A 144,179-nucleotide genomic window follows, 5' to 3' on the forward strand; every position below is an offset into this window, starting at 1 on the left:
CTGGACCAGGTAAAAGATGCGCTGCCACTGAAGACCGTAGTGCTAACCTGTTCTTTCTTTGTCTTTATAGGTGCTGCTGAAGACTGGATTCCAGGATGGTAAGCCTTTGTTCCCTTAGGCACAGGATCAGAAGACACGGTGAGCGTTCTGCTGCAGAGAATGCAGAATAACGCAAAGCAAGATTCATCCATCGGGTGTGGTTTAAATAGCCTCCTGTAGTGCTTAGAGGTCTCCTTCCACGGCCTCGCCTAGGTAAGAAAAGAGTTCCTGCTTTCCAGAAGAGTTCCAGTGTTCTGAACCTAGGGAGTGGCTCCTGCCCCACCCAACAGGAAAAGTAGTTCCAAACAGAAGAGGATCAGGGGCTCAACTGGCAGGTAAGTAAGCAGCATGGTCTGCTGCAGGTAAGTCCACCCAAGCATTATGAGCCCGGTGCTTCCAGCACTGGGACTGGGCATATTTATGAGCCTGGTGCCAGGACAGGGTCCAAAAGGTCCCAATTGGGACTGGCCGGCACCCGGAACCGGGGTTATGGGTCTGCTTCCAAGGGAGTTGGGTAAGTCCTGACCCTTTGGAAGCAGAGATCATGACATTAATAAAAGGGACCATATATCACAGTACAGGAGAGATGCACACTGGCTGCCGATAAAAGCTAGAATACTACATAAAACACTCACCATCACACAGAAATGTGTCACCACGAATGCCCCCATCTATCTTAATCAATTCCTTACTCGCAAAACAACAGCCAAAACACTCAGATCCAACTCCAACAGGCACCTTAATATCCCCTGTTTCAAGAACTCCAGAACAGGTAGCTCCAGCGTCCCTGTAGCAGCACCTACAATCTGGAATTCACTACCCACTGACATTTGTAATGAGCCCTCCCACACACAATACAGGAAACTGCTAAAAACCTGGCTATTTAACAAGTTCTAACCATACGATAGGTACTATATGCATCATCTACTTGGCCTCCAGGCCGTCATACCACAACCATTGTACATTACCCCGGCTCTGAGTGTATATTATTGGATAAATGTCTACATAAACCATGCACAGTTTACCATGTAATCATGTACTCTGATATTATTCTACATGCATTTTTGTGAAACCAGTCATAAGCACTTGTTAACCTGTAAGATTGTAAATATGCAACCTATTAAGATTGTAACTATCCTTGTAACCATTAAGTTTGAAAGTACTCCTCTAACCTATGCCGTGATACCCTCAGGTGTGGGCGTATAACCAAATGCAATAAATCAAATAAATAAAATAAATCCCTTCTCAAATGTTATATCCATTCAAAAGCATGACAGACCTTCATTCAAAACCCATATTTGAAGCTCTAAATTTAAGCACAATAGTTGCGGCTTAAAAGAGCCCAAACTAAAAAATGGTATTCTCTTAATAATTTGAGGGGTTTCTGGAGGATTTGTAGCCTCTGCTTACAGTACACATCTTTATGCAACTGAGTTCTGACTTGTCCTATCTGACTTGTTTGTGGAAGTAGTTGTATAGAAATATGGCCTTACTGTTAAGATCTTGAGTGATCTGTGCAATTTATTGCCTTGAGCTGTCATCATCGTAACCCTTATTTTATGCAAATGTTCACAATAGAGCTCTTGAACTCGGTCCATTTGACAGAAGCTGTAATGATGTAGCCGAAAAGCAGCTATGCTCAGTGAAACCTCCAGTTTTTCTTCAAAATTAAAGGAGCTTAAGGGAATGCATTTGAATGTCGGGGTGTTAATCCGCCTCATTCTCATAAAATGCTATGTGCCTTGATAATGTTGCTATTTGTTGATGCCCAACTGTATGCGTTGGGTCGTAGAGTTTGTAAATAAATCACTGACCTGTGTAGAGATACACCTATGTATAGTGTCTGCTACTCATCATCTATGGACAAACAAGCAACTGTTATTGAACAGGTCATCTTTCAGGGAAAGTTACAGCAGAGAAGTGTGAACATTGCCTACTGGATCAGCAGCCATGTACTTTCCGGTAAATGCTGTGGATGTCATGTCTCCAAAATACGTTGGGAAGCAGAATTGACATCACTCACCTTTTTCTCCTACCGCTTTTGACATTACAGGAAGAGATATTATATAGTATTGTGGTCTAATGACCACAAGGCATGAAATAAAAATGGTGTCCTTCTACTGATACTTTTGTATTGATTTACATGGCAACATATCTGTATGAACTGCATTCTGTCAATAATACTTAGTACAGATCTGGGCTCGACTAAGACAAGAAATAGGCCCAGACAACAAATAAATTGGCACACATGTGTGAATCCCAACAATGTGTATTTCCTTTTGCTGTATTTTAGGGCCCAATTTTTGAAAATGTGTCAATTTGAATACAAACTGCACCTGTAGCAGATAGGCTTTAAAACACAATTTACAGGGAGCTTTGAGGGACGTCATTAAATCCATGTTTAGGAAAGATAAGAAGAACTGGTGCATTTCAGGACATATATTGGTTACCACTGACTGAGATTGAAAACAGGTTTAAAAAGGGATTTGTAGGTTTTTCCTCAAGGAACCTTTTCGAAATGTTGTTCAATCAATCAATCAAAGTTTATTCTGATTAAACATATCGAATAAACACAAAAGCATCACATAGACATAAAAAGGATTGACAGTAGCTATTACCCCACAGTTTAAAACACAGCAATACCATTATCAGTGCATTTTGCAGATAAGAATAAACTAATTGAGCCCAAATTTTCAAAAACAGTTAAAACATTTTCTATTCACGTAAAAAACCCTGTCTCGTGTTCATAGCTCTTTTCAAATAGGACAAAAGAGCCAGGCTCGCCAAACAGAAGAGATTTTCCAGCCTCTACAGGCAAATATTAGTGAGCAGGATGACCTGCAAAATGGTGGACCGTCTAACATCCCCATACCATGGACAGAACTTTACAAAATGTTTCAGGTCTTCCCTCGCCGCCACACAAGCTGGGCGGCGGTGTTGATTTGGGAAGCCAGGCCATTTTTCCGTATTTCCCCTTAGCTGTAGGCAGTCAAACTTTGCCCATGTTATGAGCCATCTTTCCTTCATTTCTGGGCTCCACAAAAGGTATGGCTGGATTTCAAACACTCTTATTATCAGCACATGTTGGCTATCAAAGTAGGTTGCACATTCTGTGTTACCCCTCTTTTCCTATGCCCCCAGATACAGTGCCTGCTTGTAGACTTTCAGTTGCATGGTTGACAGAAATGCATCTGGAGGGAACAGGACCTCAATGTTACAGGTGCGCAAGGACTCCTTCACGCATGGCAGCCAGGGGATTTTACACCAGCTTTCCTTACCCATAATGCTCCTAATGATAAAATGGCATAAGGTTGTGTGTTCATTTGCCCATATGCATAGCCCAAAAACACATGGAGCAGCAGCCCATTGATCTTCCAAAACTCAATCCCCAGCTCCCCGTGAACTGAGGCACATGGGGTTGAACCCGGAAGGCCCAAGAGCTGTCTAAAGAACTTATTTTCTTTCACCTGTAGTTCTGTTGCCATCATGTGGCCCCACAAAGGAGCTCCATATAAAGTGGCCACCCCTCATCTGGGTTTGATAAACCTTCAAATCTGGTTTCATGGCTGGCCCTGGCATCTACTTAAAAAACAGGAAATTCCTGCTGTATACTGGCTCATTTTCAGAGACTGTTTTTGATGTGTGCATTGCCGGTGACCACCTCGATGATCTGACCCCAAAGTAGTCAAATTCTTTGACCCTAGGTATGATTTCCCCATTAGAAACCATAAGGCACTTCTTAGCGAGCCTCTTCCTTACTATGCACTCCATCACCACTGACTTGGTGAAATACATTTTTAGCCCCAGGCTATTCATAAAGGCTGCCTAAGCATCAATCACGGCCTGTAGGGCCCTTGGGGTTCTGCCCATTAAAACCATATCATCGGGATATGCCAGAAACGGAAAGGCCCTCCCACACAGGCTCAAATATTCAGTTCTGGTACCCACTAGGGCCTTAAAAGGCCCATTGATATATAGCGTGAACAGTATTGGCACCAACACACAACCCTGCTGGTCCCCCATCCCGACATCAAAACACTGTCCCCTCGGACCAATGCCCACCCGGGGCCTTGCTTTCCCTATGAATTTCTCGCAACACAATCAATATTTCTTCTGGAAGCACCAATGACCCCAGTACGGCCTACAACTTTGATCTATCTACTTTGTCAAAGACAGTGCTTAGGTCCATATAAAAAAATGCCATTCCCTTGTAGAATACAGTTGGAGATTAGGAGATACAGATTAAGTCCCTGTTCCATAGTTCCTAACCCTGGACGGAATCCAAACTGAATATCAGAAAGAACTGGCCCTTCCGAGAGCCAAGCCTCTACATGCCCTAGCAAGACCCTTCCAAAGATTTTAAAGGAAGTGTCTAAAAGGGATATGGGATGATAGGACATCGGGTTAGTCGGGTCTCCTTTTTTAAAGATCGGAAAAATAATGGCGGATTCCCATGATGGTGGAAGCTGGCCAGACATTAAGCAGGCATTATAAGCTATGGTCAGCACTGGTGCCCATAGATCAACTTGGTACAAAAAAGGGCCACTGGTATTGCATCTGGTCCAGGACCTCGGTTATGGGCTTGTGTCCTAATTGCCAGTGAGACCTCTTTGATTTTAAAGCGTAGAGTTGACCTGCTTTTCCTCCCTCCTCTGATTCTCCTCTAGCTCCAGAAATGAAGGCAAAATGTGGCACCCAGGCTTCCACTGCCACTTGGGTGCCACTTAAGCCTTTGCATGGTTTGCAGACCTCCCCACCCATTACAAATTCCCAAAGTCTTTTGGAGTCATTTGTCCTGGAGGCCTCTAGGAAACCTTCCCCCGCCTCTTCCTCTAACTCCATTTTTCTTCTCTCTACCATTGAGCGATAATGGCCTCTTGCCTGGATAATCTCCCCTCTTGAGATAGCCAGTGATTTTAGGACATTCAAGAGGGCTTGTTTAGCGGTCTTTCAGGCTAGATGAAACCATACGCTCCATTTAGCATTCCCTTTTTGGTTGTACTCTACCACAAAGTCCTCCGTAAAAGCCCCTAAAATGCCCTTGAAGTGCTCTACCACGTGCACTGTGTTAGCCTCATTCTCTAGAATGCTGCTGAGTTCCGGAATCATCCTTGCCATGATACTCATGTGCAGGCCGTAATCCCGAATTCTCAACCAGGTGACTCTTCTTTTGGATACAGCTTCTATTTCAACCCGACAGGGGGCGCTGTTGGACAGTCCTTCCCCTCCGACAATCCCACTTAATTTCACAATCTAAGGGATTATGGTCACTGTTAGTATCTGCCACCACTTGAAAGCTTACTATATTTCTCCACAGGTCTAAGGATATGCAAAAATATTCAATCGTAGAGAAGCCCAGATGGTTATGGAAAGTTAGTTTCCATGGGATATCAGGTGCAATGCGACCATTAACCGACCACCTTCCCCATTCTATCAGCCACGCACTTAGCTGTAAACCCTTCACACATACCTTAGAATCCTCCATTTGTGGTTTCTGAACATTCATAAGTTCATCCTCCAAAGGGTAATAAAGATCTATGGACATTCCACACCCAAATGTTGAGGTTAAAGTCACCCCCACCCCAGACAAACCTGATTCTGCTATTCCCTCCTTTCCCTCGATACTCATCCACAAAGCTCTTACATTTCCCCAAGCGGTTCGCCTCTGCTTTATGGGGACTATTGCAGAAGTTTAAGATGGCAATCTTGCCACATCCAGGGGAAGTTATCAACAACATTTGAAGCTTTCTTCAACTCTGTCTCCAACACCTTGACCATGCAATTCAATGATGCTTTAACCAAGAGGACCATTCCCCCATAATCCCTGCCCCTTTGGTTTTTCTTGGTGGGTATGCCAAAGGAAACATAACCATCCAGGAGAGGGTTATCAAGGCCAAGTTTTCCTGTAAAATAATTATTTCATGAGTCTTCAGAAACTCAATAATGTCCGCCCTTTCCAGCTTCTCCCTAACTCCCACTATGTTCCAGGACACCATCCCCACCACCATAGAATCATCCTCTTGCCTAAACCCACCTTTCCTGAGTTCTGGGCAATTTTTACCACACACCCCTACCTCAACCTCTTCCACTGGCGGCTTGGTGGCCAACTGTCAGTCCAACTCGTCTATGGACGAGATAGGATCAAAACAGTTGTAAGACGTTAGACCCTGGGTGACAACACCCCTACTTGGCGTTGGTGACCTGCTGATGCCCTTATGTGCCCTTGGGTTCTTACTTATAGATGTATGCAGAATCGGGTCTCCCTGCTCCCTTAATCCTATCCCCTCTTACCAAACAAATCCCCTTGGTCATAAAATGGAGCCAAATCCTTCCCTGTGGGTGGGTAAAACATGTCCAATGCGACCATCCTACTGTCTAGTCTGGAGCCGTTAGCCCTGAACCCTGTAGTCAGGTTAGAGGTTACCATGTACCTAGGTATTTGGGGATTTGAGAAGGAGACAACACTGCAGTCCCCTTCCACAGATTACCCACCCTACACTTCTAGCCATTAGGATGAGACTGGGATCAATGCTCAGGCCCATCAGGTTGGAGTTGATCCAATGGGTTGCTTTATTCATCAATGATGTGGTAGATTCAAAACCACCCTTTGGCAAACCCATTACTCCCGTTATTACCCCCACCAGTGGTGTGGCTGGTGGTGGTAGGTTTAATACACTACTCTGAATTTGGGCCTTGTGGTCCCCAAGAGCCCTCCCTATCCCTCGTATCCCCAGGATAGGCCCATTCCTTACCCCATCCAATGTCAGTGAGCTACATTCTATTCCAGCCTTGCAGTCCCATGCTTTATAGGGTACGGCACCCACAATTTTCTGTTCCCCCTTACCCGCCTCCTCCTGCCTCTCGGGGCCCTGTGCCGGAAGTTGCTCCAGTGCTTCCTTGCACAGTCCCCTGTCCCTTTACAAACTTAATTCTTCCACTTTTCGAGTTAGGCTTCTTACAGAATCATCTAAGATGGCTAGGGTGTTCATGACCCAGCTCTTGAAGGATTGCAGTAAGTCATGTATTCTCCATTTTTTATCCCATTTTTCTCTATAGACTGTGTCCAGCTCCTTCCCTTTGTGTTTACCCAACTGGGTTGCCAGAAGCTTATATAACAGCCTAAGTTTTCCATCTAGGAGTGACTCCAGCCAGACCTTCTCCTCCTCACTCATAGTTGATGCATTCGAGGCATACATTTGTATGGATTTTCCTGACGCCCCCTCCACACCCTGCTGGACCCTTTCCACCATCCCTTCCCCTGCTTCCTTTGCTACCCCCTTGTCCCCCACAACCTCCCCAACAACAACCACATCTGCCGGGACCGTCAGGGGGTCAGACACAGAGGTTCCCAGAGGTTGGGTTGTCACTTCTTTGTCAAGTTCTTCCTCCTCCAGGCCATGGACATTCCTATTCACATTCAAACCTTCAGGCAGACCCCCACTTAAATCCCTCTCATTAAAATCCCCAATACATGAGGCCGCTTTGCATATGGCCTTTTCCTTAAACTGTATCCTGTTTTCAATATTCTCTGCCAAATTCTTTATGTCTAAGTCCAGAGTGAGTTGCAAGGTTGGCTGTTTGCACCTTGCATTCCTTACAGCAGGTTTAAAGGATTAGGATCGTTTCGTTTTTTTTGCATTGGTGACCCTTTTCCCCAGACCGCCTTCATCCCTGGACTTTGTCTCAGACATGTTAACTAGGAACCGGGGTACAGTACCAGAGCAAAAGAATAAAGAAGAGAGAAAACTACAGTGCTACAATATTACTACCAGTACTACCAGTACTGCCAGTCCTCTGTCTGCTCTGGCTTCTATCAATGATTTACAGTGCCGAGCTGGACAGAATTTGATAAACCCTATTTGTACCAGAGTTAAAAAAAAGTTAGACGGGTAAAAACTTGATTAAAAACAAATAGGAGAACGCTAAAATATTATGCAAAACAGTAATGCAATTTGATGATCCACCAACAGTAAAAACATTTTTAAATATATATAAATATATATATATATGCTGTAAAGGCGAGTGAAAGGAGAGACGGCAAAGCGCTTAAAAACACTTAAAAAAACAGTCAGCCGAATCACAGTTGGGCTACTGTCCCCCAAAAAGAAAAAGTGATCCCATGCTTAAAGCGCTTAGAGCACCATATTTCAAACCCAGGACCCAAAACCAGAAAGGGCCCAAAGACAGGAACCAAATCCAAATCCTGTGACTAATGTTCAAAACAAAGACTCCTCTGAATGTGTACGAGCGACTGAGCACAGCGAGGGAGCTCCAACCAACGAAAGGGAGCTCAGGTTTATGAGAGCCCTCCCCTTTAAGAATATGTTTAAAAACATGGGCTGAAATGGTACTTTTTACAGCCCAATTTTTTTGTGCAAATTTTGGCATGAAAGCCATTCAATTTACACATGGTTTTGTAGGGTATGTATGAGAACATCCTTTAGAATAATATAGGAAAGAGGATGAAAGGTGTGACATCGATTTCATAAAGTAAGCTGGAAAGCCTATTGAAAACTCATTGAATCCTTTTAAGATAACGTTATACTATCAAGGAGGGAATAACACACGGCTGTTTACCACTAAAAGAGGATTTGCAGTAATAGGGTACATTTATCTAAGAAGATTAAATTGGAAATTTCAAAACAAAAGTCGAACTTGGGAAAATTGATCATTTGATAATCAGGCTTGTGAAAGACATGTTGGATGGGATTAGAATTGCATAAACATGAAACAGTGATTTTACACACACCCATTTATGAAAGGGGATCTGTTCATACTGTATTTTCTTAGTATTGAGTCTATCCTTATGTGTTAGAACATTAGCACCAACTGTTGTTAAACATATGTAAATATGTGGACATTTAGGGCCCGCGACCTCACAGGTACCTCAACTCATGATGGAGTTTAGTGCTTTAGTACTTGGTGAACTGTAGCGCATTTACGGAGGTAGGTTTTTCCCCATTTGAATCCAGAGAAGGGAGCAGACACTTATTTTCTAAGGAAAACAAGCAGGGACCACGTTGGAAACATTTCTAAAGCCATTTTAGGCTCCCAGTCCAGTGCTACCTCCTGGGCAGATCAAGAGGACCATTTAGATGTAGCATTTTCTTGTTGCTATCTTTGAATTGATTCCCGCTGCCACCAACAAGGCTTTCCTATGTAGAAGTCCCGAGCTGTCAGGCTCTTGTAACGCCAGCCTGAATGTTCTCTCCTATCCTCCACAGAATACGGATCAGTCCAGACTGCACACTTTCTCTCTGGTCCCCTCCTAACACCAACTGAACAGGATTTAGAGCTTTCTGTTGCATGGCCTGTTTATCAGGATAATAACAAACAAATCTGCAAAGCAGTGACCCCTTCCTTATTCCTTATTCTCTTCACTTTTCACAACTAGACTATGCCTCGTCCCCGTGTCATCACCCAATGAAGCATATTTCACATCTGCAAACAGTTTTTTTTTCACACTTGTCAGAGAAATGCAATACTACTGCACTTCTCCACCCTGTTATGTGGTCTTCCACAGTACTGATCATTTTACCTTTCACCCTCACTTTCCCCCCTGGGTTGCATTTTACAGTCTCCCACCCTGCTTTATTCCTCCATTAGTAGACAGCCCAGACCCACGTATCTCCATTTTCCTGGGGGACCTTAGCAGACTGATAACTGTTATGATCAGAGAAGGAATATTGGGTCCCCATCCATCATCATATTTGTGGTCGTAAATTATCAATCAACCCAACCAGAAGCTAGACATGGAGAGGGTGTCTCAGACCCAAATAAGTCAAACATAGCGCAAGCCTACCTCCTCGCCCACAAATTATTCACCCCTGCATTACCTAGAGCTTTTCGCAATGCAACAGATGAGGACCCAATTACTCTAAGGCAGGTACAGCTCAGTCTCAGTGCATCCAGACCCCTCAACCTGTCCATGAGTGGGTGCAGAACCCTTTGATCTTGAGTTGAAGGCTGCAAGCAGCTAAGGACAGCACATCATTCCCATCAAGTACTTAACATGACTGACTGACTCCCATCCTCCTAGGCACTTCAGGACCACCTTGGATGGAATTGGTGAGCGTGTTAGTTCCACATACCAGTTACACAATTGACCCTGGCGGTTAATCCCATCCCGCCAGTCACTTTAGGAGTTACTTGCACCTGGAGACGGATGAAGTAATTGAGGAAGGACTAATCATTTCTGGAGCATTGAACTGTAGGGTGCATTTAGTCACTTATCGCTTATCTCTCGCTCCCTTCGCTCCGCTGACCACTTCCTCCTCACTGTTCCTCTCTCCCTTGTGCCTCTTCCCGTTTCCGCTCCTTCCAACTCCTAGCCCCCCTCCACTGGAACTCCTTACCTCTCTCAATCTGCTCTATTCCTACCTTTTCCTCATTCCGCACGTCCCTTAAATCTCTCCTTCTCCATTCCCCGCCATGATACCCTTCCCCCTTGTCGCTCCCCCTCTCCCATTCTTTCCCTCTTCCCCTTAATACTCTCCCTCCTCTTCCCCTCCACCCCCATCCTCACCCCTTCACCCCTTCCGTTTCCCTCCTCCTCCTCCTACCCAACCTCCCTCTTCCTCCCAGCTCTACTCCACCACTCTCCCCTTTCCCTTCTGTCTAATTGCTCTACATACTGTTTTGTTGGTCTGATTCAAAATTTGTAATTTGCTTCTACTCTTACTGTTATTTTGTTATTGTTAAATGTATCCTGTTGTTGTTAAAATGTGCAGTGCTTTGGTGTAAAGCGCTATATAAACTTAATAAATACAAATATTTAAATTGCATTGAGCAGAATACATGTATAAACACCATCAAACATACACATATACCTCTCCACCATTGACTTGGATACTGGTCCCTCCCCTCCCACCACATAAGGAGTAGTTTGCATCTTGAGGCACAGATGGTGAGCAGGTAAAAACTTCACACATTTTCGCCTGGAATTGAACCGGGCTATGGCTGCCAGCCTTCCAGTAGCTTTATGGGCGTTTCTACGTTTATTCCTACATCCTTTATAAACGTGTGCACTTTTGGTCGATATTTATTCCCTTTTTTTAATGGGTCTCCAACCAAGCCTCCTGCATTTAGCCCAAATTTCGCTCCCCCTCCCCATTGCTGCTCTACCGCAAATAAACATTTACATAAACACATAAATGTATACGTAATGTATAATTTTCGGTCTAAAGTTCACGAACAAAGTGCACAAGATTAAACTGCAGTCTACAAATAAACGTATTAGGTTTAGGGGCAATCTCTGGGTGTCTTGGACACATTGAAGTAAGCATGCGTCCGATAGTCCCAGTTTTTGACAGATGAAACTTGCTGGGTACATTTAAACTCTACAAATCAGCATTATGTTAACATTATCCATAGAAAAGTTTAACAAAGCTGCCTGATATAGTCTACTAACCTTTACACTAGCCGTTTTCCCTCTCCTCCCTATCATTCTATTTATTCTCCCTAATCGGCAGAGATGACTAGAAATTAGAAATGTGTGCTGCCACAAGTGGCGAGCTATTGATATGATACGATATGAAATGATATGGCATTTATAACGCACCTATACACAAGTGTATTGCAATGGCATATTCTTCTGTTCCCCCTTGGCTTTTCTATTTTTGAACAGATCTTCACCTGCTAGCTTTGTTTTACCCCCTCCACACAAGCTGTCACTTCCTGCTCTACTTCATCTTGATTCGCGCTCCCTTCTGGCCCCACCCTCTGTTTTCCCTGCTCTCTCCTGCATTCTCTGCCCCCACCATACCCCCGAAACGTATCTTCACACAGGGGCTGTTCTGAGTTACTGAGATCTTAGGTGCTGGACAGTGGTTCTTTAGTATCCAATGAGTATCAATTTCCACACACATTAGGTGTTTGCAACATTTGTTGATTTATTTTTCCTTCAGTAATTCACACATTGGTTGTCACTCTTGTGACCAACATATTCTTTGCTAAAACTTCATATGTGGTACAGAGTATGTGATATACTTTTATTCCATTAGTGCCGACACGTGTTTCAACACACCGTGGGTGTTAGTCTTAGCAGTGCACGATGGTGGCTGCTTAGCTTACCATATAACTGGTGAATTTATGAGGATTTTCGGTTTTACTTGTAACCATAACGTCCCTTTAACAAAGTTTTTTCAGTGAATTTTATAGGTTTTTGGCAGCATCCCAGGGGCTGATTTGCACCATGCAGCATATAAATCCATTAAGCACAGAGTTTATCCGGGTATCCTCCCCAAAAAAAAAAAAACATTATCCAGAGGGGGGCTGATGGCAATGCAATATCAGCGGGGTGGGGTTATCTCAGACCTATTCTTGATTTTAATAGGCATGTGGGAAATAGGGCCGAAAATAGCTTTTATTCGATTACATGTATGTAAATATTAAGGGCTCGATTCACAACAGTGTTTTACAATGTTACAATGGTGAAATCCCATTGAAAAACGATTTGTAAATCAAGCCCTAAACCCTTTTGAAGGCTTTAGAACTGCTATTCAGGCTTTAGTGCTTCACAGTGTTGACAGTGGAAGTGCCCTTTTGATGAGTGCACCAAAAACCTATTAATTCTGCTAAAGATCACGTTTTATGTGGCAGCCAAACTATTAGCCGGCATAGGGAAATGTAATCCTGTGACACTGCTATTGGTAACCATACATTGGCTACATCTGGAAGGGCCCATTGTTTCCAAAATATGTTGCTTCATTCATGAGGCCTTCACACAGGGTAGACCTGCCCATTTGGCAGAAAAATATAACATCTCAGATAATATTCTACCCAAGTTAGACATTCTAGGTGCAAAACAAATAGAACACATGAAAACACAGCATTCCACAATTTAGGCTGATGCTCTGCAATTCTTTTAAAGCTCCTCTAGATTTGGGTCCCTCCCTATTAAGTTTTCGGAAACAGCTGAAGAAACTGTTGGTGATACAGTATTTGGGGACATAGAGCATAATTTACAACGCGGTTTACAATAAGATTTTTCCATTGAAAAACTCTTTTGTAAATCAGGCCCATAGTGATTTCAGTTATTTTTGTAGTAGGGCTGTTCCTTTGCTTTTGTCTAAATTTGACACTGAATAGGTGATGTTACTGAATCTTTATAATTGATCTGTACTTTTTCATATTTTATACTTTCTTTTGGTGACTTAGGTGATGATTGTAGAGATGTTTTGTAAACGGCAAGTAATTTAATGGTTGCTCAACACTACACTGCATTGCTTCGTTTGGATCTGCATTTGTGCATTAGCCGGTAACTTTGACTTTGCTCTTCGTTGTGTTTGTTTTATGGGTAGACCTTCCTGAGGTGTTGACACTTCTCTATTGTAAAATCCCTGTGCACTCCTCGTCCTTTGTTCCTTACTCTTTACCTAAAGGCTCTCATTGCTTCTTAATGTGGTATTTGCTTCTAAAGCACCATGTAATGGGATCACAGCTCTCTGTGGTGCCAAAGCAGTTGGGGTCCTAACAGTCAATACAGGGTCAAATACTTCACCAAGTTAAGGAGGTCACCTTTACCCTTTGTGAATCCTCTTCAGATTTACTTCTGCTAGAACCTGGACGCTGTTTCCTTCTCCCGTTTTAGGGGGCACTTCAGACGCAGCCAACACCACCTGAACCTTAACAAGGTACTGGCAGCATCCCAGGGGCTGATTTGCACCATACAACATATGACAATGCATTGACGTGCTCTCTCTTCTATGGAGAGCCTCTACAACTACAGAAACCTGCCAGTCCCTTTTGGTCGATGTGATCTTGTGGTGCTCAACTCCCTCAGGCTGCAAGTTCAATCAGTCCCTGATTGTTACCCATTGGCCTCCATAGCATTGCCCGGGAGAAAGACATTTGCCGGATTGTGCACCGCTTTTGTGTACTACAGAAACGTACACTCTTTCCTGAACCACTCTCCAGCTAATTTTTTATTATTAGGCCCACATAAAACCAGTCCTCTGCATGGATATAAATAATGTCATCGATCCTGAATCTAACTCCTAGCATAGCGGTACTATGGAAAGAGAGGACAGTCACTGCAGACAGTTGTTTAACGAGACAGCCATATTCCTTGGGCAAGCTATTTTAGTTGAGCATAGGAGGAGGCTGGGAAATTCTAATGAGGAGAATATGCAATGCAAGGGAGATGCAGTCCAATTGAAGAGTCCTGTATCTAAGTACCAGGATGAAAGTATGGAATACAATAATAAGGGTATCATTACTAATGTGGCAGAAGAGATACAAACAGGTAGTAATGTAAGAGGATTCAATTCAGCACTACAGCTAAGTTAACGCCTAGTCTAGAATACTGAATGAAAACCCTTATTGATATATCTTTAGGTCCAGTTCATGCGTTCTGGATGACTACCCCTATATAACACCCCTCTCTTGGAATCCCCCTGACCCCGCTGAGCCAAGAAGTAGTTCTGTTTTGCAAGTTAAAAGGGTTTATTTGATAATTTAAACAATAGATATATATCACACTTTATAATAAATTAATAATTGACTAGCACACTTAATCTGATATGATAAAGATCAACAACGGAGAATCTGGCACTAGCACACTTCTTATAATCACTAATGAGTTGAGATGAAATGGATAAGGTAGCACACTGGTAATTAGGAACAAAAGTATAATGTGGTAGAGGATGCTTTATGTAAGCTCAGGTGGATGCAATATTCAATGAATGCAGTACAGAAAATACTCAATATGATTTCAACCAAACAATGTAATCACTCTTCTCTGGCTATTCACTCCCCCCCCTCTTTATGCAATGCAAGGAAATGGGAGGAAAACACACAGTTCTCAGAAATGCAATCAATGTAATCAGTTCAATCCCGCAAGCTTAGACAACAGAAAACAGATAGGAGTTTTGAATCACAGGCCCAAATTGCTTTGATATGTGCTGGCAATGGATGAGAAATATGCTGGAAACGCTTTTAATTCCCTTTCAGAGGTTCAGGGTGAGTGGTATCTAGTTAATATTAGTCCAGGCTCACACTAGCAATGATGCAGGGATAGTTAGCAGGTCAAACGAATTTCTGGCAAATGGAAAGCAAACAGCAGCAGTTTTTACATGTGAAGAAATTTGCAAATCGCGGTAAAATTCGCGGATGCGTGTTCCGCGATTGCGGTAAAACTATAAGGGGTAGGAATGCGGTTCTTGGTGCGATTCAAAGCTACGATTCTAAGCTATCAGAGGAAAGTTACTGCAAGTCTCTAGCCCAAACGGTCGCGGAGATATGAGCGATTTAATAAAGGTCGTTTTTGGGTTTGCAAATTTCAAAAGCTCAAAATGACAAGTGCAGCTTGCAACTAGAAATGACAGGTGACAGCTAGGAGGCAGTTCTACTTAGGTTAAATAGATTGAATTAGATGAATTTAAACTAAGAGATTGGTTCTACACAGTTCAGCTGGGTACTCACACTATATTCTTGAGTGAAATGGGCCTCATCACGGATCTGGTCAGGGTTTTAGACTGGGCTCTGGTCACTCTCTCTGCTGGTCTGGGTCTCTCTGGTCTGGTCTCTTAGTTCTGGATAGATTGAAGTCTCTAGTTTGGCTTTCTGGAGGTTGATGGAGGTAAGTATGGATTTTTCCGGCAGAGCGTCCCGCTGCAGATGGATTTGGAAGGTCCCTATCTGTCCTGTCTGTCTGCTTTTATGTGTTTAGAATGTGGGTGTGTTCTAGCATCACTGACCCTACCTCTCTCTCAGCTTCTAATTGGTCAAACTTCCATTTATCATTTGATTGGGGAATGAACTGTGAGTCAGCGTGATGTCATTTTACAGCCTGCAGAAAGTCCACTCCTCCTGTCAACTTACACACAAATCTAGATTTGAAACAAATACATATTTGCAGAGGTACATATTGTTTTAAAATCATATGCACCCATCATGCATTACAGGAGGTATACCCTGTTCAGACTCTGCTCTTCCTGGGAGCTTGCATTCAGAACTGGCACATATTTCACTTTTTAACTGATTTTGCAATTTCTGACATGGACCCAACTTTACATACATGTGTGCAGGGAGTAGGGACATTAACTGATGAAGTTTCAGATTTTTAACATGCATACATTTAGAGTTATATCCACTTTTCCGCTGACACCCCCCTGAACATGCCACCGGGTCGAAAAACCTCTTAAAATGTGGGCAGAAAAATCACAAGAATTATGGTGTCCTTTATAAAATTTTCACATGTCCGCTCTATGAGTTATTCATCTTTTTAAAGTTATGTTCTGGCTCCAAAGGGGTGTGGTTTCCTCTCAGCACAAGGTAGAAATACTGGTCTTTCCAGTTCTGCCAAGCCAGCTTGCTCTCACAGGCAGTGCCCCTCCCAGCTCCTGCCAAGAGGAAGCTACATTTTACGACTGCGTAATAAAAACCTTTGCCTGAGTGAAGAGGGCTTTGTTCACTCTCCTACAGAGCACAGATAATTCAATTATCAGACAGATGGCATATCCTTAGTGTGGGCAGCAAAAGGAAGGTTGGCCTGGGAACACAGCTGTGACTCAAGTTTCCCTTCTGATGGGGGTAATTGCCAGGCAGAATTCAGTTCCTTAAGCCAGGTTTCAGATAAAATGTCACTTTTTGTTCCCCAGTTCCTGCATTCAAATAAAACTAAACATTTTCACATATGCAGCTAGAAGGCTGATTCTAAGTTTAAAACTATGACATTTAAACAATTGCAACCTATGTGATACTCAAAAGTAGGTCACTCAGTCAATTTAAACATTTTCGATTTTAGTGTCTTTAAATCCAGTGCAACTTAAACTGCTGACTCCATAGCAGTTTTGTTATAAGCATTGTTTTGGGCTCTTCATTTCCCAGATTTTGTAGGCACACAACACTCCATTCTGCCAAATGTCTGCTGGTGTTCAGTAAATATTTTGCACATATTGCAATGTTTGAAATAGGCACTTTGGTTTGCCTTCAGAGAAACACAGGGTGGTTTTAAACTGCCGGCTTTTGGATAGTGGTGAGCACTGGTACTGCACCCATTTTTGGGATTTAAGAAAATGAATTCCCAACAGTTATGGGTTTGCTTTTGGCAATCAGCATTGCCATTCCCAATGGTTTCAGACTACTGTGTGGGTAGTCCAATGGTGGTTTTAGGCAGTGTCCTTCTGTGCCCATAACATCGGCAAAAATGAGTGGCAGCCTATTCTTCATGCATTTCCCTGTGCATTTTCTGGGAAGCTCTGGCCATCATGATGTTTTCATGTCAGTACTGCACAGTTTTGAGGTAGGGCTAGGATGCATGGGTAAATACATCCCACAGTAATGCTGTTACCACCAGCTTTACTGATACTTCTGAATGTGGATTTGTAACTCAAGATCAAGAACACTGCCTGCATGTGCATGGCAGAATTACCTCCTCAGAAATTATGGTAATGATGCCGGCTGTACTACAGGGGTTTGAATGCTTTGAACTACAACTCCCATCATGCCTATGCAGAAAAATCTGCGTCAAGAGTTGCTCAAAATTGTAGTTCAAAACATCTGAGGAGCCATAGGTTGCAGAACTGTACTGTTCTACTACCTGCTGTAATATCACCATTCCCTAATAAAGTCCAATAGCACTTCGGTAGCGAAGACGCAACTTTAGCACTGACAGTAACTGTAATTCCATTAGGACGGCATTAGCACTACTAATATCATCAAACTTGCATGATGCCCTAAAATTGAAGGATTATCAGTGAACCACCAAAGGTTGCATTGCATGAAATTGTCATGATGCCTACCCCCGGGCATCCGGATCGAGTCCATCATCCCCGGGAGCAGGCATCCAGATACTCATTAAAACCCCAACAGCCCCGGCTGGGGGCTGTTTGGATTCAGTCTTGGCGCCTTAGGCACCAGGCTCATCATAGAAATCAGTCCTGGCGCCATAGGCGCCAGGCTCATAGACTTCACTTACCTTATGCAGACCATGCTGCATATGAGTCCAAGCCAACGTGAGGCCTGGATGGGACTATTTTATTACAGGGACTATTTTTTACTCGGTTGTGGTTCTGGGGAACTTCTTACCTGGGACTACTTTGCAGGCTATTTAAACCACGCCCGAACAGTAGCTCATGCTTCATGTTATTCTGCATCCAGCAGCGTAACGCTCACTGTGTCTGCAAGTCAGCATCCAATCTTCTGCCACGCCCGCCTCGAATCCTGAGCTCCTAGACAAAAGGAAAAGAAAGGAGAAGAGGTTAGATCACAGACATTATTTGATTCCTTACCTGATTCCGGACCTAGCAAATCTCCGAGCCTGGAAAGGACATTATTTCAGCACGTGTCGCTTCGCCAGCAGCAGCGCCGCGTTATACTCACCAGTCCAACGCATCTTTCAACTCGGCGCTGCCTCCATCATTTCCTTCGTCGAAACCCAGCACCTGGGGGGAAAACAAAAGGAATAACAAGGTGAACCGAGAAAACTGACAAAGACTATCTCTTTGCCACCATAGGCTTACCTGCTTTACCAACGGAGGTATTCTCCTTTAATTCGCTGCATCTTTCTATGCCGCACCTATAAAGGGAGAGAAAACAGCAAGTTAAACTCATGCAACTTTTACCGGACAGTGTTTGGTAATACAGACTCTTACCTGAACGCCATCAGCTGCCTCCAGGCAATATTCTTTTGGACCCAGCTGCAACCTAACGAGGGAATGGAACAAGAGTGAACATCGGGCATATTGAACTCTTTGAACTTTATAGACACTGGAGTCAATATTCCTCCGGAACTCCTCCAGTACCTTCAAACCAGTGAAGTAACTGGTATCTACACGCCCCTGCATGCCATGCAGGATGGAGAGCTCATCATTTAAAAACATAAGGTGAGGTTACCAAGAGGGGATATCGGAGGTGATTAGTGGGGAGAACGAGAACAGTTGGGGGGGCATCACTAAAGTCCACGGGTGGCTAAATCCCTTTCTCCACTTGCAGGAGAATACTTCTACGAGTCCTACAGACAAGATTAGTTGGGCCAGTCCAGACTGTCATCTCTTCACTACACATCACGTTGGTGGAGACCACAGCTGCCCGGGTCCGATTGACGCCCCTGTGGGAACCAGGTGAGCGTAACAGAACACAAAGCCTATCTACACCCGGGGTATTGGAGACCTCAGAAACCGACCAACTAGCCCAATTGTTAGGAGAACTTAGGGCAGAAGTGCACTCCGCGTGCCAAGAAACTCCCTCAGGAGAGAACTGATTGTGTCAAAGCAGCGCACTGATGATCTTGCCAGACAACTGCTGCAAAACCAAGCCGGGCAAACACCACTACCTGGACTTGGAGTGAATTCAACCCCCGTTTCATCGAGCAGCCCTGTGCAAGTGGTTCTACCAGGGAGCATTCCTCTAGCTCCACCCGAACGCTTTGCTGGGGACCCGAAAAGGTTCGCCGTGTTCATGAACCAATGCCACTTGCACTTTTTATGCAGACCAGGAGCTTTTCCAAATGACCAAGCCAAAGTAGCCTTTTTACTTTCATATCTTAGTGGCAGCGCAGCGGATTGGTCAATTCCATTAGTCAACCAGGATGACCCTCTTCTTCGGGATTTTCAGGGTTTTCAATTGAGCATGGAAAGACTATTCGCCAGACATTCACAGGGACAGGCCCTGGATAACGAACTTCTATCCCTACGACAAGGAAACCAGGACCTGCTAACTTATATCGCAACCTTCAATAGGTTGGTGGTGGAAACCAGATGGCCAGAGGTAAAGCGAATTACATTATTTCATCATGGACTTCGGGGTGAACTCAAAGATTTTTTTTGGCCCAAGTTGTGAACCCACCTCAGGATTGCGCAGAATATATAGACTTAATGATCCAGCTAGACCACCGACTTCAGAATAGAAAAGCTGATCGAGCTAAGTTCGAGAATCGGGTATTGGTTAAACTCAATGTTACTCCCAAAGGAACAGATGCATCTGAACCAATGCAGATCGGGGGGGTTAAGGGACCCTTAACTCAAAAAGAAAGAGAAAGGAGATTACAGATTCAGTTGTGTCTGTACTGTGGGGCCTCAGGACATTTTCTACGGGATTGCCCTATAAAACCATCCAGGAAAGTAGTCAGAGTTGCTGATAGAAATGAAACAGAGCCTGATTCGGGAAACGACCACGCCCGACAAGCGTAGAGGTCTGCTTGCCGAGCTTAAAGAAGGACACTCAGACCTCGCACCTAATCATACCAATGGTTCTTATTGATCCCAGGCAGCCATCACGTATGCACGCAGTTAGGGCATACATTGATAGCGGGGCCGTAGGAAACTATGTGGACCACGAATTGGCTTCTAGGATGAATCTACCTCTCTGCAAAAAGACCACTTCGGATGTTATCACCACAGTCGATGGAACTAAAATTGCCTCTGGGCCTGTAACTCATTCCACCACAGAGATGACACTGTTGGGTCAAGATGGGCATTGAGAGACTATTGTGTTTGACTTAATCAAAGCCCCGCAGTTCCAAATAATACTGGGGATACCTTGGTTGGAAACACATAATCCTTGTATTGATTGGCGAGAGAAGAGAGTAACCTTCCCGGAGTGTGCACACACCTGTTACCTGGGAAAAACCTAGAACAAAAGCCTGGGCACAGTCGCTAATCCAGTCATGCAGTTACCTCAGGAATATCAAGAATTCCAGGATGTTTTCCAAAAAGAACAGGCAAACATCTTACCACCTCATAGATCATATGATTGTCAAATCAACCTCATACCCGGTGCACAACCTCCATGCACTAAGATCTACGCCCTTACGGAACCCAAAACCCGTCACCTACGACAATACTTGGACCAATACCTTGCTAATGGCTTCATTCGTCCATCTAAGTCCCCCGCATCTTCAGCTTTATTCTGCGTGCCCAAAAATGAAGGTGACCTCAGAACGTGCATAGACTACCGTGCATTAATCCAGATCACGGTGAAGAACCGATATCCATTGCCTCTGATCCCCAAACTACTAGACCAAGTAAAGGATGCTTGCATCTACACTAAATTAGATCTCAGAGGGGCATATCCTGTAAAGAAGGGTGAAGAATGGAAGACCGCTTTTCGCACCAAGTACGGATTATTCAAATATCAGGTGATGCCCTTCGGGTTGTGCAATGCACCAGCAGCCTTCTAGTATTTTATGAACAATGTCCTTCGTGAACTCATTGACGTATACATAGATGATATTCTAGTGTACTCCTCCTCAGAATCAGACCATGTTAAGCACGTTTGTGCAGTCCTTGATAAACTACGCCAGCACAAGTTATATGCAAAATTGGAAAAATGTGTTTTTCATGCTGCAGAAGTTGAATTCCTTGGATTTATCCTGACTCCAAAAGGAGTCCGAATGGACTCTCGAAAGGTGGACGCAATTCTCAAGTGGCCATCACCCAGTTCAGTTAAAGGGGTGCAAAGCATGCTTGGATTTCTACCGCAGATTTATTCCTGACTTCTCATATGTTGTGCACCCCATCACAGCACTTTTGCGAAAAAACAAACGCTTCTTGTGGACCGAAGAGGCTGAAAAAGCCTTCCAAGAACTGAAATTGAAATTCACGTTGGCACCTGTCTTAAAGCATCCACGCCCCGAGATCCCATTCATAGTTGAAACCGATGCATCCAGTTTAGCCATGGGGGCTGTCCTGTCCCAGAAGGATCCGCAAACCGGTCAATTTCATCCAGTAGCATTTTATTCCAGAAAATTCTCGGCCCCCAAATTAAACTATGCGGTTACCGATAAAGAGTTGTTAGCCATCAAATCCGCCTTCAAAGCTTGGCGGCATTATCTTCTCGGTGCCAGGCATACAATTACTGTAATCACCGATCACAGGAACTTGCAGTATTTAAAAACAGCCAAGGCCCAATCATCGCGTCAACTTCGATGGGCCTTATTCCTTGCCGAATTCGATTTCGTGGTCACTTATCGACCAGGTTGTAAGAATGGTAAGTGGGATGGGAGAAGCATATTCGAACCCGGAACCGGTGCCTATAATTCCTGAACAAAGAATTCTTGGGATAACTACTCTACAGACCTTAGAAGATATTCATTTAAAGATCCAACAACTTTTCGATTCTGCAGCCCTGCAGGACTGGGTTAAAAAGGGCCCAGATTATTCAGTTGTCAATGACCTACCTTACTATCAAGGGCGTCTATTTCTACCACACAAGGAACTACAAGAACAAGTCATCTCCAATTACCATGAAGCTCTGATGGAAGGGCACCCAGGTATTGCATAAACTGAAGCTAAAATTAAAAGATAATTCTGGTGGCCCACCTGGGGAAAAGATGTAAAGTCATTTGTACTGTCTTGTGGCATCTGCGCCCAGAACAAAGGTCAAAAGAAGAAACCAGCTGGTCTTTTAAAACCTTTAGATATTCCACCCACACCATGGCACACTTTGTCTTTAGACTTTATTACAGATCTACCGCTATGTAATGGATTCAACACCATTCTAGTTATTGTAAATCTTTTTTCCACGATGGCCCACTTTATTCCTTTAAAAGGATTACCTTCTGCTTTAATCTTGGCCAAGGAATTTCTCAAAAATATTGTTTGAATACATGGATTTCCTTCCGTATTGATCTCTGACCGAGGTAGTCAGTTAATTTCGCAATTTTGTCAGAAGTGTTGTCAATTGGCACAAATCGACGTAAGGTTATCAACCAGTCACCATCCCCAAACCGATGGTCAGACGGAGAGAACCAACCAGACTCTTGAACAATACCTATGCTGTATGCTCCAGCAAACCGAAAGTAATTGGAAGGACATTTTATGGATTTCTGAATACGCATCCAATAACTCTGTACATTCAGGAACCGGACAAAGCCCCTTTTATACCATATATGGACATCATCCTCGAAGCTCAGAACTCGATTCGCCCCAGCATTTAGAAATGCTGGCAGTAACTCATCTGCATTCTACTATTACACAAGCTTTTAAAGAGGCAACAAAACATTTGAAACAAGCAAAAGAGAAATACAAGAAAAATGGTGATCAACATACAAGTGGGACCCCACCATATCGAATCAGAGACAAAGTTTGGCTGGCTACAAGACATATACCTCTGAAAGGAACTCAGACTTTTAATCCTAGATATTTGGGACCTTACACCATTAAGGCCATTATCAACCCGGTGGCCGTCAAATTAGAATTACCCTCTAATATGCGGATTTATCCTGTCTTTCATGTTTCACTTCTAAAACCAGTTCAACCCGGGACAAGATTAACCAAACCACCTGACCCCATCCTAATAGATGGAGAACCTGAATTTGAGGTAAAAAACATCCTGGACTCTAAAATGGTTAAATCAAGACTTTTTCATTTAATTGACTGGAAGTGTTACGGACCACAAGAAAGGTCATGGGAACCTAGTGACCACGTTCATGCTCCTCGATTGGTGAAATAATTCCATCGGGACTTCCCAGACAAGTCAGGGCCAAGGGGAAGAACAACTTTAGGAGGGGCCTTGGGGGGGAGTGCTGTCATGATGCCTACCCCAAGGCATCCGGATCGAGTCCATCATCCCCGGGAGCAGGCATCCAGATACTCATTAAAACCCCAACAGCCCCGGCTGGGGGCTGTTTGGATTCAGTCCTGGCGCCTTAGGCGCCAGGCTCATCATAGAAATCAGTCCTGGTGCCATAGGCGCCAGGTTCATAGATTTTACTTACCTTATGCAGACCATGCTGCAAATGAGTCCAAGCCAACGTGAGGCCTGGATAGGACTATTTTATTACAGGGACTATTTTTTACTCGGGTATGGTTCTGGGGAACTTCTTACCTGGGACTACTTTGCAGGCTATTTAAACCATGCCTGAAAAGCAGCTCATGCTTTGTGTTATTCTGCATCCAGCAGCGTAACGCTCACTGTGTCTGCAAGTCAGCATCCAGTCTTCTGCCAGGCCCGCCTCGAATCTGGAGCTCCTAGACAAAAGGAAAAGAAAGGAGAAGAGGTTAGATCACGGATATTATTTGATTCCTTACCTGATTCCGGACCCAGCACATCTCCGAGCCTGGAAAGGACATTATTTCAGCATGCGTCGCTTCGCCAGCAGCAGCGCCGCATTATACTCACCAGTCCACCGCATCTTTCAACTCGGCGCTGCCTCCATCATTGCCTTCGTCGAAACTCAGCACCTGGGGGGAAAACAAAAGGAATAACAAGGTGAGCCGAGAAAACCAACAAAGACAATCTCTTTGCCACCATAGGCTTACCTGCTTTACCACCGGAGGTATTATCCTTTAATTCGCTGCAGCTTTCTATGCCGCACCTATAAAGGGAGAGAAAACAGCAAGTTAAACTCATGCAACTTTTACCGGACAGTGTTTGGTAATACAGACTCTTACCTGAACGCCATCAGCTGCCACCAGGCAATATTCTTTTGGACCCAGCTGCAACCTAACGAGGGAATGGAACAAGAGTGAACATCGGACATATTGAACTCTTTGAACTTTATAGACACTGGAGTCAATATTCCTCCAGAACTCCTCCAGTACCTTCAAACCAGTGAAGTAACTGGTATCTACGCGCCCCTGCATGCCATGCAGGATGGAGAGCTCATCATTTAAAAACATAAGGTGAGGTTACCAAGAGGGGATATCGGAGGTGATTAGTGGGGAGAACGAGTACAGTTGGGAGGGGCATCACTATAGTCCACGGGTGGCTAAATCCCTTTCTCCACTTGCAGGAGAATTCTTCTACGAGTCCAGCGGACAAGATTAGGCGGGCCAGTCCAGACTGTCATCTCTTCACTATGCATCACGTTGGTGGAGACCGCAGCTGTCCGGGTCCGATTGACGCCCCTGTGGGAACCAGGTGAGCGTAACAGAAACATATTTTATTCTTGTTATGCCATCTTAGACTGGCGTTAAAAAGCTTCATTTAGAAAAGAGGATTTGCAAGAGATCTCACATGGCTAATGATAGGAGGATGAAGTAAGTGTGATGGAGTGCTTTTTTGGTGGTTATGATTAAGCACATTTTAGTTGTTTTACAAGAAACTATGGCCAAAATGAGTTAATGTTTCAATGACACAAAGTATGTCTTCACAGTAAAATACTACATACAAATGTCCCCTCATAAATATTTCCTATAAGAAAAGGCAGAACAAAAATTATCTTTTCTCCGCATGGACTATATATACATCTCATGCAACTTTATATTTGTGCGTATTCCCAATATCTAATGTCTAGTATGGTCATATTGATCAGTTGTCCTTAACAGATTGTATCCATGTCTTAAGAATTCACCAATGAAATGTCCTTTCCCGAATTATGTAAGGAAGTAATAAAATACAATTTCTCTAATTAAGTAAGCAAAGATTAATTGTATCCACCCTAAAAGACAACTGAAATGAGACTGTTTTATTCTGTGAAAGCCTCACGGACTGAAACTCCCCAGGGAACACACCCAAAGGCCTCAGGAACATACTTAAGCAACATAAGTAGCACACAGACATCATAGATAGTCCTTCTGATTTTTCTGAAATTGTACATCTCCCTCTCCCTCTCTCTCTCTCTCTCTCTCTCTCTCTCTCTCTCTCTTTCTCTCTCTCTCTCTCACTCTCCATATTTCTCTTTCTCTCTCTCTCTCTCTCTCTCTCTCTCTCTCTCTCTCTCTCTCTCTCTCTCTGTCTCTCTTCCATGTCCCGTTCATGTACACATCGTGGATCTCTGGTAAAGTATTGAAGAATAGCGCTTTCTAAACTAAAAACAAGAAACAGACAGGTACTTTATCCAAAGAAAAACGTCCCTGGAATCTTCTGCATAATACATGTAAGTCAATTGTTATCACATTTCTTTTTGTTCTGTCCTAAGATAAATTACATCCTGTTCACCTCATATTTCTCTTACATATGCTTAGTAAAAGACCTCTTCAAATGATTTTGGACTTTTTTGTGCGTAAAATATCCAATACAGAAAGTAGTCTAATGGCTTATCCTAAATCAATGTAGTCACAGGCATGATCATTTGCTGCATGATTAGAGCATGTTGGCTTCATGTATATCGAAAATGGAGGAAAAATACCTTCTTGAACCATATTTCAGCGACGGAAAAATAAAGCAACTACTGCAGGTTCTTTGAGGTCTTTCTCATTATGCCCCATTGCATGTAATGTGGTTATTACAATTTGGACACCAGATCAAGGCATTTACATGTTTTCCACACTAAATGTCACTGCTACTCGTGAAAGGAGGGCTCGCAATATCACTTCAAATATTTAAAAACAATAGGGTAAGGTGCTTATGCACTCTTTCGGCTGCATTTCTTTATGAAATACGTTCTATCAAGTTTATATTATATTGCTGTGTCTCAGAAAGGCACTAAAAACGTGATTTGAACTCTGAATAACTTGGTGGATAATATAATTGAGGCTGGTTAGTTTTTGCTCCAATTTTTACTAAAATATCACATACATGTATGGATGTAAGTAGAAGGCGGATTGATTTTGAGAACTCATTCATTGGCTGTGTCTTAATTGTAGGTCAGTTTAATGAAATGGAGAAGAAAAGGTCGGGGGTGAGGAATAAGACGAATGGTGCAGTATAGTATGCGTACACTTGAGCAGCTGAGTGCGCACTATTCTCATTAAACTGTAGTCCACTTCAATAGCCAGGGCCTTAAGCATAACCCTCCTCAGGCATACTGAAACACAAGTTGCAACAAGTTAATATGTGTGCAGCAGAAAGCACAATACAACGGGAGACTGAGAAGATATGGAGTGTACATGCTGACTTTTTATTTAGGGATATTCATGAAAAGTGAATTTAGAAAAAAAAAACATTTAAAGAGCAGTAGGAAAGAAAAAAAAATAGTGTTGGGGAAGATGTACATGCCAAAATATACATATGTAAATATTAATAACTGTGAATACCACTGTATTTGAAGGCCACTAGAACTTTAGGAACACAGTTGAACAGGTGGAACAAACACAACATGAATGCACAGAAACCATTTGTAAAGAACAATATCATTAAAAAATGATGTGCAGTGCATATCTATCATTCACTATTGAAGTTCACATTCCCATGAAAAGTGAAGGTGCAATTAGAGAATTGCGGGTTGGTTTTGTGTGCGAAGATATTGGACATGACAGTGTTGAAAGCAGTTGAGGATGTGGAGGGGGGTGGAGTGATTCCGGCATTTTGTACTGGAAGGGTCAGGGGGGAAGTATTTTGTTTTTCAGTGGTGCATTGTTGTTGATGAAGTATAGATGACCAGTCTCTGCGTTGTTTGTCCTGTGGTTTCCAGTAGGATGCAAGTGATGACACATGTTTGTATCCAGTTACTGACATAATCTCTTTGCAGTCTAATCCTGCGTTGGATAAGAGTTGAATGGCGGTAGCGTGAATGCAGTGGTTGGTGTAAATCTAACTTAGATGTGCACGTTGGCTAATACGTTGCATGGAAGATCCAAGTGTATTTTTGCCAAGAGGGCAATTTGTATAGCAAACCTCTTCATTTTTGCTTTCATTGGGTGCAAAGCGTCGTGGCAGTACAAAAAAAAAACATGCAGCATCTTCAGGAATTTTAGACATGTAGAGTAAAAGGGATTTCACAGGGCAATTAGGATCGCTGCTTATGGCATACATTCTTCCGCAAGGTTCGTCACACTGTGGATCAGTTAATTTGTGATGGTTTTTGGTAATTTCATTGTAGGTTAGTGTGGCATACTGTTTGCTATTCTCATCAGTGACAATTTGTAATGTATTTTGTGGAAGTAAATGCAGTCCTTCACGCCGTCGGCATGCAAAATGGATTTGTAGATCAAACCACACGGGCATGATCATTTGCTGCATGATTAGAGCATGTTGGCTTCATGTATATCGAAAATGGAGGAAAAATACATTCTTGAACCATATTTCAGCGATGGAAAAATAAAGCAACTACTGCAGGTTCTTTGAGGTCTTTCTCATTATGCCCAATTGCATGTAAAGTGGTTATTACAATTTGGACACCAGATCAAAGCAATTACATGTTTTCCACACTAAATGTCACTGCTACTCGTGAAAGGAGGGCTCGCAATAATTGCTTCAAATGTTTAAAAACAAACTAATAGGGTAAGGTGCTTGTGCACTCTTTCAGCTGCATTTCTTTATGAAATACGTTCTATCAAGTTTATATTATATTGCTGTGTCTCAGAAAGGCACTAAAAACGTGATTTGGACTCTGAATAACTTGGTGGATATTATCACTGAGGCTGGTTAGTTTTTGCTGCACTTTTTACAAAGATATCACATACATGTATGGATGTAAGCAGCATGCAGATTGTTTTTAAGAACTCATTCATTGGCTGTGTCTTAAATGTAGGTCAGTTTAATGGAATCGAGAAGAAACGGTTGGGGTGAGGAACTAGACGAATGGTGCAGTATAGTATGCATACACTTGAGCAGATGAGTGTGCACTCTTCTCAATAAACTGTAGTCCACTTCAATACCCGGGATCTTAAGCATAACACTCTGCAGACATAACAAAACAGTACTTGCAACTAAATGCGAACCCACATTCACAGAATATATTCCGGGAGATCGTCCCTGTGTGACTCAGTATGCTGACTTCACATTTTCAGGAAGAAATATACAAGTACAGTTTGAAGTAAATTAAGTGTACATTGTACAGAAGTTAGGTTTTTTTTCTTTCTGGCCAAAGCACACTATGATTTTGGCATCACTTTCCACATACAACAGAGCTAAATTTTATGTTTTTAGAACCCTCCTTGCAGTGGACACCCCCTTGTGGCCCTCTCATGCAGGGGCGTAGGAGACACATAAAATCTGGGGGGACAGGGGACACCTGGGGGACTTTGCTTTTTTTATTTATTTATTGTGATTAGTCAAAGAACTTGACTTTTCACAAAATTACAAAATTGAAATTAAAATAGCAGTACGTATTCAATAACATATCATCACTGTATAAAACAAGAGAAAAGAAGAAAAGAAAACAGAATAAAATGAAGAAAAAGAAAAGGAGTTCAGAGAATAAAATCCTTCAACTTGGCATCTCACTTAAGGAGTGAAAATGTTACCACTTCCCAGGTTTTGAAGTCTGGATCATTAGCATTGCACATGGCAATTTGCTTTTCAAAGCCCCACGTTTAATTCTCAGTGTGTACCTATGCCTAGTTATTGGTTGGGAGAGGAGATGAATTGAGTATAGTGTCACTTTGCGAAGACACTTTGCGTGTTGCACGCTTGGGGATCAGTCTCGATCTTGGTCAGTGTCAATGGATTTGTTAACGGCAATGCAACCTAATAACTAGTAATTTCCTCTTTGTGATAACACATCAATATTTTGCTCCTTGAACTTTTGTGAACTTGTGGGTATGAATTTTTGTCAGACAATGCATACCGTCTGCATCGCGCCTTGAAACACTTGTGTATTGGCGTGTTATAAATGCCATATCATATCATGTCTGTATTGTGTATACTACATAAACATTTAAAGGTGATTGATCAATACTTGGGAACACACCATCTTTCTAGAAACCACTATCAGACTCAGTCACATCTCCACCCATTATATGTGTCCGTGGAAACATAGATATCCTCTGTGGTTGCTCCCTTTAGAGTTCCCTCGGACAATGACTGATGAAAAAGTACAAAGTGTACTGGCTCCCCAAATCACTCATTGCTGCCTCATTTCAGTTCTCTGTATCTAACCTGAAGTTGACATGCTGCAATCTCAGAAGGGTAGCCCAAGGGGTTAATAGGCTCACATATCTGTATGCAGCATTTAAATCAACGATTAATCAGATACATTAAAATGTTTATGTGGAGGCTTCAGAGATTGTATGAGTAATCTGCAGTTCACAGTTCTTAATTCATATCACTAGATGATTAATACCTGAATACCTAAGGAATAATGTGTGTGCAGGGTAGTTTCCTGGTTGGTAATAGCTTGTGATTAAGTGAAAGGAGCCAGGAAATGTAGTTTTTTTTAAGAGTACGCTGGATATATCTACTGGGAAAGCATTCCAGCAAGGGTATTGCAGCTAACCCCCCCCCCTACCCCCACCTCCCCTGGGAATAAATCTGAAGTGCTATGCCAATAGGGTTGGTGTTGTATTTAAGTAGTGGGTTGTGGAGAGTGTACTGTCTGTTTCTTAATAAAACAAAACAAGATGGACACCATGGATATGGTGGAGGGAACTACTCACAGTACTTTGTCAATTTTCCTTGGTGTCAGATGGTAGGAGGACCACACTAATGAAGGGGAAGGGGTTAGATACCAACGTAGGTAAATGGCTTGGGCGAAAAGTGGCCACATGCAGTGACCTTTGGGGTGGGGGCGTGAGGTGTGGAGGGGTACCATGGCAAGCTAATCAGATGTCACAGAATGCACACCGTTAACAATGGGTACTACCCACATTCTGAGGCCCCTATTTGGTAAGGTGCAGCTGTCTGGACACAAATTTGGGTTAAACCATAAGATCTCTTTAGTGTGCCTTATTCAGTGACTCTCATTCTCCTGGGGATCTCCATTGATGGTGAGGCGTCCATCTGGCTCCTGTGGGCTTTCTTCACCCCCCCCCTGAACAATTGCGGTAAGGCTGATGATTTTGTGCAGAGCGCACATGGCGCAGAACATAATTTAGCGAAACTACCTATAAATTCAAAATTTATAATACGCACGTCGTGGATTGACTTTTCAGAGGAGCGCCTCAATGTTTTCTGTGATTATCGTGCCCTTGTGTCTTATCCTGCAACCCTGCCTCATTGTGCCTTTGCCTTGCCAACATGGCTGCACTTTTAGTTTTACTTGAACTGTAGCAGTGTTGTCTGGCCCAGCTCCCCCTCCCATTTATTGCACTTGGCTTGTTAAGCCAATGAGAGCAACCGGGAGGCGGGAGCCGGCCATCCACCTAAGGCCACAACAAAAGCACTGTCTACCCCTGTCCACCAAGGTACGCCGCAGCGACGCCCCCGCTCGTGAATGTCTGTGTGCTCCCCAATCCGCACCTCTAATGTCTGCGTGTCCCCCAAATCCACCCCAGTAGTACCTCTGTATGCACTACTGGCCCAGGTGTCCCTCTGTGGCCCCTCTGTGCGCCCACCCTGACCCCTGTGTCTGTTTTTTGTGTGCCCCCACTATTCCCTGTGCCCCTCTTTTCTGTCAGCCATCTTGTCCTCCCTTTCCCCTCCTTTGCCTACAACTATTTTGGCACATACTCTTATCATTGCCCCTAGTGGATGGAGCCCAGGATTCAGCGATGAGCTGAGCAGCCTGCGCCGAAATTCCTGGCAGGGCCCAACGTCTCATTATATCCTGCATGCAACTAGCGGGAGTGTCCCTCTCACTCTCAGTGGATGACACGACCCAGCTGGGTCTGTGAGCAGTCGCTCTTCTTCGGGAAGGACTCTGGGTATGTCCGCTACTAGCGCCATTAGCGTTGGAAACCACACTTGTGACTTCCACAAAGGCACTACTAATACCAGCTCCGCCTTCTCCCTCCGACACTTTGCTAGAACTCTGCTCAACATCGCGAAGGGGGGAAAAGCGTAAAGCGGGCCTCTTGCTCACTCTTGCAGGAAGGCATCTGTTCCTTGCGCTTCTGGATCCAGCTTCCAGCTGTAGTAGAGGCTCATCTGTGGTTGAGCCGAGAGCCAAAAAGGTCCATATGTAATGGTCCCCATCTCGTGTTCAGCCTCTGGAACACTGCTGGATCCAGCCTCCAATCGCTGGAGTCTGTCAGGTACCGAGAGTTCCAATCTGCTACCACATTCAGTGTGCCTGGCAGGTACTCCGCTGTCACTGATGTCTCTGACCGTAGGCAGAAGTGCCACAAATCTTTCGCTAGTTCTGCTAGCATCTTGGACCTTGTGCCGCCTAAGTGGTTGATGTACCTCACTGCTGATATGTTGTCCATCTTCAGCAGGACACAAGATTTCACTATTCCTTTTGTGAAAGCCTTGATCGCGAACGATCCTGCTAGGAGCTCCAGACAGTTTATGTGAAGACGAAGCTCCTCTTCGCTCCACTTGCCTCCCGTCTGTAGAGTCCCACATCTGGCTCCCCAGCCCTTCCGGCTGGCGTCTGATTCTATTATCAGATCCGGCTTGTCTCCGAATAGGGCTCACCCATTCCAAGCATCCATATTCTTTAACCACCACTCTAGTTCTGTAATGGAGTCTTGATCTAGGGGTACCTGCTGGTGGTATTTCAGACCCTGTTGCGGATGTTTTATCTTCAACCTCTGCAGTGCTCGGTAGTGCAGGGGCCCTGGGAATATGGCTTGAATAGATTCTGCTAATAGCCCTACTATTCTCACCAATGTCCTGAGAGATGCCCGTTGCTTTTCTAAGCATAATCTGATCTCCCTCTTTATGTCCAGTGTCGCTTTCTTGGTGTCTACCACAAAGCCCAGGAAGTCTAACCTCTGCGCTGGTATGGTATCTGACTTCTCTGTGTTCACTAGAAATCCTAGTGTGACCAGAAGATCTTGCACCCATCTCGTTTGGTATACTAATACCTCTTGATCTTCTGCTAGGAGTAAGAGATAGCCCAGATAAATGATCAGTCTGACGCCTTTCTCCCTGATCGCTGCCACTACTGGCTTTATCAGCTTCGTGAAAGCCCAGGGTGCAGAAGCAAGTCCGAATGGCATTGTCTTGAATTGCCAAAACAGTTTTTGCCAGCGAAAAGCTAGGAATGGTCTGTACTCCTTGAGCACAGGGACAGTAAGATAAGCGTCCTTCAGATCTAAACGTGTCAGACAGTCTCCTTCTCTTAGGGAGTCCCTGAGCTGACGAATGCCCTCCATCTTGAAGTGGCGATATATGATCCAGCCATTCAGCTCTTTGAGATTTATAACTGGCTGTACCTTCTCTTTCCTGTGCACCAGGAACATATTGCTCACAAACCTCGGGGTCGTCTCGCATATCTCTATCGCCTGCTTGCGGGCTAGCTGCTCTATCTCGCTGTCTAGGCATGCTTGTTCCGCTAGTGCTAGTCTCTGACTCTGTGGTCTGCTCCGCTGAACTGGAGTCTCTATGAAATGTAGCTGTAGACCTCTGACGGTCTGCAATATCCAGGAATCGCTTGAAAGCTCACTCCAATTTCCTAAAAACATGCGCGTCCTCCCACCTACCGGAGGATACTGAACCGCTCTCACCTGGTGTAAATCCTTGACCTCGTCCTGATCCTCTGGACCTGCGACCTCTCGGGAATCTCCCTCTGGACGGGAAGAATGTATCCTGGCTCTTGTTTTCCCAGTATTGCACTCTGGGGTTCTGATGTCTTCTCCCTCCTTGATTGCGACCGGCTGCACGACCCCTGAAGCGGCCAATCCCTCCAAAAACTCAGCTTAGGAATATTTTGCAGATCGATGCTTGAGCCTTTTCCAGAGAAGTGTATGTTCTGACAAACCGGACCATCTGCTTCCCAAAGGTCTCTCCAAACAGGAGACCCTGGGCTCCTTCTCCCGCTTCATATGATGAGTAATAGACCCTTCCTTCTCTCTGAAGCGATGGCACAATTTGCATTCCCGAGAAGACAGACTGCCCTCTGAGCCCATCCCGCGAGAGCTTCAGGGTCAACTTCTTCTCCTGTGTCCTTTGTCCTTTCTGCGAGGTCCATAATTTTTGCGAGAGGGCCTGCTCTTTTTTTTCTGGCAGCTTTTCCAGGACCTATCAATACCCTTGCGAGGGTTTTTACTTGTTTTTGACACAAAGGTCAGCATCTTCGGATTGAGCTCGGGGGCTTCCGCTACTTTTCCTGGGAGATCTGGTCGCGGGCACTCTGCCCGCAGGCGTTGTCTCACCTCCTTGTCTAATGGCTTGCGCAGTCTTGCTGCCATATACTGTGCTACTCGGGGGGATGGTTGCCACTCGGTGGACCTTGGATTCTGGATGAAATCCGGGTCAAACATATCATCTTGAGCTTCCAGGAGGTGTTTCTCCTTCCGTGCTCTTTTGCCCCCACTGGGTTTCACCCAGTCCTCCTCTCCGGCCTCCTCTTCTTCCTGCGAGGCCTGATTGTCTACCTGCTCTTCTTCCGAGCCTGGGTCTTCTCCTGTATTTTCTTCCCCTGGAAAGGGGGTCATGAGGTCTGGAACCGCCTGATGTTGCAGATACGCCACTTTCAGCTTTGCAAACGCATCAGGCACCTCTGGGGCCTTTTCTGCTGCCCCTTCCAAAGAGCCCCGGGGGTCGTCAGAGGCTTTCCTCTTGAGGTCTATCTTACTCCCCTTGTGTCCCTCCTTCAAGGGATCTGTGGGCGTGCGCTTCCAGACTTTGGTGTTACCACAAGGCTGCGAAAGCATAGCCTCCAGTGTCTCCAGCCTCTCCTGGAGGGGTCTGACGCCTTCTGCCACTGCATCAACAAGGGAGCTTCCCAGCACTTGCTTAAAGCTGGCAGCGAGGTCCTGCGACTGCTCCTCCTCGCTCCACTCAAATTCTGACATTTTCCGCTGTGCTGTGTGCCTAAAATACCTGAGTCAGGTATCTTAGCACGCCCACTGCTCCTTCTTGATGATTCTGTATCAGTAAATTCTCTTTACTTCTTTTCTCTTTTTTATTTTTTTATTTTTCCAGTGGACACACCCTTATCTGTACTCTGCTTTGTGGCTCATGTGTGAGTCCTCTCTTCTGTTGCACCAATCTTCTGCTGATTAGCAGTGTAGGGGATCTGCAGTCTCTTGAACTCTATTGTTCACTATCACGTGGACTGCAGTCTCCTTGTATGCTCTCCTGAAGCACGGCGCTCGCGATCGTTAAGATCGCTGAATTCTTTTAATCTTTTATTGACCAAGGAATCGGAATACTTTCAACTCTTATGAGCGTTCTGATGCCGGTGCGCTAGACACAAATGGCATCGCACAAATCCAGCGTCTCTTGATGCGCATGTGAACACGCTAAACTCCTCCCACCCGTGGGTGGGGGCTAACGCTTTGGAGCGTTGAGCTCTGCACTCGGCTCGCGGTTGCTCCGCCCACCCGCGGGTGGGGGCTGTAGCCGCGAATGCAATCCGGGCACGCTGTGTATCTCGTGGGTGCCGGCTCCTCCTACCCAAGGGTGGGGGCCGGCTTCGCGAGTGCAGGCGCGTCCCGTGCTGCGTAGTCCACGAGGCTGACTAAGCCCCTGAGGTGCCAATTTTACGACACAGGGCTGTCAGCCTCGCGGACAAGCTCCTGAATGAAATGAAGCCTTCAAAGGTTTGCCTGATTATTCCTTGCGCTGTTACGAGCCGAAAACGCCTAATTCTGTATGTGAACGCACGTCCGTATCAAAAACAAACAATATATATATATTTTTTTTTACTATAAATGATTTAAACAAATCTTCTTCACACACACACTGTGCCTTGTCAATAAATGTCTAATATGCTCTTGATACTAATCTTCCACTCAAACTCAGTCAATTCATCACTGACAGAGAGAGAAGAAATTGTACTTATCTGCTTGAAGAGCAGTAAAAGAAGAGGAAGAATCCAAGCACAGGAAGTGGGCTGTGACTGGTGGAAAGGATATGGACTACAGAGACTCATGGATGTTGTAGTTTAAAAAAAAAAAGGAAAAGTTTGTGTTCCCTTTTCAAAGTTTTATATGTGTTTTGTTGAACTGCTGAAGAGTAGAAATAAATGAAGATGAAGCATAATGCTCGCCTCCAGTCTTGTCATAGAATGGGTACCCTCCCTGAAAGGAGCAGACACACACATTTGCATGTCCCAGTCATTGGAGCATACCGTGCCTCAGCGCTTACCCAAGACATTACCAAGCCAGCAGCGCTCCTCTTTATGATCCGCATAAGGCACACACATTTTGTAGAATCCCGCGTCATTAAAGACCACCCCTGTTTCAAATCTCTGGAGTTGCAGTAGGGCTGCTTGTGATGACTACATGACCACCACAGGCCCTGGGGCTTAATTTAGGAGCGTGCATGCATATCAGCTATATCCTATGTCATTAGTTTCAAACTTTACGCTTCCAATCATTTCACAACATTTTCAAGCTAAATTTACTTTGATCTAAACAATGGTTTATACATCTTCTGCAGAACCACGACAATAAAATGCAACAAAATGCTACTCATGCTCAAAGGATGAGATTCTCTCAAGCTGTCGATGCCAGCATCCAAATTTAAGTATTTTCCTTAATCAAATATACTTAATCCCCCCCCCCAATCTGATGGACAATTCAGGCCTGTGCATTAAGTGTGGATGTCAAGGCCATTTTAGAAAATGGTTAAAGATGGCTGAGCCCTTGCAGCACTTCCCAAAACGTCCCCCCTCCCCACCACTCATCCATTTCAATTTCACTTTACACAAGGCAAGCCACTCACTACACACAAGGAGGGTCACCTCCCTTATCTCTTCATGCAGTAGATGCCATAGTGCTACAAATAACACGTTGCTCTGAGCACCCGTGCAGCCTCATCTTCACAATAGAATCTGAAAATACAAGGGGCCTCATTACAACCCAAGCGTTAAGGGTTTAACGGCGCCGTCGGCACCGTTAACCCTTAACGCCTGATTACCATTTTAACGCCTGCTTTTAGCAGGCATTAAAATGCAAGGCGCTAACCTGCCTTGGTGCTAATTACGGCACTGTAATTTACGGTGCCGTAATTAGCGCCTTCCCCACTCCCATTATGCCCTATGGGGCAAAAATGGGAATGGGGAAGGGTAAATGGGGAATGGGGATTTACCGCCCCCTCACCTTGGAATGGGGCGGTAAATCCGCTATCCACCATGGTGTAAACAGAGTTTACACCATGGTGGTAAAGTAGGGAACTTACTGCCTGGGTTATAATGAGGCCCAAGGTGTGTGTTGTGTAATTTCTCAAGCTGCATCCAGCTGCCTATTACCAAATAGCCCCTAATATATAAACTTGTAGATGCATAATACATTTACTCATATTCATTGGGTTCTAACAACAAGTCTATGGGGGTCATTACGACCCAGGCGGTAAGTACGCCAAATTTACCACCATGGTGTAAACTACGTTTACACCACGGTGGATGGCGGATTTACCGCCCCATTCCAAGGTGAGTGGGGCGGTAAATCCCCATTTCCCATTTTACCCTTCCCCATTCCCATTTTTGCCCCATAGGGCATAATGGGAGAGGGGAAGGCGCTAATTACGCCAGCGTAAATTACGGTGGCGTAATTAGCACCAAGGCGGTTTAGCGCCATGGATTTTAACGGCTGCTAGAAGCAGCCGTTAAAATCGGAATCAGGCGTTAAGGGTTAACGACGGCGTTAACCCTTAACGCCTGAGTTGTAATGAGGCCCAATGAGTATGAGTAGACCTTGCAACAATTTCGCTGGTCACTACGGGGATGTAAGCGAGAATTCCACCATTCTTCAGACTATAGTAATAGAAGCTGTGAGTTTAGGACTGCGTCTTTCTTCTTGGCATTCTTAAATTGTTCCACGTAAAGGGCCCGGCAGCCCGAGTTAATGGTCCAACTTTACCCCACGGTATGGTTCATGTGTTAATATCCCTGCAAAAACATTGCCATACAAAAATATTGCCATATTTCTGCAGCGATATTAAGGCATTGAACCTGCGGGGGACACACCCGCAACCCCTGCATTATTTTTTAATTAGCAGGGGGCACCCCCGCAGCCCCTGCTCCCAAAAACTACCCCCGCCCCCCAAAATATTGCCTATGGCGTTCCAGACAACCATATATACGCCAATATTTTTGGTGGGGATAATATGTAGTGATGCCCATGGTATGGCCCATGGAATGGGTTAAGAATGCCATTAGCACTCCAGGTTACCAAAGCGCTAACCTGTGGTGTGGAAAAAAAAAGGATTTTCATTAATTTAATGGGACGCTGCGTGCGTCCCAATCAATGAATAAAAATGCTTTGTGAAGATGCCCGCCATGGTAGTAGAAGACGGGGATCCAAACAGCGGCCGGAAAAGGAAGAGGTAGGGAAGCTTCTGCAGTGGCTGGGCCGCTGCCACAATCAGGTAAGTGGGCTTGGGAGGGGGCTTGGGATCGGGATCATTAAAAAGAAAAAATGGAATTGAGAGTGGGGGAAGATGGGATGCAGAATCGGCCATCAGGCAGGTTGGAGCGTGGTCTAGCTCGGGAGTATCAGCCCACCTTTCCAGCCACCTGATTGGACGCTCCCACCCGCAGAGTGCTAATAAAGAATAAAACCTTGCTTTGCTTTCGGACATGCTTTCAAATGACAATGCTGCTTTAACCGGCCAGAGTAAAAAGAAACAATATTTTCCAGATTCGAGAACAGACACCATTTTTATTTGCATTAGCTCGAACTAAATCTGGCCTCCTGAAATGGCGGCCAGGTAATTAAGTTGAAACAATCTTCCACTGAAATAATGGAAGGTACACGGCCACAATAAACAATTTGAAGACTCAACTCAATAAATTTACAGTGCACTTAGTTAAACTCGAATGTCTTCAATTTAACTTATCTCGTTTCCTCCTGCAGGTTGAAACGCAGTAGGCCCAGTGATCTTGGCATCTGCCACTCGCTCACCCGACCTTCCCTTGGTCCCGCAATTAATTTACTAGCCTGACCCCTAGTAATTGCGCATATCAAATTTCTTTGCTTGTCAAGCAGATTATTAATTTTGCTGATATGCCTTACCAACTCAGTCAAAGACAATCTAGAGTTATTGCCCGTTTTGCGCAGCAGAGCATAGTGACGGGGCCAAACCTCTGGCGCCGCGTCGGCTTCCTAATTCAATCACCTTAAGTTATCTGCGCAAAGCCCTAAGGACTCAGAACAGAACACTAACAAATATTGTGTTGTGTGGGACGCAAGCCTGCTCCTGTGCACAATTTCAGCACACCCTTCAGACTCAGACTTATTTATTTATTTCCCAAGCAGTGAGCCCTAGCGCTGGCTTCACTGGTGACTGTTGGGGGTCTGTCCTTTGCCCCCCAGGCGTGCCCGTGAGCCCCCAACCCAACAGAGCTCACACGCACACGTCCGTCAGGTTCGGGCTCCCCAGTCGCTCTACCGCTTCCGGGAACGCCCCGTTTATTTAAGCCGCACGCGGCGATGTGCAACGTCACGCCGCCGCGTGCACAGCCCTTATGGGGCAACGCCACACTCCTCCTTTTTCAGGAGGACACACAATTACATTATTAGTTAAACACAACATATCACACAACAAACAACTTGCCCAAACTGGACCCAGGCCCCTTTAATGTCAGCCACCCTCACCCCGGGCGACTCTCCAACTGTCCCAGCACATACTCACTGAGGTAAGCGGGTCTCCCTCGCCCAGTCCTCTGGGGGTACCTCCCGCTCACCTCCGTCACCGGCAGCCCATCACCAGCAGCCTCCCGACACGGAGAGGCCGGGACACCGAGAGGGGGCCCATCTTCCTCAGGGATCTCAGCGACACCAGGATCCAGAGGGGGTTCAGTTCTCGGGGTCTGTCCTTTGCCCCCCAGGCGTGCCCGTGAGCCCCCAACCCAAAGGAGCTCACACGCACACGTCCGTCAGGTTCGGGCTCCCCGGTCGCTCTACCGCTTCCGGGAACGCCCCGTTTATTTAAGCCGCACGCGGCGACGTGCAACGTCACGCCGCCGCGTGCGCAGCCCTTACGGGGCAACGCCACAGTGACTGAATCCACTGTCTCACGTTGTCTGCATCCTATGCTGTGGCCATTTAAGGAGTGTGCCTGCGCTCCCCCTCCTCAGTGGCATGTCCAGACTCTTTTGCACTGGGGTGGCCCAAGTGGGCCACTGACTTATGCAAGGATGGCAGGAAGCACGAGCGCACACACACACATTCTGATCATAGTTTAGGATAATGGGGTGGCACCTGGGCTGGCCAATCAGATTCCTGGCTTAGCACGTGCCACCCCAGGCCACTCAAAGGACACGCAACTGACCCACATTAAGCAATGAGCTGTCACATTTGACAGTCTGTAAAATCACCTGAATGTTGCCCATGCCCTAGTTAAATCTTATATTTATATTGGGGAAGACAGTGTTTTTCTTTATTCATGTATGATAGTTGCATTCATGTGGTAAATAATGCCGGTGGGGAATTCTCTATTAATACAGCAGATTTATATTTAAAAATGACTGAGGGTCAAAAGCTGAGCTGAATGATTCAAACTATTTATAATTGAAACCCAAAACGATTGAGGAGATTAGAACGCCAGAATGAGCCTCTCTGATAAATAAGAGTATTTTCTAGCTCAACCTGTCTCGAAGTTGGCTCCAATGGATGTGAACATCTCCAGAGCATTAATGAATTCCAGGATATTGCTGAATAAAGGAAACTGTGTCATCACGCCATCACTTCCTGCATGGATCACATGCATGCAATGAGGGCAGAGAGAGACTTCTCTGCAGGGATCTTTTGCTTTCTCCACAGTGATGCTTTTATTACACTACCGACCCACTTTATTTTTGTAGTTGACGTATTTGTGTTACAGAACCTGGTTTGATTGTGTCGAACGTTTGTTTTGGAGGAATTAAAGTAAAGATCACTGCAGGCTTCAGCCACCCCTCATCATTTTTTGCAGCCTGTTCCTATTGCATACAGTGCCTCCTTCATTCTAAAACCTCTGACATTTCAACACAGAAATCAGTGCTTGTTGCAGTCATGTCGATAGTGGCTCAGTAAATTACCAGATAGAAGAGTTACATTGCAACCCATTGCGCAATGCAGCATTTTAGCGCAGTTAGTTCTATTACTTTTGTGCATATTATGATTTCCTTTGATTCTGAAATTAACCCGGTTTTGGTTTATTAGTATGCTTCTTAATTTCTAGAGTTGAATTGGGTTTTGGGTTTTGCTAGGAGACCTTGGCAATTCCTCTTTTTTGTGATATATTGCTTTTACTCCAATCCCCACTCCATCTCTCTATGCAAAATAAATATTTCAAATAAGACATGGGTCCTCATTACAAGTTTGCTGGTAGGTCGCCGGTCTACCGGCAACCTCGGCTTACTGTTTCTGCTTTCCAATATCCCGGTAATACAGGGATATTATGGGCTGCGGAGGAACGGTAAGTTCCCTTTCCTGTGCATTCCCATAGGACTCCATGGCAATGGGAACACTGAAGCACTGCACTGTAACAGTGCCAGTGCCTAGTGATTTTTCTGCCGGTAGGGGCCTAAACTAGGGGCCAGGCCTGCCGGTAGTTCATAGCTTCTACTGCCAGACTTGGAGTGACCTGGTCTGGAAAAGGTGCTCTCATAATGAGAGCCACACTCTCTAAAGGGAGATATTAACGTGTTGTTACATCATCACCCAAGCAAGATTTTCTGAGTATAACAAAGTTCCACATGACAGTTGCTGAGAAATGTAAGCGAAACATGTTGGAAAAGTAACAGCAGGTCCCTGCAAAATTTCGAAAAATCACCATAAAAAAGGAATGCATTACAGTCTTTTTTAAATGTTGTGGATTAAGTTATATGTCAGGGTTCCGAAACCTGTGGCTCTTCAGATATTTTGGACTAGGACACCCATGAATCCTCCCACTGATTATTATGGTTGACGTTGATGCAATATGTAGTCCAAAGCATCTAGAGAGGCTCAGGTTGCAGACCCCAGCTCCACATCAAAGCATAGAATAGAGTACTTGACATCCCTGGTATTTCTCTTGCAATAAACCAGATATCTCAAAATGAAAACGCGACTTCAAATCGTCCCAGGAGGATAGCTCAGTGGCAACATGCTCGCCTTGGAAGGATAGCTCAGTGGCAACATGCTCACCTTGGAAGCAAGACAACACAGGTTCGATCCCCGGGTCCACGCTTAGAAACCTCTGGGTATTTAAGCACGTTATAAATACTCAACTAAGACAAAAAACAAAACAATTCCTGTAACAGTGCCTGATGTGTGTGAGCGCTTTAAAAATGCAAAACAAATAAATAAATAAACCAAAAGTCAGATAGCAAGCATAGAATTACTGTAGAATTGCAGTCTTTAAATGCTGAAATATCTGAGGACATATAGAAGCGGGAGAAAACGCAAGCACAGGATATGGCCAGCCATAATTACGATGATTTGGGGAAAGGATACATTATGTCATCTGTACACAGTGTTCTGACTCCCAAGGGTTCCCTGAAGGAGGAATTACCGGGCCCTTCGAACTCAGAATGGACCGGTAATTCCCCATTCAGGGAACCCGGACCCGGACACGATTTTGGAGGCAGCCATGGCGCTAGTAGCGCCATAGCTGCCTCCAAAGTCGTAATGAGGCCCAATGACTCTCCAGTTATTAATAGAATGGAAGGCGTGGCAGAAACTAAAGCTGCGGAGTAACATATGTGGCAAAGCAAAATAAGATCCCTTAAGACCACAATGTGCTTGTTACAGGGAAGCATCTGCACAAGTACCGTTGACAGTGATCTCAGAGAAGGTGTCAACATCTGCATGGAAGAGAAAAGAAGCAGGCTTGACTTGGCCTTTGCAGATTGGCTTGCAAAATAGTGAGCTGAACCTCCAAGTAGTAGTTTACGTGAACAGATTTGTATTTTGCACAGATGGAAATATTACTCTATCTGACATGGACTGAAACACCAAAATGACGCCAAGTGAAAAACTATTGAATCTATGTATGTGCTATTAATACATGGGGGCTTTTTCATTCTTCTTTTATTCAAAGCACTGGGTGTGAAATGAACACCTGAAGTCTTATTTTGACGCAAGAAATGGGCACATGATGATCTGTTGTTGCTAACTAAAATTGAGGCTCAAACTTACAGATGGGTAATTGATTTGTCCCATTACACTCAAGATGAATTAATTACAATTGAGTTGGGTTTCATTTCTTGGTGTACGTTGGTGCATATCAGGGATGTACATTTTGAAGTTAAATATTATCCTTACAAGTACAGACCCATCGTGCACTTATTAACATTAGTATATCCCACTAGTATTTTAATTAACACATCATTTAATAATTGAAATGATAGATCATATGAGGTGGCTTAATCTCTTAACGTCTGAGTACAGATCACTTCCTACAAAAATCAAAATAAATTATGAATGACCTTAAACAACAACACAATAGAACTATTGAATACTTAAGATATTATCAGACAGTACTCGGTGTGCTTCATGTTTGGAAAAAGTTGAGCCAATTTTTTAAAATGTTGTTTAAATCAACTGGGAATGGCTGAAGTGTTCAATGCTCACAATTGGTCTCCCCGCTGTTATCAGTATTGCAGATTTTGTGTAAATCAGGGTAGGGAAACACAATTACAAATTGAATGTTCTCTAGCAGGTGAATTGTGAAATCACGTATTTAGTACATACAGCAAGGAGATGCAAACATTGGGAAATCCTTCTGGAGACGTATTTTGGAACGGCCATGAGAATGTTCTAATTTCTGTGGCTCTTCAGATGTGGGATAAAGTGCAAATGACCATTCTTGGCTAGAAGTGAAAGAAGGATTATTTTCCTACCGAATAGGATTATTACATTTTTAATGGCTCGACTGGATAAAAACCAACGAGAAAGCAGTCTCGAATAAACTTCTAGCCCACCTACCACCAGTCTTCAACAAACTCAAAGAGCCAATGGGATACTGCACAAAATACCCCTGTAAATGGCTGATGAAAACCCTACTGAAAGCTTGCTTAAACCTCCTACCGACCCAAGAAATCTTAGCAATTCATACAGCATCTGAAGAAAAATCATGAAGACTTTGTAAAGATCCACAATCTACAGAATCAATCAGGCACCTCTTGATGGTTTGCTCGACAGTAGACCAAGAAAGAAAAGCTTTCCTCGGCCCCCTGTTTATAACCTCTTACGTCGTCTACGAAAACATTTGGTGGAATCGACTTATTACAGGAGCCCAAACTAGATGGCTAATAGCAGCGACCAAACTTCTAACCATCGCCTTGGAGAAGGCCTCTCAAAACCTACAGGAGTATCTTACAGAAATAGCCATCTCAACCAAAAGACGAGGATGATACCAGGACTATTCCTCTGCCTGAAGTATTTTTCTTTCTTTTGCAAAATCCTGTCCTTCTTGGTCTACGTCAAGAACGTTGAGAACGCATAGTAAAAACACTAAAGACTCCTCTTCAATGAACAAAACGTCTTTGTAAAAATCTAAACAGATTAAATGCAAATAAAATAAAAATAAAAAAAAATAGATGTTTAATTGTACTATGATTTCAGGGGTGAAAGAAATATATAAACCAAATGTGAAACAATTTTAGTTGAAGCACTGTTAAGGTGAAACAATCTGATGAAACAAAACCCTTGAAATTAAGTGGAAAATCGCTACTTGGAGTGATTTTAAGGTCTGATTTAATACCACAAACCCCTGAGGCTATTCCACCTTAACCTTAACATTGCACAGCCCCTAGGCATACTGATGACATCAACAGGACATCAGTGATGACCTCATTTACGACATGTCAGATGCCATCAGTGATGACATCATATGAGAAATCAGGTAGGTGCACCTGTGACCTCCTCAATTGCCTTATTGGTAAGGCCAGGCAACGGGAAACATGTTGGACTGTATTTGAAGATATACCATTGATGGTCCTATTCCACATCGGTCCCAGGGAATTACAGACCTATCACCACTGGCCCATTCCTACTAAAAATTTTGGACAAAGCAGCTTACCTGTAAGTGCAAAAGTTCCTGGAGGACAACCACCTCCTAGGGCTTCGGCAATCCAGCTTCCTGCCGCGACATGGCACCGAAACGGCCCTCTTTGACCTTAAAAATCAGATGGACGATCTTAGAGATGCAGGCAAACCAGCACTACTTCTCCTTCTGGACCCATCTGCTGCCTTTGAAATAATTGATCACAAGACCCTATGCCACCATCTCGTCACCACAGCTAATTTCTCCCCCAGGGCCTATAAATGGATATCCTTCTTTCTGCAAGAAAGAGTAATGAAGATTTTTTCATACACAGCCTCTGCCAATCCCAACCTCATTCAATGCGGCGTCCCACAGGGTTCCTGCATTGCCCCCACCCTCTACAATCCCTTCACGAGTCCCCTCTTCAAACTTTCTGGAGGCCCTGGGCATCTCATACACCAACTATGCTGATGACACTCAGGTGCTCACCCCCCTCTCGGGTGATTACACGTCCGTCCTTAACACCCTCAACTCCAACTACTCCACTATCCAATCTTGGATGGCAGAAAACTGGCTATGCCTCAATACTGAAAAAACCGAACTTCTGCTTATTGGATCCTCATCCACCCTGGGCAGGCTGGACAAGCAATACAGCTCCTTCACCGTTGACAACATCCCCATCCTAGTCTCTCAAACAGTCAAAACCCTTGGTGCTTACCTGGATCCGAACCTAACTATGGACAGGCAGGTCAATACCATAGCTTCCACCGCAGCCTACCACTCTAAACTGCTCAATGCCGTGAGGCCATATATCTCCCAACAGACTGCCATACGATCGTCAGGGCAATAATCGGCTCAAGGCTTGACTATTGCAATGCCCTACTCATAGGAACATCAACGAAAAACCTTGCTAAACTACAACCCGTTCAGAACAATGCCCTTAGGGCTGCCATTGGCACTTCATGCAGGGACCATATCTCAGGTCTCAGAAAACAAGTCCACTGGCTCACAGTCAAGGAAAGAATCATATTCAAAACCCTTGCCCTGACGCACACATGCCTCCATGACATGGCTCCACCTTACCTTGTCCAAAGGATTGCCAAACATTGCACCACCAGGCCAGCCAGAACAGCATATGCCAACATGATTACTGTTCCAAAAACCAACAAAGCACGTGCTGGTGGCACCAGCTTCCCCACCATGGCTGCCACCCACTGGAACGCCTTACCTCCACACCTTAGGCTAATTGAGTCCCATGGTGCCTTTCGTAAGGCCATCAAAACCAAGCTCTTCGTGTAAACCTGCAGGCCCCACGTGCACATCCTAAACAATCTGTATGTTTACTACTAATGTATGTACCAATGTGTTCTGTAACATGTAATTCCAAGAATACTTGATGGGCAGCTGTTTGTAACCCTTAAATATGCCTTCTTACGATCCGTTTTAAGCGCCTCAATGCCCTTGGGATGTAGAGCGCTCTACAAATGTAAAAAATAAATAAATAAATGGCGGCTTCCCATGATACACATCGTGAACCACTACTCTCCATCCAGCTAACGCTCTGTGGCTAATCAGCCTCTCATCAACAACTGGTACTGCACCAAACAACAGGCAGAAGACATCCTTAAGAATGTTCACCCACCATTCGCCCTCTGCCTTGACAAAGACTTCGGTCGAAACACCTGTTGGCTTCTCTCACATGCACCTAGTACAATCGTGCCAGTGCACTTGTTCTCTACTATAAAAAAACAATTACTAATAAACCCTGTACGTAAACTTGAATCAAGTGTTGCAGACTTCTTTCAAGCAGCAATCGCAAACATGGTTTCCACTTTTTTCCAGCACCATTACTAAACAAGGTTTTCACACTCACCAATACATAGATGCACCATACCCTGTCTTTTATGAAGGTTTGAAAACATTTGTCAAGCATTGTAAATAATGGTTTGAGGAACTACAGAAATGTGGTTTTGTATGTAGCAATCTACACTTTCAGATTCAACACAGCAGGAGTGTGCAACATTTGGACTGCCAGTGTTTCTGCATTAAAACTTCCACTAGCCCTACCCAGCATGAGCAATGGTGAGGGATCATGGAGTCATAGCACAAAACCCTAAAACGATTTGACTAAAACAATTAGGCAGAAATTATTACAACTTTGTCCTTCCAGTACATTAGCTACCCTAGTCCTGATAACCATCGTTTCTCATAACATGAACATGCTTTTTAACCTCAATGACCCTTGCAGTCCTTCTACCTTTACTATTTAACTTGGTGAAGGCCTACCTTTTGATTTGGTATACTGACAGTAAGTTGTCTGATATATGAAGATATTAGTTTGGAAACAGATCCCTCTAATGTCTGTTGTATTCTTTGTAGATCTAGTGAAAAGTCATAACTGTACTACCCTCCAGTATTTTTTGCATAGGGGAATGTATTTAGAACAGAACAATAAAGGTAAGAGAGTATCTCCTTATGGAAAATGTTTATTCAATACAAAGCAACTCTGGCGGGGATGATTACCATGGTTGTAAATGGACAGTATGTGTAAATGCAAACTCCAATCAAGCTTTGCATTTGAATCCACTCTAATATGCAGAAACACACTTTTTAAATGATACCAGTGATATCATTGAGGAGGCCTTAAGTAATGCCATATCTGATGTCATCAGTATGCTTATGGGCTGCACAATGGAAACCTCATAGTTAAGGTGCGGTAGCTTCCAACACCTGTAGAAGTTCAGGGGATTGTTGTATTAAATCACACATTCACATCACTTCAAGTAAAGTTTTTTCACTGAATTCAAGGGCATTGTTGCACTGAAATGATTCACCTTAGCTGTCGCTTAACTAGGGTTTTTTCACTGAATTGCAAGTGTTTTGTTATGCTATACCTCCCACCACCGGTAATTCTGCCTTTTCTCTGATAAGATATCTGATTTCATATGATTTATCAATATCTGTTCTTCAGCTACAAAACATCAATTTTATCAAGTATTTAATCTTTTTTGTGTCCACTAGATAAGAATGGATTACTAATAATGCTTCCTACATGAGTTTAAAATACTCCTCTTCCTCTAACTAACAATCAGAGTGATGAGAATGATTTACCTGAAGGGAGTGGGGTACTGTGATGAGGAAGAGTGAGATGGCAATAGTGGGAGACTGTTATAGGGATTAGTGAGGTCGTGTATTGGGGGACTGTGATGAGGAAGAGTGAGATGGTGGTAGTAGGAGACTGGGTTGAGGAAGAGTGAGATGGTGGTAGTGGGGTACTGTGATGAGGAAGAGGGATGTGGTGGCATTGGGTGGCAGTGTCTGTAGTAGTCCCCATTTCCTGGTTACACCAGCCACCCTCCTCCTCACCTGAAGTCTCGGAGTCCACTGGGCGCACAAGCTTCTTTTTCCACAGAGCCTTTTTTTTGTTAGCAGGTAAGGTCTGCCCCGACAGGAAGCCACCCTGTCCTAATTGCAGAGAGGTCTGGGGGGGTCCTTCTTCCGGAACAAACAATTTGGGGGACAAAGCCTGACGGCACAAAAAACCCCACTCTGGGCTAAGGTGGATATGGTTTCCAGAGCCTGTTACTGTCTGAACTGAAGATGAGCCAGGGATCCAGATACAAATAGCAAATGTGCTGAAGAAAAGGGTCTTGAGGAGGAGGCGGACCAAACTAGCAAACTTAATAAAAAGAAAGGACATATGGAGGTAGAAAGGAGAAGAACAAAGAACAATCAAATAGAAGTAAGGCAAACCGAGCTGTACGAACACAGAAAATAACAGGTAAGAAAGAGAGAGGAAGAAAGAAATGTCACACAGAAATGCGAACGGCAATGAAAGGGAAATAGCCAAAAAAGCGAGGCGGGAGCACAAAAGAGCGATGCACAGAACGCCCAGGAAAGAAGAGCTATACGAAACGAAGACACAGCGGAGCGAGGAAAACAATGTCAGCGTTTCACCCGGAGCCTAACGCGAATGGGTTGCAACGCGTAGGCTTCCGGTCGTGGCGGACGGAAAAAGGCTTCTCGCGGCCATGTCTTTAGAAGCTAGACCGTCACAAGGCCACATGGGAAACATGCGGAGTGCTTCGTATTCTTCTGGGACGGAAGCTGGACAAGTAGGTAAACTGAGTTTCTTGTTTACAGGGGTGCCTGGGTCTACAGAACAGAGGAGGGAAGAATGAAAAACAGGGTGTATGCGACTCAAATTCTTCGGGAGCCTAAGTCTAAAGGCCACTGGGTTGATCATTTGCATGATCTTAAAGGGCCCTAGATAACGGGGGATAGCTTAGTAGAATGCAGCCAACAAGGTAGATACTTGGTGGATAGCCAGACTTGGTCTCCCTCCTTCCATTGGGACATGGCAGACTATGTTGATCAGCCTGAACCTTATACCTTCCCTTAGCTGCAGACAAACTAAACTGGGCAGTCTTATGGGCAGTGGCTATTTCTGTCAGAGTGGACACGATGGTGGGTAAATTGGAGGGGGAACGGTACATTGGAAGGATACCCCTCGGATGAACACCATAAGTACAAAAAAAAGGGCTGAGATTGGTAGAAGAGTGTACAGTGTTATTATAAACAAATTCTGCGGTGGGCAAAAGGGATACCCAGTTGTCTTGATGACGATTGATGTAGCATCTAAGGTATTGCTCTAAAGTTGCGTTGAGCCGTTCTGTCTGGCCGTTGGTTTGGGGCTGGAAGCCAGATGACAATGCTCTCTCTATCCCTAATCGCTGACACAAGGCCGTCCAAAATCGGGATGTGAACTGGCTGCCTCTGTCTGTAATGATCTTGTCAGGAAGGCCATGTAGGCGGAAAATGTCTTTGAGGAATACCTCCGCCATCCCGGAAGCCGAAGGGACACCTGGTAACAGGGAAAAATTGGCTTATTTGTAAATGAATCTACCGTAACCATGAGACAAGTTAGACCTTGGGACAAGGGTAAATCAACAAGGAAGTCCATTGATATCTCAGACCAAGGCTGGGCAGGTATTTCTGGTTGTTCCAATAGGCCTAAAGGTTTGCTAGTGAGAGTCTTATTCTGGGCACACACCGGACAGGATCTACTATACTTCTTCACATCAGCTATTAGGGTAGGCCAGAACAAAGAATGAGAGACCAACTCCAAGGTACCCCTTTGTCCCCGGTACCAGGCTGTGGCATGGTCATGACACCACCCCAGAATCTTAAATTGTAGTGCTCGAGTGGGAACGAACAGCCTCTGGTTAACCAACAACAAGCCTCCTGCTGTCACGGAATTCCCCCTTTCTCACCTGGGAGCTATCCTTGTAGGATTTCTTGGGCGGTGTCTTCTTACGCACGGACATGGTCTTGTATAAGCCTGCGCAAGCCACTTCTGGCTCCAGCGTGCGTTCAGAGCTCCAGGATTCAGACACTCCGGGACCCAGGAACCAAGAGGGAAAGCACACAGCACACGAGTCCGGGAAACAAGGAGGAAGGAAGAGGGTAATGGGAATGGAATTAGGAGGTCCAGGAACAAGGACAATAGTGTAGCGAACTACAGAGCACACGTCTAGTCGCTGCTTGCAGTAGCATTGAGAGGCGCGGGCCCGCAGGGGTGCGGCCTATTTGTAAATACGCTACATCTGACGTAAGGACAAGGAAGATGTTGCACGTTAGACGGCCATGTTGGGAGTATCAAGGAGTGCAAGCCCCGTTGTGACAAGGACCATGAGGTCCAAAAGGGGCGTGTTCTGCGGATCATGACAGCATGCCCCCTCCGAAGACTTGTTCCACCGGGTTTGCCCGGGTGTATGAGATGTTATCTTCTGAGCAATCGAGGGGTATTCAGGTTAGAAGCTGGTTCCCAGGTTCTTTCACTTGGAGGATATCCTTTCCACTCAATCAGGTATTGAAGCTGACCCTGTTTACACCTGGAATCGCATATTCGGGACACTTCATATTCCACTTGGTCGTTCACCACCACCGGAGGGGGTCTGCAAGATTTCCGGGAAGATCGGATGTAGGGTTTTAATAAAGAAGTGTGAAAAACTGGGTGAATCTTCTTCCAGGAGTCGGGTAGCTTGAGTCGGTATGAGACAGGATTTATGATTTCCTTGACAGGAAATGGACCATAGTACAGGGGGGCCAGTTTGTTTGGCCGTAAGATTCGGGGTAGTTGATTCAAGGACAACCAGACTTGATCACCAACTGCATATGAAGGCCCTGGTCTTCTTTTAGAATCAGCATTTTGTTTAGTTCGTATTCTGGCCTTCTCTAAGTGTTCCTTGGCTTCCTTGTGTACATTGATGAGTGTTTCCATCCAGGAGTCAACGGTAGGAACAGGTGTGGGATGTGGAAGAACAGAGGGTAACACTGGTGGATGGAATCCTTGACTGTAATAAAAGGGGCTGGTGTTGATTGCCAAATGATCGGAATTCTTGCACGCAAACTCAGCCACGGGAATTAGGAGCGACCAGTCATCCTGATCCTTAGTGGTGAAACAGCGAAGGTATTGTTCCAGGGTCTGGTTTACACGTTCCGTAGCTCCATTGGTTTGTGGATGATAACCTGATGAGAGAGCGCATTGGATTCCCAGAATGCGACAGAGATGTTTCCAGAATTGTGAGACGTATTGAGGTCCTCGGTCTGATATGATCTTGGAAGGAAGTCCATGTAGGCGGAAAATGTGTTCCAGGAAGATTCCAGCTAGCTCTGATGAGGACGGTAGTTTACGCAGGGGTGTAAAGTGAGCCGTGTGAGTGAACAAGTCAATGGTAACCATGATAGTCGTGTATCCTCTGGAAGGTGGCAATTCCACAATGAAGTCTGTAGCGATGAATTCCCATTGTCTTGTTGGTAGAGTAGGTTGTAGTAGGAGACCTGCTGGTCTCTTGTTATCGTGTTTGTTCTGACTACAAATAGAACAGACTTGGATGTACAGTTGTACGTCTGTCTTCATTCTAGGCCACCAAAATTGTCTTTGTATAAGACAGAGGGTGTTGGTGATGCCACGATGTCCAGAATGAAGGGTATTGTGGCAGAGGTTGATTATCCTTTGTTGTAATTTCTGTGTGGGGATGACTAGAGCATTATCCTTGAACAAGTATCCTTCCTTGATTCTTAGATTCCATTGATACTTCCTTGAAATATCCTTCCAGAGTTCAGAGCATTGGGTTTGTATCCGAATTTCTTTGAGGAGACTGACTGCTTGGGCTACAAAAATCGTGTGGGGAAACATCTTGGGATAGGTCCGGTCTTCAATTGTTTCGTAGTCAGGACGTCGGGATAAGGCATCAGCAATTATGTTCTGTGACGGCCATGGTGGATGTGGAACTGGTACTGGGCAAAGAAGAAAGCCCAATGGGCCTGACGACTGTTCCTACACTCCACGGATTGTAGAACTTGAAGATTCCGATGGTCCGTGCGGACCTGGACTGCATGTCTTGCTCCCAGGCATAAGTGTCGCCATTCGTTGAAGGCTTGACAGATGGCTAACTGTTCCTTTTCCAGGACAGAGTAATGTGTCCCACTGCGTGTCAGAGTTCTTGAAAGATAAGCAATGGGGTGTTCCATCTTGTCCTCGAACTCTTGCTTCAGCACTGCTCCTATGGCATAGTTAGAGGCATCCGTCTCCACTATGAATGGTCGATTTATGTCGGGTTGTGCTAGGATGGGGGCTTGAGTAAACTCTATCTTTAAACTTTGGAATGCCTTGTCTTGAGGTGTAGACCAGAGAAAGGGAGTGTCTTTCTTCAAGAGTGCAATGATCAGCTGAACAATCTCAGAAAAGGTGGGTATGAACTTCCGGTAGAAATTGGCTAGCCCCAGGAAGGATTGAACTTGTTTCACAGAAGTGGGAGCCGGCCAGGATAATATGGCTTTTACCTTTGACTGATCCATACCAATTCCTTCTGGACTAAGGACAAATCCTAGGTAATGAACAGAGGTCACATTTAACAGGCATTTGTCGGGTTTGCCTAGGAGTCTATGTTCACATAGTCATTGTAAGACAGCCTTAACATGTTCTTCATGCCTTAGAAGGTCCTTGGAATAGATCAGGATATCGTCCAGGTAGACGATGATGAAGATGAACAGCATATCGGAGAACACCCTATCCATGAAACGTTGAAAGACGGCAGGGGTATTAGCAAGTCCAAAAGGCATTACCAGATATTTGAAGTGTCCAAAGGGTGTTCGAAAAGGATGTTTTCCATTTGTCTTCTTCCCTGATACGGATCAGATGATAGGCCCCTCTGAGATCCAGTTTCGTGAAGATTACAGCTCCTCTCACCGCTTCCAGGATATCCGAGATCAAGGGTAAAGGGTAGCGGTCCTTGAGGGTGCATTGATTTAATCCACGATAATCGAGGCAAGGTCTAAGTTCCTTGGTGTCCTTCTTGGGAACAAAATCAATGAGGCTCCAGCTGGGGATTTCGATGGTCTTATGGTGCCATTTTCAAGGTTGGTATCCAAGTATTCTCCTAGGGCTCTCTTTTCAGGTTAGGATAGGATGAACATTCTCCCAAAGGGAATCACTGCTGAGGTCTCTGTGTCTATGGCCCAGTCTTCAGGTCTGTGAGGGGGTAGAGCCTGGACTATGGCAGTTGAGAACACATCAGCATAACTCTGATAGGCCTTTGGAACCGATACGGAATTGGAAACCATGAGTGGAACTTGCTGATATATTGATGGTTCTTTGGAAGGTGTCACGGATGATTCCAGGAATAGACAGTGAGACATACAAAACTCAGATCCAAGAAATAAGGATCCTGCTGCCCAGTTGATATAAGGATTATGCTTCTGTAACCAGGGCATACCCAGGACCATGGGATAATGAGCAGACTTAATGATGTCAAATCTGATCAGCTCTTGGTGATGGTTTATTGAAAGTTGGATCTCTTTAGTCTGCAGGCTTATAGGTCCTGAAGTGAGGGGTCTTCCATCGATCGCTTCCACCGGTTGCATGGTACTTTGTGTCTCGTATGGAATGTGGTGACACGTAACCCAATCTTGATCAATGAATACTCCCATACCTCTGTAGTCAACCTAGGCCAAAATGGAGTAGGTCTTATTCTTGGATGGTGATAGAAGGGCCTGTACAATCACTAGGCTGTTTTGTCCAGGAGAGTTCAAGGATGGAATAGACGTGGAACAAACATCTCTCTCCCGAAGCCTTGCTCCATCTAGGATCGGGAGCTCGTGTTTCCCGAACGCTGAGGAGGGGCTAGAGGGCATTCTCTAACCAGGTGTTTATCTGAGGCACAGTACATGAATAGCCCCGTATGAATCCTTCTCATGCTTTCTTGCGAGGATATGGGTCCACGGAAGGCTCCTATCTTCATAGGTTCTGGTTCTGTAGCTGACCCTGGATTTGTGTCAGTCTTGGAGGTAATCTCGAAGGATGCCTTCGGGAGGGTTACTTTGGATTTCCTTTTTTCTGCCTTTCTTTCCTGGATTCGAAAATCTATTTGCATGGCAAGGTCCAAAAGGGCCTGTAACGAGCTTGGACGAGCCACTCTGGCCAATTCATCTTTGATCTCCTCATTCAGTGCCCTTCTGAAAAGTGGAAAACTTGCTTCAGGAGACCAGTCAGCTTCCTGGACAATTGCTTAAATGGGGTTACATATGTACGCAATTCCTGGGATCCTTGATGAAAGTCTAGCAGGCGCTCCTGGGCAATATAGATCTGCTCAGGGCAGTCAAACATGTTTTTAAGGGCTTGTATGAAACCGTCGTAGTCATCCAGGAGGGCATCACCAGAATTGACTAAGGGCGTAGCCCAAGTTAGAGCATTTCTGAAAAGGTGTGAAATTATGAAGCCAACCTTAGGCCTAGGGGTTGAAAAGGAGTAGGGCTGAAAAGTAAAGTGAACCAAACAAGAATCAAGGAATCCACAAAGGGTTTTTGCCGACCCATCGTATTTATCAACAATGCTGCCCAGCAATACACTTTCCTTTGTGGCAGAATCGCGGGATAGAACTAATTGTTTGAGAGCGGCGTTTTCCGCCTTTAAATTTTGTACCTCGGTCGTTAGTTCTTGCATGCCACGCATGAGATCCTGAACAGCCGCTTCCATGTCGGCTTCGACTTCAGTCGTTTGGTGTCTCAAACTGTCACGGAATTCCCCCTTTCTTACCTGGGAGCGATCCTTGTAGGATTTCTTGGGCGGTGTCTTCTTACGCACGGACCTGGTCTTGTATAAGCCCGCGCAAGCCTCTTTTGGCTCCAGTGTGCGTTCAGAGCTCCAGGATTCAGACACTCCGGGACCCAGGAACCAAGAGGGTAAGCACACAGCACACGAGTCCGGGAAACAAGGAGGAAATGGGAATGGAATTAGGAGGTCCAGGAACAAGGACAACAGTCTAGCGAACTACGGAGCACACGTCTAGTCGCTGCTTGCAGTAGCATTGAGACGCGCGGGCCCACGGGGGTGCGGCCTATTTGTAAATACACTACATCTGACGTAAGATCAAGGAAGAGGTTGCACGTTAGACGGCCATGTTGGGAGTGTCAAGGGGTGCAAGCCCCATTGTGACAAGGACCATGAGGTCCAAAAGGAGCGTGTTCTGCGGATCATGACACCTGCCCAATGGAGATGGTGCTGTTTGTTCCGAGGTACCTTCATCTCCAGGGCCAGAGTTGTGGCAGTACTCACGTCCCGTAGGAAAGTAGAGAGTGTTCCCAAAATTCTGTTATGTGGAAAGAGATATTCCATGAGGGGGATAGATCGTACTTCAGGAGTGTCTCGTCGAGATAACACATCTGCTAGGCCATTTTGAGTGCCTGAAATGGTAGTGATGGTAAAATTGTACTGACTGAAAAAATGTGCCCATCGTGCCTGTCTGGAATTTACACATTCCATACCCCGGAGGATCTTAAAATTCTTGTGATCGGTACGCAGACTGAATGGATGTGTGCTACCCTGTAATAAGTGTCTCCATTCTTTTCAGGCAGTCTTGAGAGCAAGCAACACTTTTTCGATCATAGAGTAGTTCTTTTGACTCATAGACAGAGTCTTTGAGAGATAAGCAACTGGATGTTCTTTACCTTCTCTTTCCTGAAGCAAAACTTCCCCCAGTTCTTCGGCTGAGGCATCTGCTTCGACCACAAACAGTTTGGTTTGGTCTGGTTGGCACAAAATAGGAGCAGAACAGAACATCTTATTCAAATGAACAAACGCATGGTCAGCTTGGTCCGTCCAAAGAAAGGGTTTGGCCTCCTTTTTGAGCAGAGCGGTGATGGTTAAGACTATCTGGAAAAAGTGATCGATACATGTCCGATATAAGTTGGCCAAACCTAGGAATCTTTGAACTTCTTTTAGCGTGGTGGGTGTGGGCCATTCTAGGATGGCAGACACCTTCTTAGGTTCCATGGTGATTCCTTCTTTCGAAAGAATATACCCTAGGTATGGAACTGAAGCAGTGTTGAATATACATTTTTCGGGTTTCACTAAGAGGTTATTTGCCTGTAACCGATGTAGGACTGTTCTGAGATGTTGGGTGTGTTCTTGTTGGTTACGAGAAAAAATCAAGATGTCATCCAAGTAAACAATGGTATTCAAGAACAGGACATCAGAGAACAAACAGTCCATAAAATGTCGGAAGATCGCTGGGGCGTTGACGAGGCCAAAGGGTATAACCCTATATTCAAATAGACCAAAGGGCGTCCGTAATGCTGTCTTCCACTCACCTCCTTCGCATATGCGAAGGAGATGGTAGGCACTCCGTAGGTCCAATTTTGAAAATATGGTGGCACTCTGTACAGCCTCCAGGATGTCTGCGTTGAGGGGCATAGGATATCGATCTCTTATGGTGACCTTTATGAGACCCCTATAATCTATACACGGCCTCAATTCTGAGGAGTCACGTTTGGGGATGAAGAACAAAGAAGCCCCTGCGGGTGATCTTGAGGGTTGTATCAGACCATTTACCAAGTGAGAGTCCAGAAATATCCGTAAAGCCTTCTTTTCCGTGAGGGACAAGTGAAACATGCGCCCAAAAGGTACCAAAGCGTCCTGTGTGAGATCGATGGCGCAATCTTCTGGGCGATGTGGAGGTAGGTCCAGAATAGTCTTGTTACTAAATACTTCTTGGAACTCAGAGAGTTTAGATGGGATACAACAGACATCACAAGTACTCGGTTGCTCCAGTGAGAGGATTCTCACAGCATCCTGAGGTTGGTGGGGCATACAATGCTTCTTGCAATACTCAGTGTCAAAGGCCATGGTGTTTCTGGCCCAATCAATTGTTGGGTTGTGTTTCCTAAACCAGGGAATGCCGAAAACCACAGGGAAGTGGGCTGCTCGAATGAGATCGAACTTTAGAATTCTCACGGTTAACTGTTCGGTGGTGTGGGTGATATATCCGGAGGACAGCGGGGTGCCATCCACACCCTCGACCTTTTGGGCATCTTCACGCAGTACCGTTGTGAGTCCTTGTTTGCCTGCCCATACTGTGTCCATGAAGACCCCTGCTGCTCCGCAGTCGATGAAGGCCAGGGTGGTGAGCTGTTTTAACGGTGCCTGCAACTGGATCGATACCACCATCAGTCGGGAGTCCATAGTTTCGGATTGGGGGGCTATGGTCAGAGTAACATAGGGACTAGGAGATAGACCTCGAGAACTCGTCCCCTTTAGTTCCGAGGTCTGTCGTTTCCCGCCCGCCGAGGAGGGACTTCAGGACAATTGCAGAGCAGGTGGGTGTTAGATCTGCAGTACATACAGAGTCCAGCCTCACGATGTCGCTTCCTTTCCTCAGGGGTCAATGGTGCTCGTGCTGACCCAATCTGCATGGGTTCCTCCTTAATGATGGCTGGAGGTTGAGGTAAGAGAGGAGGGACCAAGGGTGTCTGAGGGTCCTTTAAATCTTCTTTCAAACAGTGGCGGAAGATTGTATACTGTGCTTGTTCTGGCCAACCTGCATCGGTGGCAAGGATTTAAAGGTGGAGATGTAGGTACGTAGATCGCTGTCCCCTGTTGAACATCTAGAAGTTCTTCCGTGGCTACATGAGTGATCTCTGGTTGTTCAAACGTTTTTTTAGTAAGGTCAAAAAGGCACTGTGATCCTGGAGCACTGGATTGTTTGCGGTCACTAGCGGGGTAGCCCAAGCCAGAGCGTTACCCGTCATGTTCGAGATCATGAATCCCATTTTGGTATGACCACTGGCAAATGTGTGGGGATGAAAGGCAAAGTATATTGCACAAGCTTCTAAAAACTCCTTCAATCGTTTAGGAGATCTGTCATACTTGCCCGAAGATAAAGCCATGGGAGGGAGATCCGTCTCCCTGGGCTCTCGAGTGGATACCATCTGTCTTAAAGAAGCATTTTTTGCCTTGAGGTTCTGTAGTTCTAAATTCATCCCTCGAACTGTGGTTACCAGCTCCTGGAACTGTTCTGGGGAAGCCATGGGTGCTATTTGGCGTTGGAAACTGTCAGTGTCTGTAATAGTCCCCGTTTCCTGGTCACACCAGCCACCCTCCTCCTCACCTGAAGTCTCTGAGTCCACTGGGAGCACAAGCTTCTTTTTCCACAGAGCCTTTCTTTTTGTTAGCAGGTAAGGTCTGCCCCGAAAGGAAGCCACCCTGACCTAATTGCAGAAAGGTCTGGGTGTGCCCTTCTTCCGGAACAAACAATTCGGGGGAAAAAGCCTGACGGCACAAAAAAAACCTTTCTGGGCTAAGGTGGATATGGTTTCCAGAGGCTGTTACTGTCCGAACTGAAGATGAGCCAGGGATCCAGATATAAATAGCAAACGTGCTGAAGAAAATGGTCTGGAGGAGGAGGCGGACCAAACTAGCAAACTTAATAAAAAAAGAAAGGACATATGGAGTTAGAAAGGAGAAGAACAAAGAACAATCAAATAGAAGGAAAGGCGAACCGAGCTGAACGAACACAGGAAATAACAGGTAAGAAAGAGAGAGCAAGAAAGAAATGTTGCACAGAAATGCGAACAGCAATGAAAGGAAAATAGCCACAAAAGTGAGGCGGGAGCACAAAAGAGCGAGGCACAGAACACCCGGAAAGAAGAGCTATACGAAGCAAAGACACAAAGGAGCGAGAAAAACAATGTCAGCGTTTCACCCGGAGCCTAACGTGAATGGGTTGAAACGCGTAGGCTTCCGTTCGTGGCAGACGGAAAAAGGCTTCTCGCGGCCAGGGCTGTAGAAGCTAGACCGTCACAAAGCAACGTGGGAAACAACGTGGTGGGGAGATTAATGGCCGCACAAGCGCAACTTGGTCCACATATGCCAGTTCCTTTGGCATGTGTCAATGGGTGACCTTGACAAAGAAGAGTGAAGTGGTGGTAGTGGGGTACTGTGAAGAGGAAGAGTGAGTTGGTTGTAGTGGGGTACTGTGATGCTGAAGAGTGACATGGTGGTAGTGGGGAACAATGATGGGGAAGATTGAGGTGGTGGTAGTGGGCACTGTGACAAGGAAGGGTAATGTTGCGATACAGGGTTTTGTAATAAGGAATAGTGACATGGTGGTAGTTGTCAGGGGTATTGACCAACATTTGAGTCATTAAGCTGCAACAGTTGGTGCTGTGGGCTTAGAAAATCCAAGATGGCCGAAAAGCCCACGTTGCACCAGAATCCAGGAGAACCGCGCAGTTTTGCGCACACCAAAATGGTTGCCTAACCTGCCACCCACCAGTGCGAGCGTGATGGACCGGAAGCGCCATGGGTAAAAGGTGGTACCCAAGGAAAAACAGCAGGGCCTGTAAGCTCAAAAAGCACTTTGAAATCACCTTTGTTTCTCTGAATGCAAGCTCAAAATGCCTATTTGAAACATTGCAAGATATTCAAAAATCTCACTGAACACCAGCAGACTTTTGGCAGAATGTAGTCTTGTGTGCATACAAAATCTGGGAAAAGAAAGAGCCTAAAATAATGTTCATAATGAAACTGGCTGAGCTGTGGAAGTCAGCAGCCTAAGTTAAATTGGACAGAAAGCCACTAATATCTAAATGTTTAAAATAAATGAGTGACCTACTGTTGAGTGTCACATAGTTTGCAACTGTTAAATGTCATAGTTTTGAACTTAGAATCAGCATTCTAGCTGCATGTGTAAAAATTGTAAGTTTGTTTTGAATGAAGAAAAACTGGGAACAAAAGTGACATTTGGCTGAAGCCTGGCTTGAAGAGAGTGAATTCTGCCCGGCAACTACCCCCGACAGGAGTTGAAACTTGCTCAGCCACTCTTCCCAGGCCTGGCTGCATTCTGCTGCCCCCACCAAAAGGAGATGACACTTCCCTGATTGAATCAGGGGAGGAGCACCTAGGACTGGAGGGAAACAGAACAATGAGCCTTCCTTGGCTCAGGCAAATGTTAAATTAGGGGGGGTCGTAAATGGCTTCCTCTTGAGAGAAACGGGGAGGGGCAGTGCCTCTGTGAGCGACTTGAGTAGGAGGAAGTGGACAAACCAGAAATTCCACCATGTGCTTTGGGAAACCACACCGCTCTGGGCCAGAGCATAATTTTAAAAAGATGGATAATTCATAGTACGGACTTGTCAAAATTATATAATTAATATCATTATTCTTGTGATTTTTCTGTGCACATTTTAAGAGGTGTTAGGACTCTGTGGTATGTTCTTGGGGATAGTAGCAGAAAATAGGTTGTTACTCCAAATATATCTATGTTAAAAATCTGACACCTTATCATCTGATACCCATATTCCTTGTGCACATTTGCGTAAAATCTGGAAAAGTTTAGAGGTGTGTTCTTGATGAAAAGGGCAGAATTCTGTCATAAGTGGGCACAACATCTTACAAAGACAGGGATCGGATGGTTTGGTGCTACAGAAAATATGTTAACTGGACATATAATATTGGGAAAATTGTACATAGATAAATATGTATTTGGATCAAGAATAGATTTGTGTGCAAATTGACCAGGGGTGGATCCTCTGACCCATAAACTACCTCATCACGATGACACTCCATTTCCTTCCCCCAATCAAGGGAGAGAGGAAAACTTGGCCAATAATAAGTTGCGAGGGGCAGGCTTAGCTATGCCAACACACACCCATTTTCTAAAGACATAAAAAGAGCCACTGGAAGCCAGACAGGGATTTTCAGTTTTCCAACCTTCAACTGAATTCCCGCGCAGCACGCGGACAGAGAACTCCAGAATCCAGACCTCCAGAGATCCAGACTGACTCCAGAACAAAAACTCCAAAGAGCTGAATTCTTCAGTAGGCCTCAAAATCTTTTGCAAACTATTCAACCGCCGGGCTGTGCGGTTTGCTGCTTGCTAAGAGTCCTGTGTATCCAGAACAGAACCAGTACCCAGAAAGCAGTGCGGTATCCAGAATCCACTTGATACAGACCAGCAGAACCAGAGACCCAGATCAGACCGCTATGAACAGAACCGGTGCCTGATTGACCCGCCAAGCAGAGAGAACCGCAGCTAAACTTGTTGACCAGATCCGTGACAAGGCCATTCCTTTCAAATTTATACTGTGAGTACCCAGCTAGAACTGTGCAGAACCCATCTCTTAGCTTAAAATAGTCTGATTAAAAACATTTAACCTGTCCAAAACTGCATCATAGAATCGTGTGTCCCTTCTCCGATTTTAAACCTGTAAAAATGTCATTTGCCATTTTGAATCATTATTTCATTTCTGAAAAACTACCTTCATAAAATCGTCCATATCTCTTGAACCGTTTGTGCTAGAAGCAAGATGTTTTCATTTGGAAGCTAAGATTCCCAGATTTCCAACAAGCTCTAAACCGACTTGCTACTCCTTATAGTTCCTCCGTAATTACGCTCTATGCACGTGACTAAATTGCCACGATTTGACTTTTTGCTTCATTTCAGCCACGTGTAAAAACATTTGTCTTTTGCTTCCATTATGGAATTCCGTTTTCAACCTGATAACCATCCCTGAATCATTGATAGGGCTGGCCTGAACTGATTTAAAGTATCTCTCACTCACTCTGAACCTCCTATAGGGAATTAAAAGCAGTTTTAGCATATTTTTACTTCGTTGCAAACCACATTAAAGTACTTTGCCTGTGTTTAAAATCATCCCTGTTTCTCTAAGCTTGCTAGGGGGGAACTGAATTCGGATTGTACTGTGATTGTATTCCTGAAGACTGTGTGTGTTACTTCCATCTCCTTACATTGCATAGGGGGGGAATGAATTGTCAGAGAAAAAGTGATCATATTATCTTTTGCTGAAATCATATCAAGTTTATTTCTGTACTGCCTTGTATTCATCTTTGCATCTCCTTGAAACCATAAAGCATTCCCAGCTACCTTGTTCTTTCGGTACCAACTCCTAAGTAATAAAATAAGTGTGCTAGTATAACATTATCCATTGTTGATCGACATTATACTCATAAGTGTGATATCAAATTTTAATTTATTATAAAGTGTGATATATATCTATTGTTTAATTTTTCAAATAAACCTTTTTAATTTGCAATACAAACATACTTCTTGGCTCAGTGGGGTCAGGGGGATTCTAAGAGAGGGGCGTTATACAAGGGTTCATCATCCAGATTATAACTTGTCATTAAAAATATATAAATAAGGGCTTCCCTTGAGCAATCCCAGAGAAGGCACTGACTTAGTGGGAATGCTTGATTGGGGTCATTAACAGAGTAGGGGCTCATCCGGGATTCTGGATTAGATCTACCATTTGTGCAGCTTAAACACAGTATGCAAACTGACGGGATACATACATCCGGTCGGATCACCATGCTGTGGTACGCTGTAAAGCACTCCTAAAAGGAACGCTCTCAAGAAACGGTCTGTTTTGCAAAATAAAATACTAACTTCAGTAAGTCAGGAAGGAAATCAACTTCCAGAATGACGACACTGGTAGACATCAAAATAGCCAGAGAGCACTTCTTTCATCAGCTATTTGTGAGAGGTGAGTGGGCTCATCAGGACCAGGCGGTCTGGTTGCAGGCAATCGCACCCCAGATCACTGAAACAGGGTCAGACATATGGAGAGATCAGGGTCCATTACATGTGGCCCTGAGTGAACTATATATGGCTCCTAAAGCTAAAGATGAACACGACAAGATTGTCAGGATAGCAGCATATTTGTATCTATATATGGGAGCCATACAGGACAAATGTGCTGAAGGCCAAGATCTGGCAAATAGGCAACAGATGGTGTTAGAAAAGGCCCAATCTGACCTGGTCTCTTCCGAGCAGAGGCTGCACAGGATCCAGGAGTCAGAAAATGATAGTAGACAGTACATCATTAAAATAAAGGAGGATATGGATATCCTGCAACAGGAAAAGGCTGACCATGATACCAGAATTCTGGCTTTGCAGAAGGAGCACCAAGACAGTTTGGACTCCTTACTGCAGAGCCAGAAAAAGCTGGAGCAACAGATCAATTTCAACAAGGCGTGCACAGAACAGGTAGCCACCCTGCAAATCCAACTAGACAGAGAGAAAGAGGAAAGGAATAAAATGATTTTGAAAGACCTGGATACCCAGGCAGAGTTTGATGACGAGCGCCAGAAAGCTGGTGCCCTTCAACGGCAGAGGGACGACCTGGCTGCACAGATGCAGGCTCTTACTCAGGAAAGGGATACCTTAGGCCAGGAAGTCTGCCACTTAAAAAGGAAAATGGAAGAAAATCACCTGGCCCTCCAGGCACTGGTTGACCTCCAAAAAGAGCATCGGAACTTGTTAGAGCATGCCAGGAGGGTGGAAGATGCTCTGACAAGAAAGGAGCAGGCCAGTAGGGACGGTGCCCAGAAGGTAACCACCCTGCAGCAAAGACTGACCCAGGGCTCCAGGACCAATCAGGAGGCGCAGAGAGAAAATGAGGCTCTCTGTCAGCACAATGATAGGCTCCAGCAACAGGTAGCCATGCAGGAGAGACTGATAGAGTCTAGTAAGGCCTTAACTGAGGAACTGAAAGCCCAGGTTCTTGCATTACAACAGGGAGCAGGGGCTGACAGAGATGAAGTTCGCTGGGAAAGGGAAACACCTGAGCATAACCTCAGGAGCCCTAGTACCAGAGGCCTTCATCTCTCCCAGTCCTTGGACTCTGCCACCCCCATGTGCCCTGGCGCACATGAGCACAGGGCCACAGGGATGGCAGATTACTATCCAGCCAAAAGTATGGGGTTCATAGGCCAGTACCTCCCAGGAATGGAAAGAGCTGGCATCCGGGTATGGGCACCCAAGCACAGCGCAATTTAGTGGGGAACCCCAGGAAAGTAGACCCACTAAGGGCATCCTAAAAACCTCTGCCCAGTTAGGTCAGTGGGGGGGGGGTACCCATCAAATCCTGGCAGCAAGGAGGGATCTGAAGACTCCTCTGAGCGGCCCAGGACACAGGAGACCAGGTCCCCACATTCTGCCAGCCATTCCCAGGCTCGCAGAATTCAGGAAAACCTGGAAGATCAGACGGGCACCTCTGGGAGCAGTGCCTCTGAGTCCGAGGATGATTGGACCAGGGTTACCCGAACCAAAAAGGCCAATAAGGTAAAAAAGGGCCTTGTTTAAGGACCCCTTAAAGCAGATCAAGGCAATAAGGAGTGTCATCACCCCTTATCATGAGAACGCCAAGTATTCTGTTTGGGAACACTTGGAGCTTTATGAGCAAATGATGGAGACTTTCCATTTGAAGGACAGCAGTAGCTGCATCCAGTACGTCAAATGGACATTCTCCCCAGAATACTCCAGTTTCTTTGCGGGGCTGGAGGACCAAAATCATTCAAGATGGTCCACCTATAGGGCGGCCATCTTGAAACATTTTTCTGTTCATAGAAATCCTCAAGAGGCTTGCAAGGCAGCATACAATGTGCAATGTGGGGAGGATCAGGCCCCACAAGAATTTGTGCAGGAGTTAAAGCGTGCTTTTGCGCAAACTACCTAAAGGGTGCGCACCGACAGTAAGGAATTTGTTCATACGTTTTTCCATGCCTTACCCAAATACATAATGACCCAGCTTGTGAGAGATTTTCACGAGAAAAGATCTTTAGACTGGGTCATTGAGCAAGCCACCCGCATCTATGAGGTGCAGAAACTGGTGGAAAATAAAAATCAGCCCAAAAACCCCAAAACCAACAGCACCCCTGCTGCTGCCAAGGTGGCAGAGGTAAAGGTTGCCCCTGTTTTAGATTTGGAGATGGGGGGGCCTAAAAACCTGCCTGCACCAAATAATTCTAAGCCCAGAAGGCCCTTGGGCCAGTCACAGACAGGGAGCCGAGGAGGTAGTCCCACAAATGGGGTCCTTCGCTCCCCTGACTATGTAAGTCCCTGCTATAAGGGAAACAGTCCAATCCTGGGTTATGTTTGGACTCCTCCGCCCCAAGGGGGGGATCCAACCAAGCGCCCAACCCAGGGAACTTCCCTCCGCACTTCCCCCAGGAGGGCAGAAATTCCCCAAACCCTGGGCAGAACGTGTTCCCCAGGTATCCACCCAATCTCCAACCCCAAAATCATCCATCCTTCTTTCCCCACTTCCCTGAGCCCAGACCACCTAATCCGGGAGAGGGCAGGCCAAGGGTGGAGGGGTACCCAAATCTTCCCAACCCAGGGTACTACCAGAGAAGGGATAGCTACCCTTCCCGGGATCATCCCAGGGGAGAAAACAGAACCCTGTATAAGCCTGAGCGGGTTTCCCAACTTGAGCGCCAGGTCCAAAATATGGCACGGGATCTGGGTCACATACTGAGGGCTCAACAGAACCCTCAGATGTGCATGCCACTGCAGAATGCCCCAAATTCTGGGCTTGGTGCTCCAGAACAATGACAGGGGCAGCACCCCGATAACCCACGGGTTCCCAGGGAGGAGGCACAAGTGGAAGGGGGTTGTAAAGCCTTGGAGGAAGCTTCCTTCCCTACTTGTAAACAGCCCCTGGAAACCCAGGAACCGGAAACAAAATCTCCTGCCCCTGAAAGTCTGCCTCCCAAGGAGCAGAGGGGGGTAGGAGAAACAAAGTACCCAAACAGACCCATTTTGTGGAGGAGGTACAGGTCTTCCAATTTGAGGGAGAGGGATCCTCAGAGGATCCTGGGAAAATGATCTTCTCCTTCAGAGATGGGGGAACTCCTCCCAAGGAAAAATGAGTCCCAAGGGATTCCAACCCAGACTGGGTAGATGTGGGGATTGAGCTGTCACCGCCCATCATTCTATCCCAGAACCAACAAGACCGAAAATCCCTGGTTCAAACCCATTCTGGTGACTGCCTCCAAAAAGAGGGGGGCGGCCCAGAACCGGAACCAGGGGAACCTAAAACCGAATTAATAGACTGGGTAGATATGGGGTTTGAACTGTCGCCACCCATCATTCTATCCCAGAACCAACAATACCGAAAACCCCTGGTTCAAACCCATCCTGGTGACTGCCTCCAAAAAGGGGTGGGCGGCCCAGAAGCGGAACCAGGGGAACCTAAAACCGAATCAATAGACTGGGTAGATGTGGGGATCGAGCTGTCGCCGCCCATCATCCTATCCCAGAACCAACAATACCGAAAACCCCTGGTTCAAACCCATCCTGGTGACTGCCTCCAAAAAGGGGGGGCGGCCCAGAACCGGAACCAGGGGAACCCAAAACCGCATCAATAGGCTGGGTAGACGTGGGGATTGTGCTGTTGCCGCCCATCATCCTATCCCAGAACCAACAACATCAAAATTCCCCGGTTCAAACCCATTCTGGTGACTGCCTCCAAAAAGGGGGGGCGGCCCAGGACCGGAACCAGGGGAACTCGAATATCCTCTTTCAAGTTGCCAACTTTTTCTTGCAGATTCCCATGACTCTCCACACAATTCTGCCCAAATCTCTTCTCTCCCAATGTCCAAAACGAAGGAAATTTCCGTCGAGGGGACTGCAGATTTGGACATCAAAATTGGGCGAAACAAGGTGAAACACCCGGTCATAGTAGTGACTCCAGAGGGCACCCCTTGTTTACTGGGGAATGACCTCCTGAGAAGGTTGTCACCCCTAATAGATTGCGTAAACAAGGTCCTCTGGACCCAGACTAGCCGACCAAAAAAATTAAAGCAGAGTGTCAACTATGTTAGCTTAAACGGCACCTGCCACATGGTTGAACAAAAATCTGACCAAGTAGAATTTCACTTCCAGAACAACCAAATTCCAGACGTGACAGTAATAGCAGTAGGACAACAGACTGGTGATGGGGGGTCCTCTCTATTTCTGAAAATCAACCTTCCTTCCAGTTTAAGGTGGTATTCCACACTGGAAGGAAACACTCTGAAATTGTTTACTTATCCAAAATTAGACATTCCCACTCCGATAGTCCAGAAAGATGTGAAATCAGCTCAGAGCCTGGCTGATATTCAGCAAATTGGAGAACAGTTGTTCATCCCTGTTCAGTTAAAGGATGGGAAGGACTCTGTTTCCGCCCGAGTGTGTGTGAACAACGGTAAGAGCTTCATCAGCGAAGCCATGTCCTGCCAACTCCCAAAAGATCCAGCCATTCCCACATTCAAACTGATAGACAAATGGGAAATGGATCTGGAAACACCCAATTCCAAACATCTCCTGCCAAGCAGGTGTATGCTCAAAATCTCCATTGGCATCAAGAGCATAGTCCATAATTGTTGGTTTGTGCGAAACGTCACTGCCACCTTTTACTTAGGCAGTGACATTCTCAATCGCTTTGCCATTAGTTTGGACCTAATAAACTTCAAAGCTTGATCCCGATTAGCAGATAATCCCATGGGCTTTGATGAACCAGAAAAAGCATTTAGGTCAGCTCAATTGCTACATTATGCATTTGAAATTCAGGTTAAAGAGGAAGTCACCATCCCAGAAAGGATCCAACAATTCTCCCTGGGAGTGAAAGTTAAAAGAGGACAAAAATTGAAAAACTCTGATGTTTATATTCATCTAAATGCTTCTCTCCAACAGCAAGGGTTGGGGGTAAACCGAATACCATTAGTCAACATAGAACATGACACCATTCCAATAGAGGTGGATAACAGCGACTTAAAGAGTATTACTCTAGCCGCAAGCACCATTATTGGAATGGCGGTTGACGAACGACATTTTTCCATTGATTTAGGGAATGAACTGTTAGGTCCGATCCCCAAGGACTGTTTTGACAGTGACAGTGAGGACAATACAACTCCAGACAGGATCTTTACCGGGCATGGGGGGAACTTCCTCGTGTACACTTCTTGCCCTTATGGTGAGGAAGATGTGACTTGTGACTTCAGAGGGGATGAGGTGATTTTCCAGGTCCATGAGGGCTGCCTTTCCCACCTGAAGCCTCCAGTCCAAATCAGCACTCTGACCAGGGACTTCTCCAACCAGCTGGAGGAGGCCGCTGAGATAGCAAAACCAGAAGTCTTTCCAGGCTTCAGGCAGATGGTGGAAGAGAGAGTCAACCTAGCTGATGCCTGCGTGACTCTGGAACAGAAGCAAAAGTTGAAACAAGTTTTCGTGGATTTCCAAGATCTCTTTGCGGTAGACTCATATGACTGTGGTCGCACCGACATCCACACGACAACAATTCCCACGGACCCTGGTATGACTACAGTGTTTGTGAAGCAATATCTTTTGCCTCTTGCATCCATGGAGTCCCTTACTGAAATAATTAAGAACGTTGAGTCCCGGGGGATAATCCGGCCAGTACACAGCACCTTCAATAATCCGGTGCTGGGAATATTGAAGCCAAACGGCCAGTGCCGACCTTAGGGAGCTCAATAAACGGGTCCATACTTCCCGATGGCCTCTGCCCTACATTGAACAAGGGCTGGCCCAGATTCAGGGGTCACAGGTATTCACTGCAATAGACCTGACCAATGGATACTGGACCATGCCTGTCAGTAGGTAGGACCAATACAAACTGGCTTTTACCTTTGGGGGCCAGCAGTACACATGGACCCGGACTCCCTTCGGATACCTCAACTCCGGCAAAGAGTTCAACATTTTCCTACACAAGGCCATGCCCGACATGGAAGCAAGGGGTAACTTGGCTTATGTAGATGATGTCCTCATCAAAAGTTCATCTGTGGAGGAACATATAGAGGAGATCCGTTATGTTCCGACACAGTTGAGGGCCGCCAGAGCCAAACTTTCCTTTCAGAAAGCACAGTGGTGTAGAACCCGTATTAATTTCTTGGGGCATGAGATTACTCCTCAGGGTCTCTGTCCCCAAGAAAAGAAAGTGGAAGCACTTCAGAAACTGAAAGACCCCACAACTCTGCGGGAACTAAGGAGCCTCCTTGGACTGACTAATTACAGCAGAAAGTTCATTGAGGGCTACGCAGAGATCACCAGACCCCAGATTCATCTCTTGAAGGGGGGGGGGGTGAAGTGGGAATGGGGTCCAGAACAATCCGAGGCAGTAAGACAGCTCAAAAGAAGCCTCTCACAAGCACCCTGGCTAGCTTACCCTGTCAGAAACAAGGAGTTTTTCCTGGAGACCGGGTTCTCTAATACGTGCTTGATGGCAGTATTATACCAAAAGCATGACAAGGTCAATAAAGTAATCTCCTATGCAAGCAAAACTTTATCCTCTGTGGAGGAAAAATTCAACGATTGTGAGAAGGCACTCCTGGCAACGTGTGGGCATTGAAGAATTACCACCCGTTCATCCAGGGGGAACACATCATAGTGGAGACTCCACACCAGCCTCTGCAATACCTCCAAAGTGACAGAATCCGGGCCGGAAATGTGAGTAATTCCTGAATGACTTCCTGGATTCTGTCAATGCAAAGCTTTCCTGTGGAGGTCAGATATGGTCAAAACACGAAGAGTCCCCTCGTGCAAGGTCTGGCTGACTTGCATGATTGTGCCAGGACGAAAGTCTAAAAATCAAGGACAACATGGAGGCATACCTTAATTCCCCACACAAAGTCTTTGAAGAGGACAAGTGTGAGGGAATGCCCACTGTCTATGTGGATGGATGCTCTTACCATGTTGACAACAACGGGGGAAAAAATGGTGGCCGGCGTAGGGAATGCATGGGTGAAGGAGTCCCCAGAACCCTCCACTGGGTACAAAATCGGTCCCCGAAGTAGTCAGGTGGCAGAATCGATGGCTGTGCATCATGCCATCCTCACTGCTGTCCAACATCAACTCCACGAACTGGTCATAATCACAGATTCAGATTATGTACGGAACGGGTTTGTGGAGCACCTGGTTAATTGGAAAACCAGAGGCATGTTATGTGCTAATAATAAATCCTTGAAACATCGGAAGTTAATCCAAAACATTGATGATCTGGTCACCTTGAATGGGATGACCATCTATTGGAAAAAGATCAAGGGTCATTCCAAAGTAGAGGGACCAAACAAAACTGGGAATGACTTAGCTGATCAGCTGGCCAAAACCGGGGCCATTCAAGGGGATCTAATAGAAATAGAGTCACTGTTGGGGGAAAGGATCAATAATAAATCCTTGAAACATCGGAACTTAATCCAAAACATTGATGATCTGGTCACCTTGAATGGGATGACCATCTATTTGAAAAAGATCAAGGGTCATTCCAAAGTAGAGGGACCAGACAAAACTGGGAATGACTTAGCTGATCAGCTGGCCAAAACCGGGGCCATCCAAGTGGATCTAATAGAAATAGAGTCCCTGTTGGGGGAAATCCAGGCCACTGCTATGCCTAGGTCCCAGACAAATGCTCACAACGAGCTTTCAACTACACAATGGAGTAAGGAGACCCCTGATGCTGATTTAATTACGGCTCAGAAGGGGGATCCAATAATTGGTAAGTTTTACCAACACATTGAGGACCCTGAGAACTTTCCCCTGACGGATACCGATTACATTGGAAAAGAGGACCTTAGAGTGTTGATGAAATGTCCAAAGATGTTCCGAATCCAAGACGGTTTATTGGTAAGGAAATCCCAAGCTGGCCATGATCAGTGGGTCGTCCCTACCTCATTCCAAAGCCTGATGTTAAGTCACGCCCATGATGCGGCCACCGCCGGTCATAGGGGGTTTGATACAACACTTGAGATCTTAAGAGAGGTTGCATACTGGCCACACATGGGGCAGGACCTCGACCAATCCTTGAAGGGGTGTCTTGTGTGTGCACAATTTCAGCCCACATCCCTCACACACCGGGCGCCTCTCCAAAAGAGGGGGATGACACTGCCATGGTCAGATTTGCAAATCGACTTCGTAGGCCCTGTGATTCGCTCGTCTAGGGGAAACAAGTACATGTTGACAGTCACATGCTTGTTTACCAAGTGGGTGGAATGTCTCCAGGCCCCAAACTGCAAGGCAGAAACAGCAGCTGCCCTGATGATTAACCACATCTTTTCGCGTTTTGGTCTACCCCAAAGGATTAAGTCTGACAAAGGTAGCCACTTCACCAGTGAAGTGATGACAAAGATGTGGGAGATACTGGGGGTCAAAAGGAAGCTACACATTGCTTACCGACCAGCTTCTTCTGGGGCCGTAGAACGCTATAAGCGAACCATTGTGAGCATCTTAAAAAAGTTTGTGGCAGATTCTGGGCCAAGTTGGGATATCCGATTACCTCTGGTCCTAATGGCCATCAGATCTACCCCTTCATCTGCAACCAAAATGTCACCATTTGAGTGGATGACTGGACGCAAGATGGTGCTTCCCCAGCATTTGCTCTACAGGACCCAAGAGCAGACGTTGATCAATGCCTCCACAACTCATGAGTATGTGGAGAATTCCAGGAAACACCTCCAAGTGGGTCCATATAAATCAGTTAAAGTGTTGCCATCCCAGGCACAAACTGCAGTAATTGGAGGAGTCCTCTGCAATACCAGAGGGGGCCGCTCCAGAGTAATTCAGTTCCAACCCTAAAATATTCCACATATCAAAAATATAGTAACATCATGTAAATGTCTCCTAATTATATCCTGTTTTTAAAATAAGACTACAAAATGTATCCTGATGTATAAAATGTATCTGTTCGCCACACCATTAATAGTGGTGAAAAATGTCTAGGTATGTGTATTGCCGCTTTGCTTTGTCATCCTAGGAGAAAGAAAACCCGGAGACTGACCGCGGAAGACGACCTGGAGACTGGGAGCAAAGATCTGAGGGGCCCGGGGTACCGCCCAATACTCCCATCAGGACCGGTGAGGAGAACCGATCGATCCAACTGGATGGAGGAAAAGATGCTGAACTGTGCCATCTATGGAATTGGAAGAAGATGATGCGGACATACCAACGCGTGGATCAAAACATCCTTTGCACCCGACTCCCCCTCGACTCGAAATCAAAGTGCAGCCGGGCGGGGGGGCTTGTCAGGGGTATTGACCCACGTTTGAGTCATTAAGCTGCAACAGTTGGTGCTGTGGGCTTAGAAAATCCAAGATGGCCGAAAAGCCCACGTTGTGCCAGAATCCAGGAGAACCGCGCAGTTTTGCGCACACCAAAATGGTCGCCTAACCTGCCACCCACCAGTGCGAGCGTGATGGACCGGAAGCGCCATGGGTAAAAGGTGCTGCCCAAGGAAAAACAGCAGGGCCTGTTAGCTCAAAAAGCGCTTTGAAATCACTGTTGTTTCTCTGAATGCAAGCTCAAAATGCCTATTTTAAACATTGCAAGATATTCAAAAAATCTCACTGAACACCAGCAGACATTTGGCAGAATGTAGTCTTGTGTGCATACAAAATATGGGAAAAGAAAGAGCCTAAAATAATGTTCATAATGAAACTGGCTGAGCTGTGGATGTCAATTTTAAGTTAAATTGGACTGAAAGCCACTAAAATCTAAATGTTTAAAATAAATGAGTGACCTACTGTTGAGTGTCACATAGTTTGCAACTGTTAAATGTCATAGTTTTGAACTTAGAATCAGCATTCTAGCTGCATGTGTAAAAATTGTAAGTTTGTTTTGAATGAAGAAAAACTGGGAACAAAAGTGACATTTGGCTGAAGCCTGGCTTGAAGAGAGTGAATTCTGCCCCGCAACTACCCCCGACAGGAGTTGAAACTTGCTCAGCCACTCTTCCCAGGCCTGGCTGCATTCTGCTGCCCCCACCAAAAGGAGATGACACCTCCCTGATTCAATCAGGGGAGGAGCACCTAGGACTGGAGGGAAACAGAACAATGAGCCTTCCTTGGCTCAGGCAAATGTTAAATTAGGGGGGGTCGTAAATGGCTTCCTCTTGAGAGAAACGGGGAGGGGCAGTGCCTCTGTGAGCGACTTGAGTAGGAGGAAGTGGACAAACCAGAAATTCCACCATGTGCTTTGGGAAACCACACCCCTCTGGGCCAGAGCATAATTTTAAAAAGATGGATAATTCATAGTACGGACTTGTCAAAATTATATAATTAATATCATTATTCTTATGATTTTTCTGTGCACATTTTAAGAGGTGTTAGGACTCTGTGGTATGTTCTTGGGGATAGTAGCGGAAAATAGGTTGTTACTCCAAATGTATGTATGTTAAAAATCTGACACCTTATCATCTGATACCCATAATCCTTGTGCACATTTGTGTAAAATCTGGAAAAGTTTAGATGTTGTGTTCTTGGTGAAAAGGGCAGAATTCTGTCATAAGTGGACACAACATCTTACAAAGACAGGGATCGGATGGTTTGGTGCTACAGAAAATATGTTAACTGGACATATAATATTAGAAAAATTGTACGTAGATAAATATGTATTTGGATCAAGAATAGATTTGTGTGCAAATTGACCAGGGGTGGATCCGCTGACCCATAAACTACCTCATCATGATGACACTCCATTTCCTTCCCCCAATCAAGGGAGAGAGGAAAACTTGGCCAATGATAAGTTACAAGGGGCAGGCTTAGCTATGCCAACACACACCCATGTTCTTTTTTTTTAAACGTATTTTATTGGTTTTTGGTGAAAAAATACATGCAATACAACATGAAATTAAGCAGTTATCCAAACAAAGGAGGAAATAGTGAAGGGGGAGAACAGAAAAGAGGGAAAGAACAAACAAAACAACAACAGTCTTCATGTGGTAGCAAACTTTTCGGTGGACGGATGGGTCAAAGCCGATGTCCCAGTGTTTCAGGAAGCAGGGGATGTCGCATACAGGGTCAGTCGGTTCGGGCTAGGTGCAGGGAGTTAGTATTGGAATGATGTTATGGGATTTCAGGGGGGTTTGTGGTCGGCGCTGAAGCATATGTCCCTCAGGAAGGCCTTCCAGGATTCCAAGGTGCCGCTCTCTGTTTCGCCGCTTGATGCGGCTCCTTCTTGCCAGGCTCTGGTTTCGGCTGCCGTCCATCTCTCCATCTCTTTGAGCCAGCGTTCATGCCTGGGGCCCGATGGCGTCTTCCAAGCCATCACAATGGTTCTCTTAGCCAGGATGCATGAAATGTCCATTAACCTAACAGCGTGTTTGAATTTGCTGGGTCTGGGGTACTTCCCCAGTAGACACTCACCGGGAGTCCATTCGTACCTCTGCATTCTGGCGTCCATGCAAGTCTGTTTAGCTTTGGACCATAGTGTCATCGCCCTAGTGCAGGTCCAAAACATGTGGATCATGTCCGCTTTATCGTCCCCACACCATGGGCATGATGGGGAGGATAACTTGTTGAAGGAGGCGACCCTGTGTGGGGTCATGTATGTCCTGTACAGGACGTTCAACTGAATCTGGCCGAATCTAGCGTTCCTAGACACTTTCCTGGGAAATATTAACACTCTTTCCCATTCCTTATCTGTGATCGGGGTCTCGAGGTCTGCTTCCCATCTCGCCCTCAGAGCTTCGCCTTTAGGGTTGTGTTTATCACATAGTCTATTGTAGAGCCTGGAGACTGGTCTCCAGCCATCTGTGAGGTCATGCATTTCTTGGAGTAGAGGGTCAGGGGAGGGCTCCTCCGGCCAGCTGTTCCATTGTTTCTTGGCGGTCTGCTTGAGGCTGTGGTACCAGAGAAACTGGCCTGGGGGAATCCTTTCGATGGCCTTTAGTGATTCAAAGTCCCTGAATACCCCATCCTCAAACATGTCACCCCATGTGTATATGCCGGCTTCTACCCACCTCCTTGCTGTGGAAAGGTCCGCCTCCGTTCGGCAGGTGTCTGCCAAGATGGGGTTATCCGGAGAGTACGGGTGTTTCGCTCGCCTGATATAACAGGACCTGGCCCATATCTTCCTACCTAGATCAATCACTTGTAAGGTGACTGGGGATTGCCGTGTGGGGTGCCATAGGGTTTCCTTGGGGATCACGCTGTTCGAGGATTGCCCCAGTAATTCCGTTTCAGCCGAATGTTCGTCCGAGAGCCATTTCGTTTCTGTGGCAGGGAAAGGATGGTTAGCGACAGTTTGTGTCTGTGAGGTCCCCACAGGAAGTCCTTGATGATTGCCTCCAGTTTCTTGAAGAAGGGTGGTCGGATATAGTGACAAATATTCACGAAAAAGTATAGGAATCGGGGGAGTATGATCATCTTGACTATCGCAGCTCTGCCTACCATTGCCAGCGGGAGCTTGGGCCAGAATTTTATAGAGCGTCTAAGACTCGTGGTGGCGACTTCCGTGTTGTGTTCATGCGTGAGAAGTGGGGTGTGGTTTACGTTGATCCCTAAGTACCGGAACTTGACCAGTTGCCACCCTATTCCTACTGCCGGAAGATCGCTTCCTGGTATGTCGCGCAGGCCCGCCAGGGGGAATGCGGAGGACTTACTTCTGCTGAATCTGATCCCGGAGTATTTCGCATAATTGTCTAGCACCTCTAGTGCTGTTGGTGCGTTGACCTGGGTGTTTCTTAGGTATAGAAGAACGTCGTCCGCGTATAGAGATATTATGTGGTGTACATTGCCCACCTTGATGCCAGCGTCGAAGAGCTGTTGCCTAAAGTATAGTGCTATTGGCTCCTGGCCCAGTATGTACAGCATAGGCGATAGCAGGCACCCCTGTCTCGTTCCCCTTTGTATTTCCCAGGCTGCTGATACCATTCTTCCCGTTTTCACTCTTGCCATAGGGGAATTAAAGAGGACCTCGATCTACCTGATGAAACCCCCTCCAAAGCCAAATCTCCTCAAGACCTCCCTAATCCATTCCCAGTATATGGAGTCGAAGGCATTGATAGCATCGAGTGACAACACCGCAAGGTCCTCTTCTCTTTCGTATGTTTCGGCCATTATATGTTGTAGCCTCCTAAGGTTAGCTGTGGTGTTGCCCCCAGGCACAAATCCGTTCTGGTCCTCATGGACGATGGATCCCACCACTTTGGCCAATTTGCCAGCTAATATAGATGTGAGAATCTTGGCATCATAATTTAGCATGGCCAGGGGGCGATAGGACTCACAGTCGGTGGGTGATTTGTGTGGCTTGAGCATGGGAACGATTATGGTCTCTTTCATGGTGTTGGGGAGGACCCCGTTCGTGTATGCCTCCTGGTAGACTTTGTGAAGAACTGGGGTGAGGATGGGCTTGTACGTTTGGTAGAACTCAGGTGGGAGGCCGTCGCTGCCGGGGGCTTTGCTGTTAGAGAGGGACCTGATTGCCCCTTGCACGTCCTCAAGAGTGATCTCCGTCTCCAGTTCCTCTCTCTGCTCGGCTGATATTCGGGGGAGTTCTATCTCTTCAAGTGTTTCTATAATGTCTTCCGTGGGAATTTGCGCCTCGTGGGCATATAATTTGGAGTAGAATCTGGCAAATGCGTCGTTGATCCCCAGTTGTGTAGTGTGGGATGTCCCATCGGCGTCCCGTATCTCCGTTGGGAGGTGCTTGGGGTGTTCTCGCTTGCAGAGCCAGGCCAGTAATCTCCCCGGTTTGTCCGATTCCCTGTGGGATCTGATGGTGTATGTGGTGAAATCGAATTTCTCCAGTCTTTCCCATGCCTGTTGACATTCTACTCGAGCTTCCTTCAATTTGCTCTCGGCCTCTGTGGAGTTGTCGTGGGTGGACTCTAGTCGGGAGATCTCTGCTTCTTGTGCTTCGAGTGTTGTCTTTAGTTGCCTGCGAATTCCTCCGGCTTTCGATATAATTTCTCCTCTGGTCACCACCTTCATAGCTTCCCATAATGTGCTCCAGGAGGAAACCGACCCCTTGTTGATTTCCAGATAATCTTCCAGTTTTTCGGCGAGGTCTTCCCTGAACTCAGGGTCTTCAAGTGCCGCAGTCGGCATCCTCCACATAGGGATCGCGGGTCTGGGTCCCTTCTGTTGCCATAGCATGGTTAGTGGGGAATGGTCGGAGATCGTTCTCCCCAGATATTCTGGGGCTGCGGCTCATGGGGCGAGCTCCTTGTTGATGAACAGGTAGTCAATTCTTGTGTGGACTCCGTGCGGAGCTGAGTAGTGGGAGTAGGTCCTCTCGGCTGGGTGGTGTTCCCTCCAGATGTCCACCAGGTTGAGCTGCTCCATAGTTTCCCTCAGGGCCCGGGCTGCGAGGTTGCTCGGGTGGGGGGGGCAGTGATCTGTCCATGCTTGCGTCAGCGACACAGTTGAAGTCGCCTCCCCATATAAAGGTGCGATCCCGGTGTTGTGTCAGCTTTGCGATCATTGTGGTGAGGTACGCCGGTATCCCGTGATGTGGGAAGTATGAGTTCACCAGGCAAACTGGGGTCTGTTCCACTGTGCCCCAAATCACTACATATCTCCCTTCTTTGTCTAGTTCACACCCCTCCATTTGGAAGGGCACGTCCGGGCTTATCCATGTTAGCACCCCTCTCGCGTATTTGGAATAGGGGGACCCTCTCACAGTCCCAGCCCATCGGTCTTCGATCTTGGACATGGCCTCCGTCGCGAGGTGGGTTTCTTGAAGCAGTGCAATCGAGACTTTCTTCCTTTTGAGATAGGATTGTATGCAATTCCGTCTGAGGTATGAGCCCATGCCCCGCACATTCCTTGTCATCACGGTAAGTTGAGCCGCCATCGGATCTGAGTTTCGGGTCTGGCACGGGACTCCGTCCCTGGGGTTTGGCTCTGCTTTAATCCGCAGTGAGGGGGCTGCAAGGGGGACACCACTGGTTCCCGAGCTCCCGGGTCAAGTCCTGGGCCCATCCCGATCTTTATTAGCGAGAGAGATTTGAAGACTGTGTAACTAGTGAAACTAATAACAAAACTCAACCTGGTGCGCCCAGCGACTACAACATTGTCGCGGTGCTCAGGCGCTCTCGAGCCGTCGAAGCCCATCCGGGAGTCGGGCGCGAGCTGGGTCAGGCGGGTGCCTGGACCGGCTGGATTCTACGTTGGGGGTAGGGCTAGGGCCTGGCGGCGGAGCCGAGCGAGGCCCTTTCTGTGTGATAAACTGAGATTGGATTACCTTCTGGTTTCCGGCTTCTTATTTGCTGGTTCTTTGTGGTTACTTGGGAGTTACTTGTGAAATCTGAGGGGGTTAAGCCTCAGTTTGTGGATTGTCCTTGCCGTCAGCCAGATTATTGTCCTCTAGCCACATGTTGGCTGCGACTGGATTGTCGAGGAATACCACTCTCTCCTTATAGATGACCCTAAGGCGCGACGGGTATAGTAGCCTATATTTCAGGTTCAGTTGGCGGAGCCTGGCTTTTATCAGGACAAATGAATTTCTCTCTCTTTGCACCTTCTGCGTATAGTCCGGGTAAATAGAGATTTTAGAGTCCCCTTTTTCGATGGGGCCACCCTCCCTGGATTGCCTTAAAATAGTTTCTCTGTCCTGAAAGTTCAGTATCTTAGCAATTATTGGTCTAGGGTGCGAGCCGGGGGGGGGGGGCGCTTCTGGAGGGACCTGTGGGCCCTTTCGACCGAGAATCCCTGTGTCAATTTGCCGGCCCCAATTTCTTGTAGCAGAAGGGTTTCGACGAAGGATGGGGTGTTTGCCCCTTCGCTTCCCTCTGGGACACCTAGGATCCTAATGTTGCCCCGTCTGACCCGGCCTTCGGCCTCTTCCGCCCTCTCTTGCAGGAAGGCGACCTTCCTCTTTAGGTGGGCGACTTCAGACTGTATAGCTGTGGTGGCCGCAGATGTTTCCTCTGTCGATTGTTCAACGGTCGTTACCCTCTCGGCTAATTTGCGTGCCTTTTGGCGAATTAGTTGGATGTATGTTTTAAATTCGTCGATCTTAAAGTCTATGTGCGTTTTTAGTGAAGCTATGGCTTCCAGTATTTGAGAGTGATTATCGGCGGCCACCCCTTCGCTCGTCTGGGCGATTTCAGAGGGACTGGCCCTGGCTTGAGTGGGGGTCTTTACCTTGGTGGAAACAAAGGAGTCCATGGTGGCAGCTCTGGTTTTGTTCTTGGCGGCCATCTTGAGGTGGTGGTTGTGGATGCCCTGGGCCTCAGGAGCTGGGCAGCATGCGGGGTTGCTATCGAGGCCCTCTTCCAGTGCTGGGCTTGGGGCAGGGGGCCCAAGACAGTGTTTTGCCTGCCTTCGGACCTGGGCGTGTAGGCCCCTCGGGGAGGATATCAGAGGAATAGGGATATGCAGGGGGCCCCTTTCTCAGATGTAGCGGGGTCTCACGCACCTTGTCTTGTGGGGCCGGACCTCGGCTTGTCTGTCTTCTCCTCCTGTATACCGGGTGCTGGGCGATCTTGCCGGAATCAGATCTGGCGCCGTCCCGGCGAGATGAGCTGCTGTGCAGTCGGGTGCGACCCCGGGGAACCCGGGATTGGGTTTATCAAAGTGTCCTTGTCCACGATCGCCCAGTCGCGGAGGTGTTCGCTGTCCCGGAGCTTGGTTCACCTCAGTGAAGTAGGCCGTGTGTAACTGCAGCGGGGCCCGCGTGGTGCGCTTCCAAGCGCATGAGGTCAGGCCCGGATGACCCCGCACTGTGCGGTGGGGGAGCGTCCGGGCTGCGGGCCTTGCGTTGGTGCCAGTTGGGCTGCCCCCAGGGGGGGTAGTTCTCCTTGTCGTGTCTGGGAGTCCTTTGGGGGAGGGGTTCCCCTCAGAGGCTCCGCTGTGCGGTGCGAGGCGCCATCTTGGATTCAGTCAGAGCGGAGGGGGGGAGAGCCGTTTTAGGGCTACGGCAATGTCTAGGAGGTCCGATTCAGTGGGCCCAATGGTGGTTCGGGTGCAGGTCCGCTTCCCACACCAGCACGTTCCTCTCCGAGGGCCGGTGCTTCACATGAGCCGGAGAAAAGGATCAGGAAACCGCGTCTCGGCCGGAGCTCGGCAGATCAGCTGCCACTCGCCATCGGCGCCAAGCCACGCCCCCACACCAATGTTCTAAAGACATAAAAAGAGCCACTGGAAGCAAGACAGGGATTTTCAGTTTTCCAACCTTCAACTGAATTCCTGCACAGCACGCTGACGGAGAACTCGAGAATCCAGAACTCCAGAGATCCAGACTGACTCCAGAACAAAAACTCCAAAGAGCTGAACTCTTCAGCAGGTCTCAAAATCTTTTGCAAACTATTCAACCGCAAGGCTGTGCGGTTTGCTGCTTGCTAAGAGTCCTCTGTATCCAGAACAGAACCAGTACCCAGAAAGCAGTGCGGTATCCAGAATCGACTTGATACAGACCAGCAGAACCAGAGACCCAGACCAGACCTCTGTGAACAGAACCGGTGCCTGATTGACCCGTCAAGCAGAGAGAACCACAGCTAAACTTGTTGACCAGATCCGTGACAAGGCCATTCCTTTCAAATTTATAGTGTAAGTACCCAGCTAGAACTATGCAGAACCCATCTCTTAGCTTAAAATAATCTGATTCAAAACATTTAACCTGTCCAAGACTGCATCATAGAATCGTGTGTCCCTTCTCTGATTTTAAACCTGTAAAAGTGTAATTTGCCATTTTGAATCATTATTTCATTTCTGAAAAACTACCTTCATAAAATAGTCCGTATCTCTTGGACCGTTTGTGCTAGAAGCGAGATTTAACTTTCATTTGGAAGCTAAGATCCCCAGCTTTCCAACAAGCTCTTGCTACTCCTTATAGTTCCCCCGTAATTATGCTCGACGCACGTGACTATATTGCCGCGATTTGACGTTTTGCTTTATTTCAGCCATGTGTGAAAACATTTGTCTTTTGCTTCCATTACGGAATTCCGTTTTCAACCTGATAACCATGCCTGAATCATTGATAGGGCTGGCCTGAACTGATTTAAAGTATCTCTCACTCACTCTGAACCTCCTATAGGGAATTAAAAGCAGTTTTAGCATATTTTTACTTTATTGCAAACCACATTAAAGTACTTTGCCTGTGTTTAAAATCATCCCTGTTTCTCTAAGCTTGCTAGGGGGGAACTGAATTCGGATTGCACTGTGATTCTATTCCTGAGGACTGTGTGTGTTACTTCCATCTCCTTACATTGCATAGGGGGGGAGTGAATTGCCAGAGAAAAAGTGATCATATTATCTTTTGCTGAAATCATATCAAGTTTATTTCTGTACTGCCTTTTATTCATCTTTGCATCTCCTTGAAACCATAAAGCATTCCCAGCTACCTTGTTCTTTCCGTACCAACTCCTAAGTAATAAAATAAGTGTGCTAGTATAACATTATCCATTGTTGATCGACATTATACTCATAAGTGTGATATCAAATATTAAGTTATTATAAAGTGTGATATATATCTATTGTTTAATTTTTCAAATAAACCTTTTTAATTTGCAAAACAAACCTACTTCTTGGCTCAGTGGGGTCAGGGGGATTCTAAGAGAGGGGCGTTATACAAGGGTTCATCATCCAGATTATAACTTGTCATAAAAATATATAAATAAGGGCTTCCCTTGAGCAATCCCAGACAAGGCACTGACTTAGTGGGAATGCTTGATTGGGGTCATTAACATAGTTGGGGGCTGTGCAGAGGAAGCGTGACTTTGCAGTAGTGGGGTATTGTGACGAAGAAGAGTTAGTTTGAGTTAGTGGGGTACTGTGATGATTGAGTGGGACATGATGGTAGTGGAGTGCTGTAATGAGGAAGAGTGAGATGGTGGCAGTCGGAGCAATGGTTGAGGATGAGTGAGGTGGTGGTAGTGGAGGTCTGTGTTGAGGAAGTGTGTGTTGGTGGTAGTGGGGTACTTTGATGAGGATGAGGAAGAGGGATGTGGTGGCAGTGGGGGACTCTGATAAAGAAGGGTAAAGTGGTGGTAGTGGTGTACTCTGAAGAGGAAGAGTGGGTTGGTGGTAGTGGGGTACTGTGATTCTGAAGAGTAACATGTTCGTAGTGGGGAACAATGATGGGGAAGAGTGAGGTGGTGGTAGGTGGTGGTAGTGGGCACTGTGACAAGGAAGAGTAATGTTGTGTGTTCTGTGACAAGGAAAAGCAACATGGTGGTAGTTGGGGGCTGTGCAGAGGAAGTGTGACTTTGTGGTAGTGGGATATTGTGACGAAGAAGAGTGAGTTTGAGTTAGTGGGGTGCTGTGACAAGGAAGCCTAATATAATTCATACTACTATTAAGTATGGGGATGAAGAAGAGGGATGTAGGGGTTCAGATAGGTTTACTAATTGTGTCCTGTGATGAAGAAGAGGGAGGTGTGATATTAATATAGATATCTTGGCTGCTGACTTCCAGAGTGAATCGAGATCTTCACTGCTGAGTCACATGAAACACTTGCCCAATCAAAACAAAGGCAATAGTAAGCAAGATTCCGCTTCCCCAAACTTTCATTGCACACTTTTCTTACTCCTAATTAAGCAGATAAAAGCTTGTAAAAGTCATTTAACACACCCACACACTTATAGCCCCCTAATGCCCTCATCAACACAAGCAATCCCAATCATTTTTTATATTTGAAAAAAAAAAATTGCTTCCTAAATTAATTTAAAATACTCCTCTTCCCCTAACTAGTAACCACAGTGATTGCCACATTTCAATGTCTTATAGTTTTGTTGAAATATTTACACTTTGTTTTTGCTGTTCGTGTAATTCTCAAACTTGGAAAAACACTTGAAAAATAAATAAATGACACCATCCCCAAACCTTCACAAAGCACCAGCTCTACCTACACCTGTTATATCATTTTAGTCAATTTTCCAAAATCGTTTTGAGAGTTTGATTCTGGAGTAAGGTTATAGCAGATTTTATAAATAAAAAAGTTCATCATGGGAGCTATAGCTACCTTATTGGATACATGGGCCCCCCCTCAATGCCAAATTCAAAAAGAAAATACTGGAAGGATTTCCTTTGAGCACTTTGGGCCCGACTTGTTTCTTATTTGGCGTAAGTTCATCCATCGGTTTGGGTGGTGTGTTTGAGCAAATATTGGAAAAATGGAAAAGTGAAAAACACACCTTTTTTTACCCTTTATATCTTTTGAACTGTGATATGGATTTGCATGACATGATCCAGTTGCAGGGGGCCCAGGTCCCAAATTAGGAATGACAAATGTCGTGCTGATCACCCTATGGCTAGAAAGTTATTAGCCATACAATTTTCACATTTCCTATTGATGATAGATTTCAACTTAATTTATTGGGCAGGTCGATATGCTTTATAATATATATGTATATATATTACACGGCCCGCGGTAGTAGGCGTGTAGTTATGGATAAGGTGCTAAACCCATAGGAAGACCAGTTTTTCACCAGCTTATAACTTCGCTGCCCCTGGAGGAATCGTCACCAAACTTTGCAAAAAAAGTATATGGCCGGCTCTGATTTTTTTTGCCAAGTTGGGTGAGGTTTTGTGCTGGGGCGGGGGGCAAAGTAATAGGGGGGGTCCCAGCATTTTTGTTTTCCATAGACTGAATGGCTGGACGGATTTTCACCAAATTTGCGGTAGGACCAGGGGCTTGGGTCAGAAAGCGTGTTTTTGTGTGTTTGGTGGAAATCTGGCCAGTACTTTTGTTGCAAATATCTTAAATGTACGTCTCAAATAATTAGTGATAATCTGGGTCTGCTCCGCGGACCCTTTTCCCTGTTCGCTCCACGGACTGAAGTCTCATTGGCTTCCAGTACGCCGTGATGTCGGCAAACATTGGACGTGGCTGGTGGTTGGCTGGAGGGAAGCGTGATGTGCGTCAAAGTTTTTGGGAAATGCTGCCATGGTGTATCGGAGGATAGTTTTGTGGTGTGTGTGCCAAGGCTCTAAGCCATTGTGTGCATGGCTGGGCATCTTGTACGTAGCAGTGTGCCCACTAAAATCAGTCGTATCTGGCTCCACTCTGGCGTCCCATTTCCCTGTTCATTGCACGGTCAAAATTCTGATTGCAACGCAGTGTGCGGTGATGTGATGTGTGTCAAAAGTTTTCCATAACGGCGACATGTTGTATCGGAGGACAATGCAGCGGCGAAAGGGCCTGAAAAACATAGTTTACGGCATCTGGTGGTGGGAAGAAGGGATGGAAAGGGTGGGGGAGTCAGAAGTGCTTCAAGTGATATATCTCATTAGAAGAAGACAGTGATGCGCCAGCAGTATCAGTGCATACTATGGCAATTCGCGGTTACCTCAACAGGCAACAATCTTGTGTGGTAATTGCAGGCAGCCTTCCTTATGGCATGCCAGCTGCAGCGGCGATGTCTTTCTGTGATGAGTGCTGGCAGGCACATTTGCAGAAGGGGAGTGCATGCCACAAGACATGAACATTTAAACATAGCGTGTACTACAGTGTGCTGGTTATGGTAAGTCTGTAGCCCCTTCAATGCATGGCTGCAGCCCTTGCACAGAAAAGTATGTCCACTGGTTGAAAAGGTATGTCCACTGGTTGAAAGTCGGTGCCACATTGTCGCTTTGTGTGTGTGGTTTGGCTGCATTGTACACATTGTTGGTTGCATGGGTGTGGTGATTGGTAGAACATCCTACAGTTGTCAGTTTATGGGTGGAGATGCTGCAGTGACCAGTCATGGTGTGTGTCCACTGGGTGCACTATGGAATAGTGTACATATGGAAGAGGTTACGGTGCAACTGGTTCTCATATGTGCTTGAGTAGTGTACATTGCACAGATTAGTAAGTGTTGCAGTGCACCAAGCACCATTGCTTCTATGCGCGTACTAGAGTAGTAAGTGTTGCAGTGCACCAAGCACCATTGCTTCTATGCGCGTACTAGAGTGTTGGGAGTAGGACCAATGTTGTGAAGATTGTGTTCTTTTGTTGGCATGCTTACAATGCCCTGTGATTGGAAGTGGGTAGCAGTGCCAAACACTGCAATATGTTTCTGCATTACGATAAGTGGAACACGTGTGCTTGCACCCCTGCTTTATGGTTAGCCGGTTGGATGGAAGTGCTGGTGCCCATTTTGCCTTTGTGAATTCTGGCACATGCCTACATGTTCGCCTGCATGGCTCTGTTATGTTGTGGTGGGTGTGGCCGAGGCATAGACTGTTGGGTGCATGGACGAAGGCTGTAGGCCGTAGGCCATGCACCCAACAGCCTATGCCTTCATCACAGCCACCACAACATAATGCAGCCATGCAGTTGTCACTCTGCATGCATTTGAATTTGGTGAGTATCACACAATGGTTGCGAAGGACATTGTACACTTGGTAGAACAGCAGAAGTTAGCTGCTCTGCGTACATTAGCATATGGTGTACATCATTGCCCCTGTTGCACAATAGGGAGCCACACCATGTGCGTTTGCTATGGTTAGGCCCTTATTCAGGAAATGTTTTACCACATTGCGCCATGAAAGGAAGTCATCAGCATCAGAAAGTTGCAATATGGACAATGTACACAGCCACTCACATACCGTTCAGCACAGGCAACGCAACAGCATGGAGCCATGTATGTAAAGGTGTGGCCATGGTGAAAGTTGGCAGGCACAATTGCAGATGGGGAAAGGGTGTACTAGGGTGTGCTGTGTGTGGCAGAAGAGGAGTACAATGAAGAGCACATGAAACTTGAAACGTACAGTGCAGTACGTTGTATTCTGTGTGCTAAGCCCGTAGCCCCTTCGATGAATGTGTGGGCACCTTACACCGACAAATATGTGCCCTGGGGTGAAGTAGGTTTCACATTGTTGCCTTCGGTGTGCGGTTTGTGATCATTGCATACAAAGTTGGTTTCATGGTTGTGGGGATTGGTTGCACATTGTAACATCGTATAGTATTTAGTCCAAGCCTGGACCTGATGGAGAGACGACTCCTTTAGTATGTTCTGTGGGTGCAGTGGTGAAGCAATGGATGCTTAGAAATGGCTTGGGGTGAACTGGCCACTTGTTCACCTGCATGTCTCTGTTATGTTGTACTGGGTGTGGCCAAGGCCTACACTGTTGTATGTATGGCAAAAGTCCATAGGCCGTAGGCCAGGCACCGAAGAGCCTAGGCCTGCTCCAATGCCACGCCACCATAACACAGACTTCCAGTTTTAAGTATGCATGTCTCTGATAGTGGTGATGTTCAAAAAATGGTTCTGCGGGACATTGTAGACATGGTAGAACAGCACGGGTGACCTGATATGCGTACGGTTCCATATGGTGTAGATTATTGCACCATATTGCACATTAGGGAGCCACATGTCGCCATTTGCATTTGGTATGGGTTGCCCTTTACACCACCCATCCTATGTTACGTTAGTGGATTGTGGTAGTTGGAAAATGTTCCCATTCATGAGGCCATTATGTTGTGCTGGGTGTTGGTAAGGCCTAGACTACTGGCTCCATGGCCAAAGGCCGTATGCCGTTGGCCATGCACCCAAGAGCCTATCCCCTGACGACAGCCAGCACACCATAAAGCAAGCAATGAAAGTTGCCTCTTCATCTCTCCGAGGATGGTGACCTTTGAATAATGGGTGCGGAGAGCATTTTACACTTGGTGGAACAACCAAAGTGATGTGATATGCGTTCACTAGCACATGGTGTATGTCATTGCACGTGTTGCACATTAGGGAGCCATATGTTAGCATTTCTGTTTGGTATGGGATGCCCTTTAGAAGACCCTTGCTTGAGGAAGTGTTCTAACATATTGCGCATGAAAGGAAGTCATCAGCATCAGAAAGTTGCTATATGGACAATGTACACACCCACTCACATACCGTTGCTTCAGCACAGCCAAAGCAACGTCAAAAAGCCATGCATGCAAAGATGTGGCCAGGGTGAAAGTTGGCAGGCGTAATTGCAGATGGGGAGTGCATTACACATGACATGAGCAGTTAAACATGTGGTGCACTACGGTGTGCTGTGTGTGATGAGGCTTTAGCATCTTGGAAGCTAGGCTGGAAGCCCTACAGGAACAGCTATGTGGGTTGCTTGCAACTACTCTTCAGAATGTTGAGTTTTGTGTGTTGTTTGTGAGTTGTGCATGCATTGTTGATTCCATGGGTGTGCTCATTGTTAGCACATGGTACATTTCCAGTGCATGGCAGGAGCTTATGGAGTGAACAGTTCTGCAGTGTGTCTACTGGGCACTGTGGTGAGAAAGTATGTGTGTACCAGTTCATAGGGTTCAACTGCTTAGTGTATGTGCTTGGGTAGTGTGCATTTCGCAGATTACTAACTACTGTACTGCACTTTGAAGTATTGTATCTTTGCAGTTGGTGGAGTGCTGGGAGGAAATAAAATATTGCTACCTGCAGTTTGTGGTGCTGGGTATCACTCTCGGTGAATGTGGATGCTGAAAGAGTGGATAGGTTTGAAGAACTGTTACCTAGAGGTGCTTTCACATGACACAAGACCTGTACTGTGAGTGTATAACGGTACATCTGCAGTGTTGTACAGAAATGATAGTGTTCAATGTTCAATGCAGAGGTCTTGGATGTGAATGCTAGATGCATGTGTGACTATTTAATAATACCTAATGCGGGAGTGTTTCAAATAGAATAGTGGACACCGAAGGAGTGGTTCTGCTTTACTGGGGTGTGGCCCTCGGTGTAGCTGGGAAGGCACACATGGTACATTCTGCCCTTCTGAGCATGGTGCCTTTGCAAATGGAACTGTGTGAATCATCCAATCAGGTGTCGAGGGTGTGGTTCACAGTAAGGGGCAGTGATGTAGTTCTCCAAATCTCGATGCAGTGAGTTTGGCAGACATGAACAGACACTGAGTGCTCATCGTGGGTGATACCTTTGTGCAAGATCTGCACAGGTATGCCGTGGAAAGAGGCTTTGATATTAACTTTCCGTTGGAATTAGTGGAGGCTTTTTGGGGCACAGTCTATGAGTGGGGTTTTGGTGCCATGGTTCTCCTTTGTACATGTGTGGCCTCTGTCGGTACTGTGGATGTGGTGGTTGTGCATTATGGAGCACTACATTTGGGGTACATGTCTGTCACCTCAAGAAGTTGATGACAGCAGTGATGCAGATTTTTCCCACTGCCAAGGTAATTTTCTCATCCATACCACCGAGAGGTGTATGTGACCATGCCGGTGTAATTTGCCCACAGCCAGAGGTCAGGAGTTTGTTTCATTAACAGAAGCATGTGTGACTTTATGTATAGTGGTGGGAAGTTCTGCACCGACTATGACAGTATTAACAAGCAAGATTTGCAGTGGTTCCAAGGAAATGGCATTTTTTTACCTCCATTTGCAATGCTGTTTTGTTTGCCACTCTGCTCGGGGTGTTGCAAAAAAAACATATGTTTTCTGAGACAGTACTACAGACCCAAACCCCTACCCTGTTTTACACTCCTCCACCCTCCCTCCCTAGCATGAAAACTCAGTGGATTACTCTGTACTTTCACAATTACACGTGCCACATTTTCAGGATGGGAGCCATGGAAACGAATCAGTGGAGCGAAAGACACTGCTCTGTAAGGTTTGTGGTTCTGGTGTGTACGTAAAAACTATGGCAGAAGGTCTCTTTGTACAAAGAAGTGCAGAAGGCTATGATGGAAGTGTGCAAGGTAAGAGACAGGCATCCTGGGTGTATGCATGAACTGTATGTATTTGTTAGAAGCTCGTAACATTCATGCAGTGCTGCTTTTCAGCAATATTTTTTGAAAAATGTGAAGTAAGTGGGGTACTGCAGAACAAATAAATAAACTTTGCAGTGTACACGGTAAGTGGCAGACATCCTACTGTTATGAATACATTGTGTGTATGATAACAAATGATGTGCAATTGTATGCTATGGCATTCGTAATGCGCCTATGCACACGTTTAGCAGAGCAATGAGGCAAGGGAGGGGGAACAGAAGGGAGACAGAGACAAGAACTCTACTAGGCCAGGTGTGACTTAGATCACCCAAGTGCATGGGTGGAGGGAGGAGGAGGTACAGTACATGAGAAGAAGAACAAATGACAATAAGTAAAAAAACAGGCCGATTGCGGCAAGTGCGCAGGTAAGTGCACACATCAGGTGGTGGTGGAACTGTTAGGGACACAGAAAACAGTCCCCAAGTGCAGGGTTTGCTAGAAAGGCAGTGCAGAGGTTTACCTGATGGGGGGGAAGTGACATGGGCCCGACATCACAGAGTCACCAGGTAACCAGTGAAGATTCCGTTTACGCCAGGCAGTCAGCCGGGGAGAGCAGCAGAAACAGCAGACGCTAAGAAAAAGGCTTTGAGATGCTTCTGGAACCAGCGATGGTCCTCCTCAAGTTTCAGGGAGGTAGGGAGGCTGTTGCAGAGGGAGGCCCCAGGTGAAAATTAAAATCTACCACCAACTGGGTTCTTGCAGGAGCGACTGACCCTGAGGGAGTTGGAGGCTGATGAGGGAAGAGCTTGCACATATTGGAAGTCAGAGTTGGAGGTATTGAGGTCCTAGGGCCCAGAAGGCCTTCTGCCTAATGCAGAGTCTTTTCACTTTATTCCTCGCAGCCAATGGGAGCTATTGGAGGCATTTCAGTGCAGGAGAGATATCATTCCAAGTCGCGCACTCCTCTTATGGATGCATCCCAGAGGACGGAGAGTAGAAGATGGATTTAAAAAGAGCCTGTTGCAATAGTGCAGCCTAGACAGAAGTACAGCTGTGCAGACAGTGATGTTTTGGAAAGTTGCTTTTGGTTGGTACGATACATTCAAAGCTGCTGTTAGTGGCATATTTTTATGATTTATGTAGGAGGTGGGTTAGTGGGGAAAACATTTTGTGGCATTGTCTGAAGGAAAGCAGAGAGTTCCTGTTTTGAAATTACAATGTCTGATATGGGTAAATGAGAATGTTGCAACTACATATGACTGCAGTGCCACTTGATGTTAGGGGATGGGGAAAAAAATCAGTATGCTTTTAAAGAACTTAACGTCCACTCAGTGGCAGATACCGTGCGCAGAGGCACTTCTAAAACAGTTGTAAACAGACTGGAGAAAAAGTTTCCGTACCTCCATTTTGTGGTGATGGGTGCTCATGTGGATGAATGTGGATGCACAAATCTTGCAATCTTTCACTGATGTTTCTACTGGACGTGCTGTCCAGTGACAGGACACTAGCAGGCAGATTTTCTCACGGTACCTACGAAGTGTTTTACAGAACTGACAGTGTTGGATGCTAACGTCTTGGATGGCATTGTTGAAATCGTGTGTGCCTATTTACCCATACCCAATGAGGTAGTGGAGGACAAAAGGTCGTGGAAAGGGAAGAAGGACTGCTGCTGCTTTACTGGGGTGCAGCCCTCGCAGTACTTTGGGAAATGCACATGCCACAATCTGCGCGTCTCATCATGCTGGCCAATGGATATGGGTTTTTGGGGATTATCCAATCAGGTACTGTGGGTGCGGTTCACCGGAAGGGGCGGTGAAACTGTTGTACATTATACCCTGCGTAGTGAGGCTGGCTGACATGGTGAAATGCATTGTGTTGACTTTGGGTAATGCCTTTGTGATAGATCTTCACAAGTATGCCCTGGAAAGGCACTTTGATGGAAATTTTGGTATGGAAGGAGTGGATGCATTGTGGAGCGCTGTCTATGACCGCAGTTTTGCCGACATGCATCCACTTTGCAGAGGCCTGGCCACTTCGACTCCTGTTGATGTTATCGACATCCACTACAGCGGCATGCATATGGGTTACGTGTCTTGTTTAGGTTTGTTCTGTCGGCTGAAGAGGTTGCTAAATGTAGTGAAGAGGCTTTTTTTCTACTGCAAAGGTGCTTTTCTCATCCATAACACCACAAAGAGTATGGGAGAATGCTTCTGTATGTTGTTCCGAGCCAGATGCAGGAAGGTGTCTCATCAACAGAAGCATGTATACTTTTTGTCCGCTGGTGGGATGTTCTTCTGCAACAATGACCTCATTAGTTGTGGAAATGCAATTTTTTTCTAAGCAGATGGCATTTCATTGTCGCCCATTGGTAATACTGTTTTGATTGCCCGTCAACAAGATGCGGTGATGAGTTTACTGTAACAATGTCTGCACAAGAAAACACAAAATGAAATAAAAACTGAAAAAAGTTGTTTCTCTAGAAGCATCTAAAAAAACCTAAAAAAAGGCTCTTTTCAGAGCCGCCCCTTCAAATGAATTCCCCCTAACCTGGTTGCAGGAATTTTGAGGATGGTGGCCATAGAAATGGGACTGTGGGGATTGTCCCATCAGGTGCTCAGGGTGTGCGGCAATAGGAAGAAGGACTCCTCCTGCTTTACTGGGACACGGCCCTCACGGTACTTGGGAAAGCGCACATGCGACAATCTGCGCTTCTCACCATGCCGGCCAATGGAAATGGGACTGTGGGGATTGTCCGATCAGGATGTAGAGACGCGTTGTCTTGATAGTCGGTGATGCCTTTGTGGAAGATCTATAGCAGTATGCGGTTGAAAAAGGCTTTTATGGCAATTTCGATTTGGAGGGAGTGGAGGCTTTGTGGTGCTGTAGCAATGTGTGCAGCTTCGGCGCTGTGCTTGCATTATGTTGATGAGTGGCCACTTTAGCTACTGTACATAGTGTGGTTGTGCACTATGGAGTGCTGCATTTGGGTTCCCTGCCTTGTTCCCGTCTGTACCGTCAACTGAAGAAGGTGATGAAAGTAGTGCAGCACATTTTTCCCACTGCCAAGGTGCTTTTCTCATGTATGCCACCAAGAATAGTGTGCGCCTATTCCAATGATTGCTGTCACCAGCCAGAGGTCGGAAGGGCTCTCATCAACAGAAGAATGTATACTTTTTTGTCCGCTCGTGGGATGTTCTTCTGCAACAATGACCTCATTAGTTGTGGAAATGCAGAGTTTTTCCAAGCAAATGGCATTTTGTTTTCGCCCATTGGTAATGTAGTTTTGTTTGCCCATCTACAGGATGCGGTGAAGAGTTTACTATAATAATTTATAATGTGAACACAAGAAAACACAAACTCAAATAAAAATTTAAAAAAAGGTGTTTCTCTGGAAGCAGCTAAAAAAAAAAGCTTTTCAGCTTTTCAGAGTTTTCCTGTCGAACACAACTCCTGCTACCCCGGTTGCAATTTATTCCCCCATTTTCTCCATTACTGTGTGTACTCAGCCAGACTGACATGGTTGCTATTAGTTGCAAACGTACTGTTGCACAGCAGAATTGGTGCACCATCACTTACAGGGCAAACCTATGTGGCCTGCTACTCTGTTGTTCTGAAAAGCTACAAACAGATTGTGGAACAGCTCTGGGGTGTGCCCTTTTGTAGGGTTGCTACTTTCACCCGTAAAACAGGCTTATATTGTTGAAAAACATACATACATGTGCAACTGATATTGTGGTGTGTTTGTAAGGGTATACTTTCTTAAAAACACTCCGTACATTACTCAACCCTGTACTTTGCTGCTGTTGGAGGGTCCGGCTCATGTCCCCGCAATAGGGCCGAACTCGAAGCATGGGTGCGGTCGCATGGTGACGTCGCCACTGTTCTCCTTTGGGAGGACTGTCCGTTGGATGCGTTTTGGGTGGAATACGTTGTGCACATGTGCATGGATGTCCTATGCACACCGTTGCCACTGCTCTACTGACTAAAAGTGTGCACACATGCACCAACCATTTTGGGAGATGCTGGCTATTTATAGGTTAAAGCAGGTGAGATGTTTATTTGTATAGCTACCTGTAGGACGTGGGTGGCCACCTCAGCCTAATTAACTTTACTTCGCATATGCTGCACAGTGCCGATGTTACCAGGACACAGAGGAACACATACACATGCGAGTACTTGCACAACGAAGAAATGCCCTCTCCCACACTCATTGATAGGTGGTGGACAACATGCGGACATGCAAAGCCTGCTGGTGTCATACGGATGCTTCCATTGTCATTGTGGATAGGCCGGGAAGCTGCGGTGTCTGTAGGACACCTACCTTTTTCTTAATTGCAGTCATTGCAACGAGGACTGTGTGCCAGTGAGTCAGAATGGCATTTCAGGAAAAAAACAATACCACATATACACTCAGCAACATTTTCATTATTAACGTTTACTTGTACACATTCATACACACCATTAGGAAAGGGAAGGGGTCGCAGAAGTGGATACTTATTGTGGGGAAATGGGGATTTGCACAACTTGGTTGTGAGGGGAGGAAGAGATTGATGTACCACCGTAACGTCTCCGATCACACAGATTTTGAGGGGATGGCGGGCTCTGGCATGGGGAAGGAGTACACATGCAGGTGTGCCAGTGCTGTTTCATTTTGTCCAAAATATATTGTATGCAATCTTTAAGGCAGCACATTTATTCACCAATTTATTCACTTTGGCTTCCAGGCTATCCATTTTCCTATGCACAGAGTATGCTGTTGTGGAAGGGTCGCCGCATGTACTGCCTTGCTTTCCTTTCCAATATGTTCTCTTACCGAAAAGAGAATGTGTTTGGTGTACATGCAGCAATATATATTACATAATTTATGGTTCACACTACTGTGAGTACCAATGGGGTTACTATTTCAAGTCATTGCATCATGAGGAAAATGTTCTTCCTGCCACTCTAAGGTGCTTGCCATGGCTGTGTTACAACAAACACCCGTTATGCTTCTTTAATATTGTATACTGCAGCACCTGTTCAATTATTAGATAAAGTTTAGGCTCCTTACTACATTGTAGTGATGTTCTGGTCTTAGTACTTTCCAGTCCTTAATCTGGCCGTGCATTCTTTGTTCCCATTTACAGTAACAGTGCAGTAAGATTGTTGAAGGCAGACATCACTTCTGTTGTTGATGCATTCCGTTATGGTGTACACCCTTTGCCTTTGTCCTGTTTGCTTCATAAGTACACATTTTGCAAACCTACTCTATTTTCCCTTGCAAGTCTTGTACATGGTGCTATTTGTATATGTTCTTTGAGTTTGGTGATTGATACCACTATGTAATAGAGCACCTGCCTTCCTTAGCCGGTTGAATGCCACTGATCTCCGCAAACAGACGCATAGTCCGCTACTGCTGTCCGCATTAACATGGTGCCAGCAGTTTCTCTATGTTGCACAGTACATCTTTACAAACTAAGTGTATCCTGCTAAAAACCAATGAAATTTACTGAAAAGAACCGTTGTTAAAGGGACTTTATGGTTAAGTTGCACAAGTAAAAACCTATGCAATTCAATGGACAAACATTGTACGTTATGGTTACAGGTAAAACCGAACACCCCACAAATTCACCATGTATGGTAAGCTAAGCAACCATAACTCGCGCTACCACTGTGCGCTGCAAGGACTAACACCCATGACATCAACAATGACATCACAAATGTCATTCATGACATGACTGATGACATCACATGTGTATATACTTTTCATAAACAGCCTCCATAAGGGATTGTCATTGTAATGTTGGCAAAATGTCATGTATGGCCACATCGATTTGTGTATCAGTTTCCACGTTCTTTTTGTCTTTTTTGAAATTGTTTGGTAAAGGTTGGGTATTAACACGTATTTTCTGTTACGTTTTCCGAATAGCTACATTCTGCCGTACTGTTATTGCCATGGATTCCAGATGCCAAGTGATGGCTTCTTTGCACGCCAGATGCACGTACTCATGACCGGCTGCCTAACCGTCACTTTTTTGTGGGAGCCATTTGTCCATACGCTGCAGTGGCCATTAGGAGTAACATAACATCTTTTATGGTGGTGTAGGCCGAAGTTCATGCCGACGTCTTGCAAATCACTGTGATGTCATCTTTGATGTCCTGGGTGTTAGTCTTAGCAGTGCACGGTTGTGGTGCGAGTTATGGTCGCTTAGCTTACCATAACTGGCGATTTTCAAGGGTTTTTCGGTTTTCCTTCGAACCATAACGTCCCTTTAATAAAGTTTTTTTTACTGAATATATATATATACTTCACACGGCTCACAGTAGCTGCCATGTAGTTATGGTGAAGTTGCTTAACCCATAGGAAGACCACTTCTTGGGAGGCTTATAACTTCGCTCCCCCTGGACGAATTCGCATAAAACTTTGCAAAAAAAGTATATGGTCCGCTCTGATTTTTTGGGGAAGTTTGGTGAGGTTTTATCCACGGGGGCCAAACATATGGCGGGGTTTCAAATCTTTTCATAGACTGAATGGACAAAAACCTTGCGCACGCATGCAGCCCAAACTGTTGAATGGATTTTCATCAAATTTGCGGCAGGAGCGGCGGCTTGGTCCCGAAAGCGTGCTTTTATAAATTTGGTGATAATCAGTCCTGTACTTTTTTTTAAAAGCAGGTAGAATGTACGTCTCAAGAAATTACTGATATCTGGCTCTGCTCCGCGGTCCCATATCCCTGTGTGCTCTGTGGTCAAAGCTCTGATTGGCCTGGAGTGTGGCGTGATGTTGGCGGAGATTGGACGCGCCCGGTGGTTGGCGGGAGGGAAGCGTGATGTGCATCATAATTTTGTGTAACGCTGCCATGTTGTATCCGAGGATAGTGCACCGCCGAAAGGGGCTGGGAAACATGCTTTCCGGCGTCTGTTGGTGGGAAGAGGGGATGGAAAGGGTGGGGGAGTGTATCTGTGCCTACTGTGCCAATTCGCGGATAACTCCTCAGGTGACTAGCTTGACTGGTGACTGCAGGCAGCCTTCGTTATGGCACGATAGGTCCTGAGACAAACTCATTCTGTGGTGAGTGCTGACAGGCTCAATTGTAGATGGGGATTAGATTGCACATGATATGAGCATTTTCACATAGGGTGTACTATGCTGTGTTGTCTGTGGTAAGCCCCAAGCTCCTTGGATGCATGGCTGGAGGCCTTGCACCAAAATGTATGTCCACTGGTTGCAAGTAGGTTTCACATTGTTGCATTGTGTGTGCGGTTTGTCAGCATTGTACACATTGTTGGTTGAATGGATGTTGTGATTGTTAGCACATCCTATAGTTTTGGGTGAATAGCTGTACATGATGGTGTCAACAGTCCTGCAGTGTGTCTTCTGGGTGAAGTGTTGGAATACTCTGTGTATAGAAGTGCATGGGGTTCCAGTGGATGTTTTATGTGGTTGGGTTGTGGCCATTGCGCAGATTACTGAGTACTGTACTGTACTATGATGTATTGGCTCTGTGTACTTAATAGACTGCTGGGAGCAGGGGCAATGTTCTGAAGATTGGTTTGTTTGGCAGTAGTAAAATACTATGTGAATGGAAGTGGGTAGAGGTGCCGGAGGCTGTGTTATGTTTGTGGATTCTGCTAACTGTTTACATGTTTGCATGCATGGCTGCATTTGGTTGCAGCGGTTGTGGCCAAGGCCTAGGCTCTTGGGTGCATGGCCAAAGGTAGAACAATTATCGGAATTGCAAGGCCTACACAATATGCTATGGTTTGCATTTTGTACCACTTGCTGAAATGGAATGGAATCACAGTTAGGTATAGATACATAGAGAAAGCGTTTGTTAGGGACTTCTTCCTGAATGACATGATTGCAGAGAGTGCATGTATGTTTCCACATGTAGGAAATCTGAAAGATTTCATTTATGGGTATGTTTTTGCTTTCCAATACTTGTAGTAAGTACATTACAACTTCCTGTGGATCTCCTTGTCTGTTTAACATGCATTTACCATTGAAGCGCAGTAGTTTAATTCCTGCCTTATTCCTGAGACACTGTAACTGTTTCCAGGATTGTGTGCAGTATTTCTGTGCAGGCCTATTATTTCTAAACACAACTGGTCTGAGCCGTTCAATAAATGTTTTCAACAATTCCTGCCATTTGCAATACACCATTGCTTGCTACATTCGCATAGTAATTTACACCACTTGCATTAGAAAACTGGAATGGAACAGGCAGTTTTGTGTCTGAGTACTTTTGCTTACTACACTTTGTAAACAAGATTTGTTACAGTACAATGGTGTGTTGCTAACATTTTGACATGGTGGAAGGTGCTTTTGCAAGCAGGTCTAGAAATGGAGGCTAACAAATGTCTTTGTACTCCTGTGCATTTGCGCACTGGACAGGAGTTCATAGTTTGTAGTATTTTACATTTTACTTTGTCATTGCCTTTCACATGGTGCTTGAGGAACTGCTGCAACCACTTGATAGAGTTACGGCGGCCGTTATAAATTGATGTAGAAGGCCATTTGTAGATGCGCCAAATTGGTTCCGTTCCATGGACAGTTTGCTGGGATATTTCTGAAAGCAGTGTTTCTTCTTCCATAATGCTAATGTACCTTTTCATACCCTCGTACAGTGCTATGTATGGCAATTTGGTTTCTTTGCTCTTGTTTGTATGATTCCACAATGAAGTATGTGCTTTGTGCTCTGTGCTCTGTGCTGGTGGTGTGCCTCCACTACCTGTACTGATCTTGCCAAAGGTATCCGAAGGTATCTATGCTGATATTGCATTTTTCTTTAAGTAGTGGTGGTAGTTTATGGTTTAATTTTGTTAGTGGTTTCATTCTCATTAAATTTAATAGAAATAATTTTCAGTTTCAAGAGCATTGCACTGTCTACAACAGCTTCCAGGATTACTTTTCTGCGGTAAGGTTTAAGGGTTGAGCGTGATTTTTTGGAATGCTTCCTTGTGCTGACATTAGCATTTGTACATACTATATTACCAGTAGTGACAGTTGCACTCTTTTCAGTACCTTTCACTACCTTTGTTTTCATTTCTACATTTTGACAGAGGCATTACATTCTCCTTACTGGTAGGTGCTTTCGTTTTCCTTAGTGACTGTATTAGCTGTTCTCTTTCATCTTTCTGTACAAAATCCTCTAGGGGTGGATGGCTACATTCTATGCTTTAGGCAGACCTGGTCCATTTCTGCTTTGTTTACTACGGAGTACCTTTTTGCTAGGCCTTCTGTAGTAGCTGTTGGAGAAAAAAGGAAAGTGTAGGTCTGTACATATTGTGATGTATATGTGTGCATCTGTGCATGAATGGATGAATATGAGGGTAGGAATACAGATAGAGGTCTGTGATTGTATAATTGTGTATTAGCGCACGGTGGGAATGCTATATTGCTATTTGCAAGTTAATATAATGCCAGCGACATGATAACACAAAGTGAGCAACTGCTGAGGTGCAATGAGTAAGCATGAAGCAAATACCAGTGGGTTTATGCAATTGTCTACCTTAATATACAAGAACACTGCACTGTCTTAGTAAGAGGTGCACCTCCGCGATAACATTTCACTTACTTTGTTGGCTGTCGAGGGTGGGCTTCCTCTGGGTTGCATTTTCAAGTTGACACACCACTGGCTTCCAGGACAGAGGTGGTTACTGCAAGACAGAAAGAAAATTTATTTGTTAATGGCATACTGACTGCATTTGGAGAATACATTCCATAAAAGGGTAGGGGGATGTGTTGGCAGGAAAACTTAGTGTGTTTGTGTAATTGGATGGATTTGTATATGAATGGGGATTTGGGAGAAGCGTTGTTGTTAAGGGGGTATGTGGTTCATTTGTAAGTGTGCCGAATGATGTGCTGTTTAGTAAGTTTGTGCATTGGTGTAGGGGTATTTACTTTGCAAATGGATTAGTCCTAGTTGTAGAAGGGTGAGAAAAAGGTTGGGAAAGGTGTACAGCTTGGATAGGAAAATGTTTTCTTGTGTGAAATTCCATTAACTTTTCTGCACATATTTGCTTCCTACATGTGTACAGCAATCATTTCACTTGTTGGATTTATGTATCCACATTTCCGATTGGTACTGTTGTAAATGCACACATACATTTATTTGCCTTTCTAAGTAATGTTACATTCTGTGTAGTGTGCAAGGTACGTGGCAGGCACCCTGTTCTAATGCATGCAATGGCCCTCATTACAAGTCAGGCGTTAAGGGTTTAACGGCGCCGTCAGCGCCGTTAACCCTTAACGCCTGATTAAGAGGTCCTGGTTTTAACGCCTGCTTTTTGCAGGCGTTGAAACCCATGCCGCAAAGTGACCTTGGTGCTAAGTACAGTGCCGCAATTTGCGGCACCGTACTTAGCGCCTTTCCCCATTCCCATTATGCCCTACGGGGCAAAAATGGGAATGGGGAAGGGCAAATGGTGAATGGGGAATTACCGCCCCACTCACCTTGGAATGGGGCGGTAATTCCGCCATCCACCATGCCGGAGTCCGGCATGGACCATGGTGCTAGTAGCACCATGGTCCAGCGCGGGACTTGTAATGAGGGCCAATGTATATACTTGGTTTAGGTTGGTAGGATAGATTCAGTGCTCCTTTTCTGTGACAATTTTACAAATTTTATAGGAGATGCAATAGTGCGGAATTTTTTTTTTTACAATTGATGGAAGGAAAAAAGAGAGTAAATGTTTGGATATTACAATGGGTGATATGGGTAAATGAAAACTTTCAAAGCACATACTATTGCAAGTGGCATTTGATGGTAGGTGATGGGAGAAATGACAGTATGCTTTTTGAGTACGTTATGGAGGTTCAGTGGCAGATACCCTGGTCAGAGGCACTTATACAGTGTTGCAAAAATACTGTATAAAAATATTTATTTTTGTGGTGATGGGTGCTGATGTGGATGAAACTGGATGCAGACATCTTGGATAGTTTCACAGAACTTTCTACTGGAGGTGCTTTCAAATCACACGAGACTTGCACTCTGAATGTTTTATGGCACATATGGAGTGTTGTACAGAAATGATAGTGTTATATGCACAGGTTCTTGATGTGATTGGTGGATGCGTGTGTGACTATTTAACAGTACCCAATGAGGGATTGTGGAAAAACATAGTGGACAGGGAAGAAGGACTGCCCCTACTTTACTGGGGTGCGGCCCTTGCGGTAGTTGGGGAAGTGCACGTGCCACATCCTGACCTTCTCAGCATGCTGGGCACGGAAATGGGACTGTGGGGATTATCCAATCAGGCGCTGAGGGTGTGCTTCACAGGAAGGCGTGGTAATACTTTTTTTCATTACTCTGTGTAGTGAGGCTGGCAGAGATGGAGAGACGTACAGTGTTGATCGTAGCTGATGCCTTTGTGCAAAATCTGCACAGGTATGACCTGGAAAGAGCCTTTGGTACAAATTCAATTTGGCTTGGTGGTGCATTGTCCATGTGTGCAGTTTCGGCATTGTGCTTGTACTTTCTAGAGATGTGGCCACTGTCACTACTATTCATGTTGTCGTGGTGCATTATGGAGCCCGGCATTTGGGTTACATGCCTTGTGCATGTTTGTTCCGTCAACTAAAGAAGTTGATGCAAACAGTTATGCAGATTTATCCCACTGCCAAGGTGGTTTTCTCATGCATACCACCAAGAAAGGTATGGGACTATCCCAATGAACTTTGTCCCCAGCCAGAGATTGGAAGGTGTCTAATAAATGAAGCATGTGTGATTTTATGTGCGCTGTTGGGATATTCTTCTGTGACAATGACATCCTTAATTCTTGAAATGTGTACTTTTTCCATGCAAATGGCATTTCTTTGTCCACCTTTGGAAATTGTATTTTGTTTTACAATCTACAGAATGCTTTGAAGAGGCCCTTTGGAAGGAGGTGCTGGTGGTGAGGGTGAGGGTGTGAGGGTGTGGGCGCTGCTGGGCTAGAGGCAGAAGCCATGGTTGCCATTAGTTGCAAAGGTAATAAAGCACAGTAGAATTGATCAGAAAGCAATTCCAGCACAAAGCAATGTGGCTGCTACTCTGCTCTGCAAAGCCAAAACCAGAATGCGGAGCAGCTCTGGGATGTGGCTTTTTGTAGGGCTTCTGTGGAGCCCTTGGAACCAGATAGCGGGCCTAAATCGTTCAAACAAATAGTTATATGTACAATGGTACAGTGTGGGATGTTTGTAAGCGTGTACTTTCACAGTAACACTCCTTACATTGCAGAACACAGTACTTTTCCAATGTCCAAGGGTCCAGATCGTGTCTGGCAAATAAGGGCCCACACGCAGCATGAATGCAGTCACATAGTGGCATCACAAATGTTCTCAAATAGGACGGCTGTATTGGGCCGGATACTTTGCGCGCATGTGCATAGTTTTCTTACAAACAGGGTTGGTCTCCCCGGACTCATTAAAAGTGTGACATATGTCCGGCAAGCGTTTTCACACAAGCTGGGTGTTTGTAGGCTACCGCAAGTGAAATGTTCATGTGCACAGCAGTACATGGGCGGACGCCTCGATCTACTGAAAGGGCGGTGTGACTATCATTAATCATTTTGTCAAGAGGGAAATTCTCTTCCAGCCATTCCAGTGTGCTTCGCATTTCTGCGAATAAAAAAAACCATCATGGCTTTCTACTATTGTACACTGCACAAGCTGCGCAATTATAGGAGGAACTTCAGTGTATTTACCGCGTTGTACTGACGTTCTGCTCTGAATACTTTGCAGTCCTTACTCCGTCATTCCCTTCTTTGTTCCTATGTAAAGCAGCAGTGCAGTAATATTGTTGGACACAGACAATATTTTGATTATTGGTGCATTCCATTATGGTGTATGCCTTTGCTCTGTTTGTTTCACAAGTACAAAGTTTGCAAACCTACTCCATTTTTCCTTGCAATAGACATACATGGTGCTCTCTGTATATGTTCCTTTTCTTTGCTGATTGCTCCAACTATGTAAGAGAACCCCTGCCTTTTTCAGCAGTTTCAATGCTAGACTCTGTCCACGCACAGACGCACAGTCCGTGGTTACTGTTCCCATCGGCATGCAGACATCCATTTGGTATGCTGTATGGTACCTCTATGCAAACTAAGGGTATTCTGGTAAAAACCTATGAAATTCTGTAAAAAAACGTTGTTAAACGGACGTTATGGTTCAGTTGCCCTAAGAAAAAGCTACCACATTCAGTGCAAAAAGTGTGTTGAAGAGAGACAGTGGACGGACCGGTGCTTTTAACAAAAATGTGTCTTTATTGACTGTAATAAGGAGAGAAAAAAAAAAAATCAGGATCTTCCTTTCTCAGGTGGAGCAGTCCAGTAATTTTTGTGGCAGTCTAGGGCAGCGTGGTTCTGCAGGGTGGTTCTGCAGTGCTTCACAGCGTATGGATGAGTCCTGGACCTAATCCACGCAGGCCGAGCAGTGTTCAGCAGCTCTCTCTTCGCCTTCCAGCTGGATCTGAAACAATCCGAGGAAAATTCTGTTAGTCATTTCTTCATTTTTGCCTCATAAAGGGGTTGGCATGAGATTGTCTAATCACAGCCCTGCATGCTAGGAAGTTGTTATAAGGCCCTTCAAGCCCCACCCCTTTCTCTCCGACATTAAGATCTCCACCATGATCTCCCGCCATGCGACCACCCTTTCAGGATAACGGGATCTACTGTGGGTCTGTTACTGGATAAGTGAGTGCAAGTACCGCTACGGACCCCCCTACCCTCCTCTAATAAAGAGTTAACCCTCTGTGTATCCCCTGAACACTTTGCCTCAGTCATGTCTTTCTCTGCATCCTTCTTCTCTGCAGTCCGTCGCTCCGTACTGGTAAATGTAGCCGCGGGGCTACACAACGCGGTGCTGTTCTTTTCTGCATAAGCGGCGCTGTTCTTGTCTGCCTCAAAACTGTTTGTGATATATTATTACCGTGAGTGCAGGGATTTACGTCCCTCATTGTCTTCTGCACCGGTCGGATTAGGGTCTCCTCTGTTGCCTCGCTCTGTATCACCCATGGTACCACCCCAGCCCCACCATTCTCCGACATCATCCAGCTCACCATAAGACAGTGTCTTTCCAGCCGAGGTCGCGTAATCCCATCAGTCACCCTTCATCTCATCTCGGCACTCCTGGTTAGGCTCTGTAGAAGGGCCCTGTTTGTATGGCTGCTGGTTTCCCACTCCACTGGTGCCTGTGCTCCCCATGGTGTCCGAAGTCCTTATAGTCTGCCTACTTATACCGGTGTGTGATTGGGTCTTACACGGACGTTATACTTACTTTGCACTAACAACAATCTATCCATGTTATGAGTACACGTAAAACCCGAAACCCCCCAGAAATTTGCCAGTTATGGTAAGCTAAGCAACCATAACTCGCGCCACCACTGTGATTTGCTAAGACTAGCACCCATTACATCAAAGATGACATCACAAATATCACTGATGACATCACTGATGACATCACATGTCTGGCTCCTTCTTTTTTTCTTTACTCACATATCTAGGGCAGTTGGTGTTCTTCACTAACAGTCAGGAACAAAAAAAATCAAAAGGTACTATATTTGTAGACCTTACCCTTCTGATATGTTCTAACACTACTTTCCTTAGGGTCCAGTCACATCATATGATACATATACATAGGGGAAGAAGTAGCCTTGAAACTCAGTAGTCATTTCTGGGCATGAAGATAATCAGTTGGGTTATGAACACTTTCTGGTAGTACTGTTCCTTTTTTGCTTACTTTACTTTTCCTGTATATGCTCATATTTGTATGCGTTGTTCTTACAATACTTTTCGTGGGGTTCAGTAACATTATATGATACATATACATAGGGGAACAAGCAGGCTTGAAACACAGCAATCATTTCTGTGCATGAAGATAATCAGTTAGGTTATGAACACTTTCTGGTGGTACTGCTGCTTTTTTGCTTTCTTTACTTTCCCTATATATGTCCGTATTTCCATGCATTGTGGTCTCATTATGTTTTGTCTGTAGTAATACAATTATGTAGTAAGTATGGTGTATTAGCTACTTATTACATGTTTCACAGTACACAAAACTCTAATATGAAAGCATTTATCATTTTACTATACAACATGGCAAGATTATGAATATTGCACCTCTATGGTGTATCCTGCACACAATGCCTATGTTTCTACATGAGTAGGTTCCTATGCGTCAAAGAATTCCGTAATACAATGGTGTTACAGCAATGGATTGCTTAATGAACTACATAGCTCATGATAGTTCTCCCAGTGACCCCTGACAGTTTTGTACCAACATTATAATAAGAATCCTTTGTACAGACTTGTCATGCAAAGCAAATGCACATGTGATGTCATCAGTGATGTCATCAATGACATTTGTGATGTCATCTTTGATGTCATGGGTGTTAGTCCTTGTAGTGCACAGTGGTGGTGTGAGTTAAGGTTGCTTAGCTTACCATAACTGCCGAATTTCTGGGTTTTTTCGATTTTACTAGTAACCATAATATGGATAGGTTGTTATTAGTGCAAAGTAACTATGATGTCCCTTCATAAAAGTGTTTGCACTGAATTTGATAGGTTTTTAGTAGCACAACTTAACCATAACGTCCCTTTAACAACGTTTTTTCACTGAATATGATAGGTTTTTAGTAGCGTAACTTAACCACAATGTCCCTTTAACAAAGTTTTCTCACTGAATTTCATAGGTTTTTACCAGGATACCCTTAATGTTTATAGATACACCATACAACATACGGAACCCCCTGTCCCCAAGATGATAGCCCTGAAGTCCCCAGACTAAGCATCTGTTAGCGGACATTGGGTAGCATCTAAACTGCTCAAAAGGTCAGGGGTTTCCTTAGATTGTTGTACCATGCAGTAAAAACACTGAACATAAACAAACAACACTACATACGTGAATTACAATGAAAAATTCAGTAGGTCTACAAACTCTGTACTTATGAAAGGAACAGAACAAATGCACAGTGTATGCACCATACTGAATGTTATGTTATGTTATGTTATTTTGCATTTATATAGCGCCTTATATACCATTGGTATGGTCTGAAGGCGCTGGTAGGTTGAACGCCCTTGGGAACCGAAGTTCGGGTCAGTAGAGAGAGTAGAGAGGGTCCAAAGGTGCGTGTTCGCACCAGGTATGTGTGCAGCTGATGCGGAATTCGTGTGGTAGCTGCTTCTTAGTGGTAGGGGTGGTGGTTGAGAGATCAGGAATATGTGTTCGATCTGGCAGGATTTATCCAGATCGAGTGTGGCTGCGTTAGGCCTGAGGAGAACGCCTGGCTGGGGGTGTGAAACCAGCAGTGTATACTTAGAGTGATGGGGAGTGAGCGGGAGATGTTGATATGAGAACAGTTATACCGAATGGTGTCAGAGTATCTCTGTGTTCTAGATGAGAGGTGGTGTAAAGAAGAGAGTAAGCGTGGGGTGTGGTATGATATATGCTCTACATCCGCTCTACATACCCTTCCGCTCCATACACTCATCCGTTCCGTGCGTTCATCCGTTCCATGCTTTCATCCGTTCCATGCGTTTATCCGCTCCACACACTCATCCGCTCCACACACTCATCCGCTTCACATAGACTCATCCTTTCCATACATTAATCCGCTCCATCTACTCATCCGCTCCATCTACTCATCCGCTCTGCATACTCGCCCGCTCTGCATACTCGCCCGCTCTGCATACTCGTCCATTCTGCGTACTTGTCCGCTCTACGTACGCATCCGCTCCACACACTCAATCCGCTCCACACACTCAATCCACTCCACACACTCAATCCGCTCCACGTACTCGTCCGCTCTACGTACTCGTCTGCTCTACGTACTCGTCCGCTCTACGTATTTATCCGCTCCACACACTCATCCGCTCTGTACACTCATTCGCTCTCCAACACTCATCCGCCCTCCACACTCTAAAAGCAACTTTCACAGAGAGGCTATAAGGAATGCACCAACAAGGGAAATAATGTATTCTCCCAACAATATTACCTTAGTGCTGATTTACATAGAAACGAAGAAGGAACTGTATGCAGAAGAACTGCAAAGTACTGAGAGCAGAACTGCACTACTACGTGGTAAGTACACTAACTTTTTTCCTATAATTGCATAGTTTATACAGAGTGCAATAGTAGAAAACATGTTTTTTCTTTTTTCACTCAGAAATGGCAAGTACCCTAGAATGGCTGGAAGAGAATTTCCCTCATGAGTGAAGATAGTAACCCCATTGGTACACAACACAGTCTGAAAAGTCTGAAAAGTAATACAATTAATACACATTGCACATATACGTGGAAGATATTTTTTTCTTTAATAGTACATACTGGACATGAAGAAAAAACACCAGAAGCAGCACCTCTTCCACAAAGGCTTTCGCGCAAAGAATATAAAGCAAACTCTGTAAATAAAAAAATAGACAACCTGGACACAAAAATTGAGGAATTGTTAAACAATTTTGCCAGCTTGAAAGATTTTGTACAAGGAAATATTATGGAAAAAATAAAATGCCACTGCCCCACCTGCACCTGAACCCCTCCCCATTTCCCAGCCAACCATCCCCACAAATTCCCTGTAAAGAGAGACGTTACGATGAGACCTCAATGCCTTCCTCCCCTCATGCCCAACCTACAGAAAACCCCAATTCCCCTGTATATGTCTCAATTTCTGCTACCCCTTCCCTTTCCTAATTGTGTCTATGTATGTGTGTAAATAAAGGTTTATATGTATACTGTTGCTGTGTGTGTGTTTTCCTTTTTTTAAATTGCGTTATGAGTCCGCAATTAAGCAAAATGGAGGTGTCCTAAGGACACTGCGCCTGTCCGGCCTGTCCGCCAACTGTCTGGCCTGTGCGCCATCTGTTCGCATGTCTGAAAAGTTGTGACGCACCTTTAATTAGTTGAGGGAGTTTACGCCTGTCGGGCGGACACCTGCGGGCATGAGTATCTCATCCCCTGGGTTCTGGTAACACTGCCCCTGTCAGGCATGTCAGAAAACAGTGGTGATGTACTTTCATTGCTTCGAGAAGCCCACCCATACCTCACGCACACCTGGGCACATGTGCATCCCACTGCCTGGGTCCTACGAACACTGCACCTGTTCGGAAATGTCTGCTGCACGTGTGTCGCACTTTTAATTAGTTTAACCCTGTCCATAGGACACCTATGCACATGCGCACACCATATACCGCGCAATAGGTGTCCTCCGGGCAGCCATCCCATTCGAGAACGTTCACGACGTCATCATGTGACCGCACAAACACCTTTTGTATTTTTTAGAGGTTTTTCTCTTCTTCTCCACTTTACATTCTTACATCAAGATCTTCAAAGCATCCCTTAGGTTGTAGAACACAATAGCATTTCCAATGGTGGACAAAGAAATGCCATCTTCAGTGAAAAAGTTCACATAAAGAGAATTAATGTTCTCATTGTCACAGGAGAACATCCCAGCACTGCAGAAAAATACAGACATGCCTCTGATTACAAGACACCTTTCGACATCTTGCTGGGGTCAAAGTACATTGGGTTTGTACCATACTCCTATGCATGAGAAAACCACCTTTGCAGTGGGAAAAAGCTGCATCAGTGCTTTCACCAACTCCTTCAGTGCACTGAGCAAACTTCCAGCACTGATGTAACCCAAATGCTGTGCTACACAATGCACCACTAGAACATTAGCAGTACTGAAAGTGGCAACATCTCTGCAAACTACAAGCACAGCTTGCAAACTGCGCCAGAAAGCCACCACTCCTTCACAATAAAAATTGTCAGAAATGCCTCTTCCCTGGGCATACCCCTGCAGAACACCCACAAAGGAATCACCCATGATCAACACTCTGATTCTCTGCATCTCTGCCATCTTCACTACACACAGCAATGAAAAAAAGTATTAACGATCCTTTCTGTTAAGCACACCCTGAACAACTGATTGGATAATCCTCACAGTCCCATTTCCATGCCAGGCATGCTGAGAAGGGCAGGATGTGGCACGTGCGATCCTCGAACTACCGCGGTGTCCGCGGACCCTGTCACAAACTGTTACTCTCTTCTTTCCTTCTGTTGTTTTTACAACCTCTTCCCCCACTAACACACCTCCTATAAAATTCCTAAAATGCACACAGAAAAGGAAAACCGAATGTATCTTACCATTCGGAGAATTCTCAATTTCACTATCCCATACTAGGGCAATAAAGCTGATTTTGGGATACAGGACACCCGGGCCTCTGGGACATTTTCTGGATAAACTAGATGCCCATTTTACCTTAACGGGAAGCAAATACAAACAGCTTCTCTGTGTGGGGGACTGGAACATTTTGATGGAGAGTGACACACACCCCAACACTGGCGCCCTAAGAGAACTCTTGGACAACCACAGTTTAGAGGTTGTCACTAGGGAATCCTCTCACAACAAGGGTCACTGTTTAGACCTACTAGCTATAAGAGGAGGAGCGGTACAATTTTGCAAGTCCATCCCACTCTTATGGTCAGACCATTGTGTACAACTATTTGGACTTGGGGGAATGGACTCACAGGAAGTGAGAGGACGGGAAAATATGCCAGTGTGGATCTGAAAGATGGAGGATTTGGAAAAGATCCCAGGAGAAGAGGTGGAGTCAAGATTGTAAAAGCTAGACCTCAAGCTCCACTGCGAGGAAATTCTCAGTAAGGGGTCAGAGATTTTAGAAGAGATCTGTGACAAGTATGCACCCCTAAAATTAAAGGTTACAAAAAGATCCAAATCATGGTTTGGACCAGCACTGGCCCTTATGCGTAAACAGCTATGCCAGGCTAATAAAGGGTAGAGGTTATCCAAACAGGATAGAGATGCTCTGAAGGTGAAAGCTTTGTTAAAGGAATATAAACTAGCCCTCTTTACAGCAAAAAAAGAACTCCTCCAAAGACAAATTAAACAGGCAGGAAACCAAGATAGAGAGTATTTGATGTAGTGGCAAAGTTTAGGAACCCGATATGTATGGCAGCTCCCACTACCGCAACCCAGGAACAAGCCAACAAGTGTAACAACTTTTTTGAAGAAAAGATTCTGGATATCCAGAAAAGCATTGCCAAAGTGAAGATGTGTGAAAAGTGGGAGGAGTACTCAGAAGAGACAGAGATAGAAGACTAAAAGGGAGAAGAAGAGAGCTTCCATTTTAAAACCATTGAAAACGTGACTGTGGGCCTCATTACACGGAAGGCGGTAATGGTTAACGGCCACCGTTAATGGTAACGGTGACCGTTAACCATTACCGCCTTACTACGAGGTCCCTTAGCGGGTTGGTGCTTTAACGCCTGCTTTTTGCAGGTGTTAAAAACCAACCCGCTAAGGGACCTCGGAGCTAATTACGGCACCGCAAAATTGCGGTGCCGTAATTAGCGCCTTCCCCATTCCCATAGAGCCCTATGGGGCAGAAATGGGAATGGGGAAGGGCAATGGCGGGAGGGGGATTTACCGCCTCACCAACCTTGGAATGGGGCGGTAAATCCCCTTTCCGCCAAGGCGGTGCCGGTATTTTACCGGCATGAGCCATGGCGCTAATAGCGCCATGGCTCACCGCCTTCCGTGTAATGAGGCCCTGTGTTAGCCCAGATACTCCAACTAAAGCCAACAAAAGACCTGGCATTTTCAATGGCAGCATGTACAGCTATCCGTCTGGCAGCAAATCTTGCACCATTTTTAACAAATCATGAATAAATCCTTAATGGAGGGCTATGTCCCTAGTATTTTGAAGGGAGCACTGGTAAAACCTTTATTGAAAAAGCCCAATTTAGATCCAACAGTCCTTAAAAACTATCGCCCGGTAGCTAATCTATGCTGGCCCCCTAAAATCTTGGAGAAAGTGGTCTGTGGCCAATTTCAGGATTTCGTGGACAGCAAGAGCATCCTGGATGAATGCCAGTCAGAGTTTAGCCCCAATCATGGAACAGAGACTGCCTTGTTGGCGGTCCAGGATGATCTGTTAGAAGCTGTAGATAGTGGAGGATCCACATTATTGTTGATGCTGGACCCATCTACGTCTGGACCAATCTGTATGATTGTAAATAGTCCCAAGTAAGTAGTCACATTCTAATGTTGGTCTTCATGATGGTTATGTGCCTGGCGTCAAAGGCGACAGGACTGACTCCAAGAGAGTCTTGGATGAGGTTTTAAGGCCTTTGACCTGGCCCTAACTGGAAGGCTGACTTGCCAGTGAGGGTCAGGGGCAAGGGTCATGACAGCACTCCCCCCCAAGGCCCCTCTCAAGGTGGCACTTCTGCTTGGTCCTGGTTTGGCTGGGTAATTCTGATGGAACTTTTTGATTAAGCGAGGTGCATGGATGTATTCACTAGATTCCCATGATCTGTCTTGAGGGCAGTATCCCTTCCAATCAAATAAGTAGTATAGTTTGGATCTGGTGTATTTTGAGTCTAGGATATCCTTTACTTCAAACTCTGGTTCTCTGTCAACTAATACTGGTTTTGGTGGTGTTGTAACCTGAGTATGGGGTTGTACCGGTTTCAGGAGTGATACGTGAAACACAGGATGAATCTGCATAGTGGGTGGTAGGGCTAATTTAACTGCCACTGGATTTATTATGGATTCAATAGAATAAGGTCCCAGACATCGGGGACGAAAGGTCACAGTCCCTTTTATGGGCATATATTTTGATGCTAACCAGACCTTGTCTCCAATTTGATAGTCGGGGGCTTTACTACGATGTTGGTCAGCGAATTTCTTTCGTCTGTTCTTGGCTTGGAGTAAATGTTCTGCTGCTTCTTTGAAGGCCTGGGAAATAGTTGTATGTAGGGTTTTAACCGCTGGCATTTCCAAAGGGGTTGGGAGATCCAATTCTGAAGTATGTGGATGTCTACCATCTATAGTGTAGAAAGGGGTTTGTCCAGTGCTGGTGTGTAATGAATTATTATAGGCATATTCAGCTATCCATAACAAGTCCTTCCAATTTCTTTCCGCTTGATGTAACATGCAACGTAAGTATTGCTCGAGGGTTTGGTTTGTTCTTTCTGTTTGGCCATCTGCTTAAGGATGGTGACTTGTGGATAGTCGAATGTCATTTAGGCCATTGAACAGCATTTCCTCCAGAAGTTGGATACAAACTGACTACCTCGATCTGAGATCAAGACAGATGGAAAGCCATGTAGCTGTATGATTTCCTCCAGGAATACTTTTGCTAAATTGGATGCATTTGGAAGACCCTTAAAAGGAATAAAGTGTGCCATTTTAGACAACAAGTCTACAACTACTAAGATGATGTTGAATCCTTGACTGGGAGGTAGATCTGTAATGAAATCAAGGGACAGTGTGTGCCATGGTGCGGGAGGAATTTCCAATGGTTGGAGAAGACCAGCTGGTTTCTGCTTTTGGAACTTGTTTTGTGCACACACACCACAAGATTGGATAAATTGTATGATGTCTTTATGCCATGTGGGCCACCAATAGTTTCGTTTTACTTTAGCTAGAGTTTTGGCAATTCCAGGATGACCTTCAATCAGGGAGTCGTGATAACCCGAAATAACCTGCTCTTGTAAATCTTTACTTGCCAAGTATAGACGGTTCCTAAAATATGGTAACTGGTCTTTAATGGTGTAATGTTCTCCTTGAGTACACCACTCTTGTGAGAAAGTGGGATCCATTAAGAGTTGGATCTTGTTTTGGAGTTCACCCTGTGTCAATGTTGTCGTAAGACCCAGGAGTTTGTCTTCTGGAATGATGGCTACTGGATATGGAGTTATGTATACTTTTTCATCAACACCCATGCGGGACAAGGCGTCAGCCATTCCGTTTCGGACTCCTGGCCGGTAGGTGATCACATAGTCATATTCAGTGAAGAAAAGAGCTCACTGCAGATGACGGGATAATTGAGCCTTTGCTGTTTTTAGGTATTGCAGGTTTCGATGATCAGTTATGACTGTGACAGTATGTCTTGCACCAAGGAGATAGTGTCGCCTTGAAAGCTGATTTTATAGCCAAGAGTTCTTTGTCTGTGATAGCATAGTTGAGTTCGGGAGGTGAGAATTTTCATGACCAGAAGGCCACAGGGTGTAACTGGCCAGTTCCTGGGTCCCTTTATGAGAGAACAGCTCCCATAGCCATGCTAGAGGCATCTGTTTCAACTACATAAGGGAGGTCTGGGCGAGGATGCCATAGAACTGGAGCAGAAGTACATTTTTTCTTAAGTTCTTGAAAGGCCTTCTCTGCTTCTTCGGTCCAATGGAACTTTTTATAGTTTTTTCTCAATAGTGACGTAATTGGATGCACTATTTGGGAAAAATCTGGGATGAATCAGCAGTAAAAGTTTGCAAAGCACAACATACTCTGGATTCCTTTAAATGAAGTTGGTGACAGCCAGTTAAGAATGGCATCTACCTGGTGCCTATCCATTCTGATACCTTTTGGTGTGAGCATAAAACCAAGGAACTCCACTTCGGTGACATGAAAAGAACATTTTTCGAGTTTGGCATACAGTTTATGTTGGCGGAGTTTAGTAAGGACGGAGCGGACATGCCTGACATGGTCTTCTTTTGTAGCAGAATACACTAAGATGTCCTCAATGTAAACCAGGGTGCAAACGTCGACTAACTCCAGCAAAACATCATTCATAAAGTACTGGAATGCAGCAGGAAAATTGCAAAGTCCAAAAAGCATTACCTGGTATTCATACAAGCCGTATTTGGTATGAAAGGCGGTTTTCCATTTGTCTCCTTTCTTCACTTGAACAAGATGGTACGCCACCCTAAGGTCCAGTTTGGCATAGATTTGGGCATCTTTGACTTGATCCAATAATTCAGGAATAAGGGGCAGTGGATAACGTGTTTTACTGTGATCTGGTTTAATGCGCAATAGTCGATGCAAGTCCTCAAATCTCCTTCCTTCTTTGGTACGAAGAATAAGGGACTGGCTGCCGGTGATTTAAATGGACGAATACATCCATTTGCCAGGTACTGATCAAGATAAGGTTTCAAAAGGGGGTTTTCTGGTTCAGTAAGTGCATAGATTCGACCACAAGGAATTTGTGCACCAGGTATGAGGTCGATCTGACAATCGTAGGGCCTGTGCAGTGGTAGAGTATTGGCTTGTTCTTTCTGGAACACGTCTTTAAAATCTTGGTATTCATTTGGTAGAGTACTAGTCACACCTAGTACAATCGCCACCGTACTGGGAGTAGCAGATGTACATAAGTGTGTTTTCCCCTTTTCTTGGTAATAACAGGTGTGAGCACAATCATCGGAAAAGGCCAACTTCTTGGCACGCCAATCTGTTAGAGGGTTGTGAGCTACCAACCATGGCATCCCTAAGATTAGTCGAAACTGAGGAGCTTTGATGAGATCGAATGCAATAGATTCTCGGTGTCCATCCCGGCACAGTAGGGTTAGTGCTGCTGTACATTGGGTTATTGGTCCGGAAGCTATTTCTGTCCCATCAACAGTAGTAGCTTTTTCAGTAGTGAACTTAGAGCATAAGGGAAGCCCCATCTCTGCTGCCAGATCTTGGTCTACATAATTCCCAACTGCTCCGCTGTCTATTTATACTTCGACAGCATGCATCCGAGATGGTTGTTGGTGATTGATCAAAATTACTGATAATGCAAAGTGTGAGGTCTGTTACTCATCCTTCTCGCTCCACAAGCGGACCTCTACGCTTGTCGAGCTTGGTAGTTTTCCGACTCCTTGTTATTATCTTCCTTCTCTGTGGCTCCAACAGTTCTCCTTGGTGGTTTCACTGGACATTCTTTGAGGAAGTGGCCTTATTTTCCACAATATTAGCATAATTGCTGTTGCCTTCTCTTATCTCTTTCAGTTTTAGTTAAAGGGGGGCGTAGTCCTCTGATTTGCATGTGTTCTACGGTGTTTTCCAATGTACGTGGAACATCATCCTTTGACTGGACATACACAGCTCCAGTGTCTAACCTTATCTGGTCGGCTTTTCGGTCTTGTAATCTGTGATCTAATTGCACCACAAGGTTGATGAATTCTCCACAGTCTTTAGGTGGGTTAACCACTTGAGCAAGGACATCCTTTAGTTCCCCTCGTAGACCCCGATGAAATAGTGTGGTCCTTTTTTCTTCAGGCCATCCAGCTTCAACGACTAGTCTTAAATGTTGCTATATATGTAAGCAAGTCTTGACTTCCTTGACGGAGTGACAAACGTTTGTTGTCTAATGCTTGGCCTTGGGTATGACGAGCAAAGAGTTTTTCCATTTCCATCTGGAAACCCCGAAAGTCATGTAACAACGGGTTATCCTGACTTACCAATGGTACCGACCAATCCGCAGCACTGCCACTCAGATATGACAAGACAAAAGCAACCCGCGCATGGTCATTAGGAAAAGCCCCAGGTCTGCAAGGAAAGGAAGACGACACTGGTTCATGAACGTTGCATACTTCTTGGGGTCCTCTGTAAATCGTTCAGGTGGAGCTAAAGGAACTGCCCCAGGAAGGGTTATTTGTACTGGATTGGTGGAAGACGTTGGTACAGGTGCTGGCGGAATGTTACCAGGCAATGGCGTCTGTCCTGCCTGTGATTGGAGCAATTGTCTACTTATTTCATCGGTACGATCCTTAGTAACAATCAAATTCCTCCTAAGAGCGTTGCTTTCTTGCCTGGCTGAATGTACGTCAGCACGTAATCGTCCCAACAACTGAACAAACTGGTCAGTCTCTGAAGTCTCCATGACGCCTAGGTGGATAATATTATTGAGGCTTTGTGTTCTGTTACGCTCACCTGGTATCCACAGGGACGCCAGCCAGCCCTGGTTGGATGATCTGCACTCTCAAACCCATTACCGGTCCCTTGGTAAGGCCTCTGGTTAAAGATGGGTCTGCAATATAGGAGAGCTGATTCAATACCAGATTGTCTTTGTTTTCCCACCTCCCTTGGCCTCAACTCCTTCCTCCCCCTTAGGCCTTCGCCTCATCTTAATATTGTAAAAGGTGGATTCTCCGTCCTGCTCCTCGTGGCAGGGGAGCGTAGATGTGGGGGGTGAGCAGCGACCAAGTTACTTCACTGGTGCAAGCCCCCCTGTGGCAATCCAGGCCTGCTGCAACTCCGTAGGTTTGCTGCTTTACAGTCTTTATATGCAGTTCTTATGTTTCTCTCAGTTCGAATAATAATGTCTTGCTTCTTTCCTTTTAGGTATGGAAAGGTATTTTGGTATTGTCGTGCAGTTTGAAGATGAGCATGGGCCGGTAGGCGAAAGTGCGGTGTGCGCGATGCTGTACGGTGAGTAATGAGCGATGCGTGGCACTGTTTCGCCTTTTATATTGCTAACCTGTGTCGTTTCTCTCCTTGTAGGTTGCGATGTTCCTCGCCAAGCGCCGTAATGTTCCATCAATGATACTGACCAGGAGATGACTACCCAGGTAAGAATTGTGTGGCTTTCTTCATTCGGGAGGAAACGTGAGTAAACGCTTACTAATGCTGTCTTTCTTTTTCCTCTTTCCAGGTTATGGTATTCCAGGATGCATGCGGTGCCGAATGATGGAGTTCGTACTTTTAGGTGAGTGGAACTGAAGTCAGCGATGGATTGAAGACAGGATTCTGTTCCAGGTAAGTTTCTTAGTGTTCTTTCTCTCTCTGCAGGTCCTTGGTTTCAGGTAAACTGGCTTCAAAGAACTGGACACGGTGAGCATTACGCTGCCCACAGCAGAATAACACAAAGCATGTTCTGCTGTTTGGGTGTGGTTTAAATAGTCTCAGGTAAAGTAGTCCAGGTAAAATAGTCCCAGGCCTGCCACACCCAAAGTAGTCCAGGTAAAGCTGTCCCAGGCCTGCCACACCCAAAAGACTAGACCGCATAGCTCAGTTCCTTGTAACTGAGCTATGTGTGTGCCTCCATGTTGGCTGATCCCCCCCAAGTTAAATAGTCCCAAGTAAATAGTCCCTTTCTAATATTGGTCTTCATGATGGTTATGAGCCTGGCGCCAAAGACCAGGACTGACTCCAAGAGAGTCTTAGATGAGGATTTAAGGCCTTTGACCTGGCCCTAACTGGAAGGCTGACTTGCCAGTGAGGGCCAGGGGCAAGGGTCATGACAATATTCCACCTCCTCTTTGAAAGTGATCTAGCAATTCTATGTTATGGAGTTACACACATATTGAAAACAGGTTCCCATTTTCAAAACTATCCGCTAAACAGCTACTTCAAAATGTGTATGACAAAGCTTTACAGTCAAGTATTACAAATCTCTTGGCAAACATGCATGGTACAAAAGAATACGGGTTTCGATGGCACGCAGATGTACGGTATATGTTATGCAACCATGGCACACCCACATGGTTTGTCACTTTAAATTGTGCAGAGTATGTATGGGAAGACTTTCACACTTTCCTACGCATAGCAAACAAAAACAAAACAGGTATAGACATGAAAACACCTGGAGAACTCTGATCTCTTGATCCTGTAAATGTATCAAGGTACTTCCATCATCGCTTTATTGCCATGCTGCTGTTAATTTGTAATAAAACATTTCCTCCCATCGGACAAGTGCAACACTTCTTTTGAAGAAAATGATATGAAGCCAGAGGGGAACCACACATCTGCATGCTTTTGTGGATTAAACATGCTCCTAAATTTGGTCAGGACAGTGATGCAACTGTTTTGCAGTTCATTCACAAATATGTCACTTGAGAAATCCCATCAGAATGTACACATAGCAACCTACATGCACACATTTTGCTGTTTCAAAGACACAAGTGTGGCAGGTATTGTCAGTGCAAATATAAAAACAAAGGCAAATACTACACCAAATTCTGCTTTGGTTACCCTAGGCCAAATTCAGCAACAGGACAAGTAAACAGCTTCAAGTATTTAGTTAGACACAGTGTAAAAGGCAAATCTCCTAACAACACATACTGCATAAAAAGAACTGAAGCATCAAAGTACATCAATGATTACAATGCAATCATTGCCCTCCCCTTAAATGCAAATATAGATGTGCAGTACATTGCGGACAATACCACTGCAGTTGCACAATATGTCAAAAGCCTACTTAATCAAAGCAGAGAAAACAGAGCTGAAAGACCTCTGGGATGACATATCATCAGACAAAACACTGTCAAAGAAATTGTACAGCTCTGGCATAAAAATGCTCACCCAAAGAGAATGTGGCTGCTACGAAGCCACAGACCATTTAACCTGTACCTCCTTATATGGGAAATCTGAAAACATAGTCTGGCTAAACCTTGGTCCTGCTGCATCCAGAAAAATTGTTCTGAAATTCTACCAAGACATTGAAACAATAGCCAAAAACAATCCCCACAGCCAGGACATTTTGAAAAACAACTTATTAGACACATAATACCCAAACAGGAGTGCTGCTTTAGAAACCATGTGCCAATACCACATAGCCCAAAACTTCTAATAAAAAAATAACATTAAACAGATGAGAAAAAAAGGTAAATACATAGTTGAAGGTTGTGAGGGCAGCCTGGTGAAACTGACCAAACGCAGCCTGATTAATCATATGAAGCTGTCATTAAAAACTCCTCAACACGAAGAACTCTACTCCATGGGCCTACTGCAACTTTTTAAACCATGGAGAAAAGAAGAAGATTTATTAGACACTCATGCCTCCTATGACGATGCTTTCAATGCAAGCAAAAGCACCATAACATATATAAACTTTACGCAGTACAAAAACATGTTGGACAATGAATGCCAACAAGAAGAAGAACTTCAAGCACAACTAAATATAGACACTCCTGAGAGCAGTCAACCTTCTCTAACAGGAAGCCAAGAACCACTTGGACAGTCACTCATAGCAAATGAGTCAGAATTAGCCATGACTGAAGTAGAGAACACCTTGTGTCAGTATGAGTAATCTGCAGAAGACTTTGCTCTACTGAAATCACAACTAAACAATGAGCAGCGTACCATTTTCCTAGAAGTAACTAAAGAAATTGAACATGGTATGCAGCACTAAACTAAAACCTGTACCTGTCAACACTACACAACTGTACTGCTGTATGTAAGTGGTCAGGCTGGTTCAGGCAAAACCTTCTTGATAAAAGATCATCAATAAATGCCTCCAACAATTAACAAACACAAGCTTTCAGCTGTTGTAACCGCCCCCACAGTTTTAGCTGCCTACAACATAGTTGGCATCACTTTACACCGATTGCAACTCCTTCCAGTGGAAAACCAAAACAAATTAGACTACTACAAACTTTCAACAGAAGCTGATATGGAGCTACGCAGAGTTTTGAAACACATGAAAATGCTCCTAATAGATGAGGTGTGCATGGTCACCAACCTAATGTTGGCTTTGATTCACCTCAGATTGCAAGAGGTCCTCAAAAAGACTACGAAGAACTCTTTGGAGGGGAACATGTTATTGCTTTCAGAGATCTCCTTCAATTAACACCAGTGAAAGGTGAACCTATTTTAAAAACCTTAGGACACAAACTTTGGCGTAAAACTCTGGGAAGCATAGGGAATGTAAATCTCTGCCAACATTTCCAATACAGAGAACTAACTGAAAACATGCGTCAGTCTGCAGCCCTCACCTACGCCAATATTTTAAGAAGCATTTGGATTGCTGTACTATCTAAGGAAGTTCAGTCCATCCTAAATACCAGATGCATCGATGAGCTATAGGGCCATAAGATGTCATGGAACAATTAGCACACAAAATGTCAACTGTATGTCCTTAATGACAACTCTAGCAAGCTGTGCACAATTCAATAAAACTATGCTGAAAAAAGAAATGCAACCACTAGTGTAAATTTACTCCACAGACAAACTGGACGCACACGGTATGACAATACCTATGTGTCAACAAGCCATAGCACGACTAAATACCTTAGAAAACTCACTTTCAAACACAGCTGGTATGGAGAAAATGTTAACATTGTGTGTAAACTGTAGAGTAATGCTAAAGCGTAACCTTGACATGGAACAAGGTTTAGTTAATGGAGCACTTGGTACAGTTGTTGGCTTCCAGACATACCAACATGACAACAGCATTCAGTTTGTCAACATCCACTTTGATAAAATTTCAGAAGTCAAAAGGATAGAACGCTCAACAGCCTGATTCCTTCTTTTCAAAGACATGTATGTACGCAGAGAACAGTTTTCTCTGTCGCTAGCATACACAGTCATTATTCATAAATTGCAAGGTCTAACCTTAGATCAAGCATTGCTTGATATTGGCAACACAGTCTTTGAAAAAGGCATGAGTTACGTAGCACTGCCACGCCTACGTACACTTGAAGGAGTATTTCTAGTCAATTTTGATCTAGTGAATTTTGAAAGTCAACGCTGACATTCCTTGCATGGTAGAGTACAATAGACTACGTGCACTCTACACACCCCATCTCAAAATGTACCTTGTTCCTCAAAAACACAAACTTTGTAAAAAAAAACTAATGCTATCAGAACTTATACATGATTTCCCAAAAGTACCACCAAACAAATTGAAATCAGCTCATACTCCATCAACTACCAAAACCACAGAAAAATGTACTGAAAAGGAAAATACATACCCAACTGCACAAACAAAGAGAACTACCTCTTCGAACAAACCACATGGACTTTCATCAAAGGACTCAGACACAGAACTATCTGGTCCATTCACATTTTCCAATACAACTGGTGTAAATTCCTATGCAACTGTAGCAATAAATGTTCTAGTCCAATTGCCACAAATTGTTGAAAGCATTTATTTAAACAGCTCAGACCAATTGTGTTTACAAATGTTACTCCTTCACAGAAATGCAACAAACAATCCTGAAAACACTTACAGTGTCTCGGGAATAAGGCAGGAATTGGACTACTGTGCTGGAATGGTGAGATTCACTTTAAACACACAAGAATATCCACAGAAATGTCTAAAGTACTTACTACAAGTACTGGAAAGCAAAAACATAACTATAAATGAAATCTTCCAGATTTCATACATGTGGAAACATTCATGGACTCTCTGCAACCATGTGATGCAGGAACAAGTCCCTACCAAGCGCTTTGTCTCTGTATCTATACCTAACTGTGAATCCATTCCATTTCAGCACCTCGTACAAAATGCAAACCATAGCATATTATGTACTACTTGCAATTCCGATAATCGTTCAACCTTACAGATACAATCACATAGCCAATACATAATATTAATGCTTTTAAGTTACAATGCAGATGGAACCAAACACAACTGCAAGCTTACTAGCTCTACACACGGACAAGTATCACTTGGCAAGAAAACCTTCACAACAGTAGCCCCAATCTTCCACACAGGTGACACAATCAGTGAAGTTCACCACACTGCATACATTAAAAAGCAATTTGCATGGTTTGAATGTGATGATACTTCCATTACTCTAAAGCAGAGATTACTAGCAAATCTTGCAAATACCTAATTAATATTCTTGAAACCAAAATGTACTCACAAATCTACAAAATTAGAATAACCTACTCCCCAAAACCAACCAGTACTTATATAAATCCAACACAAATAATTACCTTCTACTCTGTGGAACTGGAACAACTTAGCATACAGCAACTATCCAACAAATACATCAGTGGGCCTGCTAAACAATTTTTTCCCCGATGACCCAATGATTAGTCACAAAAACAATAAGTGTACAAGAATCACATTAATATTGTTTCTTACATAGTACTTAACAAGAAATACTGAGTTTGAGGGTATAAAACTGTCCTCAGTAACCTCAGAAACCACCAACTACTAGAATAAGGCAACAACTGTCTAACAATAGCCATACCAATGCAGGAAATACTCAAATATTACTAGGTACACCCATAGTGCTACAACAGCACTTTCGAATATTGAAAAATGTAAATGTACCAACAAGAATGCACAAGCTTCTAAGCATACCCTACAAAAATGAGAAACTGTAAACAGTTAGAATGCGCCAACTGGTATCTAACTGCAACCCTAATACTTCAATATTACTTGCAGTATTCAAACTGCCAAACTCAAATTTCAGCAACCACAGTGCTACAAACATACCCTCAAAAACGTCCAAACTATCAACAGTGAGAATACACCAATAGGTATCTAACTCCCCACTCAATTCTACAATATCACAGTGCAATGCCACAATACTTAAAAAACATCAGCAACATCCAAACGCATAAAGAAATACTGCTAAAAAGAGGAAATAGATAAACAGTTAGAATACGCCAACTGGTATGTAACTGCAACCATACTACCACCACTTTGAAAACAGAAATCATACACCATTCCAATTCCTTCTACTGCAACAGTGCACCTTAAACATTGCTGTAACTAGTGCACACATTACTAAAAACGGACTGTGCCACATAACAACAAATGAATGTAGAAGGTTCTTTTTTTTAAATCTGCATGGATTTCTTTTTCACAGACCCAATGATTATGCAAAGAAACACAGGAACTGTGCACATTGCACAGTACACTTGTTTAAAGCATAGTACTTATGAAGTACTAATTATGAGTGTCCACAAAGTATAAAAATGTCTGTAATGCAATGAACTACAAAAGTACCTACCAATATTATACTGTTGTGCATGTACCCACGGCCTACACTCTTGAGTGCATACACTACAATCTACATCCTCCAGCCATGCACTCAATACTCTAGACCCTACCCACAACCACCACAGTACAATGTAACCATGCATGCAAACATCTACCGACTTACCACAAACCAGAAACATAACACAGCCACCTACCCCCTAGCCACTTCAGTTCACATAGTATTGCAGGAGCTCCACCCAATGGACAAACTCTTTGATGAATGGCTTCTGCAGCCAAGTCTCTAATAACTGCCCATGACCAATACAGCATAGTACAATAACCTACCGAATATTCTCCACAGTCACCACAACCTAAACACAGAATGCATCCATATCTGGTACATAACTGTACTGTGTTCTGTAAGATTTACCTCCTCACATGCCACTGGCATCGTTTTGACCATTACCGGATCTTTCTTCTTATGTAGGCCATTTCACTGGAATGGGTAGAAGACACAATAGACTGGCCCACATGGTGCAGGACTCGGGCAAGCATATTTTAAAGTCGGCTCTACTCCCTAAAGTTTTAAACTTCTGATTTACTCATTTAATGGAAGCACTGTTTGAAAACAATGCCCCACTTATCATCTTTTAAAAAGTTGTAAAGTAATACCTTTCATTTGGTGGATGGGGGCCCCAAATATGTCTGTGCACGGGACACAAAAGTGCTTAACATAGCCCTGCCACCCAAGTATGCTCACAGTCTGTCACACACAGTGTCCTAACATGAACCATTGATTCGTAAGACACTGTACATAACAATAACAGATAGGGGCCGTAATTCTACAATTGCTGTTTTTATCATCCGTCTCTTCATTGCACCGTGTGCAAGGTACAATCATCTCACCATGTACCTAATGCTAACTTCTATGTAACCACAGTACTTACATTCCAAAATGCATGATAAAATCCTAACAGGGTCCCGCCTTAATGCTTTTTTTTCCTGCATTCTGCCCGGAAATTGAAACCTAACATGTCTGCCTTTCAACAGGACAAATCCTCATTGTAATTAAGCTTTGAACAGTATGCATGAATTTCTCCAAGGACAGACATTGTGCGAAAAAAAAAAAAAGATAACTTTAACTATATTCACAGCTGACATTTTCCGCCAAGGTAGTCTGAGACTGTGTAATACGGCGTACCGAGCGATTTCCCATGGAAACAATCTAACCATAGAATTTGCAGAAATTATATAAGTTGAAGTTTACATAACATTTTTATAGAGATTAAAAATGAGTAAGATGGAGTGCTGTATGCATAATTATCAATGGACAGTGGCGTAAACGTTGTCCGTGTGCACTGTGCTCGGTTTTCTAACAATAATTTTGCAAGCTTTGTTACAATGACATCTCTCCGGGGTTCAAGCTGAATGAGTGCTATGATTGCTCTTCCTTTTTTTCATGTCGTTCTCCATTCCATTCAGAGCGATACCTAATTCACAGCGCTCAAATTGTACGCAACTCGTGGTCTCAAACAGTACACATTGTTTTAATTTGTGTGTTTAAAGATTGGCTGTGTTGTCCTTATAATTAGCTTTCGAACACTTATTAGTTATACACTAACTTATTATATTAAAATAAATAACGGCTACTTAAATGTATTCTTATTCTTCTACTTTTGTAGATACTTTCTACCTTAATGTCCGTGTCTGAACAAACATCAGAGATTCAAGATTAAATCCGTCATTGTTGGAAACACCTTTTCAAGAGAGGATCTACATTCAAACAGAGTTTTTCACCTTCATTGGGGTTTTTCCCTATCTCGGATTTGGCCCTTTCTGTTTCCTTTGGCTCCCTTGTTTCTACAGGGCTCATAGGGACCAGTGAGGGAAGGTCCTTCTCACGACATCTCTGCTACCAATGGACCTGACAACACAAGACCACAGGTCAGTCTTCATTATTAGACCTGTGGAGTGTATAGTTGTAATGGTAAGCGACGCCCGTGTAACAAAAAAAAAAAGAATAGACATATGGACCAGATGCAACAGGTTATAGCAGCATTGCAGGACCTCACTCAGGAGTTTCAGCATCTCAAGAATGAAAATACGACCCTACGGCAGATGGTTGCTTCCACCCCTTCCAGACAGAACTACCTCCATGAACTTCAATGGCTGTAAAGTTGATGGCAATCCCAAAAGGCTGAAGGAATTCCTAGAGGCATGTATTGTGCAATTCACTCTGAAGCGTGCATTCATTCCCACAGACCACTCAAAGCTCAGCTTCATGGTTTCCAACCTTACAGGAGGGGCACTTGCTTGGGCTACCTCATTGGTAGTAACGAACAACCAGATCCTGGATCCCTATCGCGCATTTGACAACAGCATTCAAGCCATATTTGGATGTCAAAAGTTTTCTATTTCTGCTCAAGAACAGTTGATTGAAATACGGCAAGGAACCTCAGACGTCTTGACCTACATAACCAATTACAAACATTTAGCTGCAGAAACAGCCTGGCCAGATGACACACTGATCACACTCTTTAGGTACAGATTATCCGAAGAGCTCAAGTATGAGTTGTCCAGGGTGCCAAGACCTCCTAATCCAAAGGAGATGATAGCCTTGTTCCTACAACTAGATTTTTGACATCAGGAATGGAATGCCGAAAAACGCAAGCATCAGTTACAAAGGAATCCTGAGATGGCACAGCTTAGTCTTTGTTTGTCCTCGCAAGAGGAACCTATGCAGTTAGGATTAGCACGAGGGCCCTTGACCTCTGATGAGCGAAACCGCAGGAAGACTCTGGGACTGTACATGTATTGCGGTTCAAACAAGCACCAACTGAAAGACTATCTGGAAACGCCAAACCTCAGTTGTGATGGGGACAATGGCTAGAGGGCGATTTCTTTGTTCCGAAACAAAGGTTACTCAAGATACAGCCATGCTGGTCCTCAAGGTCAATTTACAGATCCAAAACAAGGTAATACTGAAAATCCCAGCTCTCATGGATTGTGGGGCAGCAGGTAATTTCTGGATGACCGATGGGCTCAAGACCATACCATTCCATTCCTCGTCAACCCATGATGGTTCCCATACCGGTGGAAGGAGTGGATGGCTCACCCTTGTCTTCTGGTCCCATTAAGGAACAACCTAAAGGCATAATCATGAGCCTTTCAACACATTCGGAAGAGATATATATTGACCTTATCAAAGCAGCTCATTACCCAATCATCTTGGGGTTCCCCTGGCTCCACCAACATAACCCCTACATTAATTGGACAGCTGGTTCCATGTTCTTACGTTCTGAATTCTGTTTATCCCACTGCTTACAAGAAGTTTCCATAGACTTCCGAACTCAGGAAAGCAAACTTGAAGACAAGGCCATACATCAGTTACAGACCCTTCCAACAGAGTATCACGAAGTGTTTCAGGAGAAACAATATAACTTGCTTCCTCCTCACAGAAATGAGGATTGTTCCATTGATCTACTTCCAGGTCAACCAATTCCATTTGGCCATATGTAAACTCTCATTAGCCCTGATAAAGAAGCATTGCAGTCCTGTCTCCAAGCAAATTTACAACACGGATTGATCACAGAATCCAAGTCTCTAGCAGGAGCCTCATTAGGGGACCTCTGAACTACAACCCTGTATCAATTACAGGGGACTTATTAAAATTACTGTGAAGGACAAATACCCTCTTCCACTTATCCCTGACATCCTTGAAGTGGTCAGAGGGGCATCCATATTCACTAAACTTGACCTAAGAGGCACATACCATTTCCTCCAGATTTGTCGTGGTGATGAATGGAAGACTGCATTCCGCACTCCCTTTGGCCACTATGAATACAGTGTAATGCTTTTTAGATTAGTGACTGTAAATGCTGCTGCCGTCTTCCAAAGATTTATGGACCATCTCTTTTTAGACCTAATTTTTCACTGTGTGGTTGTATATCTACACAACATTTTGTTTTTTTTCTAAATCACTCCCTGAACACCGAGCTCATGTCTATCCAGAAACAATCTGTCAGCCAAGCTGGAAAAGTGTCTCTTTCATCAACCTTCAGTGTCTTACCTAGGATTCATTTTGTCAGCAGAAGGAATTGCAATGGATCCTGCTAAAATCAAGGTGATTCTAGGATGGAAAGAACCCACTTCAGTCAAAGACATACAAAGATTTCTAGGTTTTGCTAACTTTTATAGAAAGTTCATTCCAAACTTTTCTATGTGTATCTTACCTTTAACAACCCCACTTAAAAAGAAGGTCGTTTTCACTGGAACAAACTTGCTCATAATGCCTTCCAAGATCTCAAGGTGCACTTTACTCAAGCCCCGATATTGTGACTGCCTGATCAAAACAAACCCTTATTTTTTAGACCCGACGCCTTTAATGAAGCACTTGAAGCACTTGAAGCACTCCTTAAACAGGAATGGAATGGAATGGGCAGCAACACCCTGTCACCTATTACTCCTATACCTTAACCTCATCAGAAAGAAACTATACACTCCTGGAAAAGGAGCTCCGATCAGTAAAGAAGGCCTGTACAGAATGGTGACATCTGTTGTTGGGGCCTACACATCAAGTAACTGTGCGTACGTACCATCGTAACCTGAGAGTTCTTCAGAAAAAGGAATGCCAGAACATCAGGCAAGTCTGGTGGGCATATTTCTTTTCTCAGTACAATCTCGTTTTTACTTATCTTCCTGGAATTGAGAATCAAATGCCGGATGCCTTATCCTGCATGGAATTCACAGGGGAAAAAACACCTTTACAGGAAAGGATACTACCAAATGCTTCTTTCCTCCGTATGGTTACCACCTTCCAACAAGAAATCTGCAAAGCTACGGATCCAAATTCCACAAGAACTCTACAAATCCTTCATCAGTACGGCTTGACACAAGAAGACAGACTGCTCTCCAAGGGTACCCTGCAGTATGTTCCGACCAGCTGCCTACAGCAAAAGGTACTACATCTATGCCATGACGTCAAGGCGGCAGGTCATTGTGGAATTCGAGTGACATTGTAGAAGATACTAAGACACTTCTGGTGGCCAGACCTTCGATGGCAAGTTATGACATATGTCTCTTCCTGCCAAACTCTTCAACAAGTCAAGACACCCGTAGGCTACCCCTGGGAAAACAAGTAATGCAATGGTGGATTGTTGTTGCAGCAGTGTGTGGTGTCTTATAGTAGAGGTCTGGAAAGAAGAGTATTTATTTTTTTATGTAAGGGGAAGTGTTGGATATAGATACTTTGGGGTATGTGTGAGCATGAGGAGAATTTTATAGAAAGTTAATTCCAAACTTTTCTATGCGTATCTTACCTTTAACATCCCCACTTAAAAAGAAGGTCTTTTTTACTGGAACAAACTCGCTCATAATGCCTTCCAAGATCTCAAGGTAATCTTTACTCAAGCCCTGATATTGTGACTGCCTGATCAAAACATAACCTTCTTTTTTAGACCCGACGCCTTTAATGAAGCACTTGAAGCACTCCTTAAACAGGAATGGAATGGAATGGAATGGGCAGCAACACCCTGTCGCCTATTACTCCTATACCTTAGCCTCATCAGAAAGAAACTATACACTCCTGGAAAAGGAGCTCCTATCAGTAAAGAAGGCCTGTTCAGAATGGCGACATCTGTTGTTGGGGCCTACACATCAAGTAACCGTGCGTATATACCATCGCAACCTGTGAGTTCTTCAGAAAAAGGAATGCCAGAACATCAGGCAAGTCCGGTGGGCATATTTCTTTTCTCAGTACAATCTCCTTTTTACTTATCTTCCTGGAATTGGGAATCAAATGGCAGATGCCGTATCCTGCATGGAAGTCACAGGGGAAAAACACCTTTACAGGAAAGGATACTACCAAATGCTTCTTTCCTCCGTATGGTTACCACCTTCCAACAAGAAATCTGCAAAGCTACGGATCTAATTCCCCAAGAACTCTACAAATCCTTCATCAGTACGACTAGACACAAGAAGACAGACTGCTCTCCAAGGGTACCCCGCAGTATGTTCCGACCAGCTGCCTACAGCAAAAGGTACTACATCTATGCCATGACGTCAAGGCGGCAGGTCATCGTGGAATTCGAGTGACATTGTAGAAGATACTAAGACACTTCTGGTGGCCAGACCTTCGAAGGCAAGTCATGACATATGTCTCTTCCTGCCAAACTCTTCAACAAGTCAAGACACCCCGGAGGCCACTGTTGTCAAAACAAGTAATGCAATGGTGGATTGTTGTTGCAGCAGTGTGTGGTGTCTTATAGTAGAGGTCTGGAAAGAAGAGTACTTTTTATGTAAGGGGAAGTGTTGGATATAGATACTTTGGGGTATGTGTGAGCAGGAGGAGAATGGTAGCAGTGTAAGGGATGTAATGAGTGAGTTTCGAAAGTGTGACATTTATAAGGAATGAAAAACTGAAAATTCAGAGCGTTGAAAAAGGTTCCCTTTTAGGGGCATTTTCATGAAAGTTTGAACCTGGATATGTGAATTTATAGCAGCACTGTGTGTAACTTTTTTGTAAAAGAAAAGCAGATGGAAAAGATTTGGAGAACATTTTTTAAGTGGCACTTGTGTGGAAGTTTAATATGTTGGCAGTATATGTATATGAGCCAATATGATGAATTCTAATATGTAGGTGCTAATTAAGTGTTGTTTTTTGTCTTTGTATTGTGGGAGTTGTAGTTAATGTTAATGCTAATGTTAAAGGTATTTGTACCACGCACCTTCACCAACAGAGTTGATCCCCAGGTGCTCAGGCAAATCTGCAAATGAGAAAGCGGGCGGGTTAGTAAGGTGAAGAGGGAGAAGGATTGTGAGAGAGGTGGTGTCCTGTTGGCAGCTTCAGTTCGGTCGGTATACACTGTGAGCTGAGTTTTCGTGTAAGTATCAGATCAATGTCAGTCCTTGTGTGCTGTTGGTGTGGTTTATGTGTTGTTTGTTTGTTGTTGCGGTGTGGTGAAGTGGGTGCGACTTACTGTGCGGGAGGTGGTTGTGGGGATGTTTTGTGAGTTGGGTATGCAGACATTTTGAGCTTTTTGGTTAATGGGTTATATGTTTGCAGCTGACCTTCTCAGTTTGACTGAGTGCCTAGATTTCAGAATCCTGTATGGTGGGGCAGAGACCCAGGTCTCAAAGTACACTACGTTTCACCAGACAATAGTCAAAGATGCAGGCCACACCTAGATTTGAGAGTCCTGCAAAGTGGCAGGGAGGCCTAGGTTCATAATATATTATGTTTCACCATACAATAGACAGAGAAGGAGGCTATACCCAGATTTGAGAATTCTGTAAAGTGGGAGAGAGGCCTAGGTTTCATAGTACATTACGTTTCACCGTAGAGTAGACAGAGAAGGAGCCTATACCTAGATTCAGGAATCCTGTAAAGTGGGAGAGAGGCATAGATTTCATAGTACATTACGTTTCACCATACAGTAGACAGAGAAGGAGGCTATACATAGTTGCACATTTTGTATTCGAAAAGTTGGACTAAATGCAGAGAAAAAAGTAGGACTGGATAAGCACCTACGGATTGGAACGGGTTATGTTAGCAAGTATGCATGTGCTCCCAGGTTATGAAACTTTCACACACCGAGTGGAACTTAAATAACATTGTACACATCGTTTACATTTGTTTCCTTTATTTTGTTGAAAAAAGGTAGACACAATGCTGTTGTAAATGTATGCATGCGTTTGTTAACTTTAATGAAAAAAGCATTTCCCATGTTTCATTCAATGTACATGTCATACTTTGCAAGCTTCCATGCAGTCCTGGTTTTGACTTTGTATTCTGGGAGTTGTAGTCTGGAGTTTCATAATGGGAGAAGTGGTATTAGAAGTGCAGAATGGAAAGGAAAAAGAAGACTTGATACGCACTTATTGATTGGAATGGGTCATGTTTGCAAGTATGCATGTACTGCCAACTTATTGAACTTGCACACACCAATTGCCATTTAAACATGTTTTAAACATATTTTCAATGGGCTTTTCCTCTTTTTAGGCAACATTTACACACAGTGCTGCTATGAATGCACATATGCATTTCCTTAACTTTCATGAAAATGCTCCTAAAATGATACATTTTTAAATGACAACATTGCAAGTATTTGCTGCTTGATGTGAGCATGTGCTGTATGCTGCAATGCATGGATTTTGCTGGAGTGGTTAAAAAGTGAATATGCTCATTGAGAAGCTTATTACAGGGTAAGTAGCATGAACCTGCTATTTATAATGGTAAAAGAGTTGCAGAAAATACTTTAAAAATATAAGCATACCTGTACTATGTATTCTTAGATGAAGATGTTGAATCTGGAAATAGAAATGTTGGAGAGTTTCACAGTAGTTTAACAGGAGATATGTACTCTCAGAGTTTAAGAGTACATCTGAAGTGTTGACCTGAGAACAGGGTTAGGTGTTGAGTTTTTGGATGTGATTGGTCGATGTATGTGTGACTCTTTGAAAGCAGCCAATGAGGGAATGTTGAGAACATGGAAGTGGGAAGGGTAGAAAGGTACCCCCTATGTTACAGGGCCCGTGGACACCACCGTAGAGCACAGATGGCACATGCCACATCCAGGTCTTTCAAGAATGCCTGGCATGGAAAGGGGACTGTGGGGATTAACCAATGAGGTGTTCTAGTTGTGGTTTACAGGAAGATAGGGTAGTAGGTGTTTTGATTGCTGTGTGTAGTGAGGATGGCTATGGATATGGTTTTGAGGAAGCACAGTGTGTGGATATTGGGAGATTCTTCCAATCAGTCATTGAAGGCGTATGCTGAAAATCATAGCATCTTTGGAAGTATTGGATTGGCAGAAGTGGACGTTTTATGGCATGCAGTTTGTGGCTTACAATTGGGCAAGCTTGTTCTCATTCTGTCAGAGTATGGCTCACTTTAAATGTCCAGACATTGTAATTGTGCATTGTTCAGGGGACAGTTTGGGGTATGTAACTCCAATGTATTTGCAGTTTGCCCTGAAGGATTTCTTGCAAAGCCTATTGGAACTGTTTCCTGCTGCGAAGATAATTGTTTCTGAAATGAATCAGGGGCAAACATGGAGATGTCCAAACTTTGTCAGTCCACAAATGGAAGAATCAAGGTAGCTTGTCAATACAGCTGTATCTGCTTTTTTATATGCTACAGTAATGTCATCTTTTGAGAACGACAATATAAGTTCTGATGGTGTCAATTGTTTTCATGAAGATGTAGTTCATTTTACAGATGTCAGAATGCGATTTTTCTTTACAATGTTAGGAATACATTCATAAAGTTCCTGCACATAAAAGCTACAAAAAGGAAAAAAATGTGTTTGTTAACAACCCCAAAAACAAACAAAAAAGGTCATTTTCAGAGCCACCACTGAAGAATAAATAACTGAAATGTTTAATTCCCCTCCATACCTCTTGGAGTGGCTGTGATCTGCAGACACCATGGTAGTCTGCGGATCGCACATATCACATCCAGGTCTTTTGAGGGTGCCTGGCATGGAAAGGGGACTGCAGAGATCAGGTACAGTTGTGGTGTCCGCGGACATCAGGGGATCAGTCAATCAGGTTTCCTGACTCTGATGTACAGGAAGAGTGGGTGGCAGGGGTTTTGTTTGTTGAGTGCACTGATAATGGCTATGGTTATGTCTTTCAGGAGGCAGAGTATATGGATGTTGAAGGACTCTTTGATCCATTGGCTGACGGTATGTGCTAAGCACTGTGGAGTGGCTGAAAATCTTGGATTTCATGAATTTAAAGTGTCATGGTATGGAGTGTGTGGAATGAAGTGGTCTGACTTACTCCCACTTTGTAAGAATATGGTTCACTTAAAACATCCAGAAGTTATTGTTGTTCATTGTGGAGGGAACAGTTTGGGGTACGTTACCCGGATTTCATTGCAATTTGTAATGAAGGATACACCTGGAAAGTTGACGGAAATGCAACCATATTCAAAAATGATGCTTTCACGCATTGCTCAGAGACAAATGTGGGCTCAAATTTCTTTTGTCTGGAAATGGAAAAAACCAGGCGCAATGTCAATAACGATGTGTGTGCTTTTTTACGAGATGATGCTGGCATGACATTTTTTCATAATGAGAACATTAAATTTGACATACCCAACATTTTTCGGAGAGATGGAGTACAGCTAACTGATGTGGGTAATCAGATTTTTCTAGAAAACATTCAAAATGCTTTGAAGCAGTTTCTTTGACATATAAAGCATGAATTTAAGTATTCTTTAGTAGTTGAAATAAAGAAAATGAAAAAAACAGAATCTGAACTTTTTGTGACAGTTTGAAGAAGTAATTAAGCCCAGTAAAATGTTCCTTAGTTCAGTTAATAAAACCAAAGATAACAAAAAATGTAAAAGCTAAAAACACAAAAAAGGGTTATTTTAAGACCCACTGGCCCTCATTACGACCCTGGCGGAGATCCATGGTGCAATTTGCACCATGGACCATGGCGCAGAGCTGCCAACTCCGCCATGGGGGTTGGCGGACTTACCGCCCCATTCCGACCTTGGCGGGGCGGTAAGTCCCCAATCCCCATTTACCCTTCCCCATTCCCATTTTTGCCCCATAGGGTATAATGGGAGTGGGGAAGGCGTTAATTACGCCACCGTAGATTACGGTGGCGTAATTAACGAGAGGACCCGTAGCGCCATGGATTTTTCCGCCCGGAAAATCCGGGCGTAAAAATCACCATGGCGCTACGGAAAGTCCTAATCTGGCGGAGAGGTACGCCATGCATTACGCTGGCGTAAACCCCTCTCCGCCAGGGTCGTAATGAGGGCCACTGTCTTTTAATGAAAAAACAATTCAAATGATTTTAACTCTCCCATTCCTTTCCTGGATTTTTTTTTGATGTCCGCGGACTACTGCGCTGTCTGTGGATTATGAAGGCTACACAGGGGCCTGTGACTTTTTTTTCTCACTTCTGTTTGTTAACTGTGAAAGGTGGCTCCTAAAGGAACCATTTTTTGGGGGTTTTGCATTTTGTTGTGGCTTTTTTGTGTTTTTTTCCAGGAGGGGTAAGGCAAGGTGGGCGAGAAAAGGGAGGGAAGGGTACCAACCACAGAGATGAAGGGGAAGCTGGACAGAGGAAGATGCTGGGTGGGCCTTAATCAAGCTATGTGGCATTGTTTCTCGTACTTCTTGACTGCAGCCTCGAAAGCACTCCATAACTGCACTCCACTACAGATCAGTGCTTCCCAGTACAAACATAGGACTGTGACCCTCAACATGTAAGGGACAACAGTATTTTCTATGGTCTGTGAAGCAGCCGCTGGAATCCTCTGCCCCAAAGGAGCATCCTTTGTGGTAACAGGAGCAGTTGATGATTATGGGGTGGAGGATGTCAACCTCCTCTTACCCGAGAAACGTATCGCCTTCCTCAGAGCATTCGGGTGGTTAGATTTGGTGTGGCGCCTCGTGGCAGTTGTCCCAAACGAATACAAGCCAGGTTCCCTGAGACTGAGTACAATCAGTCCATTTCAGCTTGCTTGCACGAGCCCACATTTCCAATGGTCTGAGTACTGGAGATGGGGACTTCCTCCACTTCCTCCACTTCATTCTCTTCTTCTTCCTCTTGAGCCTCATCTTCTGTATCTCCGCGCCTGTTCCCCGGTCCAGGTCCTCCAGGTTGTTGAGGTGGTGGTGATGGGGTTGATTGGGAAGCAGAGATGGCCATAGCAGATGCCATTGCAGCAGGTCTTCAAAAATCTGCAGAGCAGATGTTTCCCAAATGCTCTCACCTGGATAGCAGGTTGAGAATGAGGAAAACTAATGGGTGGGTCCCTCCAGAGGAGCTGTCCATGGACTGCGTGACTGTCCATGGACTACTGAGACAAAAGTAGGCCTTGAAAAGTTGTAAAAAGTTGCCAGATTAATGTAGAATGGGTCTGGGAGTTGTGTGGAAGGGTAATGTATCTGCTTGAAGCACATTAGCTTGGCTCAAAATGCACTTTTGAACTGTCCGTGTCCACGGACACTGGGTACCTTCACATGATGATGTTCACAGCCGTCTGTGGGCATGACAGCAGTCCGCGGATTCCCATCGGGCGGGAATCACAGGGCTCATGAGTGTGGGTGCCAGTAGAACAGGCGCAGTGTCTGCAGACTAATTAAAAGTGTGTCATGCAAAAAAGAACATGTCCGGACATCACAGCTGTCTGGGGGCACCTCCATGTTTGTGTGCAGACACTCTGGGCAGTCCTAGCCCCCTTGGACTCATAATTGGGGTTTTTAAGAAGAAAAAAGGACAGAACAGTATACACAGATATTTATAGTATAAAAGATACATTTATTTAGTAAAGAGATGGGGTATCGAAATGGGAAACATAAATGGGAGAACTTCTGTACAATAATTATCAGGGGAGGAAGGGAATGAGGTTTCATTGAAGCGTTGTTCATTTACATTTTGGGAATGTGATGGGGGTGATTGCTGGGCCCAAGGGGGACAGGTGTAGGAAAGACAGTGACATTGAAAATGTTTAATCACATGATGTTTGCCATAATTTAAAAGTTCTTTAAAGTCATTGATAATTTAATCCAATTTTTCAGACAAAGTCATGATCTCATTATTTGTGGATGGGGTTCTCTTTGTGATTCTTTAGATTGTGCATGATCAAATTCAGGTGTTCTTCTTCATGAAAACTATGTACTGTAAATAAAGACATTATTTTTTTCAGTGAGGTTTCCACAAACTACATTATTTATTTATATTAAAAGATGTATTGTATACCATTAGAGTTGTAATCATCACTCATTTCCTCTTTTTGGAAGTTCCCCTCTAACCACTCCAGTGTGTTTGACATTTCTATGAGAAAAGAATTGTGTTTTTTTCTTATAAGAAATGTTTATATAATGAATGTAATAATAGAGAAATAAATATAGTGCACTTACTATTTAGTGAGACCTTGTTTTCCAACAAGCCCCTGGCGTTTGTGAATGCGTATGCATAGTTCTACTGAGGTGATAGTATGACCTGTACAGATACAGTTTCTGATTTGTGCATTTCATTATGTTGTGTGCTAAATCAAAAAATAAGTTGTACCCTTTGAAGTAATCAGTTGTAATAAAAAGTATATTTGTGTGTAGTAAATATAAGTAATTCTGTTTTATGTATATCTGTTTGTTGGTTGATGGGTACAACATTTATTGTTCTCCCTTGTGGTTCTGGGCTGTATGAATGTTACCTGATATCTGCGGACTACCTTACTGTTGACGGACTCTGCAGCTGATAAATTGAGGGTGAGTATAATATAAAAACTTGTAGCAGATTAAGGGTAAAAACCTATGAAATTCAGTGTAAATACTTTATCGGGACGTTATGGTTAAGTTGCACTAATAAAAACCTATCAAATTCAGTGAAAAAACGTTGTTAAAGAGACGTTATGTTTACAAGTATAACTCAAAAAACCCTTAAAATGCGCCAGTTACAGTAAGCTAAGCAACCATAACTTGTGCCGGCATCATGCACTTCTAAGGTTAACACCCAGGACATGGAAGATGACATCACAAATGTCCTTGATGACATAACATCACATATCAAATTAATTCTGATGAAAACTTGGTAGAAGGGGTTGTCTTTACAATCTTGGTAGCAACATATCATGAATTTTGCTCCCACCTGCAGCCCAAACCGCTGGACGGATGTTCATCAAATCTGGGCTAGGAGCGAAGGCTTGGCCCCGAAAGTGTGCTTCTGTAAATTTGGTGTACATTTTTATTTGTAAAATGGCCAAAAACTAGATAATAAATATTTGTGATATCTTGGTCCGGTCTGCAAACTAACTTCCCGGTTTGAGGTCCGTGGACACTTCTGGATCAATCAAGGAGGAGGGTGGCTTTATGTCCATGAACAGCATACATGCCCGCTGATTGGATGCTCAAAAGTGTGAGGTGCGTCATATGTTTTGAAACGGTCGCCATGTTGGATCCGCAGAAAGTAGTTGGTGTTTGTGGGTAGCAGAGTGGGGAAAAGTCTGGAAAACATATTTGGTGACCAAAAGAGGGGCTGGGAAGGGTGGGGGAGTTCCATAAAGATGATATGGAGCAGTTTCTATAGGTGAAAAAGGGGAGTGCAGGTATCACTGAGTCAGCAGACACCCCGGTAGTCCACAAACAATGCTGTGAACAAAGTTTGCAAAACACATTTGGGGTTATTTAGTGGCTGAAAAAGGGCCTGGAAAGGGTGGAGGTAGTGGAATAAAGATCATATGGAGCTGTATTTGTAGGTGAAAAAAGGATGCGCAGATGCCGCTGAGTCCGCAGTCAATTTTGGTGTCTGCGAACATCATTTTAATTGCACAGGGTTCATGGCGATGTATGTTATTTGAATCTGTATTGTACAAACTTGTTATGTGGTTTAATTCTATTGTGGTGGCCACTGTAGTAATATGTGTATAGTAAGTATAGGTAATGTTGTGGGAGTGTACCATATTTGTAATATGATGTAATGATATAATTGAAGTGTATATGGCATTTATGATTGTAGTACAATTGAGGATATTGCTTATGGAATATGTATTTGTTTATACTTGGGATGGGTACTTAGTTGCTTACAGTAAAACAGCTGGAATCTCTGGTTCTTTTCTGTGAAAAAAACAGTATAATTTGTTAAGCAGGATAGTTTAAAAGCTTTCATCGCATACAATTTTACATTTTTGACCCTCATAAACCGTATATTCTATGTACTATAGTTGGTACAACATTAGTGCGTGCTACACTGTTGTTGTATGGACATGAAATAATCATTGGGTCATTTAAAAAACAAAATCCATAAAGTATAAACAAAAACTATTATAACTAATTGAGTGGAAGTGTGATACTATGTTGGTTTGAAATGTGTTATAATTAAGGGAATGTTGAAAGTAGTTAGATACCTGTTGGCATATTCTATCATGACTTTTAAAAGTACTACAGCAGTATTATGGATGCATTTAGATACCTGTTGGCGTACTCTAACAGTGTATTGTTCTACAATTTAGTCACTTTAATTTAGTGAGTACACTTGGGTAGAAGTAATATTAAGTGGCATTTGTTAGATTTGCTGGTAACCTATGCTTTGGAGTAACAGAGGTGTTGTAACATTCAAACCAACCACTTGTAGTATAGTGTATATGGAGTATAGTGGCCTGAAGTGGTTGTGGCACCAGTGTGGTATATTATGCCTACTGTTGTGAAGGTTTTCTTGCCAAGAGCTACTTGGCCGTGTGTAAAGCTAGTAAGTTTACAGCCATTTTTGGTACCATCTGCATTGTACCTTAGACGCATTAGCATGACATATTGGATATTTGAGATTATTTGTATGGTGGAACGATTGAGTTGCAAAAAGGGCATAATATGTCGTGATTTGCATTCTGCAGAAGCTCGTGAAATGGAATGGATTCACAATTTGGTATGGATACATATACAAATTGTTCATCAGTGATGTGTTCTTGTGAAACATGGTTGCAGGGAGTGCATCTATGTTTCCATGTGTATGAATTCTGGAAGATTTCATTCATAAGCATATGTTGATTTCCAGTATTTGTAGTAAGTACATTATGAATTCTTGTAGATCTTCCTGTGTGTTTATGGTAAATGTTACCATTCCTGTACAGTTGTCCAATTCTTGCCTTATACCTGAGACACTGTAAGTGCTTTCAGGATTATTTGTGGCAGTTCTATGAAGGATGAGCATTTGCAAACACAACTGGTCCAAGCCATTTAAGTAAATGTTGCGAACAATTGGTGGCAATTGGAAGAGAAGGTTGATTGTTACATTTGCACAGCAATTTATTCCATATTTATTCCATATGTGTTGGTGAATTTAAATGGACCATCAAGTTGTAACCCTGCATCTTTTGATGGGGCTGCAGGTCTTTTTAGAAGAGATGTTTTTCTGATTGTCTTCTGATGGATGTGCAGTTGAGTTTATACTAGACGGTTTTGTGGTTGTATTATTTGATGGACAAGCAGTTGGTTGTTGTTTCTTTAACAGTATTGTTGGAAGATCTGGTATAGTTTATGTTTCTATTACTTTTCTTTTGAAAGGTTTTCTTTTTTGTGGTACAGGGTAAATATCTAGATGGGGTGTACAGTATTTGTAGCATGTGGTATTCTACGATGCAAGGAATGTCAGCACAGACTTTGTTTGCATCAAAGTTATCTAGGAATAGACCATTGAGTGTACACAGAAGTTGAAGTGCTACGTAACTCATACCTTCTTTAAAGAATGTGCTGCCAATGTCAATTCATGCATGATCTAGTGTTAGCCACTGTGATTTGTAAATAGTGATAGAATATGTAAGAGATAGAGAGGATTGTTTGTTGTGTACGTACATGTCTTTGAAAAGAAGGAAACATGCTCATTTTTTAACTTCTGCAAGTTTGTCAAAGTGGATGTTGACAAACTGAATGTTGTTGTCATGTGGATATGTTTGGAAGCCAACAACTGTACCAATTGCTCCATTGACTAAACCGTGTTCTATGTCAAGGTTGCAATTTAGAGTTACTCTATAGTTTAGAAACAGAGTTAAAGGAATGGTTCGCCCAAAAATTTTTATTGCAAAAAAAGATGGGCATTAATAAAAAAAATCGATTGCCACTTTTTTTTTAAGTCCCTATGTAAAATTTTGAGAAAATGAAGCTTAACATTTTAAAAAGGAAGCGCATGGGGCTTCCATTTTGGGAAATGGATGCCCGCCTGTGCTTGCTTTTGCGGCACTAATGAAGGAAAAGCCAGTCAGCTGTAGTAAACAAAAGCTACCACTGGGTAGCTTTTCCTTCATTGGTGCCGGGACTCGGAGGACGCAGACCGGAGACTACAGGCAGAAAAGCTGCAGCTGCATCTCGGTAAGTGCTATTTTTTAAATAAAAATAAAACACTAGATCGCGAATATCCATTTGCATAACAGTCTTTGTCCCACCCACATGGGCAGTCCAGCACCGAAATGCTATGGCAATTCCTCACTGAACAAGACTACCAACAGCAACCCCAAACATGTTTTTCAGCCTTGTTGGGCCTCATCAGTGAGGTGAAGCTGTGCCTCTCTGAGCACAGTGAGCAGTGAGTCCACGTCTGGTTGCCCCGAGGTAACTTAGGGTGAAAGACGGATATGCAGGGAAATGTCTTCTCTGTGAAAGGGACAGTGAGCTAAAGACTTGCTAGAGTCTTTCCTAGGGGTTATTCACCCAAGAACAGGTCATTGGGCTGTGTTCGTGCTGGTAGAGAGATTCCCAGACCCCCCTCTTGTTTTGCATAAATTACCTTTGGGTTTCACCCTAAGTTAACAGGGCGATCTAGACATGGACAACCTTGCTCACTGTTCTTAGAGAGGCGCAGCTTCACCTCACTGATGATGCCCAACAAGGCTGAAACTCGTGTATGGGGTCGTTGTTGGTACTCTTGTTCAGAGGAAAATTGCCTAGTATTTCGGTGCTGGACTGCCCCTGGGCAGGACAAAGACTGATATGCAGGGAAATGTCTTCTCTGTGAAAGGGACAGTGAGCTAAAGACTTGGTAGAGTCTCTCACAGGGGTTATTAACCCAAGAACAGGTCATTGGGCTGTGTTTATACTAGTAGAGAGATTCCCAGACCCCCCCTTGTTTTTAATACATTTCTAATCCAGCTGTGTTGGAGATACATTTTTGTAAGCTATTCAGTCATGCTGTGGCTTGTTGACACGGAGGCAGTGTCATCCCATGCACTGCTAGATTGCCTGTGGAGCTGATAGGGAGTATGGGTTGCATTTTTTTTTAACATTGTCTCATTGAATTGACTACAGCTTGCAAGGGTTTGCATAAGGGACATGCATTTTATATTTTGTTGAGTTAATTATTCCATGACATCAGGAGCAGATGTTTTTCACCCATTTAGCTCATGGATTAGTTTACTATTTAAGATTGATTAAGATGGATTTTCCATCCTTATTAAGTAGACCAGTTCTAATGCTTTTCAAAATGTTAGCAAAGGTGAGGTCTGCAGACTGATGCATATTTTGAGTCAGTTCTCTATCGTGAAAAAGTTGCCAGAAATTTACATTTCCAATTACATTTCGTAATGTGTGTTACGGCATTGTTTGTGTCCTAATGTTTTGAAAATATGTTGACCTTTTACTGGTGTTAACTGTTGGAGATTTCCAAAAACAATTACGTGTTTTCATCCAAACAGTTCTTTGTAGTTGGTTTTTCGGACTACTTGCATTCTAGGTGAGCAGTAGTCGGTGTAAAGTTCCCCATCCTATGATGTAGGCAGCTAAACCTGTGTGAGCTGTTACAACAGCAGTAAGGTTGTTGTTTGTTATGTTTATGTAGAAATTTGCTGATTATTTTAATTAAGAACATTTTACTAGAAACAGATTCAGCACTTACATACAGGAGAAGATGGTTATAATGTTTACAGCTACAAGTTTTAGTTTTATGTTTAAAATCGTGTTTCATTTCTTCAGTGACTTCCAGATAAATGGTGAGTTGTTCATCATTTAGCTGTCATTTCAGCACTGAAAAGTCTTCAGATTGTTTAGATTGATACATGGAACATTTGACCTCAGTCGTGGCTAATTCTGATTCATTTAGAATGAGTGGTTTTCCAAGTGATTCTTGGCTTCCGTAAAGGAAGGTTGGCTGCCTTCAGGAGTGTCTTTATCCAGCTGAGATTCAATTTCTTCCTCTTGTTGGCGTTCATTGTCGAACATTTCTTTGTATTGATTGAAGCTGACATTTGTTATACTGCTTTCATTTGCTTTGAATGCAGCTTCAAATGGGTCATAATTATTTAATAATTCTTCTTTTCTCCATTATTTAAAAAGTTGCAGTAGGGCCATGTAATAATATTCTCTATGCAGCAGAGATGTAAATGATAACTTTATATGATTAATTAGGCTCGGTTTGGCAAGTTTCACTAGGCTTCCTTCACAAGTTGAGACTGCCAAGGTAATTCATAGAATTTCGCAGAAAAGTGTCGCAAGCGGCTGGCGCAGAGTGTCCGCGTGCGATTGTCTGCACCAGGCGCGTGCGCCAAAACCGATTTCCGCGCACAGCGTATTCATGGATTTCAGGCTCCCAAACCAGCCGTGGCGCAGAGTATCGCAGCGACCCTGCAGCAGCGCCAGTAACGCCCCGAAGAACGCCCTCGCGCAAGGAAAAGCCATCAAAATCGCTAAATCATCGCAAAGGGCTGCGCTAACCCTGGACCAGTTTACAGGGCTGCCAAACAAGGAACGCAAAGCGGGTAACGTTCATATCAGGGGTACGCGTGAAGTTTTACATGCGATTAGCCAGGGTACGTGTATGACAGCGGTACGCGTGAAGTTAAACACGCGATTAGCCAGGGTACGTGTATTACAGGGGTACGCGGGAATTTTCACACGCGATTTGGCTGGGTACGTGTATGACAGGGGTACGCGTGAAGTTTTACACGCGATTAGCCAGGGTACGTTACAGGGGTGCGCGGGAATAATCACACGCAATTTGGCTGGGTACGTGTATTACAGGGGTGCGCGGGAATTATCACACACGATTTGGCTGGGTACGTGTATTACAGGGGTGCGCGGGAATAATCACACGCGATTCGGCTGGGTGGGTCCTCACAGGTGTTCCCTGTACACCCTCCACGGCCCCTGCAGGCAGCCCACAAAACAGGGGACTACCCTGCACACCTGCTCATGTCTCCCACCCCCCACCACCCCCAGCAGTGTGGGGCACCCTCCACCAGGCCCCCACCCATGTCTCCCACCACCCCCACACCCCAGCCACCATGGGCAGCCCCCACCAGGCCCCCACTCATGTCTCCCATCCACCCCCAACCCCCAGCCACCATGGGCAGCCCCCACCAGGCCCCCACTCATGTCTCCCACCCCCCAGCCACCATGGGCAGCCCCCACCAGGCCCCCACTCATGTCTCCCACCCACCCCCACCCCCCCAGCAGTGTGGGGCACCCTCCACCAGGCCCCCACCCATGTCTCCCACCACCCCCACCCCCCAGCCACCATGGGCATCCCCCACCAGGCCCCCACTCATGTCTCCCACCCACCCCCACCCCCCAGCCACCATGGGCAGCCCCAACCAGGCCCCCACTCATGTCCCCTATCACCCCCACCCCCCAGCCACCATGGGCAGCCCCCACCAGGCCCCCACTCATGTCCCCTATCACCCCCACCCCCCAGCAGTGCAGGGGCAGCCTCCACCAGGCCCCCACTCATGTCTCCCACCACCCCCACCCCCCAGCCACCATGGGCAGCCTCCACCAGGCCCCCACTCATGTCTCCCACCCACCCCCACCCCCCAGCCACGATGGGCAGCCCCCACCAGGCTCCCACCCATGTCCCCTATCACCCCCACCACCCAGCAGTGCTGGGGCAGCCTCCACCAGGCCCCCACTCATGTCTCCCACCACCCCCACCCCCCAGCCACCATGGGCAGCCTCCACCAGGCAACCCACTCACGTCCCCTATCACCCCCACCCCCCAGCCACCATGGGCAGCCCCCACCAGGCCCCCACTCATGTCCCCTATCACCCCCACCCCCCAGCAGTGCAGGGGCAGCCTCCACCAGGCCACCACTCATGTCTCCCACCACCCCCACCCCCAGCCACCATGGGCAGCCTCCACCAGGCCCCCACTCATGTCTCCCAATCACCCACACCCCCCAGCCACCATGGGCAGCCTCCACCAGGCCCCCACTCATGTCTCCCACCACCCCCACCCCCCAGCCACCATGGGCAGCCCCCACCAGGCCCCTACTCATGTCTCCCACCCACCCCCACCCCCCTGCCACCATGGGCAGCCTCCACCAGGCCCCCACTCATGTCTCCCACCACCCCCACCCACCAGCCACCATGGGCAGCCCCCACCAGGCCCCCACTCATGTCCTCTATCACCCCCCAGCCACCATGGGAAGCCCATACCAGGCCCCCACTGATGTCTCCCACCCACCCCCCCAGCCACCATGGGCAGCCCCCACCAGGCTCCCACTCATGTCCCCTATCACCCCCACCCCCCTGCAGTGCAGGGGCAGCCTCCACCAGGCCCCCACTCATGTCTCCCACCACCCCCACCCCCCAGCCACCATGGGCAGCCTCCACCAGGCCCCCACTCATGTCCCCTATCACCCCCACCCCCCAGCCACCATGGGCAGCCTCCACCATGCCCCCACTCATGTCTCCCACCCACCCCCCAGCCACCATGGGCAGCCTCCACCAGGCCCCCACCATGTCTCCCACCACCCCCACCCCCCCAGCAGTGTGGGGCACCCTCCACCAGGCCCCCGCCCATGTCTCCCACCACCCCCACCCCCTAGCCACCATGGGCAGCCCCCACCAGGCCCCCACTCATGTCCCCTATCACCACCAACCCCCAGCCACCATGGGCAGCCCCCACCAGGCCCCCACTCATGTCTCCCACCCACCCCCACCCCCCAGCCACCATGGGCAGCCTCCACCAGGCCCCTACTCATGTCTCCCACCCCCCAGCCACCATGGGCAGCCCCCACCTGGCCCCCACTCATGTCTCCCACCCACCCCCACCCTCCAGCCACCATGGGCAGCCCCCACCAGGCCCCCACTCATGTCCCCTATCACCCCCACCCCCCAGCCACCATGGGCAGCCCCCACCAGGCCCCCACTCATGTCTCCCACCACCCCCACCCACCAGCCACCATGGGCAGCACCCAACAGGCCCCCACTCATGTCTCCCACCACCCCCACCCACCAGCCACCATGGAGTGTCTTCTTTGGAAGACTGCAGGTCAGCTCGCATGGCCCGTTGACGCAATGCCACCCCACCCTGGACAGGCTCAACCTGGTGCAGGATAGCCACATCCGCAGGGAGAGGAAGGCCAGGTGTTGTAAGCCAATCCCCTCTCTGAGAACGGGTCTGGAGGTAGGCATCCCCGCTGGTGCAAGATGATGCAGTGACAGGAGCAGGGACAGGATTGCACACAGGCACCTCCGCGGCGGCCTGTGCTGCCTCCTGTCCCAGATCCTGCACTGCACCACTAGCACCAGTGGAATCCCCACCTCCAGACCCTGCCTCTGTCGCTTGCACGGCCTCCTCCTCCTCCAAACCCCCCACCAACCTGGATGACTCCGTGCCATCTTCCTCCGTTGGGCCCTGTGGGGTCCCAGCTGCCCCTTCTGCTGCCGAGGAGTCCAACTCCAACCTCCGCCTCTTGGACCTCCCCTCGGCAGCTGCGGCCTGTGACACGGCACCGGACTCCTCACTCCCCGACGAGATCAGAACCTGGGAGGGGATCCGGGCCTTGCGTCTCCGGCTGGTGGTGCGACCCCTGCCGCTGTGCTCCACAGCACCTTCTCCGCCCTCTTCATCAGTTGACGCTGCAGACAGGGAGAAAGAAAACACAGGCATCAGGGCACTGTCCAATGGACTCATACACAAATGACAGTCATACATGAGTGGCATTGGTAAACCTCAGACATGGCATCACAATCCCCAACACACATGTCATTTCAACCTGCACACATGAGCCATACCACAGCCATATTGCAACAGCCAGCACCATCCATTCACATACAACAGCATGAGCAGCCAAAGGTCATCCACACATCACATGCACCCACACCGCCAAACTTGCATGCATGTGTACACCTCCACCAACTGTCGCAGTGTTACGATCGACATCCATGTCACACCTGACAATCATTCCTCCACATCCTGTGCCATGCAAGCCCACACACACAAGCACCATCCATGTGTCACACATGAGACCCCTCGCATGTGTCACCCTCACGGCCCTGTACACCCCCCCTACTTGCCCACATAAAAATACATGTTCAACCTGCACACTCCTGGCACACCACACGCACAGCTTACAATCAGTATGCATGTACACTTACCGCTCGACTCCAGACGGGTCTGCCTCTCAAGGACCTGGACGTGGAGCGCTGGGGATATGCGTTCCAGGACCCTCATCTGATCTTCCGACAAGTGGCCCCGGCGCCCCTTAGCATCCGCTGCCTTCAGGAGGCGCCGGGCCTTGTTGAGGGTCCTGGACCTGAAGTCCTCCCAGCGCTTCCTGACACGTTCGTAGTCGCGGACTGCCACCTCCTCCGCGTTGATGGCACTCACGATGTCCATCCAGATCTGAGTCGTCCTTCCTTGTCGGCGCGCAACCTTCCGAAGAGGGCATCATACTGCCCCAGGACATGCTCCACCAGGACACCACCTTCGGTGGCAGTGAAGCTGGTGCCCCTCTGCCTCCTTGGCCGGGGGTTGCCACTGGTGCCAGATGTTGCAGTGCCCGACATGGCAACCCCAGAGGCAGGAGTGGGTGGGCAACTGGGTCCTGGGGCTGGGCTCTGGGGCGATGGAAAATCAGTCGGGAGTCTTCGGTTCCAGCAGGGGTGGTCACAGCAACAGCACCCCTGGCTGATGTGCAGGCAGCAAATGGCAGGGGACGTGGGCAGCAGGCAGTCAGGCAGCAGCAGATGGCAGGTGGGAGCGTGCTCAGGGCTCTGGGGGGCAGTAATTCGGCCTTCTGGGCAGGAGCGTGGTCTTCCGTGTGTGAACACGTGGCCAGCTTGATACGGAGTGAATTTGCACGTGAAAATCCAGCATGTAATTCGAGGAAAGGCCCTTAGCGCGTAAGCGCGTCAGCACACGTCTGTACATTCATTGGCCCAAAGGCCACCAGCGTATGCGCGTCTATGAAGTCACGTGCACGTTGAATATGGCACACGTTTGAAATGTTGCGAGTTAAAAAAATGAAAGACACGTCCGACTGTCAAAGCGTGTAATTGGTGGAAATGGCCTTAGTGTGTACACGTGGAAGTGACAAAGG

The sequence above is a fragment of the Ambystoma mexicanum genome, chromosome 10, assembly GCF_040938575.1.
Source record: "Ambystoma mexicanum isolate Mex_15411 chromosome 10, UKY_AmexF1_1, whole genome shotgun sequence".
In the NCBI taxonomy this organism is placed as follows: domain Eukaryota; kingdom Metazoa; phylum Chordata; class Amphibia; order Caudata; family Ambystomatidae; genus Ambystoma; species Ambystoma mexicanum.